The sequence below is a fragment of the Strigops habroptila genome, chromosome 6 (assembly GCF_004027225.2).
Source record: "Strigops habroptila isolate Jane chromosome 6, bStrHab1.2.pri, whole genome shotgun sequence".
Classification (NCBI taxonomy): domain Eukaryota; kingdom Metazoa; phylum Chordata; class Aves; order Psittaciformes; family Psittacidae; genus Strigops; species Strigops habroptila.
Genome location: NC_044282.2, coordinates 53,072,696 through 53,216,874, shown reverse-complemented (window position 1 = coordinate 53,216,874; position 144,179 = coordinate 53,072,696). Strand labels below are relative to the sequence as shown.

Here is a 144,179-nt window from a genome sequence, read left to right as displayed (position 1 = left end):
TAACCTCTCTTGGCTTTCTTGGTCTGAAGCCCAGGGAAGGGAGGCAGCTCGCAGTGGTGGTGACTCTTTCCTGCCCCAGCGATGCTGCCCCAGGTGCCCGTGCCTGAAGTCAGTGCTTGTTGGCAACCTACAATCCCCATCAAGAGCCAGGAGCTGGGCTGCAGCTGCCAGGGCACCCATTAAACTCTTGGGACACGAAAACAGGGGGTGCAGAAGGGACTGAAGGTGGAGGAGAAAATACTTTCTACATCATGTGTAATTACCTCAGCACCACAAGTGTTTCAGAGCCAGGCCCTCCTCCTTGTCTGCATACAAAAATTGGCACTCCAAAAGAAATACAAACCCTGTACTGTAGCAGCAGGGATGCAGGCATAAATGTCTTGTAGCTAGTCCCATATGGAAGGGAGATGACCTAACTGACGTATAGCACCTCTGCACTCTGAGCTGCACTGATGGTGCTATTTCAGGGGATTTCTAAATCATCTCCTTGTCCTGAACTGTTTTCACATGAAACTAATCCCAGAAATGTGTGCGGGCCAGGCCTGCCAAGGAGGGTGCAGAGCAGAGTGGATGTTCAGGGTAGCTGAGGTTATTAGGCACAACCAAGCCAGTAATGAGGAATGTTTGTGAGGAACATTAGCCCTCCAGCCTGAAGGCATCAAAAGATTGAGGGGGCATCTCACACCCAGCTTACTTCTCTCGAGAAAAATCTTTTCACCAGAAAACCCCTTCTGAAGCGCCAAACCTCTCCATGGACAGCCCAGAGTGAGCTGCCATGGTGGAACCTGTGACTCAGTAACAGCCCCAGAGACCCCAAAATCAGCTGCCTGATTGAATGGGCTGTGTAGAAACCCCAGGTTTGGGTCATCCCAAGAAATGCAAGCTCTATGACTAAAAAGATGCTGTCAGACTGTTAAATGTTTAGCTACCACCTGGGGTTACTATGAAGAGGGGTAGCTCTGTATGTGTTGTGAGCAGTTAGAAACACCAAGGGCATGATTTAAAGAACCTGAAAGGAAGTAAAGCAGTCAGGACAGCAATACCTGTAGGTGTAAGATGGACAGACACAAGTCCAGCACCCTTTCAGGTTGTTCATTTGATGAACATAGTGGTATCTCCTTTGCCTCACGTTTTCTGGGTCCTGTAAACAGCAGGCACGTCATCAGAACGAGAAGAAGAAATACTGAGAGGGGAAGAAGATTCCTTTTTGAGTCAGCTATAAATGAACATGAGGGGAGGGAGGAGAGTCAGGTGTCCCTGGGACCTCCTTGGCCTCATTACCTCTTGTCTACAAGGGAGGAAACATGAACAGATAGAGCTGAGAGTTTCCTTGGCTGTCCAAAAATGACACAGGTGAAGGGCAAGCACAGGGCAGTTAATGTCTGCTGCCAGAAAAGAGCTGTGCAGAGATGCAGATAAAGGTGACATTTCTTATCCAGTTATCGGGCAGTTTGGGAGTTTGGCAGGTGTGCCACATCACCTCCACACCGGCTGCTCGCTGCTCACTGGCTGGTAATCTTCTCCAGCCTGGGAGGAATACTGCTGGCTTTGGAGGAGATGAATATTTTTCACTGCTAAAAAAAAATAATATATAAAATTAAAAAATAACAATAATTTTAAAAAAGCTCATACCAACTGCTTCCAGAGGTGACTAAACTGTTGGGCAAGCTTGAAAAGCTACACACACTTAATCCATTAACTCACATAGGAAGCATCCCTTCGCTAAGCTAGCAACTACAGCCTGAAACAGGAGAGGACACACACCTAGGGCTTGATGGCGCAGCTTTGTAAGAGTAATTTGTTATCTCACAGTACGAAGCTGAGTTACTGAAGGTGTAGGAGGAATAAATGTTCTGCAGGCTCAGTCTAGCTCCATCAGTCCTAATCACTAATAGGCAGTTGCAAGCTTCCACCACCGTTTTACCTTCCTCATTTCAAACAGAAAAACAAAGCTGCTTTCTGTGACTGACAGCTGCAGAAAATAAATCAGTTGTTTTGGCCACAAAAACAGGCCGAGCGTGAAAACTGGCAGTGACTCAGCTCCCTCTCACCTTCCCTACTACTGTTTTGGCCTTGCAGGCAGTGAAGGGGGCTCAGGAGCACGGTACACCCTCTGACTGACACGATGCTGCCCAGAGGAGCCCTGGACCTGTGCTCACCAGTGCTGCATCCTCACCTGCACATTCCCCTGTGTCTGCAGAGGGGACAGCCTGCAGCTCCCTGTGCTGCAGCTACTTCAGTCGTCCACCCCCAAACCATGTCTGAGCCTGGTTGCCTTTCCCAGCAGAGGGGCAGTGTGCTATTTTTGTCTCTGTACTGTTGCCCATGACAAAAGCTTCATCAAATGCAGGTAAGGTGGTTCCATGTGAAGCTAAAAGAAAAGCTGGAGATAACACTCAAAGTTAATAGTCCTTGCCTGCTCATGCTTACATTGGGAAATGCTGCCCACATGCCGTTGCATCACAGGGTCCATGAATGCCTGCAGAGATGCTCAAGAGAAAAACAGGGACTGAAACATCTCCGCAGGAAAAGTCCGGCTGAAAATTTTCCATCCACGAAGCCAGGAGCATCCATCAGGCTCCAGTTTTTCCAAGAACATTGAGGGAAGGACCAAAACTCAAGTACTTGCCAGGACAAAAGATATTGACCACCTTTCTAAAATTATCAGACTCCTTCATGAAGAGTGGGATGAGGGGCAGCAGTCAGGGTCAGACAGGAATGACTGGGAAATGCACAAGTGAGACATGAACCCCAGCAACAAACACAACCTTCTCAGCACAGTCTTAAATGCTTCCCATTTGAGAACTGATTTGATCCAACTCCTCTCAGTTTGTACAGACAGGAAATACACATATTCAGTAATTCAGCAATATGGTTTTACTATACCAGGGAAAAGGTCCATTAATCTTGGCATATTAATAAATGGCCATCTATTAGCAACAAATGGGCTGGAGATGAGATTTCAAGTGCAAGGAGGTGGTGCACAGAGCAGCTTTCTGATGACAGAGGTAGAGATCAGGGGAGGGAAAAACTTAAAATCTGACTGACTTCCAGAGGGATTTTGATAATATGGGAAAATCACAGGGGAGAAGTATGCCCTGAGGTGGAGAGAGCACACAGATTCCCCAGTTGGGATCCAGCCTTTGTGACTGATGAATGGCTGATATCCCATGTGGTGCTGCCCTGCTAAGGAGTCAGGGCAAGGGCAGGAGCCACAACTCAAAACATGCAGATCCCTGTCCAGGTACATGTGACAGCCAGGATGCTGTCAGCACTGGACGTTGAGCAGGGAAAGTGAGAGGAAAACAGCATTACGTGGCAAAGCAGCAGTCGAGTGAGATTTCGCTGGGTGTTTCATCCAGAAGACAAAAGCATTGTGCAGCACGTCTCAGTTTGACAGCAATTAAAGCTGTATTTACGCATTGGCAACAGGGAGTCACCTGGGCTCTGCTTCCACCAGAAACCAGCATGCTGCTCCTGGCTGTGGGGGCCTGAGCAGCTAGGTGGGTCCCTGACCACTGCATGGGCTGTGGAAGAGTCTGTGACCAACAGGCATGGACCTTCCTGCTTCACCTCTCCTGCTAACACTGCCTGTTGTGACATGCGAGCACACAAGGTACCTGCTAAAACTGTATAGGAATCGGTGTGAGGGCAAATATTGTGGGGCAATCCCAGCCTCAAACACCAGTGGACAGTAAGGAAATGTCCTCCCAGTGCAGGGCACAGCCCAGGTCTGCAGAAGCCCCAGTCAGTGCACAGAGCAAGCTGGGTGAAGGTCTTCTCCTCTGCATTAACACCTCAGCTCACTCTTCTTGTGTCCCACATGGGTGAAGATTGGATACTCTAGTTCTTGTTTCACCTGTGAAACTCACTCACCATCCCTTGATTTAAACAATGCCCTCAGAGTTCAGCAGGATGGAAAGAGGTCACTTTTGATCATGCAGGCTTGATGAGATGTAAGATCGAGTGTGGGGGGTAGGACAGTCACCATGACATTGAAGCTGACCCTTAAAAAGCAGATATATCTGAACATAGGTCTACCCAGGGAATAATAGGTGAAAGATTATTTTGACCCTCTACCAATTTTGTGAGTAACAGCTAACCCTTGACGTACAAAACCTGTGTAATTTAGGTTGCAAGGACCTCAGAAGATCATGTAGTCCAATGGTAGGCTAACACTGGCATTATACAATATCACGGAATGGTCTGGGTTGGAAGAGACCTTCAAGATCACCTTGTTCCAACTCTCCTGCCATGGGCAGGGACACCTTCCACTAGACCAGGTTGCTCCAAGCCCCGTCCAACCTGGTCTTGAACACTGCCAGGGATGGGGCAGCCACAGCTTCTCTGAGCAACCTGTGCCAGTGCCTCACCACATTCACATTAAAGAATCTCTTCTTAATATCTAATCTAAATCTCCCCTCTTTAAGTTTAAAGCCATTCCCCCTTGCCCTGTCAATTCACCTATTAGTTCAGGTGAAACATTGGCAAGAATTTCTTCTGAACTCACAGGCAGCTTCTGTTTGATCAAGCCTCTGCTTGGTGGCAAGTAACGCATCTAGCAAAGAAAAACAACCACCTTGGCTCTCACCATGGGCTGGGCTTTGCCATTGAGTGCTCTGCTCCTGAGACACAGCCCATGGTCTCAGTGACAGAGATTTGGGTCAATGGGGAAAGGAAGAGGTTAACAAACCCTCAGGAAAGGAAGCATCATTAGAAAAAGCAGGACTGCTACTTTCTAGGATCTACAACCCTTGGCCAAGGGAGTCAACTTGCTGGGAACCGGTCTCAGAGCACGGCAGTAGCGCAGACAGTGCAGCTGAGTGCTGGCATGATGCCTTTCACAATGGGAGATCCTTGCTGAAAATGTCTGCTTTTTTTGTGGGTTGTTTAACTATTTTTACAGCATAGTTTTCAAGCACAACAGGAGTAGTGTCATCAGAGTTGTTTAAAGTATAAAAAAGGCTGAAAGAGCTTTATGAAAGATGTCAGGAAATTCTGCAGAACAGTTGTGAGTGTCACAAATTTTAGAAAATTTAAATCCTGCCCATAGTATGGATGAAATCCTGTTTACAGCTATTTGCATGTGACTTTGCAGACCTATCTTTTGTACTGTGCTACGTACGGTGTTGCTGAGACACCTCAATAACCCTATCTGCAACACTTCCCTCACCCAGAAATATATGTTACAGTCTCAAATCTACCAGGGCTTTAACCTGGGTGGACAAAGACTTAAAATATGATTAGGTTGTATCTGCCCACAACAACAATAGCACACATTGGCTGTAAAAACAATAGTATTATGATTTCATAAAGACTCAGATTAATACATCATCCAACCAATGTTTCTGGACAGGAAAGTAATTTTTTCATAACCTTTACTTCAATTTGCTTCAGTCTGTCTGTAGAAGGTTTGAGAAGCTGCTGACTGAGGCCTTGATATGGCCCTCCCTTCACTTCACAGAGCATAGAGCGACCCTCGGTGCCACCCAGCAGAGATGCCAAGAGGCAAGCTGGAGCCAGCGCATTGGAAAAGCCCATCAGCCCCACAGCCCAATCCCACTGGTGCTGCTTCCCCCATTCATTTCATCCACCAACCCAGCAAATTTTGGCATGGGAGCACTTTCTGAGTTGCTCTTTTTTCATTGTTAAGTTTTAAAGCACAGCCGCTGGATTGCCTTGCAAAATTAACACTTGAGAATGCATAGTTTTCTTGGGTTTATGAAAACCATTCATGTACAAAGTTAACATGGTTGGAGAGCTCAAGAGCTGCAAGTTCTGAGACCGGTGTGTGGCTGCTTTATGAAATAGCCATCTGGGAATGCCTAATAAACAATTGCTTTTAATTTTAAACATCTGTAACTTTAACAATAAAACCAGCCGATGCAGCCCTCCATCAGTCCGGAGCTCAAGCTTTCATTGAGTAAGGGCCAGCTGCAGCCTGAAAACTATCTTGTCTTGCCCTGCTTCTTTGCATGCTGGAAATTCTAGCCCTCTGTGGCTTGTCCTGGCTGATTTTCCTCTGAAACTTGATCCTTTTTCAAGGGATCAAAGGAGCAAAATGAGAAACATGAAACTTTTGCAGTGAAATTTCAGCCCCTGCAGCTTGAGCTGAGTCTCTGGTTGAGTCATCTCTACCAGGCAGTCGGCTGCTGCCTGCAGAGAGGAGTGGTGGTGTTTCTACCCGTGTCCCCATCCCACTGCCCCAAGTTGCCACACGGACGCTCGTACTCGGAGAGAGCTACCCTGCAAAAAGGCAGCGTTCCTCCTAATCGGACAGGGAGTTTTGCCAGTGCAACAACAGTTGTACAATTATGCTGATAATGGGAAGATTATGCTGATAAACTGACCTCCTGAGATAACCAATAAACCAAACTTAACAAGGAGTTCACAAGCTTAGTATCACCAGTAGAGTGAATCAATACATTATTTACACCTTGCCTGCTATATGGTGGAGGGAAACCCTGCCTCCCTGGTGCACCAGCCCCCCCACCCCTGCGTGACATCGTGCCCCAGGGCAGGAGAAGGCTCTAGACTAAATGCACCCACCATCAGCTGCAGCAGCTACCTTAGGCCCCCATGGCACTTGCACAGCCTTCAGCAGGGGGCAGGTAGTTGTCAACCAGGGGTCAAGCTAGGAAGGAAACCTTCAATGGGCATTTCTGCAGGGATGTGGAGAGGAATGGGGGGCCCCAAACTTGCCAGATACCTACACCAAGCTCAGGGCCAGGCTTTGACCAGTGCAGACACCGGTTTCTTGTGTTCACATGGAAGAAATAGGTATAGCTTGTTCCTTTGCCTAGTATGTGACACATAAAAATTCAGAATTTTATGTTTTAAATACCTGCTTATGCTAAGGGGAATAAAAAGTAGCTGAAATCAACATCTCAGAATACATAGTGCCACTGCTATAGCCATGTCAGTCTAAGCATTGAAATGAAGCATCCTGTCATCCCTAGCTGCTTCCCTGGCACGATGAAGAATTGAGGACATTCTTAGATGAAGAATGTGCTGAGAAGGAACGGCTTTTTATTAAACCCAGTGGTACAGCTGGAAAAGACAGAGAAGCCTTCAGGCACCAAAGCTGCTCTTCCAGCCTGAAATCTTCCCAGCTACATTCAGGCTGAGAACAGTTGCTGTGAATTTCACACAGCAGTGTTAAATCAGTGAGCCCACCCAAGAGAGAGGCCACCAGTGTGGGGGAGCAGAGGCAGGCCGTTAGCAAGGAACGCAGGCATTAGGCACACCTTTGCTAAATTCCTTGCTGCAAGGGAATTACTACGGTTTGCTTCCCTCTTTACTGTTTTACTAGTATATCTGTGCCTTTGTCATGCCAGCATCTTATCCCAGTTAATCCTTAGGAGTGGTTTCAGTGAAATGCAGCAATCCCCATCAATGCAAAGCGTCCTATTGCCATCAGGAGGGACAGCTCATTTCTGTCCCTCGCTGAAGGGTGCCTTGTTTGGGAACACTTTGATAAAGAGCAAACATGGGTGCAACACACGCCTTCCTGCCTATTGCCTCGCCATGGGAAGACAGCTTGGTACAAAGCTGTTTTGACATAAACTCTCTCCCTTTTGGTCTCCTTGGTCCTAGAAATGCCAGCAGCTTTAGTGAGTCCCACACATATACCTGACTGTCAGAGAAAATTAAAATGAATTATGAGTACATTCAGAGTAGCTTGAAATTCGGAGGTTTTTTCAGATGCTTATGAGGGCATGGAATAATAGAATGGTTTGGGTTGGAAAGGACTTTAAAATCATCTAGTTCCAACCCCCCACCATGGGCAGGGACACCTCCCACTAGACCAGGTTGCTCAAAGCCCCATCCTGCCCGACCTTGAACGCTTCCATCCACTTCAATTCACTTCCATTGATGGAACATTCACAACCTCCTTGGGTAGCCTGTTCTAGTGCCTCACTACTCTCATGGTATGGTCAGCTTAAGCCCCAAACATACAGATTATTTTCTTCTCAGAGTTAATATATGTATATATATATCTTCATCTTTCTATCACTGATGTTAAGTTACACTTGCACACTGGGCAGTGATGTTCCTTAATATCTTCCAGGCTGATGAGGCTGAAAATACAAAGTGCCTGGTTACTTCTGTACAAATCTTGAATGCAGAAGGATGGATGTTCATCTTTTTTGATTTTTACACAGATAGTGTGACTACCTCTAGCTACGCAAATACCTTATGAAAAGCCCTGGTCTAAAACTCACTGTTTTCATGGGGGGAGAAAGTCAGCTGTCATTAGGAAGGGTCAGGCTGCTGCCTGCAAAGCAGAACCCAGTTCTGCAGTCCTGGCTTGTTCTGCATCAGAGGGAAGAACCCCACAGAGCAAGGACTATAGGGTCAAACCTCATTGTATAAAACCCACCACCACACAAAACTTAGGAGCAGGAGAATAGGCTCTTCCAGGTCAGAGCCCTGCCATTGCCTCCTGGGGGCCCTTGGTGGCTCCCTGCACTGCCATCACCCTCCCCTTCCTGGGAGCTGGAGGGAAGGGGACATTATCATGCAAATGAGCCCACTTTGGAAAGAGGAAATCCACTTTGTTTCCAAATTCCTATCTCCAGCCCTGCCACATCAAACTTTGAATGAAGAAGAGGATGAATGACCTAAAAGCAACAGAATTAAGCATTTAGCACAAAATCCCACCCACTGGTCCCCTGTACTTGGAAGAAGATTTAGCACACACACAGAACCCACACAGACCAGCAAGCTAGGGGAAAAATGTACACATACATTTAGTATGTCTGTAGGAACCAATCTGATATTTTTCTTGCTCTGCTGCTACACTTCAGTGTAGGTATCACATCAGTGCCTGTGGTTTTAACCCCCACTCTCACACCCCACCTTTTAGCATGAGTTCAATGTTTCAATCATGTAAGAAAAGCAGATATGTCCATACTTATTACATATCAAATGGTACTTGCAGCTGAATTATGCATGGATAACACACTGCTGACACATACAGGCACCTCTTACAGGTACCGCAAAGCCTCTCGCTTCATGGACTCCCTAATGAACTGGAGAGAGGTCTCTTCTTCTGCACAGGGCATGAATGTCTGGCCACAAAACTTCATCTATCTGGCTGCTGCTTATCACAGACTGTGGTTTACCACTGTCACTGGGAGCAAACTTGAAGCATGAACTTGGAAAAATTCCAGGGCACAGGGAAAAGGGGCGAACTGCAACTCATTCTCTTCCTCTTGTGGCATTGGAAAAAACGCCTATCAGGCTACTCAAATCAGGCACTTGAAGACATAGAATCATAGAACCATAGAGTGGGTTGGGTTGGAAGGGACCTTTAAAGATTATCCAACCCAATCCCTGCCATGGGCAGGGACACCTCTCACTAGACCAGGTTGCTCAAAGCCCTGTCCAACCTGGCCATGAACACCGCCAGCCACAGCTTCTGTGGGCAACCTGTTCCAGTGCCTCTCATATAGGTATATACACATATCCTCCAGATCCTAGGTTTGATGATGCTGAGGCTACAACTGTCCTCACAAACTATCTCACTCTAATCTGTTCCCTCTGGGGTTGCTTACCCAGTTGTAGCAAGTTGCTCAGACCCTACTCTTCCTGCTAACTGCCCAGGGCATGGAAACAGACACCTCTCTTTCAGTCATGTAAAACTGGAGGGGGTGAATGCTTCTGGTGGGAATAGATCTGTGGTGGTGTGAGCCAGCCTGGTGGGAGGTGAGCAGGCGGCAGTGTCAGCAAAGCCCATCTCAAAGCCACACAGCTTCACCTCAAGCCCTTCCACATGGTGAGGACATCTGCTGCCAGGCAGTGTAGAGAGGTCCGCTGGAGCTGCCTGTTGCTGTCTGCTGGCAATAAAGGGACCTTGGAGAATTAGCTTAGATGAGATATGTAACTTCAGGACTACTGAAGTGAGCTGAAATCCTTCTCTCCCTTGAACTCCACATGTAAAGGTGTCCACAAGGAGCTCCACAAGATTCCAGAGAGACTCCAGCAACAGATCTAAAGCCTTCTCTAAAAGCTTCCTTGCAGTAGATGCTTATGAGCTTCCTCCACCCCACCATATCTGCTGGCTGCTAACTGTGAGGAAACTCAAATTGCTGACCTGGAGCATCTGTATCTTCATGCACACACATGGTTAGACAGATCTGCAAACACTTTTTCAGAGCTGCAGGGGCAAATGGCTTGTCTAGACATGTCCTTTAAAGTTAGCTCAATGGATTATTAATGTGATTTCTATTTACATCATATTGTTACAGAACCAGCAAAGCCAAAAGAACTGGATTCGCTAGTGCTACAGTCCACTAAAATCTGGAGGACCAAACTGGGCATTTTTTACTTTCTGCAGTCAGGGAATAAAATCTGTAAGTGAATTCCAGTTAGTGACACCGATTCTAGTAAAATACTTGTGGAGCTCCTCAAAGTACTTTTTTTCTCTTACTTCAGGGAATTTGTGTCAACTCTGTATCAAATTGCTAAAAAAGACTTGCAACCTGTGCAACACAGGGTAAGGCAAATTGAGCTAAATTAAGTTATTACTGCAAAACCAGAAAGCCATATAAGAGGACATTGCTTCAAATTCTGCATCTGCTTGCACTCATGCAAGCCCATTGTAGGATTTGGAGTTGCACGAGGTTAAAAAAAACCCTAGCAAAAACATGTATAGAATCATAGGATTGACTAAGTTGGAAAAGACCTTTAAGATCATCAAGTCCAACCATGACCTCACAAACATAGTTTAATTCCAATGTATAGCAAGTGCATTGAAAAACATTTTGCCAAAATTACAAAGGATTTTTACTGACTTCTTTCTCCCACCAAAGATGACTTATCCTTTGTTTGGCACACCCCATGGAGTGTGCTTTCTAAACAGAGAGTCTCTGTTTGATCACAGCAGGACTACTCACAGCTGCTGTTGCTGTCTCTCCAGGAGGAGACAAGGTGGTGCTGACCTTCCCTGCTGCCTTCATTTATGGGCTGCCCAGATGAGACACCCTCATACTGCCAGAGGATCCAACCTTGCCTCAATGTGGGAGTGCACAAGCAGCCCCCTCACTTGGGTGGAGAATGCTGGAGATGAGTGGACCTTTCAGTGAGGCTTTTCCACATCCACAGGATTTGCTGCTAAGGATGAAAATGACAGCAAATTCCCCTGTTGGTACCATGGAGCTCTGGCTCGCACCAGAAGAAATATTTTTTGAAGATGTTGAACTAGTCCTGAACAGAGCAAGGGAAGGTGCAACCTTTCCTCAGCTGAGGACATCTGCGCAGGCATGTGGAGACAGCCAGGGAAGTCTCCGCGTGCCCAGCAGTGTGCATGGGGACAGCGAGATGGGTTGGTTGTTGACTTTCCTTTGATGCTCTAACTTACTCATTGTCATCTCTTCTCCAGTCAGCAGGTTACAGAAGACAGACTGGGACCAGATGAAGACCAGCAAGGGGAGGTCTGCATGGCACCAAACCTCTGCAGGCACGGTGTGGGTCATGGGATGGCCTGCTCAGAGCCCTGCCTGGTCCCAGCGGGGGGCAGACCCTGTGTGTTACACAGCCATGGGGTGCAGTTGGTCAGTGCGACGTCCTCATAGGGCAGCAGTGTGGCCCTGGGGTGTCAGCCTGGCCATGTCAGGGTTGAGTCAAGGCAGGTGGGACGAGCCACACCTCATGTCCCCCTCCACCAAAGCCATTGACGCTAATGAGCAAGCAAGACAGCACAAAGTGAGTGCTGGCTCCAATCCCACCGTCTGACCCGAGGGGCGGACTCCCACATGGTGATCTCACTCTGTCGGCTTACTCACAGCTTCACAAGTAGCAGAGAAAGGTCACGCTCAGTTAAAACTGAAGTGTGTTTTCTTGCAGCTTTTCCCCCTTGGGCCAGATGCTGAAGCCCTGACTTGGGCAAAGGTCCAACTGGAAATAATGAATGTAATTACCTTGTAAGCACCTTTGTGGAAAATACTGGTATAATTATGCAGATGTGATGCTAACCCATTTCCCAGTGTTTAAAATACAAATATTAATGCTTTCTCCTCTGGGGTTTTGAGAAGATTCATTATTGCTGCAGTCTAACAGAATGCCTAAATTTTGCAGCTACTGCAATCAGGTTAAGGAAGAACTTTCCAATGCTGATTTTAATGTCACTGGCTGATATCGAGCACAACAGTGCTACACTGCACAGAACTAGGCTTTTCAGTGCCTTTGCAAGAATGAGGTCTTTAGTGGTGGCCCTTTTAACACCTAAGATTTTAGGACCAAACAGTGATTTTGGGGTTCTCAAATTCAAGATTAGAAACCTACCCTTTGAATATCAGGAGAATTGAAATCCTTGGAAGTGGATACCCAAAACCTGGGACTTATGTACCTTTGAAGAAATCCTGGCTAAATTGTGTAAGTGAAAATGCCACTGTCTTTCATTAGGAATCATAGGAAACAGCGCAATAAACTCACAGCATGGACTGAGCATGTCCTCTAGCATTTGAAGTCTTCAAAATGTAAACCCAGGTAATTCCGCACTATTTCTGATTGACTTCCCAGCTGTCAAACAAGGAGCCCACTATTTCTACACTCAATGAACTATTTCTATAATCTAAAGTCACCATTTCTGTAGTCTGTCAGAAAAGGCCCAGTGCTATCAGTTGGCAGCTGGCAGAGCCCTCTCTGAACGAATGAGCAAAAGCCACTAAATGTGTTCTGCCTGCCTTGGTATTTATTAACATTTCTGAACACGTTAGGTTCAGAAAAATCCCTGGCAGGGCAGTTGGAACCAGATGATGCTTAAGGTCCCTTCCAACTCAAACCATCTTGTGATTCCATGATTCATTCTATGAGAAAAAGAAGAAAAAAAAGGAGACATCAGCACTTTGGGCATGGGTCTTACTGTTTGGTGAGAATCGTGTCATGCATTTTGCACCAGGCCACCACTTCTGCCAGCAGCTGCTGCTGCAGGCAGCAGCCACAGGGGCTGGTGCTCCTGCCTGCGCCTGTCCAGGCAGCTGAGGCTCAGCAGGGAGCACAGGACAGTGAGTGATGGGCAGGTATGATGTTCTGCTGGGGATCCCTGATGTGGAGAGACCTGGACTTTTTACATTGCTACCTGAATTCATGAGGCCAGCAATTAGGAAACCCAGCCAGGCGACTTAGGAGACTGCTGCAGCACAAGCAAAGCCTCCTGCTTCAGATTCAACAGCGAGCAAAGCCCGTCCGCATGTCAGGCTGCAGCAAACAGGGATTCACTCCAAGCAAAGTGCAGTTCACTAATAAAAACTGCTTTCAGTTAAATACTTTGTTTGAAATAAGCCCTATTTCCACTGCTGCTTTTCAGTTTTCCACCTGCTTTGTTGCTACACAAGCCCAGACCTCACCCCAATCACCAACAGACAGCAAGGGCAGGGAGTGACAGAGCACCGGGAGCCTGAGCCCACCAGGCACAGATGCTCCTTGAGCTCAGCAGCGAGGATGGGTTAGTCAGCACCTTGAATGTGGGGCACACTTCCACGTGCCACCTGTACAGAAGAATTAACGGAGCAGCTTCCTCAAAGTAAAATAACCTCCCCAGCCTCTGAAAGCTGCCAGACAAGTATTGCAGCCAGGAGAAAACACAAACAATAGCATTCGCGGACAGGAGCAAACTCTTGTCTCCCTCCACACCGCCCAGGTGTATTGTTGCATGCAGAAGACAGTCTCCATAAATCACACCACTGCTCTCCCAAATGTCAGCATAGAATCTTTTAATATTTTACATAAAAAACTGCATACACAGTTCATAATTTTATGTAAACATCACATACATCTCAGTTTTTGCCATGTCAGTTTATTAAAAACAAACAGTCTCAGTACCACTGTTGAGGAGAGGAAAGTAAACAAACATAAATGGATATATTTGTTCTCTGAACCAGAGAAACACAAAATTATTTTCACTGGGGCTGGCTACCCTGTGAAAATAAGTTTTAAATAAACCTTGATTCTTTAAACTGCCCTTTAGTACTGAAGTCTGACATACTCACTGCATAAGGAGCAGTGCTTTCACCCATTTTTTTCTGAGGGAAAAAGATACAGTGGTTTTATTTTGTCTTGTGTTGAAATCAATTTAAAACAAGACCTAGGTGAGGTTACCAAGTAAGAACATTTCTAATGCTACAGTGTTGTATGCAGATGACAAGTGCATTGAGTGTTTTCTTAAAAAACCAACCAAACAAAAAAAAAACCACCAAAAATCCACCAAGTTGTGCAAAGTAATTTTGAAAATGAACTTTTAAATAAACCCAAATCAATATACTTGCAGAAGACAACATTAAACAAAGGCGCAGGCACCAAGATCATCATATGGCAATGTCATCCTTCCCCCCTGCTCATCCTGCCCCATCCATCAGGATGGAGGATGTCCAGCAAGGAGGACGGAGCAGTTCAGCTTCGCTTCCCAGCCTGGTGGCTTCTGCAGCTGGAGCCAGTTCAAGGCTCGCGTAATCAGCAGGCATCAGTCACTCAGGGCAAGTTCCTTTGCACAACACAAGTCCCAGCTGGGCACCCCCTCCCCACCTCGCTTTCAACAAGCACCCCCTGCACTACCCCAGTTTGCACAAGACAGAAAAGGTAAGATATATACAGGCTTCGCTCGGGATGACCCTTCCCTCCCAGTCTCGGTTTTCAGGGCACCAGCTCCCACAGAAGGTCAGGCTCAGGCTGTGGCATCTGTAGGAGAGGCGAGGATGCTGCAGGCAACCTAGGAGATGCAGCCCCCTTCCCCAGCCTGCCTGGGGGAAGCACATGCAGGCAGGAGGCAGAAGTCCCTTCGAGCATCTCGGCTCCACTGCTCTCCTCTTGCAAAGAGAGGAGGCTGGCTGGAAGCTGGGAGCTGCAGGTGGTGGGCAAAGGGGAAGAGGCGGGTGCAATGTTTGTTCAGTCCAGTCTCAGCAGCTTTTTGTTGCTGAGGGGCTGGTGGTAGGAGAAGGCTTCTCCCCACTTTATTCCCAAGACTCAGGGCATGCAATCCCCCCCTCCCTCTGTCCCCACAGCTGAGCCAGCACAACCCTTTATGGCCAAGGCTAAGGGAGTATGCCCCCTCCTTTAGCCCCCACCCCTATTCATCGCCAGCCCCCTGCAGAGGGGGCAGGCAGATGCCATGTGCGTGCATAACCCAGCTCTCCTCCGCCTGCCAACAGGTGACCCAGGCGCTGTACCCAGCGCTGCGCTCCAGCCGCACCCTATAGGACTTTGCAGCAGTTGATGCAGCCGTTCTGGGTGCCGTAGCGCTTCTGCAAGGCCGCCCGGGTTGCTGTCTCGAAGACCTCCCGGACACCCTCCTTGGTCTTGGCAGAACACTCCAGGTAGTCGTAAGCCTGGATGCGAATGGCCATGGCGCGGCCGTCCTCGGTGCGCACCGGCTCCTGCTTCATGCGGGCCAGCTCGTTGCGCACGTGCTCATCATTGCGCAGGTCCTTCTTGTTGGCCACCAGGATGATGGGGACGTTGGGGCAGAAGTGCTTGACTTCGGGCACCCACTTCTCTGGGATGTTCTCCAGCGAGTCCGGGCTGTCCACAGAGAAGCACATGAGGATCACATCAGTGTCCGGGTAGGAAAGGGGGCGCAGTCGGTCATAGTCCTCCTGGCCAGCCGTGTCCCACAGGGCCAGCTCCACCTGCTTGCCATCCACCTCGATGTCAGCCACGTAGTTCTCAAACACGGTGGGCACGTACACCTCGGGGAACTCGTCCTTGCTGAAGACGATTAGGAGACAGGTCTTGCCACAGGCACCGTCCCCCACCACCACCAGCTTCTTGCGGATGGCAGCCATGGCCAGGCTCGCCAAGCTGGCCTTGCCGTGCAGCAGGACGATGGCAGCGCCCTCCTCCCCGCGGCCGCCGCCTCCCCCTTCCTCTCGCTTCTCACAGGGCACCGTGGCGAGCCGGGCCCGCGCAGGCAGGCGGGCGCGCTCTCCTCTCTCCTCGCACCGGCACCGCGCCTCCCACTCGGAGCTCGGCGGAGCGATACGGCCGCAGACAGGCGCCACCGGTGCCGCCCGGCTTAGCCCCTGCACCTGAGAAGCGCTCCGCGCTGCCACTGCCGCAAGCTGCGCCCGGCGCCGCTATTTAAAGCCGCTCGCGACTTTCTTAATATAGCCGGCCAATGGGAAGGCAGGGAGTGAAGTCATCCCCGGCGGGAGCGCCGCGATTGGTAGAGCGCTGAGAGCGGGAGGCGGGGCGCGAGCGGCGGGGCGGAGGGGCCGCGCCGGGGGGCGGCCGGCGGGGGCCTCCGCGGGCCTCCGCGGGCCTCCGCGGGCCGGGGCTATGGGGGCCGGCGGGTGTGGGGTGGATGGAGCCGGGCTGGTGGCGGTGAAGCGGAGAGGCTGCGTTGGCCGGGCCGTGAGGCGAGCGGCGCCAGTGAGGACCCGGGGTGGCGGTTTGGCGGCAGGGCAGGGCCGGGCCGGTCCCTGCCTGGCCCCGGTGGCGCCCGCAGCAGCCCCGCCGCTCGCGGTGACCAGTCTGATGGGGCTGGGCGAAAACCCGAGTTAGAGAGGGAAAACCGCCGGGTCCCAGCCGCAGCGGTTACAGCCCGAGCAAAGCGGAGCTGAGGCAGGCGGTTAAGTAAAACAAAAGCCTTCGGTGGATATTACTGGGAAAACGCAGAACTCAACCGCTTCCCTTCCTTAAGGAAAAAAACTCGTCATGTTTGAGTGTCTCTCCAAAAGGGAACGGAGGACTTATAAACCAGGAGAAGTAGCAGACTTCAACTGAAATGCCCTGCTGGTCTCAATAGTCACGAGAAAAATGAATGTGGAAAATAGATGCGTGCAAAAGACACGAGTTTCAGATCGCCTGGAGGATGGGGGCCAGTGCCTTAATGCAAACAGATCCTCACGCTGTGTGCGGTAATAGAGCCATGCACTGTGAAGTGTCACACTGTGAAGTCACTGGTAGCAATTCATGTGTCCATGTCGCAGCCATCGCTGTTTAGCTGGGTGTTGTCTCAAGTTTTAACCCTGCAAGCAGGGAAAAGCAACCTCAGCCACGTCCAGTGGCTACTGCCTCACGGGGTTGGATCCAAAGTGTCCTCTTTGGCTGGCCAGCACTGGTATTAGTGAAGGCAACAAAAAGGAGTGATTTGAACAGTATGGTTGTTATTAAAAATCGTATTTAAAAATATCCCCTTGAAGACCAGATGCATGTCTGGTTCTATAAAATTGTCTGACGAGTTCCTTGCAGCAGACTGTGTGTCAATAGGGCAAATGGCTCACTTATGGTTCACTTCATCCTATGCAGCAAAATATAATTCATCTTCCGTGAGATTTTTGTAATTCCCATTTCTCCCTGTCAAAAGAGCACGTCCCTGGATGGTGACGGATGGGTTTTTACCGTACATAGTTTGTATGGCATATTTTATGGGAAGTGAACATAAATTCAAAGTGATGTTTGAGGGAAAAAACCAAACCAAACCAAAACCAAAAACCAGAAATAAACTGTAGTCACAGGGATCAGTGTTCTACAATACCTGTGGCCTTTTAACAGGATAATGGTTTTAATGTAATGGTTTTAAACTGAAAGAGGGTAGATCTAGATAAGAGATTAGGAAAAAATTCTTTCCTTTGAGGGTGGTGAGGCCCTGGCACAGGTTGCCCAGAGAAGCTGTGGCTGCCCCATCCCCGGCAGTGTTCAAGGCCAGGTTGGACGGGGCTTGGAGCAACCTGGTCTAGTGGAAGGTGTCCCTGCTCAGGGGACACCTGGGAGAGTTGGAACTAGACAAACCTCAATGTCCTTTCCCCTAAAACATTCTATGATTCATTCTATGATAAATTTCTGATTTGCATTGTCCTTTTACGGGTTTTTTTTTTGGTGGGTTTTTTTGGGGGGGGGGGGTCGTTTTTTTGGGGTTTTTTTTTTTCTGTTTACAGATTAAATTCTTCATGAAACAGAAAAAAGTTGCCTGAGTGGAAGTCTTCCCCCATGCTGGCATGTCCTTCTGGCAATGGAGCATTGGCAGCTTGTAGCTGTTTTCTCTATAATCACAAGCATGCAGAGCCATTCTGACAGGCAGATAGAGTTAACTCGCTGTATAATATGAGTCTTATAAATCAATCTGCTGCTCTAAGCCTCCTGAAGCTCTCCAGCGATACTGAACTGGTGGTGGATATTTCACGGGGTCCAGTGCCACCTCGCGGCGGCCCCTCACGGCTCCAGGGCTGGGAAGTTTCACCTCTGCGGTGGCAGCAGGAGAAGCTGCAAGTGCTCTACAGATCGTGAAAGGTGCTCCTTAAATAGGCTCTTAAATAGGCTTTTGAATCCGTCCTTATTTGACTTTTGGGTGGCACGGAAACTCATGCCTGGATATTCGGTTTTGTCTTTTCATGAGCAAAACCACTTTCATTAAATAGAAAAAAGAATCATCCGAATGACGAATGATGTTGATATCTCATCAGCGTTGTGCCATGAAAGGCAGGGAAATATGCAGCTTCTTCATTTCAAAGCACACAGCTCTGGTGTTCCCCCCGAGTGCCTCCAGCAATTTTCTGTGTGCCATGGTGCAGAGAAAGCAAACTAAGTGGCCACATTCATACTCTTCAACTCTTTTAGACTTCAAAGCAGGGTGGCCTCATCCAAACTGTCTGCTGGTCCCAACTTCCAAACTATGCTAAGGAAATACTCTACAAAGGTCCAGCTAACCCAAGCCAAACCTATAGCCAGGACTCTTCACATATCTGAACAGTGCAGAAATAGTTCCAGCACTCAGTTATGGTCTGAGCTATAACTGCTCAATTTTCTAGTGAAGTCTTGCTTCCGTCGTCTTCTACGCAGTTATGCTGAAGGCAGAGATGTTTCATCCCTCACCTTGCAAGAAAGATTGCAGCAAAGTCTATGTAATTCCTTAACCTGGGGTTTCAAATGCTTTATGTTTTTTATTTTCTCTTCAGAGGCTCTATGCCAGGAGCCCTAGACCTATGACTCACTTCAGCTGAGATCACCTTCATTTCACTGTCCTAGAGTATGCTCCAGCCATGGACTCTATAGGGAACATCTAAGTCACTGTGGTTATCACACACTTGTACTTAAATGTGTAATATCTGGGATTTGATTGCGTCCTGGGTTTCATACTTCATGTAAATTTGCTACATGCCACCTTTCTCCTGCAGTGGATTTAGCCCGTAAGTATCAGTGCACTATGTAGTACCTGCCTGGAGCTGTCCTAAGTGGAAGTGAGGAGGCCCTTAATTTATATTATATTTTCAGTTATATGTATTTGCTTCTCTTCTCTGGAGCATCCTTTCTTCAGCCCACACATGAAAGCATAAAGTGAGCCAGTTTCAAGAATGGTGGTAATCAGGAGTAGAGTTGTACTTAGGAATCCTGTTCTCTTCCTGCTTGAATCAATGCATCAGGGAAAGTGGAAATCTGAGCAGCATGGCAGTGCTTTGAGTGCAGCAGACAGGCACTGCATCAGTGCTGTAACTGAGCACAGTGGATAATAATCTGTTGCAGTGCTCAGGCTTCCTCCTTGGGGCAGTGCCTGAGAGCAGAGGTGGAAAACCTGGAAAAAAAAATAGCAAAAGGCTATATTGAGGCTCTGGGATGAAGTGGCTCTTTCCTTTCCTTAGGGATTTTTGTACAGGACCGATTCTGTATTCAAGCATGGTCATGGTCTGGAAGGCACCAGGAGTATAGCCAGCTCACATATTTTAGGGCTGAATTTGAACTTCTTGCTGTAATTTTTACATTTTCTGATCAAATATGCATGCTATGCTAAACTATACTTCTTTAAGCAAGCTGAAACTTCATTTCCAGTAATCCTAAATGTGCGCTTTCTAAGCAGAGCATTAGTTCTGCTGCACCACATACATCTGCATGATTGATGAAGAAAGTATAAAGTAGGAGGAATCAGACACCACTTCTTTGCTGTCCTTGCTTGTGCTTGTGGTTTTGAGATTAAAACTCAGCCTTTTATTTTTACTTGATTTAATCCAATTGGCATTTTTTTTGTTGCTGAGAAGACAATTCCAGTCAATTACTGGAGATTGTTTCCAGATTATATTCCCTCCCTGCTCCTTTTGCTAAACAGATTTTCTAAAGGGCATGTCTGTAACTCAGATAATTTGTCTTCAAGCATAAATCTGTACCAAAAGTATGAAAGCTCAGTAGGGAAGGTAATCTTTCTCCTTTTTGTCAATAAGTAGGCAAGTAAGTACATTGCCTGCTGTGGTGTAACATGCTGAGGGAGCTGTATGTGCCAGTAATGGCATACTGAGTCCTGCATGCTGGCTTGTACTGTAACACTGGCATCAAGCACCCTGCAGTCCTCATGCAGGCAAAGCTTCTCGATGAAGTAAGGAAAGCAAGAGCTAGCTAAATATGAGGAGTTTACAGGCTAGTGCAAAAAAGCTCTGAGTAGACGCTCTGAGTAGACAGGCAGAAATTGTAATATCTGTCTCTCGAAGCGAAGAATTTCTGGCATATATAGGAACCAGACCACTTGTGTCATAGTAGGTCCATTGCTTTCCAGTGTCCCTGAAGAAAAACAATTCAACTCTCAGATCAGCAATTTAACTTTCGGATCCCCTTGTGATCAGTGCTCTCAGCAAAGAAGCCAGACTGATCTACCCAAAAACCAGAATGCCAAGGCACAAGAAGAGAAGGTGAAAAAGACCTGTGTATTTTCATACAGAAATTTAGGTTAAGTTCAGTGTCTGTGAAAGCACATTATCCTAAACGAGAAATGCTTTCATGATCCTAGAGGGCTGTATGGGTCCCACTGCCACTGCTCTGCTCTTCCAGGGAATAAGTAGGGCAAGTCAGAAGCTGATGACTAATTTTGTCAAGTTCCTATGGCAAGACTATCAGATTCTTACTCGAATAGGACTCGGGAGTAAAATTAGATCACCACAGAAAACTACAGTGGCCTCAGGTCTCCAGCTGACTTCCGACTAAACAAAAGTTCCTCATCCTTAGGCTAAACTTTTTAGATCTAAAACCCCTCATCTCAATTGAAGAACTCTTCTGTATCTGTGTGAAATAAATGAACTGACGATATAACTATACTAATCAGCAGTTACATATCTGAACCACCAATAATGCCTTTGGAAACAGTTCTCTCTGCAGGGAGACCAAATTAATCTGCCTCTGGTTCCCTTTGTTCTCAGTATTTAGTTGGTTGCAGCCAATTTAGGTAGTTGCAGCCACCTTGAGGTCTTTGTCTACCAGGAAAACTGAGACAGAGAGAGTAGAGATGACTTGTCCAATGCCAAAAAGATAGCAGGGAATGCAGTCTTTATCTCTGGAGCAAAAGATAGTATCCTTAACAGTTCTTTCTCTTTAGGATCTCCAGTTGATAGACTTCATTTCACTACTTTGATGATCAAACACTGCGAAAGGCTGCCCGGAGAGGCTGTGGAGCCTCCATCCTTGGAGATACTCAAAACCCAACTGGACACAGTCCTGAGCAGCCTGCTGTAGCTGATCCTGCTCTGACCAAAGCAGGGTAGACTAGATGATCCCTTCCCACCTCACCCATTCTTTGATTCAGCGATTCATTTCTCTACAATGCCTCAGCAGATCTGGAAAGGGGTGTCTACAGGGTCTACTGTTGTTTTACATTCTAGTACTCTCAGCCCTCCTCCCCCCCCATTTCCCCCACCCATAAATACTTTGGCACGCTTAAAACTGAAATGCTCACTCAGGATGAGTCTTTTGCAATAGGAATGAGGAAATGTCTAAGGTAAACATGCTGTGATTTGTTAACAAATTGTGTAACTTGCACGTTATTGCCAGTAAGGTTTCTTTAAAAAACAATAATGTCATCAGGTTCTCTTTGTGGACCCGTTGTCTATGCTAAGAAACATTGACCTATTCCTTAAATACCATGGTCATCATGCTAGTCTTTGAAGAGTGGTGGTAAGTCCTCTCTGCAGAGGAACCAGTGATGTAAAGTAAGCTGAGGTGGCAACAATATTAGAAGAAACCAATCTAATACTGAACATCAAGAAAGAAGAAGATTGATGCTGGAAATCACTATCCTGTAAGTCTAACAAACTCATGCTTCATATAAATTAACCATTAATATATGATGACTGAGAACACTTTCTTTACTCCCACATGACAAGAGGTCTGTGATCAAAAGCAGCATGGACTTACACAGGATATAGTTAGGACTTACACAGGATAGCTATCGCCATGGGTAGAATTCCACTAGCAGACCATGGCAGGAAAAATGTAGTCAATAAAACCGATTTGGATAGTTGTTCAGTACAGTGTTTTATACTCTGTCTCACTCACAAAATTAAGTCATTCAATCTAGAAAATGAAATCTGTTACAGACTGAACACTGACCATAAACAATGTCTGAGATGATAAAACGGAAATACAGGGCACAGCAGGAGTCCTGGTTGCATCCAGACTTGGTTTATACCTCCATTTTTTGTTCTGTAATAACAGTCAAGAGCAAGGTAGGTAATCACAATTACAGAATATTCTGATAACAGAGAAATTAAAAGGCAACAAAGGCAAGACAGGAGTATGGGAAGAAAAAAGGGAAATAAGGGGAAGAATTCCAAACTGATGGGATTTGCCTCTTCTCCTCCTTCTACCCTGCACAAAAGCTAAAGAAATGAAAGGGGCAGAAAAAAAAAACCTGCATGGGAATAATCCATTTTGTATTTCATCTTAGTTTTCAAGGAATGGCTGCCATTAGGAGAAAGCTAACTGTAGCTGGAGATGACTACTGTGGTAATACATGTCTCTGTGTAACAAACAGCTTCCCAAGTCCTATGAGCCAACTCTTTTTGACACTTACACCACTGACACAGAGGTAGATGGGAGAGAGATGAAACTAATCCTCTTCGATGTGGCAGGGAAGAATGAAGTCAGTCACTGAAATCTCCACTCAGTGTTCTACAAGGACAAGGGTGTTATTTTAATGTGCTTCTCTGTGGGCAGGCCTGACTCGGCAAAACATCCTTGACTTTTTGGGTTCCAGAAATCTAAATGTTCTGCCCCATTATTAATGTATCTATTATTCTGGTGGCTACCAAGATAGAACTAAGGGTTGATGGAGGTATTAAGAAGAAACTAACTACTCCAGGAAGCAAGACAATTATCACAACAGAAGGAAAAGTTTTAGCTGCCAGCACTGAGGCATATGCTTACTTGGAGTGTTCTGCCAAGACAAAAGAAGGTGTTGATACAGCCCTGGAGATTATTAGCCAATGTGCATTAAATGACAAAAGTAGGACAAAGAGACACTACAGGCACTGCTGAATTTTGTAAGAGGAGTGAACATGGGATTTCATCATGTGGAAAGGTAAGTAGATGTCTTTGTTGCTGTTGTGTGGGTGCTGTAAGGGCTGCTCTTATGTTTGAGGAGGAAAAAAATGCCTTCTATCTGCAGAGTGTCACACCTGAAAAGTTGGATTTATTCTTTTCTCCACCTCCAACTCCAGATTTGAGCTGAGTACTGGTGTTGAGAAATGGCAATGACCAGGCTACATTTCTCCACAGAGGTTTTTTTGTCAAGGGAGATAGACACAGACTAGGACAGGAACCTACACCAGCACCATTGCGACAAGCACAAGAATATGTTTTTCAGTGAATCTAATCCTGGCTTCCTGGTATCAAGGCTTAGTGGCAAGTAGCTGTGCTGACAAGGTTTCCTGGTGTGCACTCCCTTCCGTGCACTTCCTTGAAGGATGTCCTTAGAGAAGGGTGTCACCCCACTCATATCTAGTAGTCTGACTGGCAGAACAGGTCTGACTTTCCCTGGGATTCATTCTGGCCTGGGCTTGGCTCCATAAATGCATCAGGAATGCCATATATAGCATAGGATACAATGAAGGCAGTGCTAGCTCCACCTTTTCTTGAGGCACAGGTAAATAAGCTGGGGTAAAACAGCCTGGATCTGGGGTGGGATAATCCAGTTCCTGATAGAATTCCTACCTTAAAAGTAGAGAAGTAAAAAGACCAGGCTTCAGTTTCTAAACCTCTTTGTCCTTATGGTCTGAATCTATCTGAAATCTTTCTGTCTTCCCCTTGCAGGCAGAAGACATGAAGTAAAGGGAATGCCAACAACCACACTCTCAGCTTTGCAAGTCATGAACAATCTGGAAAGAGGCTGAGACGTGCTGTCAACCTAAGCAGAAAATCTCAGAGAGGCACAGAGATGTACCAAAATGGAAAGACTTTGGGTGCATCTCCATACTACCCCCTTCTGTGAAGCACTGATTGCTGGCAGCCCAAGGAACTGATTATGGACTGACATTAAAGGCACAAGTCTGGAGGTGGGCAAATAATGTGACTGCAGGATTTGAAGGCACATGCTTTAACACAGTAAGTGGACAGAGAAACAATTTTTAAACCCCTTCTGACCCTGAAGTAAAGGTTTGGGGCTAATTGAGCATCACTGTCATGAACTAGGAGAACACGGAAGTCGTATCACTTTCTTTTGCTGACTTCCTCAGTGCTGGTTTCATCACTCTGGCAGCTTGTTACAGTTTCCCAGGGGGAAACAAAATGAGAATAAACACAGATTTCTAAACTGATGATGCCACCTGGAGCTGAATACTTAGAAACTAGCTTTTCCACATGAGAGACCTAGTAAAATACACACTTAAGACTATTTTCTTACCCATTCTTCCCACCAGTATTTGTCTATTGATGGTATCATGGGTAGAAATACTGGGGTTGGCCAAGTATTCATTATTGGATGGGTTGGTGCTTTCCTTCTACATTGCTTTTTAGTAGCAGTTTTGAAGTCCACAATCGCACTGCAGCATAACAGATGCTTCAAGGACGGTATTTTACATACATTTCCGAAAGTACCTTTCTTTCAAGAATCTCTGAGCACTTCTCAACATGAATTGAAAACTAACCCACCTCTTGGTGATAAGTAGGTGTTATTTACATTTTCAAAACTGAGCAACTTAAACTGCTGCCTAAAGTAACTGTGAATCTGTTTCTTGGAGCTTTCTTTTTCTAGATTACTGTGCCCTTTCCCTTTTGCCTCCTGGACCATTCTTAACCTCAATTTCCTCTCCCCTCTGTCTATAATAATCCCCTTGATGCAACCTGATATTGTACCCAAACTTTAAAACACTTCTTCCCATGCAACTTGGATGTGAGTGCATGCTGTGCGTAAGAGCTTCTGATTTGGGTAGTAACATACATCAGTGTATTTCAAAGAGCAGTATTTATGTAGGTAGGTTTAAATTGTTATTTCCATTTTATGTGTGTACCTGTGGGTGGGGAGGATTAGACTGCAGATAAGTTAAAGCACACAGGTGTCCCAGGTGCCTCTGATGTGGGGTATAGAACTGGAGAGAGGCAGTTTTGCAGAGATGCTGAGCACTTGCTGCTCCCACTACTTGGAAAGTTCAGACCACTTTGGTGAACCCGAGAGTGAACCTGAGCTTACACTGACTGTTGCTTACTAGGACACTGGTCAGCGTATGGACTGCCGTCTGTTTTCAATCTAAATAAACAATCTTCCCCCAGAAAGGTTCTGTGTTCAAGATAAGGGTAACTGGTTTCACTCCCAGTATTCGCTGTACATATCTCTGAATTAAACTGTTGTTATTACACTGATCTTAGTTTCTATTTCTTAACATTAACCTTTTCATTGATTTTATGTGAAATAAAATGTTGGCAATCTCCACTGTATACTCCTCTGCAACTAGAAAAGAGAAATACATGGGAGGTTTCTCATCAGCCTTTTGCTTAAGCTGTATAAATTCTCTTTTTGCTACTTTTGTCAAAAAATCAAAATGCTCTTCTTTATCTGTCTCAGAGCACTTTTGCAAGAGCAAGTTACTATGTGGCTGTTCAAGAAATCCATTGGACAGTTGTCCATATATCAGGGCATCATCAACTATCCACAGACTGGATAATTTCCTTTTTTGTATTTTAGCACTGGCCCACGATCCAGAAAGAAGGGAATACAGCCCAGTAATCAGGATATTAGCCTAAGACACATGTGTCTGAAGCTGCTTCTCTATTCCACCACAAACTATGGTCTGTATGACTGTACAGAAGAGATGTGTGCATCTGTGCTGCAAAGCAGCTGGAAGGAGGCAATCCCCCATAGCAACACAGAGCTCAGTGGGTGCTAGTTCATCTTTCCCATGTAAGATCATGTCTGCAGGAGCCCCTGCAGCCTGCAGCACAGATACACCTCTAGCTGACGTTGGGCTTCTTGCCCCAGGCCTGCTGGCATGGTGGTTGTACTCACGCATGCGAAGACCTCAGGTACCTGCTGTGGGAGAGCTAGAAAGTCTGTATGAGACTGATGCTGGGAAAGTGCTACATCCCATGTCTTGAACCTGGAACACAAATCAATAGTGATGAATCCATATAGAAGCACACTGCCAGCAGTCAATATCCAGGCTAAACTTGAGCCAGAAGTGCTATCCTCTAATGCAGCGTTGGAGGGGAGAGCAGGGGAGGGGAGGAGAGGGGGAAGGAGAAGAAGGAGACGGGGTGGAAGAGAGGAAGGTGAGGGGAGAGGAAAGGAAAATCATAAATTTTTTTATTAACTTCTTTTTTTACTTTTGTGAATTTAAATATTCAATATGACTTTTTATTAAGGAAAATAAAAAGCAAAGGAAATAAGTACTATGGAAGAGAAGGTGGAAATTAACTGAACATTCACATATGATTCAACAGGGCCATTCCTGAGACAAAATACACTGTTTACTCCCTGCCACAACAGTTTAAGACAGATGTCCTATTGAAGCAGCAGGGGAATTTATACTCTATTAGGTGAATATGATGATATGCATTGCAATTAAATAAGAGCTTCTTTGCAATTTCAGTGAAACAAATATGCAAGTAAATGATATTGATGTCTTTCAGTAGAAATAAAGAGAAAGAAAGAAAATGAGTACATAATAATAAGGCAATATGTGAGAGCAATTTTCCATTTTCATTGCAAAGATAGCTCATGTATTTCATGCAATAGTGTTGTAGCAGCCTGCATGCCTAAGAATGTTGCCAAGACAAGGCTTGTAGACAAGCTGACTTTGTTGGAAAAAACAACAGACAAGCTCCTGGACACTCATGTCTTCAAACACCTCTTCCAGAGCCCATCTAATAAAGCACTAATAAAGGACTTCTCCCTATAAATCTTTATATATTGTGATAAGCCATTAAAGCCATGACAATCTACAATGTGTTTTGTAGAGATTCAGGCAGAACCTGTAAGCTTCAGTAGCATCTACAACATGACACATCAGTAGTGCTTTAGCAAAAACATACCTGCACAGCACACAGTACATGGCTTTGGGAAGAACAGGAGTTTGAAACTAAAAAAAGCTTCGTGTGTTATTTCCCATTCATTGCCTGTTTCACAGATGGAGTGGAGAAAGGGTGATATGTCTTGCTTAGCAAGAACATTCTCCACTTTGTATTAGTTTCTTGTGTAAATATGTCTTCCTAGTGGACAATCTATCAGTCTACCTACTAATTTGTCTGTTTACTCAAAATTAACATCAGACAGGAAGCATGCTATATTTTATGAAAATAGATTCTCTTAGGCTTTTGTCTCAGTTTTCTTTATAATATCTTGCCACTTAATCAAATTCATTTTCTGAAATGCACTGCATCTGTTTTAAATAATTCATCAGCTTAGAGTGTATCTCTGCAATTGCTCAGAGAATGATAAGCTGATATGAGAGCCTGTAATTTCTTATTATGTTTTGATGGAAGTACAGGGCTGGATCATGGTATTCCTCCACAGCAGCTCAGAGTAGCATATGAAAAGGCTGAAGGACTGCAACTTTATTTGCCAAAACTAAACTGAGGTGTCTCTAAGGCCTTGAGAGCCTCTTTGTTCAGCTTCATCTCTGCTAGCAGACTTGTCCATCATTGAAAGTACCTCCGCACTGTTGATGTGTTCACATTTCTCAATCTGCTCATGTTCCCAAACGTGCTTTATGCCAGCTACCTCCTCTGTCAGGGTGAGACTGCTTTGGGGGGGCGGAACTTGTCTCAGTACATTGCTTGGGCTGAGGGACAAGTAGAGTAGTCTTGTACTCTAGTAGACTAGTAGAGGAACATCCAATTCATGAATCAGACCAAGGGCTAGTTTCTGAGCAGTTCAATGCCTCTGAGAGCACCTTTTGTCAGCTCAGATGTGTCTCAACCAAGCGAGGTGGATGTGCCTAGCCCATTAACAGAAGATATATATACTTACACAGACATATATACAACATGGATCCCCCTAGCCACTGGCCTGAGACACGTGGTCTATACATTAGCTGGCCCCTGGGTCCTCTCATCTCCAGTTGGCTTTTGCACAAACATACAAACAGGTCTCTCAGTTGACTTCCAGATCTCCCCAGTAGCTGGTCAGGGCCTCTTAGTCCCTCCAGTAGCCAACGCACAGACCTCTGGTGCCTCTAGCCAGGTTTCTTTGATACCTGGCTTCCAACACCTCTTATCCTCGTTACCACCTATTCCAGCTTCACATTCACTAGTGATTCACCTAGACCTCCAAACACACATGTGCACACAGAGCAGAAAGTCCCTCATCCAGGAAAAGCATCTGAAAGAGAGTTCAATGAGGAAACTGGCCCTACTGACCAGGCGCAGGGCTTGGGCAAACAGACAGGGCTTGGCTGATACAACCAGCCAACTCTTTACATGCCACTGGCCCCTTTTATCCCCTTATCATTCTGTTTCCCCACCCTTGTTCCTTCCCACACCACCCAGATCTCTCCCTTTCCCCACCCTTGCTTCCTCCCCTAGACATCCCACAGTAAGTCCTGTGCAATCCCAGGATGTTCCTCCTCTGCATCCCATAACATGTCCCATACCCCTGAGGCAGTAACTTACCTCAGTCCATAAGAGCCTTTCCCTTTAGCTCAGGGTGTGGGGTGTCCCCCTGGACCCTGGGCTGAGGCTCCCCTGGGACAGCCCTGGCAGGGGCCACAGCTCATGACCCCACCAGGTTATTGGGGTTTCTCCCCCCACCCTGCCTATGACCTCCATGTCCATGTGGTGAAGCTTCAGTCACACTCCCCAGCCACCATGGGAAGACAGTTTTGGGTCTGCCCGCAGGCTCTGCACATTGCTGCTGACTGTTTGCCACCACTTGCCTCTGAAAGGAAGTGAAATGTGGCTGTGTTTAAAGCCTTTGGCAGGGTATGTCTAAATAAATATTTATCAGCAGCCAAATGTGGAAGAGAGAGCTAATAAAAATGCATCTTTTGGAAGGCTCCCTTTCCACCAGTTTTGTGCAGGAAGGCAAATTTAAATTAATGTTGCACTAAAGTGCTGCTTTGCTATTAAAAATGATGAATGGGTCCGGGTACATTTCCAGTGACCTGCTGTGAACATGGTATATGCTGCATTAGTAATAAATTGCCAGCAGATGATGGTGCTCTGAAATACGATGGAAGCAGCAGAGGCTTTTTCTTCATTGGAAAGGGCACTTTTTAATGGCTTTTTCCCCAACAACCGGAGCTCAAAGCGCACAGGACTCAGTCAGCCCCTGCTGCGGTTTTCAAAGCATTGCCATGGTCCCCTTCGCTGAGCCAGTGCTTCAGCCTCAAGCAGGGGCCACAGATGCAAAGCTGGGGGCTCGAGAATGAGCAGCATCCAACATCTCGAAACCAAGCTTGTTATCTTTCTCTGCTAGTACTCAGACAGCTGGATTCCCATTGCAAGACACACTTGGCTTTATAATTAGATGGATACAGAAAAGTCTCATGGCAAAAACCTGTCAGGCTTTTTTTGCCACACATCTGTGATGATAGCCACATGGATCAAGAGAGGAGACTGCAAACTCAGCACCATCTCTTTGTTATGTGTTTGTACAGTGCCTGACACGAGGGGCTGAACCACCCCAGGGAAGAAAAGCTCTGGTGGTGGCAGGGTCTCCTGAGGCCCCTTGCTGCTGTCTGGCTACAACCCAGACAAGACAAAACCATCATGTCTGGTCAACTCTGCTAACCCGAGATGTTCCCAGATTCTCAATCTGTCAAGAAAAGAGGTTAATACAGAGCCAGCTCCACAGTCACATCTCTGTGCAGTCATACACCCAAATATCAAAGACCCCTGGGGTGAAGGAAAGCCCAGGGTCAATCCTTACTCAGTGTGACTCATTGGGAAGCCATCCACCGAGCGCAGGACCTGGTCTTGGCATTCAGTTTGCTGCCCTGACTCAGCTACAAATCAGTGTTAGACATAAATGTTACTTATCTTTATTTAATTATTAAGGCAGCATGTACCATCACTCGAGAAAGATCATATTGATGTATTTCTAGATGCAACACAGTCCTCCCTAAATCACACTGAAAGCTGATTTCCCTTCCTGCTATATAGCAGATTACTTTAGGCTTGGTACTGGTACATAAGGAGAAAATTTGTTACCCTTCTGGAAAAATCAATAAGCTCTTGGCAAACCAGGTTTGGTGCTTTAATCATCTTGATGGCACCATCTGCCTACCTACCAAAGCACAGCAGGAGAACCACCCCACTGCCGTCAGAGGGCCCTACACAGGGGTGCACACCATGGCTGCAGAGCCTTGGCACAGCCGGGTCTGCATCTCTCACCCCACCTGAAATGCTTCTAAGCCCCACTTAAGCTGCAGAAGGATCTGGAGACTGGGAGTTCAGAGCTGGTGGAGGGCTCTGCCATGTCTCCACCAGGGCTTTTGCTCTGTGGATGAGGGCAGTGATTCTGCCTCGTGTCCAGGAAGCAGCCAAATGCTCAGAGGAAAAGCAGAGGAGTCAAAGACGCTGAAAAGATGCAGCTGCCTGAGGCACTGCTGCTGGTGTGTGCAGCTCCTCAGCACCTCAGCAGCGCACAGAGGATGTGAGAAACCCTGCGGCAGAGTTCGCTGGCTCTGGACCATCGCTTGTTGCCACGTAAGGCTTCAGTATGAGGCATCCCCAGCTGCCCTGTGAGGCAGGGTCTGCCCCCTGCTAACGGAGTTCAGCGCTTCTCCAGCAGACAAAAGCAAAAAGCTATGGGAGGACCTTCCCTGCAGGGCCAGGATGGGCTGGAGAGGCTGGAGCAGATCCCTAGAGAGCGATCCTGCCTCTCTACTCTGTTCTGGTAAGACCTCACTTGGAGCATTGCGTGCAGTTCTGGTGTCCTTAACATAAGAAGGACATGGAGCTGTTGGAGCAAGTCCAGAGGAGGCCACGAGGATGATAAGAGGGCTGGAGCACCTCCTGTATGAAGACAGGCTGAGAAAGTTGGGGCTGTTCAGCCTGGAGAAGAGAAGGCTGCGTGGAGACCCCATAGCAGCCTTCCAGTATCTGAAGGGGCCCTATAAGGATGCTGGGGAGGGACTCTTCATCAGGGACTGTAGTGGTAGGACAAGGGGTAATGGGTTTAAACTTAACAGGGAAAGTTCAGGTTAGATATAAAGAAGAAGTTCTCTTCTGTGAGGGTGGTGAGGCACTGGAACAGGTTGCCCAAAGAAGTGGTAAATGCTCCATCCTTGGCAGTGTTCAAGGCTAGGTTGGATGGAGCTTTGAGCAACCTGGTGTAGTGGAAGGCATCCCTGCCCATGGCAGGGAGGTTGGAACTGAGTGATCTTAAGGTCCTTTCCAATCCAAACCGTTCTATGATTCTATGAAGCTGGTGACACACTGTAGCATGAGCAAAGGAGCGCTGGCCAGACTTAGAGGAGCATGGCTGACACACAAGTCCTGGCTGCTGCCCTGGAGATGTGCTGGAGAGCATCTACTGCCAGCTGCTGGAATGGGGAAAGGACCCTCACACCAGTGCCTATGTGCCGGGTCTCTGCCTTCCCCAGCACAGGCCGGCACCACACGGGACCTGCAGAAAGCCAGGCTGACCCCAGTGGCAGGGCAATGCGCAGGAGCAAGCAGCAGTGCCTGGCTTCCTCCCGCTCAGCATTAATGAGCGCTTTCCTGAGTCACAGACATAGCTTTGTCTGCGGGATATCAGCTATGAGATGCAGACATTAATTCAGCTTGGGAACGCTGAATGACTTAGACTGCTATGAAAACACCACAGGGCAGGAATGAGATGTAGGGCAAATTCACCCCAGCGGTATCTCTCAATGGACTTTAACTGAGGATAAATTTAATTTGCAGAACCGAAGCATATTATATTTACTCTTTCTAAGTAGCATTTTGAATTGCGATATTCAAATAGATAATCAAAAGGCTCTTAATGGGTTGCATTTATTGAAAGAGAGCTTGATTTAAATTCCTCAGCCTTGAAGTCCCAGGCATATTTCTTTTTCCCCCAAGTGAATTCTCTGCTGAATTTCTCTGTTGCACTGAGGTATGAAGATCTGAATTCACCAAATAAACAAGATGATGCAGTGCTGGTATTAGGTTTCCTGCAACCCAGCCAGGGATCCTGATGAACGATGTCAGGAAGTCTCAATGGAAAAGCAGGATGCAGTAGTCCTATGTGCTTTTAGGAGTTTATAAAGACAGAGCTCTCTCATGCATCACCAGGATCCCAAAGATGGGTCTAAGTTATAACAGCCCTTGAGGTTCATTTAACTCTGCTGCCAAACATCTGCCTGGGAGAAAGAAAAAATACATTTTGGTAGTTGGAAAAATATTGAGGAAAAGGATTTGAAACACTGAGCCATGTGGAATGCTGCCTGAGCTCTCTCAGTGCAGCAATACTTCATTGCAATCAATAAATGTTTCATCATCATTTCTGGCGCAGGGCAGGGAGGCTGTAGGGAGCCCAGGCTTAATTCTTGGCTCCACTCTCCACTCTCTGTGCTTTGAAACATCATGTCATGTCAATACAACAGAACTTCAGTGCTCTTCAGAGCAGGTAGGCTGTGTGCTGGGGACTCCCAGAGAAGAATCACAGGATCATAGAATCACAGAATGCTTTGGGCCTTTAAGATCACCTAGTTCCAGTCCCCTGCCATGGGCAGGGACGCCTTTCACTAGACCAGGTTGCTCCAAACCCCATCCAGCCTGGCCTTGAACACTGCCAGGGATGGGGCAGCCACATCCACAAGGGCATCTCAGGGCAACCTGTGCCAGTGTCTCACCACCCTCACAGTGAATAACTTCTTCCTAATATCTAATCTAAGTCTCCCCTCTGTCAGTTTAAAGCCATTCCCACTTGTCCTGTAACTACATGCCCTTTTGAAAAGCCCCTATCCAGATTTCTTGTTGGCCCCTTTAGGCACTGGAAGCTGCTCTAAGGTCTCCACAGAGCTTTCTCTTCTCTAGGCTGAACAAGCCCAACTCTCTCAGCCTGTCTTCAGAGAAGAGGTGCTCCAGCCCTCTGATCATCTTCATGGACCTCCTATGGACCTGCTTGAACAGATCCTTGTCTTTCCTGTACTGAGGACCCCAGAGCTGAATGCAGTACTCCTGGTGGGGTCTCACCAGAGTGGAGTAGAGGAGGAGAATCACCTCCCTCGACATGTTGATCACGCTGCTTTTGATGCAGCCCAGGATATAGATGGTTTTCTGATGTTGGGTGAGGGGTTTGCGGTGGGTGTGGGGCAGCTGAGGGTGCCTGAGAGGATCCCTGGGGTCCTCACAAGATACAGAGGATGGCTGCAGTGATGGAGGGGAGCAGCCAGTATTTTGGCCATACTTTCTCCCCATGAAAGCTGATGTTGATGTCTGGAAGCTGGGGGGAATCCAGCTGTCTGTACATTATGAGAGAAACTCCGACAGCAAAATATGGGGAAAGATCTGGGAAAATTCCTTCTGAAAGAAAAGCCTCATGCTGGAGGATACATCTGGATCCCATTTGTTCTCTGTTGTCTCTGGCAATGCATCAGACTGTTGGAAAGCTCCCCCTAACCCACCCGGCCAGTGAGAGACAGAGCTAGATCTGGCTGCTTTTGCGCAGGCTAAAGTCTAGGACAGGACCAGGGGCTGAAACTCGGTTGGGGAAAGAAGCTGAGAGACCTGTATGTCCCTCAGAGGGAGCTGCACTGGCCTTCAGAGAAGCTTGCTGCTGTAAGCGAGGGGCCATTTGGCCATGTCTGCCCCCAGAATGGCACTGCTGCAACAGAGGGGTGAGTTTGAGGCTCTGTGATTAAACTGATGCAGGCTTTATATCAGGTTTAATCTCCTTGTGTTGCTGGTGACTGTGCCTTTTCCTCCCCTACACCCCCAGCAGGGATAACGCAGTGCATGACTGTGCAGGGGGGATCAGACAGGGCGGCAGAGAGGACATGAGAAATACTAAATACTGCAGTACTGGGTGGGAAAAATCACAGAACAGTAGAATGGTTTGGGTTGGAAGGGACCTTAAAGATCATCTACTCTTTTCTTTGGTTCATAATATGAAGGTGCAAAAGGCTACATCCCATTTGTACACCAAGACAATCTTACCCCTTTCCTCCACTCCTCCACTTTGGTTTCTAGCAAACACTTTTTCTCCTATTTGGTAGCTCCAAAACGGAGCCCTCCCCAGCCAATGGCATTGTAGGCTGTGGAGCTGCCCCTGTTCTGACAAACTTCTGGCTCTTCCATCTGTTGGTCTGTCTCTCCCAATGACTCCAAAAGGCCATCCAGGTTCACCCCTTGCTCTGTTCTCATTTCTCCCTTCTTCTCCCGACTGTTTCTTTGGCACATGCATTCACCATGAGGCAAAATCCCCTGGTTTTTTCAATAAACCTCAAGACAGAACCCAGGCCAAAGCCAAAGCTATCAACACAAAATGCCGGGATAGTGTCCTGGATGGCGCGGATCCTCCCTCAGAAAGGATGCTCAGCATCCAGGGGCAACACAGGTCCCAGGGCAGAGGCTTGAGAAAAAACAGATAATGCATCAAAACCCTGAAGAACTCGCTGTGCAGGGTAGTAACAAAGAAACAGCATCACTACCAGGTTAAACTAACCTGCTAATATTCAAAATGCTTTTAGCAAATTAATTAGTTATAGCTAATGCCTTTCATGCCTGGCTCACCACCTCTGCCCGGGACATCTCCAGAGCAGACAGCCCAAGTTTTTGCCTCTTCTGCACTTTCTTGCCTATGTCCTCTTACAAAAGAAAGCAGGTATATTGTCTGTACATGTATTCTTTGCTTTGCAAGCTTTATGATACAAGTTACATACCTCCATCTCTGCTTGAAGCTGTACCAGCACAGGACACCTCTGTTGCTGCTGACATGTGATGAGCATGGATCCAGGTATTCCCAACAGGAGAGGCAGGGAAGGGAGATACATCTCTGTGGGCAAGCCATGCTGCTGGACTGACAACTCTGTTTTCCATCTGCCTCAGGAGGAATGTGCTCCCCTGCTGTCCTACCTGATGGAATGCTGGAAAGGGAAAACTGAGTTTGTCTGCCAGTCCTATCTCTTGTGATAAAATGCTCCTGGAAGAAACACTGTCCCAAAAAGCATTCCCATGGGTCACGCTTTGCATGTGTGATCCAAAGCACATTAAATTGCACTGTAATTGGGGCTCCAGGATGTAAACTGCATCCACTGAAAATACAGCGTGCTGCTTCTGCACAGTTCCAGCATCGTATGGTGCAGTCATGCTGAGATGGTCTCTGGCAAAAGGATTACGTTTTTAGGGGGCTTCTGCATCTGCTCCATGTGTTTTTGCACCTAGCAAAACACAGGTCCTCATTCATAGCTACAGCTTCCCTGTGTTATGGACCAACCCATCATAAATAAATGCTAACTTTCTGCTTTATGCTTTTCTATTATGTCATGTGTTTATCTGTTTGCACTCACCTTGGAGGGTGGAATGAAAAAGACGGATTCAGTTTGTGCTCCAAATTCAGTTGTGCTCAGTTACACAACTGGAGTCTGGAGTTTTACCCTGTGGGGTTCCAGCAAGCCCTGAGCTGGGCTGGGCAAGGTCCTGCACGCTCCGGGAGGCGGCTCCTGCTTCCAGAACAGCTTTGATCTCAAGACAAGACAAAAAGCCGGGTTTTAAAGTGCTCTACAAAAGTACCTCTGGGGGTATCCGGCCCCGGCACGAAAGCATTTCATCTGGATTTCCGGCATGGCAGGGGAATGGTTATGTTTCAAAAGCAGCCATGAATAATTCAGTTTTCATTAATTTGCCTGACTTCATAAGGACTCGTGCTGATTTAAGCCCAATGAGCTGCCTTCCGTTCTAAAACCACCACTGCTTCAAGCAAAAAAGCAACGGTCAGTGGGAGAATCCCCCGTCCCGGGGCGGGGAGAGGCTGCTCCAGGGCAGTAGCTGCAGCCCCAGAGAAGTCTCCCCGATGCTGTTCAGTGGGTGGCTCTGGTGGGTGCTCGATCACAGGTGCCTGGGTGCAGCGGTGGGAGCATGGGGCACAAGGACTGGGAGCCCACTGCTGGGGAGTGGAGAGCTTGTTCGCTCTCCCCATCTCACTTCCAGCCGCAGGGTCCCACCTCTCCCTCACACCAGTCCCACCTCAAGCAAAGCTGATTCACCTGCCCCCAAAATGCGCTTTTCTGTTGTTTCAGTGGACGAAACCACGCCGCACAGCGGGCTCTGGGTAAGCAGAGGGCTGCACAGCGGCTGCCTATGGCTGCACTGTGGAACAACTCCCTCGGGATGAGAGCTAACCCTTTCCTCGGCCTGTTCTGCACACCCGAGTGCAGGTTTGCTGTTCGTGCTGCTCCGCCGCCTGCCGCAGGCGCAGAGGCTGCCGCTACCCAGCTCTTCATCAGACGGCTGCTACCGCCATCTGCCGGCACCATTCCCTACACAAAATCATCTCCACGGCCTGGAGCCACAAGGATGAAGCCCTCAGCCCCAACATCTGCCCGTCGGCAGTGGGATCCTCACCCATGGCCTGGGGACAGCAGCACAGGGACGTGCACTCCTGGTGTCTGAGCCGAGGAAGCCAAGGCCTGTACTGAGGTTTCAACCCAAGGCTGTGCAATGCCCACCCTGCCCACCTCTCTCCTTGTCAGCCTTTCCTGTGTCGAGAGTATTCCCAACCACTGAGGGTATTCCCAATCACCAAGGGTATTCCCAATCAGAGACCCCTGCCTTCAGCTCACCTTCAGGTCTCCTGAGAAAAGTATTTTGTCATGCTTGTGCCTGATATGAACCCCCAGCAGGATCCAGTCCAAACTTTACTCCAAGGGACACAGCTCTCTGCTTTTCTGCAGGCATCAGGATCCCAGGGACCCCAATCCTTGGGATATTTTTCATCATCATCCAGGCATGTTCAAATGCTTGCTTCACATCCAGCCTCCTCTGCACTTCCTCGCTGTGCATGAGGCATGGCCCTGATGGATGCACATTCATCCAAGGACACCAAAGTGGTAGCTCAGCTGGTGTGACTTACAGGAATGGCCCTTCAGCTCTTCAGTAAGATGATTTTCTTTTATTTACAAACATCAATGAACTAAGCTTCACAACAGCTCAGCAAGGTTTAAGTCTCATTAGCTTCCTTTTAAACAGGGTGGGATGTGAGTTGAAAGCCAAGCATGCAGAGTGCTGGAGTAAGGCCACAGCAAAGGGAAGAGGACAGCAGGACTCAACACTCCAAGAGATTCCTCAGGGCAGCTCTGAATCCCAAACTCAGGAACTGGCAGCAATGAGGCTGTGGTGATGCCCCATATGCCAGGGCTCATACCTTCTGCTGAAAATCTATGTTCCTTCTGGTGCTGTCTCTTCAGAGGAATTGTGACCTGTCGATGAAGTACAGCAGCCACAGACTGAACAATGGGAAAAGGCAAAATATGGAACTGTTGCTCTGCTTTGTCCATTAATGACACAGACGTGCCATGGAAAAAATAGATTATGCACTAAAAGATAGACCCAGAATGTACAAACAGAAAGGAAAGGAATCACTGCTGAACAAACAACTCTTATTTCTGAACTTCTGGCCATGTGTCTTTGCTGCTTACGTGTTGACCAGGTCTGGATTTTACAGAGGTAACTTAGACATGCAAGCCAAGACTTGCATATACAGAAATTCTCCTTCAATCTACTTCTCATTTTCCCTTTTTTCAGCCCCCCCGTTGCCTGTCATCTCACTGCAGGAAAACCAGGGCATAGTCTGTGAAATTAAACAGTAAGAATTAATGAGCAACCTATAGAATAAAAAGATGATCATTTGTCTGGCAGACACTCGAGCCATAGCGTTCACTTCCTCCGAGGACAAATCTGACATGGTAGTTCCATCCTAAAAACAGATGGGCTATTTCACTATCCCTTAGTCTCACTGCTAGTTCACAAACTTAAGACGACCCATGCATTGTATGACCCTGGGTCTGCATCCTTTTTTAGTAAAATTCATTCCTCATGAGGAATGAGTCACATACACAAAGACCCAGATGATATTCAACTAACTAGTCAATAAATTATACAGTGCAAGATACGGATGCCTCTAATCTGCTAGGCTGAGTCATCCTCATGGGTAGATTTATCACAGCCTATCCGAAGTTTCTTTTACTAGCACCAACTGTACAAAATAAGGGTTTGCCATTGCCTTCCACTGAGTCAGCTGAAGCTCTTAGAAGTGAGTGCCTTTACACAGCAAGCTGCATCAGTGACGTGACATCTGGTCAGCAGCTGGTAACAAGTGTCACAACAATTGAACCTGGGCCTAATGTTCTTCAGCATTTTCATGGGCAACCTGGATGATGTGACCAAAGTGCTCTCAGCAAATCTGCAGGTGGTACTGAATGAAGGGGAATGGCTGACATGCTGAATGGTGAAGCTTCAATCCAAAGGCAGCTGGAGATACACATGGATTAGGCCAGCAGATCCATCCTGCAGTTCAGCAAAGAGAAGCATGAGGCCTGCCTCTGGGGTGGAACAACCCCAGGCATCAGCACAGGCTGGGAACTGACGAGCTGAAAGGGGCTGAGGTTACACACAGTGGCCTACATTAGAAGTATGGTCAGCAAGTTAAGGGACATCAGTGTCCCTGTAGGCTTGATGCCTGTGACGGCATCCAATTTTCTGTCTCCTTCAAAGTTCACAAGGGAAGCAGAGGAACTGAGGAGGGTCCATCAGAGAGCTCCCACATTGGTTAGAGGCCTAGAGCATGTCACCTACATGAAGAAGCTGAGAAAGTTTGGCTTGTTGAGTCTGGCAAAAAGAAGGATAAGAGGCAATCTAATAGAAAACTACAACTCCATGAAGGAGAGTTACGAAAATGGTGAAGCAGCCTTTCTGGCAGTAGCAGGCGATACAGTGAAGGGCAACAGCCAAAACCTGTGGCTTGGTGAAAATTTCTATATCAGTGCAGTGCAGAGAGATGGTGGGCTCTCCATCCTCAGTGTCTTTCAAAATATGGTGAGATAGAGTCACACGTGACCTAATCTAGAGTCAGGAATAGTCCTGCTCCAAGCATGGAATTGGACTACAGCCCTCCAAGAGGTTGGTTCCAACCCATGCTTTAATGGTCTGTGATTCACAGAGTTGGCTGTATTTATTTCATCACTGAAAACAAAAGCTCTACCATCTCCTCAGTGTGTTGACCTGGAGAGAAAGTTAGCACTGCTAAGAGACTCCCTGTGTCCCAGGAGAGAGCAGGAGACACTGAATAGCAAAACCCCCTGCACTGGCAGTGAACTGATCAGATAAACCCAGCCAATCCAAGCAGGTGGACTGTGTTTCTGCAACAGAGGAAAATTAAAATCATTATGGATTCTGTTCTGTCTCACCCAAGGGGAAATCTCTCCTCAACCGCAAATGACAATCACTTGAACTTGGGCACATGAGCCAGGCTTACCCAAATATCAGCAAAGGAGGATTTTCTATACCCTCTCACACTGGGCCATCCTTGACTATCCCCAGGTGTAGCCCATCTCTGATGCTTCTGAGGAAGTCAAGAAAAGACCCAGAATACATTCAGCTTTGTGCACCAAGATAGAACTCCCGACTGGTGCTTGCGGGTTGCCAGCTGAAGCAAGGGATTCAGTTGTATTCAGGCTCTTGAGGTAAAGTATAGATCTCATGGTTACCTTGAGGGCAATGCTGATGGTCCAGTTTTCCTCAGACCCCATGAAGGAAGGGGCTAAGCACAGCCTACAGGGATCTAGAGCTTCAGAGGCAGACAGGACCAACATGATCTTACAGTGCGACCTGCAGGCACATCAGCAGCAGTAGAGCTCTACCCCCCATCACGTTTGTGACTGTGCTGCAGCAGTGAATGGTAAGGACACAACGCCTCTTCCTGACACTTCTATTGTAAATGTCTGATGAAGGAAAGAGAGATTCTGATTTGCATATGCAGGGGTTGAAATAGATAAGCAATCATTTTGAAAAATGAGTGTACGCACATGAAAGCACCCACGCATGCAGTTAAACCTCCCATCCAAGGAGAGGTGAGCCTGGTGCTGATTGTTCATGTTCATGCAGTAAAATGGAATTGTTTTTCTTGGATGAAAAACACAAACAACCATTTCAACTCACTTCATTTTAATGTCCATTTTATTGTAATTATCTTGCCATTCTCATCTCGTATTGGCACTATAAACACCTGTGCTTGCAAACCCTAGACAACATAAATGAAAAGAACATCTTGTTACAATAACGTGTACAGAAAATGAGACTGGTGCAAAACATGATACTTGCAGCTTTTCAGCTCCTCTGTATCCCTACACAAATCAATAACAGAGGTTACTTATCCAAAGTGTTAATTCTTTTTGTGTTCATCATTATTGTTCGTATGTCACAGGTGCACAGAAAGGATGGGCTACATGCTAAAATGCCTGACTGGAGCAACAGTCACACTTACTACACATTTCCTGTATGACTTCGAGCAAACCACTTAATCCTTTCACCTTCTCATCATCTACAGTATTCTACACTCATAATATCAAACAGTAGAAATAACTCCTGTTCCACGAGAATTACATACAGACAATAACAAACCTTATTGTACTTAGGTACACAAGGATAGGTGGCTAAAGCCACAAATATTGTCCATGCCTAACCTTTAAATAAGCCTTTAAATTCCTGCTTTTTAGATATTGACTGTAGAACTTCAAAAGAGCACAGTCCTGTGGTAGGTTCCATAAATAGGTGTGGGAAACAGAGATTGTTTAAAAACAAAATCAGGAAAATAATATTATCCTCATTTTTAGGTAAGTAGCTGAGATGCAAGTCTTTTAAGAATCCTGCCTTCATCAGATGAAGAGTCTGGAGTAGTGGTGGGAAGTTAACCTAGAGCCCCTGAGCTATCAGTCCTTCAAGTACAGTCTCCACCAGGATACACAGGGAGGGAAGACAAGGTGGCATCCCAAGAATTTTGCATTGTCATATGATTCAGGAGGGAAAACTGTTCTTTCACTGGCCTTTATTGACAAATCTAGTAAAAAGCAGTGGAAGCAAATCCTCCTAAACTCTGTTTAAGCTAAGGATTTAGAAGATGAGCAGCAACTGGCCGATCCCATTACTATACTTAACACTTGGAAAAAAAGACTGTTGTTGCATCTCCTGCTATTACCACTCAGAGGAAAAGAAGGGGTGGCACTGCAGAATGAGATTGTAATCAGATACACAGCTCTGACATGGGCTGAGAGAGGCCTGGAGGGTCAAGTGACCCTGTTCCAAGAACATAGTGTTAGGTTAGATCTGCAGAAGAAACGCTGACAGAAAAGTTGCCCTCAGTAACATTTGGTACTTATGACACAAAACATCTTAGGGACTAACACCTAGGCCTTTTTAGCCTATGACAGGACAAGCCCCATCCAGGAACAATCTGGACAAATGGAAAGAAAACAGCATATAATGTCTCTCTTCCCCCTAGAACAAGAGAAAAAGTGTTGAGCCTCAGGGTAATGAGGCAACTACAGTGCATTAGGTGTGGGTGAGAGGACAGCCCATGACGTTTTTGTGCTGTCCCTTTAGAATCATGGAAGTTGGTGGAAATGGCTGCCGTGGAAAATGTATGAGAACTGAGCTCTCACCACCTTCCTGCACACTGCTCCAAGGTGGCACTACCATTATGGAGAAGGGATTCTCCTGGAGTCCAGCCTGAACATCTCAATCCACAGCTTGTGGCCATTGCACCTAACTGCCACTGCTAAGAAGAGCCCAGATCCATTGTCTTCACAGCTCCCTCTTGAACAGCAGGGCCAACACTGGGTGCAGTATTTCAGGTGTCCTCTCACCAGTGTTGAGTCTAAAGGGGCAGAGTATTTCCTTGACCTGCTGGACACATTTCTTCTAATGCAGAGATTTCTTTAATTTGCAGTGTATATGATTTCTTTAATGTATGTGATTTCTTTAATTTGCAATGAGAGTATCTCGCTATTTACATACAAATCTGCATACACTGTAGATGGTTGGTTGTTTTTTTTTTGTCTCAATTTGTCACAAAAGAAATGACTTGTCTTTGGGGGAATTACAGGAACGGTATTGGGTGACTGTCAGCGGTACTTGAGTGATGCTGCCTGTGTCCTCATCATGAAAGGATGGATCCCAGATGACAAGTGCATTTTCAACTAAGTAAACTAGCAGGGCTTTCAAGTGCTTGTTGTCTCATGTGAGAGAGTTTTCTATGGGAGATGTAGGATGATTTCTGAGACAGAGAAAGGACTGTTGTGACTGTGCACCTGGGACTGGAAGGAGCAAGGGAAAACCACCCTCCCAGAACGAATACACGAGTGATTTTTTTTGTTGTGAGCATGGTGTGCCCATGCTTTATTTATCTGAGAAGCTCTGTGACCATAATGGGGAGAACTGGGTGGAAATAATTAAAGGCATTGCCAGGAATGGGTTAGGGTCACAGCCTGCTATACGAATAATATTTCATTGTCAGTCTTTTGTTGCCTGTTGCCTTGAAATATAAGAGCTAAGCTTTTGATGACCAGCTCTTCTTGGGATGGAAAATTCAAAAGCACATATTCATTTGGAATCTGTACGTAATCTGCCAAGGCAGAGCTGAAAATGAGAAAAACATGTCCCCAGAATTTAAAGGAAACACAAGGAGTCATGGCTCTAGTGCCTCTCGGCTGGACATTTTAGTGACACTTTCATTCTGCTTATTCAGCCTTACAGAAAAATATCTTCTAAGCCTTGAAAACCAAGATGCTGGGATACACTACAAGGGGCTGGCATCCACACAGCAGGAGGACATTATCTCAGTTGGCATCCCTGGTGGTTGGTGCCACTTCCAGGAACAACTGGAGATGTAAAGTGATTCTCTGTAAAAAGCGAGGGTGGCGCTTGAAGCGAACCAGTGGGAAGTAAAGAATGACGCCACTGAAAATGAACAGGATGATGTAGAGGATCTCAAACTGGGGTTGATCGATGATGGGAGCTAACACCAGGTACACAGCTGCCATCAGCACAATTATGGGGATGATAATGGGAACCTGTGAAAGTGAAAAATCAGCATAAAGACTCCATGTAATGCTGGGCCACTGTGGGTCTGGACAAGCCTAAAACTTCTGCAGAAGGCTTTTTAGATGAAAACCTGGTGCAACCTGAAGTATTAACTACAAATCCCAATTAATACAGACATCCTGTTTGCCAGCCCACCCCCACTCCAAGGTTGAACATCCCTGCAAGAGCTACACCACCACCATACACCCTAATCCCTGGTCTTCCCTGCCCTCCTAGACCTAAAGATGCAAATTATGGGGTTTAGTGCCAGGTCTGTTCTTGCTCTCCCTACTACCTTGCATCCAAAACTTGAGCTGTAAACAAAACACAGAGCAACGTGTACAAATCACATAACTGAACCTTAGCATCCTTGGGCAAAAAGGTTTATTCCTGTATTGAGAGAGTGGGGAAAGGCAATCTTAGAGGCTATTTCTGTAAGTCTGTTCAGAAAGCATTTAAATTTAAATTTGAAGCCATCCTCCTTCTGAGGCTATTGAATGCACAAGACAACTATTTCACAACAAGGCGAAAAACTGAATGTTCAAGCTGGAATTTTCCACTTTTTACTTTTGTGCCTTTTTGTCCAGTGACTGAAAGACTTAATGGCACACTGCTCTTCTCTGTCATGCTAAGCCCCACAGGACACTCAATATAATAAGCTTCACACAGCTTGGTAGCATCAGCCTGTCACCTACATCCTGAAGGAACCCTTGAAAACCAGGATGTTCATTCAGCTTGTCACAGGGAAGTCACTGTCCTGCATTCACTTCCCCAGTCACAGAGGAAGCACTGCAGCTCGACTCGCTCATGGCACCAGGGAGAAGAACAGGTAACTCCTGATTTCCTTCCATTTAACTGTTTTGTGGGGAACAAACATGTCCCCTGGACATTTAAAAGGTCTTGGGGCATTCTGGCTGAGGCTTTTGTCCTCTGCAAGGTTCTTACACCTGGGCTACCCACCGAGGAGTGCGACCAAGTTCTCAGAGCACAAGCAGTAGATTGCATTGTTGGTCAGAATCATCCTTCATTTTCCTCTTACATCTCCTAGGAGAGGACATGGTAGATATATTTTCCACAGTGAGAGGGCAGTGCATTATTAGCTTATCAAGACAGAGACGCTAACCTTGACTTACGCTCATGCTATCTTGTCCCTTGCTGATAAAACATGAAATTAAAAAAGGAAGAACAACCACACTAAATCTGTAAGCCACCAGCCCCAGTGCTCTTCCTTTCCTCATAATGCTGTGTAAGTTATTTGGGCAATACAGGAAAAGGCTTTGAGGGGGCTATGTTATTACTTCACCTTGTAAGATCTTGGCAGTTCTGGTTTCTTGATTTTTAAATACAGGAGACCAGAAATAGTCAAGCCATAGAAAAACCATGCTATAAAACTGGAAGAAAAAGGAAAGAAAAAAAGACAAAAAAGACAGCATTACATTTGGGGTGAGATCATCCAGGAATGTCAGGCCTGCCTTGAGATCCCAGATGTTCACATCTCCAATTAAAAAGCAGAATATTTATATAAATGTAGTAGTTCTTCCATTCATTTCCTTTCCAGCACAAACAATGAGCACTTCAGAATGATCTAAATATTATAGATTCATTTCAATATGAGGATGAATCACATCCAGTTAAGTATATAGTGACAGAAGCATTCATGCATTGCAAAAATGCTGGTTCCTAAGCTCGCTCTTCTCTTTCTTCCCCCTCTCCCCAGTGATGGTTAGAAAACAATAGCCCCTGCTCAAAAAAAAAAAATACTTCTAAACAATTCAAAACCCAGGATGCAAACGGAAACACTACATATACATACCTGAAAAAGTTCACGATGGAGGTGAAGTTTCCTGATATTATCATTATTAAAGACACAGCAGATGTAAACAGCAGAGCAGGGGAGGGTGTGAGGCATCGCACGTGAGCCATAGACAGAATGTCTGGCTGAAAGCCAAAGAAAAATAATACACCATCATATAATGTACTTGGAGATCCTTGCTCATCCCCCTCCGCTGCTGGTGGGAGCTCTGCCTGCAGCCAGAGCCACTCATAATCATCACATAAACACAATATAAACGCAGTTCAAGTCCAAGGAGTGTAAACTCAGAAACTCCCTCAAGGATGTTTTCATTGTGTCTCACTGATTTCATATCAAATACACTCAGTTTAGGCAGGCAAGATGAGGTTTTCAAACTAGTAGTAAGATGGACTAAGGCTGAGTCAAATCAGAACTTTCCCAATGATCATCAGGACCTTGTCCCACTCTTCTGCCCTTCGTCACGTCTCTCTGGGACTTGGCTTTTCTTGGGCTGACTGGAAAATAAGACTACTCCAAAAACATTTATGCAAGTAACTGCAAAGCAAAGCAGAATTTGTTCCAGAACAGGGAGAGAATTATTAGCCTCCTTATTATTTGGTTTATTGGAAAAGTTTAATGGGTATGGTCAAATTCAGACCATGTGTGAACTGCTTAGTACAGAGCTTGCCACGATACAGCAGGCACTCTCATCAGTCAGAGAAGCTGTGGAACCAGTAACCACCCAAACCAGTAACCACCCACTCAGTCGTATCCACTAACTTGGTCATCCATATACATAAAAGATTCCCTCCTATGCACAAGAAGTGGAGCTGGTGCACAGTAGTAACCTTTGCACCTGAGAGCTGAAATACCAGATGGTGTGGGGAGGAAGGACCAAAGAAGCAGAAAGATCCAGGAGGAATAGAACATGCCTGCTCAAAACAGAGGAGCAGAATTCAGCTCAGCCCAAGCACTGAGACGGAGAAGTGTGGGAGGGGTGTGCCTGTGGGTGAGGGTGTCCTTACCAGCAGCTGGAGTGGGGCAGCAGCTTAGTACTGCTGCTGGTAGTACATGCCCAGGTACCAGCAACTGGGGAGACTGGGATCCAGGGGCTGCTACTGGGCAAGCTGAATGTCTGAGCCCAGCTGCTGGAGGGACCCACACTGTACATACGTGTATATATATATATTTTTTCCATTAACAGACCCCCGTTCAGCTAGAGAGGGGAATAAGATAAAGCCCTTGGTGCTGTTTGTGCTAGTGTTTGTGTGAGCACTGAGCATGTCTGTATGTGTAGATCTGTGTGCCCTGCTCTCTTCATACGTATGTATACATATATACGTATGTATGTATCTGTGTATGTATATATGTTGTATACTTGTGTTTGTGTTCCTATTGGGAACATATGCTGAACCTGCTGGTTGGACCAGGGAGCATGGAGCTGCAGCAGCCTGGCCTCTGCTGGGCTTCAAGATTTGGCTCCGCCTAGCAAAACCAATTAAAAACCCCAGCTAGAGGAGACGTAAGGCTCAGTGTCACCTTGTAATTGCTATGAAGGTTGAAGAGCCTGGAACACCCCTGAGACCAGCTTTTGTAGTCAGTATTGCATGCAAAGGCAGCTTGCCAGTGCTGAGCTACCTTCCCAACGTTAGCAAGGGTGCCTTACAACATGCAGTCATGGCTAGGTTTCCTCTCCCTGGCAGATATATTGGCTAGGTCACCCCAGAGCCTGTGCCAGGAGCTCCAATACATCAGTATTTCATTCCAAAGCTATTCTTAAAATTCAGGCTAGATGTAATTATGCATCTTTCTGAAATTATGTGGCTGAAGAAGAAAATCAGGAGACAACATACACCTGACATTTGAAAGATGGGGAAGAAACTCTTTGAGCAAGAAACAAACCACTTAAGAGCTATCACTCTACCAGCTGAACATACATGGTGTTTTCCTCTGCTTTAATGTCACAAGAAGGTAAAATGCTCAAAGCAAGCCAGATCTCTTTATTTTTGTTCTTACCATATGGCCTTCCCTTGCGGCAATGTAGCACACCCGGCCTCCGCTGAAGAACGTGCCATTGGATGAACCAAATGTAGACAGTGCCACCGACAGGGACATGAGCCATGCCCAACTACCCAGGACTTTGTCTCTGAGGTGGGAAAGAGTTCACAGCATAATATTGCAGCTCGCAGATGCATAAATACCCATTGTAGAACCAGGCAGGTTTCTTCCCTTCATTATTCTCACTGATTTTTTTTTTTTCCAAAGCCTTTCTAATGATTTAAAGCCTTCTTCCAGTTCCCATAATATTTAGTCACTAGTAACTTTGACCTGTCCAGAAAAGGCAGCTTTCCTTCCTGCCTGGTGTATATATATATATCTACATCTGTCTACACTGCAATGGTGTACAAAGCTGTCACAGCAGGCAACCCCCCCTTTTTTGCATACAGATGCTATGGTGCAAATCCTGGAGATGCTGCTATTACAGCCAACAGTATTAGCTTGCAGAAAAACTGTTCCCACAGGACCTGAATAAATATCCTGCATTATAAACTCTTCCCCAATATGCATAAGAATATAAGCCTTTAAACCCATATGCATGTATATCTGCTACTCTGTCAATCAGGCTAAAGCCAAAGAAATTGTTTGAATTCCAGAAGTTTGATTCTACAACATGTTCAGGCATTTATGGTTTGCTTTCTCCATAACAAAAAGAGTAGCAGGGTTACAAATAGAGTTTGAGGTAATTATTTGGGAGATAGATAGGATAATCTTCTCACCTAAAAGTGAAGCTTGTCTTCTGCAATGAAGCAGCATGAAGAATATGAATTGAGTAATAAATGCAGGTGTTTGGGGTAATTATCACATACACACACACACAAAACCAAACACACTGTTCCACTCATTGGCAAAAATCCAAAATTCAGAAGTTTTTTAGAACACTTCATATTTTTCAATTGCATGTCTTTGAGCCATATGTACTCTTTTTTAGTATCACCTATCCCAAGCGTTAAAAAATCATGAGCTGGGCTCTGTGAACTCACGGCAGGAGCTTATCTACCACAATAATTTAAAAAATGTAGTTTATAAGCTTAATATCTGGGTTACAGACCTTTAGGCTTCAAGTTAAGCTACTTGCAACAACTAAAGTTTTCCTTTTTCAAAATGATGGAATCTGGTTATCTCCTATTATCACATGACTCCAGAACCACAAGATCTCAAGGGAAAGCTACATATATCACAAAATTAATTATAAAATCTTTAGAAATTGTGTCTTTTGCATCTGTGAGATTGGTGCTTTGCTGTTTGGACCCTGAAAATGAACTACAGGGGGTACTCCAAGTAACTTCTTAAAAGCAATCTGAGATCTGCAGTTGCTGTTAAATCACTGGCATCACAGAAATGCTGGGGAGAGTTTCACAAGTTCCTTTTGTGGCTGAACTTCTCACCACTGAACAATGTTTCTCCCTGGCAGTTTTCTTCTTATATGGAGAATAAATGCATTTCAATGTGACATGTCTTCCTCTGGCTTCTTTATACTCCTCCCATTCCTTCTTAATGACCTGAATAGCTGCATCTTTCGCTTGTAAACCACAGCCATTACACCCTCCTTAGCCTGTAGCTCTCTACCTGTCCTCTCAGCTTTTGAGGGCCCAGCTTTCTGGTCACTAGTTCAATGGTTCTTGCTGAATTGCACTCTCGGGGTGAAAAGGTTAATCAGGCAGGAAAAGGAGATGTGTTACAAAGGAGGAAGCTCACGAACAACTTGTTAATCAGGAATGATTGGAAAGGAAGTGCAGGGAAAGTTCATGACATTGCAGCTTAGCAAGGCTTTGTAACCTGTTCAAACAAAGTGCTAGACCTTTAAAAGCTCCTGCTTACAATGACATGAAAGGCTATTAAAGAACACATCTAGCAAGAGCTCAGTCAGATCTTCAAACCGGACATCTTGTGAAATGCACACAGGAGCAAAGCCGCTGCTGACTTGTTAGGAAGAGAATGAGCAGCAACATAATCCCTGTGTCATCATTTCAGCCAGACGACTCGCTTAAGGCTGTCATGGACTCTGTGTCTTTGGAAATATTTAGAGTAAGGCCGGATGTTCTGGTGGGAGATCAGCTGGTTAGAAGTCAATAGTGCCTACATCTCTCATGACGGTCCTTTCGTCTCTTGCTAAAATCCTTGTCTTGCACAAAGCCTGTCTGACATCACCAAACGCTTCAGGTTGATGTAAGGTACAAATAATTTCTGTACAACTCTGGAAAAGTACATGTCAACTTAAAGATACAATTATCAAAGGCTGCACAACCCATGTATAACACTTCTTCTCAAAGGTGGTGTAGAGATCAGTGACGATTTCCATTTCCCCACAGATGGAGAAACTCTGGTCTACACTAATTTCCAGGTGCTGAGCAGACAGGATTCACCTAGTTGGCTCCTGTCTCACTCCCAACCCACTGCCTTGGCACTCGTGGGGCAGCACATTGTCCTCCTCACTTTTCTGGAAATATCTACAACATGGGGCATCATCCAATTTCCAAGTCCAGATATGCACCCTTGCTGCATCCTCACTGTCTGTGAGGACATGCTCCTGGTGTGCACTTCATCCCCTCCTTATGGCCACTTTCCATGGGGGAAAACATGAGCTGGAGGGGAGCCACAGGTTCACAGTGGGAATGAGTGGGAATGGGGAGTAAAGGGTGTGCTGCAGAGCACCCCATCTTCGCAGCCTAAGTGCACCTTGGAGACCATGGGCCAGACAGGGATGGTCAGCCCTGACCTTTGCTGGGGAAAGGCTGCCATAAAGGTGACAGAGCAGGGATTGGCACCATGCTTCCTTGTAGCATGGTTTGACAGTTCTTCCTGGCCTGACCAGTGCAGTTCTGCTGTTTTCACTGGGAATGACAGCTAAACTCAGGAGAGAACCCATATTTCACTGGACTGCATTGGCTGTGTTGCCACATGCAGAGCTCACCCCCAAGTGACGGCCACAGCTCCTGAAGACAGCAGTTCAGATGGAGTCATGGCTGCTAAGTAGCTCACATTTACCAGCAAATACAGGCACGTAACCAAAGGAATTGCAATCATCACAGCTCTGGGAAGGGTCACCTGGAAGAGGGATGACAAGAGTGTTAGGTGCAGCACATTTACGCCTACACTGGACTTTTTTTCGTTTGGTCTTTGCCACCACTCATGTCCCTCATTCAAACTCCTTTGCTCACTAAGCTTCTTCACAGAACAAAACTTAGATCCAGATTCACTCAGCAGGTTTTATGCCAGTCTCCTAAAAATGGCAGGCAAACAGCAAGGTTGTATGTTTATATTAGCCTTTAAAAAGCAAACCAAACCAACCAACCAACCAAACAACAAAAAAAACCCCAAATTTTATTCAAAAATATTTTGGTTCGTTGCTGCCCAAGATGTCGTTGCCTGGGTACTTCTTGATTACTTTAATATTGATTTATTTGTTACAAGTGTGTTACATCTCCTGATGTGCTGTGTCTTCTCATGAACATTCTACTGACACATACGATGTAGCAGTGTGTGTTGCATCACATTTAACTCCTCTACCGGTTAAATCCAAGCAGGGCAGCACAAAGGAGATTTGCTCTTGGAAGGATTTTAACTTTTTTCTAGTGACAGGGTGCTACCTTGGAACACCACAGATCATCTTGAGGCTCAATAAAATCAACAAACGCTACCTTATGCAGCTAAAAACACTGGAAAAAAGGAAGTAGTAAAACCTGAAATATCAAATTTGCATTCCCACCACAGGACAAGCTATAGTAAATCCTTATGTCATTGCCTTCACTCCACAAGGGTATGAGTATCAGTGCTCGAGGTCCTGTGGGAGAGAGTGCCACATGACCCTAGGATCTTTGCTGCCATTTAGGTTAATATTTAACTGTGTATTTTCATGTAATCTGTAAAATCTTGTGTGCTGCACTGATAGAAAGCACGTTCTATACATGCTGCACTCACAGCTCTTTCAAAATAAAGGGTTGTTCACTGCTGCAGTGTCTGATCTGTGCGAAGAGATGATATGGCATGGAGAGGGCTGATGTGAGATGCAAGTGAGCTACTTCAGTGCCTATAGCACAGACAGAACAATGCCAAAAAGTAGACAGTTAAAGACGAGGGTCATTCAGTGAGTTACGATTCCCTCTCCAGTGAGACTTGGCTCGCTCTGAAGTTCCCCCTCCATGCAGTGAGGAGAGATAAGTGACATTATGGGTCAAGTCTTTTATGTGGTGTTAAGAAACCTTTATGGATTATATCAGTGAGTGCTTTTCTGCATAAATCTAGGTGTCTACAGTGAGATCCTCTAAACACCAAGACAAAAATTCATCCCCAAAGCATTCAAGTACTGCCTAATAGCTTTTTTAAGACAATGGAGTATGCTGGTGCTTTCTTATAAGTAGGCTGTTATTTTGCCTAGAGACTCATTTTTATCCTTTCTGGACACATCCATAGGCGTCTTGCCCTAGAAGACAGAACAAACCGAGAGGAAAGCTCAGTAGTCTTTCCTCCCTTGATTACCCCTCCTAACACAATCATAGATAGAATCAAACATACTAGCAGCAGGATTAGTAAGTAAAGCCCAGCTCCCTCACTCACCTCAGGCTTCTTCAGTTCCTCGGTTACATAGTTCAGGTTGTTCCACCCATCATAGGACCAAAGGCCCTGGTAAAACGCCACTCCAACTGCCCCGATACCTGCAGTCGTGTTCTGAAAAGCGTTGTGAAAACTCTGAGTTTGTCCCCTGGCAAGCAGCACCAGCCCACCTACCATGATCACCAGCAAAGCCAAGAGCTTGGCAGCTGTAAAAACGTTCATAATAGACGTCGCCAGCCTCACGTTGAGACAGTTGATGATAGTTAAAAGCAGGATGCAGGCAGCAGCTGCACATTTGATGACAATCTGTGGAGATGAGCATCCTGGGTAGAACGGTGCAACGGCATATTCAGCAAAGCTCAGGGAGACAGCTGCCAAACTAGCTGGTCTCACCAGGATAACAGAAGTGTAGGCGAAAAGGAAAGCAGGAAAAGAACCAAAAATCCTCAAGATGTAAATATATTCTCCTCCAGACTCTTTAATTATGGTTCCAAGCTCAGCATACGACAAGGCTCCAAACATGGCCAGGAGACCACATGCTGTCCAGATAAGCAGGCTGCTGGCAGGGCTCCCCATATGATGTAGTACCCATTCAGGGGACATAAAGATGCCTGAGCCTATCATGGTGCCTGCAATTAATGACACCCCACTAATCAGGCCAACATCTTGCTTCAGTCTTAATTTCTCCTTCCCTTCACTCACATCTGTGGATGAATGAGGTGAATCTGTTGTCTTCCTTTTCCTCATTGTGGAAATGTTAGGAGATGTTGTTAGGAGATAATATGGAATAAGACTGAGGCGTTTGAATAAGGACTGTCTCAGGCTTTTAGGGTTAAGTTAATAATTACAGAAGACACATTGAACGCTGTCATGAAATACAAGCTTACTTTCTACATTTTGCATTCTTTCATTACCCACTTTATCTCAATAATTTATTATGGTTCAGGTCCTGCCAAGACTGATTATCTTTGAATCTCCCTGCAAGCAATGGTAATGGATAGCATTTAACACCACCACCTTACTGGACTGTGCCCCTGATCATCTCTGCTTTAAATTATGCTTCAAATGGCATCTGAAATAAGGATCAGGTAAGCAAAATCCACATGCAAACCTGTACTTTATGCTTTGATTACAAGTCAGTGCTTAAGCACTTGCTTTAGTGCTCAATCATATATTCATTCCCCACTATGAAGTGATAAAACAAACAAGCCTGTCACCCAACATGACATAGCTTTTCTCATTAAGGAACATTTCCAGTGTCTTAATCAAAGACACAGAATATTCTGCTAAAAACAGTCCAGAGACTGTTCTTCTGCACAATACTAGGGGGCAATTCTGGCTTTTGCAAATTTTAGAAAGTGCAGTACAGTGAAAAGGCTATAATTAAATTTTATGGGCCCTTTTTGCCAATGTACATGAGGTATGCACATTCTGACCAGACCACGATCTTCAGAGGACTTTGTCACTGTTCATCATATACACATTTCAGTGCATACCCAAGAGAAACGTAGCACAAGCTTTTAGAAATGCCACTGACCCCTACTTAGATATCTAACAGGTAAAATTTCAGACTTTGGGGCAGGTTCTGTTATAAATCTGAATACTGTTACAGTGCATGAGGGTTTATTTTGTGAGATGTCATATGTGATATTAATTGAGCAGAAGGGAATTTTCATATGGATTCCTCTGAACTTAAACTAAACTTCACTGACTGAAACTGTAAAGAAGGAGAGTTACTGGCTTGGTGGTCTCTTGCAGACTTCTGTTGTGATAAGTACCAGAAAATGAGAGTGAGACCTTCCTCAGCCCTTCATGGAAACAGCAGACCTTGACTCTTTAAAACTATCTGTCCTCCTCAACCATCTGAGCTAAAAAAAGCATGAATATAAACAGACAAGTATTTTTATTGTTTGTCTAAAAATTCCTTCTCTTCTAAATCGTTTAGATTTCTCTTTCCTTGATTTAAAATAATAATTAAAGAAATAATCTTGCTAACTTTGCAGTTTTCTGCAAGAATTGTCCAAAATAACCCTTGGACTCTTAGCAAAACTCCCAGGCCCATAAGAAAAACAACATACACAAGTCACATAATTTCTCATGCCATAGCAAATAAAGTTGCACAAATTTTAGCATCAGGCTGGAGGCTTTTAATTTCTTCAAAGAAGCAAAAAAGAACTCAAATCTCACTGAAGAGTAGGGGGTTTTTACAGTATAAATCCTATTAATAGATGAAGGAAATGAGAAAAGTTTGGGGGGAGGAGTTGTGAGGGATATTAGAAGCTATTCCTAATGCCAACTCACTTGTATTCACTAGGAAATGGATCACAGCTGGATTTCTCCTAATACCAAAGTCACTAATAAAAATTTACAGCTGACCAAGCTGTAGCTTTAACAGAAGTGAAAGTTTACTTCATCTGTATCCAGTACTTTCTGAAGTCTTCCTAGCCAAGATGTGAGTCCTGATACTAAACATACACACCTTGTACTGCAAGGGTGTGAGTTAACACATTTCAAGTTAATGGTTTGCAAAGTGCTTGAGGACTTGAAGGGAGGCATCCCAGTAATGCAGAGTATTTTGTTTTACTTCTACTATGTGACAGTGCTCTTCTTGTTAGCTGGTTTAGCTATTTGTAGTGTACTTTTAAAAAAATGCTAATCACAGTGTTAGGCCATGCTGGAATCCCTCAGAGGTCTAAAGGTCTGCTTTTTTCTGTACTACAGACACTCTACTGTGTCCATCTGCCCATGTATTATGTTTACCAATCCTAACTAAAAACATATTCACAAAATATGGTGAAACCAATGCGAAAGGAAAACTCGATATGACTATAGGTAGTTAAGTATCATTCTAGTAAGCTTGCAGATATGTTTCCATCACTGTTTTCCTGTTTTAATGAAGAAGCTTCTTTTCTGAAGTGGAAATGCAAGGTTCTTGGAGGGCCTGAGAGGATGTTTTCAAACCTTTACAGTTCTTGCTCCTAGAAATGAAGAACTTTTAATCTAATGTAGAAAGAATCAGAATGTCTTCAAACTTGGTCACGTCAAAAGAATTTCTGTAAGACCACTCACATAACCAGGATTAATTAACTGATACATCAACAGCCTCAGTCATTTCCTAAAGGGAAGTCTATTTCAAATCCCAGGATCATTGTTACTCAGTTCTAACTGCTTCTATCTAAAGTAATAACGAATCTAATTTATCATTGTAAGAACTTGAGGCTATTCCTGTGGAAGCTAAGACAGTCTGATTGCTTTGGATCTTTTTTTTCCCACTGACTTGTTCTTTTTTTGACTGATACTAGCAGTAAGGAGCAGCAATAAGATATTTTAGTCAAATGCATTGTGACAATTGTCATTTGTCAAAACTGGCTATGTAGAAGGGCACCTCACTGCTCCCCTTCAAAGGATGTGTATAAGGAGGAATAAAAATAAAAGTACCTCTTTCTCCGTACGTGGAGTAGCAGAGCTTTGTTGCTCAAGCTGTCACAATAAATCCACTACCTAAACGACGCACTTTTCATTTCCCTTTGACATTGCAATGGGTGGTTGCCATCTACTGGTCTCTAAACAATAAGGCAGCTTTGTCCTATGAAACATGGCTCAGTCTACATTTGGTTTTGATATTTTGCATTGCTGATTAAAAAGAAACCCTACAATAAGTATTAGTTCTTCAATATTAGGGTAACACAGAGTATTCTTGAGTCATGAATGAAAATTCTCCTCAATGTCCTTGGGGCTATTTTTACCTCAGCAATAGCTACAAGGACTAGAGAAAGCTAATTTAAGGTAAAGGCCAATGTCAGTGGTAAGCACTAGACAAAACATGTGGGCAAATATTTTGCAATATTTAATTTTAGGTCCCAGGAGTTGTATTTGGAACACAGTTATGGGCTTGGCTTCCCTGTTCCACACTTGGGAAAGAGTTACAAATCTCAGAATGGGGACTAAAAATAACCCACAATCTGAGGATGGAGTGGCCAAAGCCATTGCCCATAACTTTCTTTGGAGATAGACACCAATATCACACTTACGAAATTATGCAGGGATCAAGATTTTATTTTTTTACATTTAAAAAAAATGAATAAAACAAACACCAAGTTGTATGAGACGTACTAAAGGTTAGAGAACTCATTCAGGGTATAAGATGTGAGTTTGATGGCCTGCTCTACTTGAGAACATGGAAACCCACAAATCCAAGTTGAATATCCTCCCCTCCAAAATGCAGGCTTTGAACTCCAATTGCAGGCAGATCTTGGTGCTCACACTTGCGGTATAAGTAGACATGCCTGCTTGAAAAGGAAGGAAATAAATAAAACCTAGTGGAGCTCTGAAATAGGTCTTGAGCCCAGAAGAAAAATTGAGGTAGAGAGAAAGCACTCCCAAGGTGCCCTGTGTGAAAACAGAAGGAAAGAAGACTCATTTAGAGCTACCTGCCTGTGGAAGAGGTGCTCTACACTGTTTGACCCTAGCCTCTATCTCCCCAGTGCATCCTGGCTCTTCTCACACCTGAGCCCCGAAACAGAACAGCTTTGGGCCTCCACCCTGCTGGAGGTAACCTGGAGCCAGCAGCTCCATTTGTGATGCCATCAGCCCCTGTGCTCCCAGGGGCCAGCAGCGCTCGGGTGTCCCAAGGGACGAGGGCCCCAGCATGTCTTGCAGCAGGGAAGCTCTGGCTGGGATTGTAAAAATGACAGTGTATGCTGCAACTAGCAAAAAACTCAGCTTGGGCTACTAGAAATAGGATGTGTGTAAGAAAAGGCATTTCTGAGGATGCATGACAGCCCTAGGCTTCACAGCAAGAACCACCACTAAAACAGAGCTTGTTTAAGTTTGGACAGCAACTGCCTTTCCCTGTCCTGTTGCAATAGCAGATCTGAGCCCAGGGGATTTAAAAGGGAATCTGAAAAACAAGAATTTACCTTAAGCTGAGTTAGAGCTTCCTGTCTGGGTCTGCAGACAGCCTGCAGCGGGGCCGTGGAAAGGTGAGCTCAAGGCACCTTTACTTGCTCTGTAAGGGCTCAGCATAGTCTGGTTCTGCAACTATTAAACTTTGAAATATTTGCTTTTGTTTTACAGATATTCTGCATGCAAATGTGCTTGGTATCCCACATGTTGCAAATCAGATACTAGATATTTTGTGTCGTTATTTTACTGTATTCAGGAGGAAGCTACTGCATGTTCTCTGGGCTGTTCTGTTGAGCTGGGCACAGGGCAGTAACAGCCCCACTCTTACATGCTGCATGGCTGTACGCTTAAATAACTGTTACAGAAAATAGCGATGGAACACCACGACGTAAGAACCACAGCTGAAAATAAAATAATTACAACTTTCATGAGTACTGACCCCACTGCTGCTTGCAAGGTCAAGAGTTGTGACTTAAAGTTCATTTACAAACATTTTATTTTGATTAGAAATATAAAATAATTATTAGAAATGTTTACAATAAAATTAGAAAAGACAATGCTGCTTCTGATATGATTAGAATAGTGTCCTGAAGCTAAACAAGTTTTGCTGAAACCAAGGGCTGCATTTTCCCTACTAGGCTCTGCGAACATTGGAAACCAGTGTAACCAGAGAAGATCCTAAGCGACCCACTGAGAGCAACCCACGCGAGTATCTGTGTAAGGGTCCATTCCCCAGGCTGCTGGACCAGTAACTTCATAGAAGAAAAAAAAAGGAAAATAACAAAACAACAGGCTTAGACTGATGCTGGCTCCAGGATTCCACATTTTGGCACTGCAGGCAGTTTCTCTATCAAGTGCCATTGCTACATTTTCTTTCACCTACTGAAGGAATATTATACAAATTTCTTCCTTCATTCCTCTTTACATCCGTATTTCCTGATTTTATAGCTATCTATATACCCAGTGTATATATGTATATATAAACAGCATACCAAACCTGTCCTGTTTTATTTTTCTTTTCCTAGCAGTACTTTAAATTAGCCTCAGCAATTTATCTGCATTTGTTTGTACTCTTAAGAACTACTTTTAAATTTTGAAATTAATTTTTCATTTATTTACTAAATTTAATTCAAGATTAGATTACCTTGTCCTAGATAAAGTCTGGTTTGAAGACTTATTATTAAATAAATGCTATCATTTTAAATACCAGAACATAAAAAACGTTTTCATTAAAGCTTTCTATCAAGGAAGATTAAACATAGAATTAAAATATGGCAATATTTTCAACTCCAAAATTGTTTAATCAGTGAAATGCATTCCTACATTTATGAGATGTAGAGTAATACTTCTGCTAACACTAAATGTTTTTATTATTTTTAAAACAAACTTTTACAACACATGCTTAGAGCTTAACCTGTAACTTTACTTTTAATGTGTTAGGTATCATTCTATAATAAAATAGTGTCCTCTGTATGATTCTTGTCAAAAATCTCATAATACTTGCCCAAATCATTCCAGTTTTTCTTAAGTGAAAAGGGGACATAGTAACTGAAGGTACTAAACTCAGTGCCTTAAAGATTTCACCAAAACTTATACCTATTTTTAAAGAAACCCTGGACCAGAAGTGACATTTAAGGACTTTCAGGCCTACAGAAGATAGCTCCCCTCCCCGGCCTGCCCTATGGCTGCCACAACAGCATCTTCCTCCCTATAATCCAAAAGACCAAAGGGCTGTTGCCTGTTTCCCCCATCTTAATCACAAAAGGGAGTATCCAGCTTTGGTAGCGTAGCAGAGCAGAGGACCTGCTCTACTACTAAGGGACTAGGAAAAGCACTCAGAGTACAATAGCCAGGAAGAAAAATGGGGTGACAGTGCTTGCAGCAGCTCATGACAGCTTTGTGGGCTGCTGCTGCCTGTTTGCTTTCCCTGGGTCCCAGCACCAAGCGCAGGGTGGGGCTGGGTTAGGCTTAACCCTGCATGGCACTGACTGCTGTCAGCACATGTGGGGAGATCCCTCTGCCACTGCTCTTCCCCAACACTGAGGTGCGATATGCTGCAGAGCGCAGTCAGGGCCAGCGTGAGGTCAGGCATTGCCCCTACGTGCCCAAAACACTTTGTGGAGGAGGTATAGGCTGTACAATGGGCTCTGGGCCATACTTAGAGCACTGTGAAGTTACCTCCTGGGATAAGCTTAGTCAGGGACAAGGGGGCCCAACCCGTCTCTGTGCCTGTTACTGCCTAGCTTCTGAAAAATCTGGGACAAGGGATTAATTTTAACATTCTGCTTAATTATAACCTCACTTTGACTCTGCCAAATATCAAGGAAAAAAAAAAAAATATGTTTGCCTGGAAAAGTCACATAGGTTATGATGCTCTTTTATATTTCTGGCTGGTGTTTTATGATGTAAAAACCCTGTATTTTGCAGTTAATGTTTCATCTTGTACAATTTTATCAATGGAAAAAAGTAACGATCTCGGGAAGATGGAGATGTGTTGAGATAGTAATTACTCCCACCTGTATGCTTTGGTTAAAGTTATAAATAGATATGAATAAAAGGAAGGATGAAAGGGATTACACATTTTGTCTTGGCCTTCCACGGGAAGTATGTGTGGGAGATGGGGACCGGGTTTTAAGTCCATTTGGTAAAATTTCATTTGAGACTGTATGAAGAAAAGAAATGCGCTTAAAACTTTGGAGGATTCTTTTGGTCCCAGATAATAGCTTCCTAGTTGCCCTTGTCAGTGATAGAGTCAGGTGATGAATTCATGACATAATGAGGATGTTCAAGAATCACTCTGAAGTAGTATTGTTCTCTTGAATGCAAATTGGATGAGTCTACACATGCTCTCTTCTAATTCTTAGCCCATAGCCAAAATGAGTGGAAAAGAACTCTTATTTACACATATAAACGTCCTGTTTTGCAGTCCACTAACAGGATGTATTATAAGGGAAGAAGAAGTTTTCCAGCTGAACTGGATTTCCGCCTGCAGCCAGCTCAAGGCAGTAGGCAATGCAAGTCACAGGCTGTGAGGTGTGGTTTGGTGCCTACTTTTCCTGTGCCAGGGGAATGGGAATTGATTATTCCTATCTGAGCAGCTAATCTCTGTTTCCCTCTTGCAAAGCTGTTTGCTCCCAGTGTTACAGGAACAGCAAAGGTGTAGTTGGGTGGGTGGTGGGTTCCTCCCCCAGCAGCTCCTGCAGAAAACCAAAGTGCTGCTCTTCCTTTGCACCCTGCCTTTTCCATTTTCTGCTCCAGATGCAGGCTCACTCCTGGGCCCCCACCCCAGCACGGGGGGGTGCAGATGCACAAACGGCTGTTGGGCCCTGATAGGAGATTAGCTGAACGCAGGGGTACTGCAGTGCAAGAGAGTGAGAGCTGACTCAGAAGAAGAACCTGAATTTTGCAATATTAAACCCCACATTATTTCGGCTCAATGAATTTGTTGTTTTGTTCTGCGTTTGACTAGCTGCCTAGGAAGAGGGATGGACTGGAAACTGAAGAGGTACTTTAGAACTCTGTAAAACCCACAGACACATTTAAAGGTAAGCCCACATATGTATGAATACACTGTTGCTATTTATGTAATACTTTATTCAATAGATGCATACCATCAACACCTACTTTTCAGTATTACAGTGCTCAACCATTTTGTTTACGCTCAGGAAGCAAGCTCGGATTTCCCTTCCTGAATACATCTCTGGCATTATATATTCACTGCATTGCAACGCTTGTTGCTCTGAAGGCATGTTTGGCACAGAATCAAGATTGGGTTTTCTACATGGAAAAGGGGCCAGTGGGTATGTCTGCATGCTGTAAGGGTGAGTCAGAATGGGGCTCCTAACTAGCTCTGAGCTAATATGGCTGTGCTGTGTTTTGGTATTCAGACGATGTGTCCAGTCATGTAGACATACCTTGTTGCTTGTGGTCAGCCTCCTGACACTGTGTGAGAACAGGAGATTGAGGTATGGTTAAAATAGAAGAAAAATATATAGTCTAGTGATTACACCACAAGAGCAGAGATGCCCACAGATATCCAATGTTACCCTAAGCAAAGTCCACTTGGTGTTGGCCTGTTTGTTCAGAGCCCTGCCAGAAGAACCTACTGCAGTTGGCAGGATCAGCATTTCATACAGCAATAGGTAGAAGGGTGTTGGTGAATATAAGATAAATCATACAAGCCAAAGTACTGTTGCAGATCTTTCTTCTAGTTTACCCTCTGCACTATTGGTTCACATTTTTGAAGATACAGAGAATTTCTAGTTCATGCAAGTTAAGTTGGTGAAACTTTATGCAACCAAATTAGAACTTATGGATATGCTTTTAGGATTCTTGGAATGTTTTTCCATAGGAGAAGGAAAAAAAAACCAAAACAAACCAACAACCCGCATTCTTCCCACTCTTCCTTCTTCTGATATGACTGAATTATCTTATTCTAAGTGCACAAAAAAATACTGCCTCTTATTCAGAACTCCTGTGATTGCTTCCACCATTGCCTGGGATGTTTCTTTGAACTTTTTTCCCCATTTTATAAATTAGAGTGTTTACTCATTACTGCTTAATATATGAAATGAGTGAGAATCAATTTGATGCTCATCTTTGAGGTTTCATTCTTTGTACGGAGTATAATACAGAATCTTCGTTCTAAGAGCCACGGTCTGTGTTCAGCCCGAAGAGTTCCTGGAACTTAATTCTCCACTTTCTTTTGGAAAGAAAAATATACTTCGAGACAAGCAAGCTTTTTTCTTAAGATAAGCATTGATAGCCACTCTGTTGTGAATGAAGTGAATGTGAAGCTAAAAAACAGCTGGCGTTATCTCTGGCTTTGCCTCTCCCAAGCTATTCACATTCATGCACATGAAGTGATGCCATTAGTTACTCTTGTTGTGTTACAATGACTGTCTGTGGTGGTTGTGACTCTGAGGTATGTTTATGAAGCTTGTTTATATCTCTGCCAATTATGAGGGGGTGAATGACTCTGGGACAAAAGCCGTCTTGCTGGTGAAACAAGTCTTCAGCTGACACCTTCTCAGCCATTCCAGCCTAGACTTAGCAAAGCACTTCAGGAGAAATACTTCTTTGTTGGGACAAGTTCATGAATTTCATTTAAACTCCTTACAGAACACCTTCTTTGGAAAAGCTGATCATGTCTACAGGAGCAATGACTGGGTAACTGAACGACTAGTCAGAATGCCCACATTTCAGAACAGTAGTATAGTATTAAGTCCAGAACTGCTCTTTTTGTAAGAGCATGTAGTGATAAGACAAAGGATAATGGCTTTAGACTGGAAGAGACCAGGTTGCTCCAAGCCCTTCCAGCCTGGCCTTGAACACTTCCAGGGATAGGGCAGCCACAGCTTCTCTGGACAACCTGTGCCAGTGTCTCACCACTGCCACAGTCATTCTGTACGAAGAGTCTGTGGCTTTGTAAGCACATTTCTTTGAGGCTCTGGGGAGAGGTTAGCCAAAGTGGACACTTGGCCCACTGGGTCAGAGTTCCTATCTCAGTAAACCCTCCTACATATTATGGTCACTGCTGGCCTAAACCATGAAAGATTCCTATAGCAATGCATTTAGCAGCAAGTCTTGTGAATGTAATATTTCAGTCTCATTGATTCTTTAGTTAATTGTACATCTGTGGATAATGTGGAATCCAGAATTGTGCATTGGATGTCTAGATTTGCTATGCAGTATGTGGGAAAACTAGTAACTTCAGAACAGGGTCTGCTCCTGTAAATGCACAAAACATACATTCAGGCCAGCGTTATTTTAAGAGATGTAGCTAACAAGGGCCACACTAAGGATATAAACCACCGTTCCAGGGCCCTACTCTGCAACATGGACAATTGCTTCCAAGCAGCAGTGCTGTCCCTCTGTAAAGGTGGTAGGTAGTTAACTGCAGCTGTTATTTCAGAGAACTGAGAGGGGCTCACCCGTTTATGATTGCTCCTTGTGAGTGGCAAGATGGTAGTTTGACTGGGGATTACTCTTGGGGTAATTAGACTTGGGGTTTAGACGAGAGGATCATTAAATGTTCCTTCCAACCCAAACCATTCTATGATTCTATGACTGCAAGGCCAACAAGGCCATTAAGCAGAAGATCTGAGTCAAAGACCTCGAGTTCTTCCCTACACAACAGCCCAGCTGCAGCAGAGAGCAGCCAACGTAGCCTGCCGATTTTGGGGACTCTCCCTGCGGAAGTCAGACCTTGAATATTGAGAAAAGGAATCTAATCTGGGTGCTCCCCAGTCCTGGCAGCAATGGGGGTTGCACACTTTGTTTCAAAAGAGTGCAAGCTTTTGTACTCCAGACAGGGACCTGTGTCTTTTCTGGAGATGCTTTGAGAAGGTTTACCACATCCAGTTGGTTCGTTTTCATGGAGGAATACCTTGGTTTTAATTAATACAGGTTAATTATTTGCTACCCTGCTAGATCGAACAGCACCGTCTGTCAAAAACACCTGGGGATGTGGATGCTGTGGCACAGGAGGGTAAATTTTGTTCATGTACAGAGTTTTAGGTCCTGAAGTTTGTGGCTTTAGAAAATGTAGACATGTTCAGGATCAGACACTAGCTGAGTAGGGATGGTCAGGACCTCAGCTTTCAATTTCTGTGAGTGCACTTCAGTTAAGTGCCTCGCCCAAAGTCTCACAGGAAGACGGGGGGAAGGCAACAGCATCCAGGCTTTCTCTATCCTCGGCCACTTTATCTAAACTGAAACCGTATATTTAGTATTTTTCTTTGAGGATGCTTACTCACAGAAAAAACAAAGCATAACTGTGTTAATGGAGTTTATCTGAAACGGCTGGAGTGTAAGCAGAGCCCAGTCAGCTGTTAACCTCCTTAAAAATAGGAATAGCTAGGAAAAGCATGGTGTAATGGAGTGATACCAAGTTAAACTTTCTAAAGTGTTAAGTACTTTTAAAGTTTCCACTCAGAACAAAGGCAAGAGAGAAAGATTTTCCTTAACTATTTCAGCGTGAACCAGAAACTTCAGTGCCATTATTAAATTTGTGAGATGTGTGGTGGTGGATTTTCTTTTTTAAAATTTTTTTTGACAAATAAATACTTTAGAAAATACCCAAGTAATTGTATTTCTCAGATCAAATCCCAAATTGCACTTAAACATTTTTCTGGCTTGTGATCAGGCTGGGTTTTTCCGTACTGATAAGCAGACCGATGTAGAAGTCGTTCGAGCTTAAGCTTATCTAATGCATGTTGAGTTCTTCCTGAACATCAGACAAAACTGATCAGAATTATCCAGGACAAGCAGGGTTCCTAGAAGGCTCTGAGGCAGAGAGCTGGTGTAACATAGACCAGTTGCTCTAAGTGTTTGGGATGCCAAGAACAAAACAGGGTTTTCTTCAGTCCCAGCCAGTCTGCACGAAGGGAAGTGCTGACTTGGAGATTGTGACTTCGAGGCCTGCTCTCCTCAAGCAAGCAAAAGAACTGGCTTTTCAGCCCTGCAGCCTCCCTGGAGACAGCCCAAAGGTGGCAGTGGGACAGGACACTGGGATCACAGGGATTAGCCACTCGAGCAGCAGCAGACTGCAGACATCTGGGTACTTAGCTGCCTAGTATTAAGCCGGAGAAATCATTTTCATTTATCGGGAAAATGTTTCTATCAGGAGCTAGGAACTTTCATGTTTTTACCCATGTCTATAAATACCGAAAACAGTGAAGGTTTTTCCCTTCGAGGCATCTCTATTTTTAAGAACACACTTGGCAGTCACGCATCTCATCCCCTCAACTGCTGCTGCCAGCGGCAGCACCAGTACCGGTGGTATTTATTATTCCTGCACCCTACCTCGCCTGCTCTCGCCCTGCCGTACCCGGAACGAGCCTCTGGGACTGGCAGAGCCTGCCTCCCCTCTGCCTACCGAAAGGGCGGCCAGTAGCAGGGTTGCGCACAGCCGCCGCAGGACTGATGACCGGGTTTCGTCTCAAGGTCTCGTCTGTGGATGGCACCTGCGTGCTGCTCCCTGAAATGGAGTACTCACCGACCGGACTCTCTTAAGAACTGGTAAAAGGGCAGAACAGTGGGTTTTCTTGGAAAATCCGTACTTTAGGATGCCACTGACAGGCAGAGCTCCCTCTCTTTTTTCAGGGGCCAGTAGGTGGTCTCTAGCAGCGCTTGCTGCCGTCCGGTACCGTATTTACCAACAGCAACCACCAAGCTGTATCAGAGATCCCACATTCAACTCTCTCTCGAGGAGGAAATAACTCTTTTCCCAAAACCACGGCGCACCAACCGTCAGCACAGCGGTTAATGAATAACCGCGGCGATGCGTTTGTTTGTTTTCAACACAAGGTAACCCGCCTCGCGGGCGGCGCTGGGCGCCAGCAGACCCCCCCGGGCGCGGGCCTCGCCTTCCCCTTTGTCTCCTAACCTCAGGCCTTGGGCGGGCACCGCCTCCCGCCGCCGCCGCCCCTCCCCGTACGGCGAGCGCCGAACACGGGGGGGATAAGCCGGCACAGGACGCCCCCCTCGGACAGGCCGGCCCGGCCGTGCCGAGGGCCGGGGGGGGGGGTGGTGCGGGGTGAGCCAGGGCGCACACCGAGCCGGCCGCGGGCGCATGCGCGGTGCGCAGCGGAAGGGGCCGGGGGCCGCCACCGGGCTGTGGCGCGCATGCGCGGTGCCGGCGGCAGGGGCGAGCGGCGGCCGGGGGTGGTTTGCCGCGCTCTCGCTGTCCCTGTGCCTCCGCGCGCGCCGGGCTCGCCCTCCCGCCATGTTGTTGTGAGCCCCTCGCGGCCGAAGGTGGGGCGGGGAGGCAGGAAGGAGCGGCGGCGAGAGCGGCAGGGGGCAGGGGGAGGCGGCTGGGGGCGGCGGGCCGGCGGGCGGGCAGGGCTGTCCCAGCGCCCGCTCCGGCTCCATCGCAGCGAGCAGCGCCGCCGGCCAGCCCGTGAGTACCCTCGGAGGCCGCGACCGCGCGGGGTAGGCCGCGGGCGGAGCGGGCGGGCGGGCCCCCTTTTCTCCAGCCCCCTTTTGTCTCCGGCCTCGGCTGCGCGCCGAGGGAGGGGAGAAGGAGGGCGGGAGGGGGCCATGTTGTGGCAGGTCACCGGGCGGCGCGGGGCCTGCTCGGCGGCCGCCCGCGCCTCGCCGCCTTTGTGTCCTCCCGGCTCGCCGGGGAGCGGCGCCGAGGTGGGGAGGGAGCGCCGGGAGGGGAGGCGGCGGCGCCGGCGGTGTGAGGGGGGCGGCGGTGCTGCGGGGGGCGGGTGGCATTGTGCTCTCGGCCAGCTGAGGGGAGCGCGGGCTGCGGGAGCGGCTTCCACCCCAGCGGGGCTCGGGGGGAGAAGTTGTTGCCGCGGTCCGGGCCGGGGGCGTCGGGTTCAGGTGGGGAGAGGTACCGGGTCGCGGGGTGTCGGGGGTGTGGGGCAGGCCGGGGGGGACCCACACGGCGGGGGTTACAATAGGGTTCGGCACCGAGTGCGGAGGGGGGGTCGTTTGGGCAGCCCCGCGGACAATTGCGTGCGTGCGGAATTCGGGGAAAACGGGCTTTGTTCGGATGCACCGAGAGCGTGAAAACTTGCGTTATTCTTTTTTTTTTTTAGTGCTCTTAAGGATAATGACTGCTTTCTGAGGGTGGAGCGAGAAGGCCAAACGCTTTTGGTAGTTGATACCACACAATGAAGTGTTAGGTTTTAATTCTTCAAACGTGTCTGCGCAGACTACAATAACAAAAAGTTGAGAAAAATGCCAGCTGCCCTGAGTGGATCATGCTTACAACTGACAGTTTGGGGCTTAATCTCCTTGGCAGTCATTGTGCAAAGATTTTTTTCTTTTTGGCGTTGTTCTCTCGTCATCTATTTCATAACCTCACACTGTAATTCCTTGAGAGAAAATTAATATACTCGGGATGCTTTATATTTTTCTGGCTTACTGGTTGAAGCAAGACGGCTTAACACCAAAATGCATAACGTGTTCTTCATATGTGATGTGATGAGCCCAAAAATCAGCTGATTTTTGGGATGCTTTTTTTCTGAGCAGTGTAGGCATTTACGAGCTATATAGGTCATTGCAAATGAGGATCGGTAAAACTTCTTATTTTGCCTTATTGTTTGTCACATGCTGCATGTTCACAAAATACTTTCGGATTTATTTTAGTTTCTCTTTTACTGAAGTCTTTGTTGCACCTCAAGTGAGGGATCAGGCCTCTTTAGTTAATGTCAGTTGATGCTATAGTTCTTCAGGTATGTGGGATATGAATGCATTTGAAATCTAATTACTACCCCATGTTACCATTTTTACATATAAAACATAGTGTTCTGTAGTGTTCTGTTATATTTAGTCATGTCTAGGTTTAAAACCAAATGCTGACAACACTTGCAGTTTTGTTGAGAGGCTGAGAGAGTTATTGTCTGCCTTCCTCCGGACTGCAACTCAGTTTGTGTCAGTGCGAATATAAATGTGTTACAGAGGTGGGAGAAGGAAACTCGAATAAAAAGGGAAATGATAATTTTGTGGTGGTGTAGTTTGCATTATATCTGTAAAAATGACACTAAATCACCTGACAGTTTTCTGAAGTGTTCAGAGAGTTGAAAATTTGGAATTTGTCCCAGCAGAACGGTTAGTAGGCAAATGCATGTGAGAAACTGCTTGATAATGCAGATTCTGCAGTTTATTGTGTGGATGTTGCACGTAGGAAAGTCCACATTATTTGAATAGTGGTTTTTTCTGCATTAATAGGGAATGGTACTTTTTTTTTTCTGTAGAATCAACCTGTAGTATTTAATATTTTTCTTCTATGTTAGGGACATTGACATAGAGCTGAGACAGTTACGATTATATCTGGTATCATGATTGAGCTAATGGTGCAAGAAGTAGTTGGCTGAAAAAGTTGGACTCGCCTGTCCCTTGATGAGAAGATTTCTCTTATATGGCAGTGTATATTAAATCTTATGCAGGGTTGTAGTGCACATTGAAGGCTTTATGTACGTGTTTTACTCCTGATTTGCTCTCTCAAGTGTTTCTTTACAGTCTCCTCACTGGGCCGGATACTGCAGATGTTTGGGGCAAGTGTGTTAACAGGACATCAGCTTGTTGAACACTGTGAACTAGATTGATTTTCAACTGCACTTTCTAGTTCACTATCGGATATTCTCCTCTCCCCTCTGATTTAGCAGTAGATGAGTTTTTATGTGAGGGTGAGTTTTTATACATAGAAGCAAGTAATCCAGTAGATGGCTTGAATTCATGCTTGTATGTCTTCATGCTGCTTTTGAATGTGGAATGATATAAAAAGCCACTGTCCATTCAAGTAAAAAGAAAGCCAAGTTCCCTTGAGTGTTAAATTCTTTTTGTATTGGGAATCTCCTGTGAAAAAAGCATTAATACATTGTATTTTCTTTTTTAAAAGTTTCTTATAGAAACTCTACAGAGGAAATAACATATAACTATAGAGCAGACATGCTTTATAAGTACTTCTCATTGTGTGTATTATGTGTAAGGTAGGTGAGAGAGTTATCAATCTTCTTTCTCCTACCTTTACTAAATTTAATTGAAAATACTTTCCTTGTTTAATGTGAGTTTTTCCCACCCATAACATAGCTGTTGTCTTGATTATTCCACACAATGCAACCATTCCAGTGTAGTCACAAAGCCAGTGCCTGGGTTCTTGTCTCAAAATGAGACAAGTCTTTCGTTTAAAAGCACAACAAATACCAGTTATGTCGTGCTTCTAATAATGAAGTTGGAGGCACTTCACAGTCATATAGTGGAAAAGCATTTTAAATGATGTCATAACACAGAAACGTATTCAGTTCTAGCTGCCTGGGTGTAATCTCGAACAAGTTGCGTAAAATTTATTTTATAGTAATGGCTTGCATACTGAAACTTTATAGCAAGATTTAGTTTGAATCCCCTCAGAATACCTGCTGTGGCTTTTAGAATAGTAGGCGAGAGCCTTTCAAGCTGGTATGTGAAATGCTTAGCTTGTAAATAAAGACCAGATGTCATCTCTAGCAATATCTTTTAAGATTGTATTTCATTATTGGTTAACAGATATTTTTTTTCTAAACATGGCTAAGAACAGTTGTAGACATGTAGAAGAAATATGCCTGAAGAGGTTATGACGACCATCTTAGGAGTTGAGACGGAGATGTAAAACTGAAATGTAGCAAAAGTATCCCTGTGATAATCCATATTCGACTTTTTTGCTAGCTGTTCTATATATGCATCAATTTCCACTAAACTTCAGAGCAGTGATGAGATCCTCTGTCCTCTGCTGGCTGTGCTCAATATCACATCTGCAGCTTTTTTAACAGGCAGATTTTTACAGCATGTATTTGTGTACACCAGGTCACTTAGCCAAATGTACATTTTGTTATTGTGATTATTTTCAATTTTAATTTTTCATACAATTTTAAGACAGGCTACCTCTTGCTTCATCAGCGCCGTTGAGGTATTGCCAGAACTCTCAGTTACAGGTAATAGGTCTGATTGTCTTTCCTTCCATTATGAAGCTCTTGGCATGTAAATCCTAATGGAAATGAGGGTTTTGTCAGACCCGCGTTTGTAACTTTGCTCTTAGATTTCACCCATGTTATTTTGAGGAAGAATTTTGAGTGATGTATTGAACTGGTTCTGTACCTTTTATTATTCGTTTGTTTGTTTGCACTGCTGGTCTGAAGTTCCATGTAGGATTTGTTCACATCTCCACAAAGGGGCAGTGGGTTTTTAAAAGCTGGGTTGGTGTGTTTAGTTCCATAAGTCTTGACATGTGTGTACTGATTAAACACAAAGCTACACTTGCTGGAGATGACTCTCTAGTTGAGCTAAAAATAATGAATCTGTCTGTTTTGACTTATAATTTTCTAGAATTAATATTTGAAGCACTGCTGTTTATCCCCGTTGTGATATATATTGCTCAAACTTTAGTTCTGGCCATACTACAGTGGTGAGTTAGTCACATAGTTTGAAGTTGCAAGGCCGATGTTAGAGTATTCCGACAATAAGCCAGTATATCTACTGTAACAATACTAATAAGACAAGGTAGCTTTGGATCTTACATGTTACAAAGCCAAGATTGTTCCAGATTATTAAAAAAAAAATAAATCCTGCAAAATATTTGTCTATATATTAATACCTCCCTGCAGGTTGGACGTTCAGTAGTCGGTAAGGCTAGATGAAAAAGGTAGAATTGCGTAGATGGATTAGGGGATTGTGATTTCTTTTGTCTGCATCTTCAGACCTAAGTGTTCTATTCTGATGAAATAGCTTTCCATATATGTAAGTTTTAATTGTTTGGACTTGACACTCTTGTTTAGCATAAAAAGTGAGACATTTCTTGGATTTCAAATTTCTTTTTTTTTTTTCTTCCTTAAGAAGTACTTAGTTGAAATTGTAGGTGGTGTTTGGGGTTTTATATATGTCCATTTACTTTTTTTTTTTTTTTTTTTTTTTTTTAAGATCAATCATACATCAGTTATGGTAGATTAAGAATGTGTGGAGATCAGTAAGTGTATGTGTTCAGGGGCGGATACTTTTTCCTGCAAAGGATTTTGTCAGTATCAGAAAAAGACTTTAGCTGTTGTCATTTATACTTGTTTCAAGCCAAGACTTCAATGCTTCGAAAATTAGTTGGGAAACTTAATCTGAGCCTGAAATCTTTATTTTGGGAAAACCCTGAAATGTACTATCGCGTGGGTTAAAGAAGTCTGTCAGCTGCTATGTTAGAATCTTGCATAGCTGAGGCCATTTGAATGAAAAACTGAGATTGGCATATAAGAATGAGGCGTAGTTCAGGTAGAGAAGCCAGTTTTCTGTGCTACTTCATTACATCATCTACAAATGTCTAAAATCAGCCATAGCAGTGTGACAGAACCATTGTTTTTGCACATCATGCTGAGTAATAATGTAAAAGAAACTGCGGCCATTATGATTGAAAAACGTATTTTGATTGGTTTTAGCAAGGAAATACGTGGGCAAGCTTTTATAATATGGAACTCTACCATATTATCTTGTTAAAAAATCTGTGGTGATTATTATGTTTCTCTTAAGAGGCCTAGTTTGGTAATGATACTTAAAATTTAAACTTTAAATCAATAACATTTTGACAGTTAGTATTGTTCTTTTATAGCTTGGACTTTTTAATTCTAAGAGCTGCATAAAGATAGATGGGAAAGCCTTTTATGTTATCAAGTCCTTTTCTTTTTAGGCGTCCATGTGGAATGAGCATTCCGTGTGCCCTCCTAAGCATGAATGAAGTGGCATGGCAGGAGACCAGAGGAATGATGAACATTGGTCAGGAAGCCAGTGAGGTTGGAGTAGGGGTTGCCCCAGCTGGAACAGTAGTTGGAGCAACATCAGGGCCCAATTCAGGTGGAAACACTCCTCATGCCATCCCTGCAGCTGCAGTATCTGGTGCTTCTGGTGTCTGGGTATCCCTTGGTGGATGTTCTCAGGATGATGCTGCAATTAGGTGTTTCTTCCAGAGGTACGCTGGAGTGCAGCCAAGTGGCTACTCCAGCAGACACCACTGGCCCTCAGGAGATAGCACTCATATATATATTGCTCTATAGGTAATTTGTTTTTTGTTGAAACGGTTCCTGTGGTTTGTGTTGAATCCACATCTTTAAGAAAGATTTGTGAGTTAAGCTAGTTTTTCAAAGCCTGTAGTAACCCAAATTCTAAACTTTCCAGTTCATTTTGTTAAAGCAGTTATAAATGAAACCACATTAAATAATTTTGAAATGTTCAGTTTGAACCATTCCTTTAACTTGCATAAGCATTTCATATATCCGAGTACCTATTTTCTTATCAGAACACCATCAAATCATTAGGTTTGAATTTATGCAAAACAAATGGTTTTGTTTGAAAAAGGATTAGCTTCTGGTTGGCTTTATGAGAAGTAATATGGATTTAACACACAATCTTACTCGTTACACTTGCAGATAAAAAAACTTTCTTCAGGTAAAATAGAGGTAGAATTAAGTGTAGATCAAAACTTAACTTTTGCCTTTTGCAGATAGTAACCTAGAAGGAAAAAAAAAAATAAATCTGTTTTAAGCTTTCACCCCCAAATGTTTAATTGATACAGCTCCCTAATTTTTCTTTAAAAACTTCATTCTGAGTTTCAGATAGGAACGGCTTTTTTCCCCAGGATGCTTGTAACGTGCCACACTTAAATGCGTGAGGAACTTTTTGCACTTTCCCAAGCCCAAGGATGTATAGAATGTGTTAAAAAACTGTAGCAAATGTGAATAAACAAAATTTGCTGACCTTAAAGGCAGGAATATCTGTTGTGTCTGATTTTTTCTTAATCTGTTTTTTCTCATTCTTTAATTTCTTTTGGCATTTTTTTTTCGATTTTACTCTTTACATTTTTTCTTCCTCTTACATTGATTTACATGGCATTTTAAAGAAAAACCAAGCAACTTTTCCCCTGATATCCTGCTTCATGTTGTATCACATTCTGTATTACACTTAAACAGAAACTGTAAAGTAGTTCTGCAAGTATAAAATTCTGTAGTATTCTGTATGTCCACTTGGACATACTCGTGAGTATGAAGATGTTGGGTGGTTTTTGCCAGTGTTCAGTCAGTTACACAGGCAGTGGTGCTGATTATCACTAGCATTTCCCAAGGCTGATATGTTGTGTAGATGAAATTACTCACAGATAAGTAACTGCTTAGTAACAGTTGCATCTCTTTTTCTGCCTCCTGCTTTCCATCCCCAGTGGAAATCGGATCCATGTCTTAATCAGCAGCTTTGTTTAATTCAGTTAGGTCCATCAAAATATTTCTTCATTCCTCCAGCAGGTAAATGTCATGAAGCTCATTTGTGTTTTCTGGTAACTTAAAAGGGGGATGCAGGGGAACTACTCTTACTGAAGTGCTTCAGTGGTTTTACACATGATGAAGATTTGGCGAAGGGGAAACTGCTCTTGCGTTGCTGTGCATTATCTGTGTGAAAATAGTGTCTTCCAACTTGCTGTTACCAGTACTGCCTTTATGTTCTGCCATTTTTCACTTCTTCCAATCTTCTTTAGCAATATGAACTAATGGAAATCAAGCACAGATCAAGAGACTTCTCCATTTCAGTTCTTTGATTTGGCTGTTCTCTGCATGCCAGTGTTTTGGGGCATTTTGTTAAGACAGAAGTTCCTGGGTTTTTTTGTTTTAAGAGCAAACAACTCTTGAGGTTAAAGTACCAAAGAAATGGGTTTTCTAAAATCTAGATCTCTGCAGACCGTGGGAGGAGTTTAGATGCAGTTAGGTGCTGTATTGGGTAGACAGAATCTCTGTGTATATTAATACATGAAAGATAGAATTTTATTACGCGTTTTGAGAAAAATGTGAAAGAAAATTAATAAAAGCAAGTATAGTAGATGGGTATCATGGAATAGTTGAAGTGGGAAGAGTCATCTGGTCCAACCCACCCTGCTCGAGCAGGACCACAGAGAGCCAGTTCGAAATGAAGACACTGAAATCTTCGACTTTACATATCTTATCTAAGCATATCTTAAAACTATGGATTTTACATAAATTTTAGCATGTCATAATGGAAAGAATGTGAGACATTGCTGAAGTAATAAAAAGGCATTTTAGATATAGGAAGACTGAATTGTTGTTTTTGGTGAAGACGATGGAGCTCTAGCCCACTGATTCGGTAAGAACTTAAAATGTATAGAAAGAGAAATACAGAAATGGAAAACTAAATTTAGCAGAGATTTTTTCAAGCAAAAATAGTAAGATGTTCATATGTTGAAAAATAAGGATTGCTGAAGTTATCTTGGGAAACCCTACTAGTTGTACAGCAAGAAACTCTCGTAAGCCTGAGGCCTTAACAGGTGGATTCAAGTAAATACAGAACATTTAAAAACTGTGTATTCGCTTCCGTGCCAGAAGATACCTGATACTTTTGACTGTCTCTGGGTGATACGTAGAAAGAGGAGGAGTTGTGAGCAATTTGGTTTTAAGAGGAACATACTAACTTGGCTGGAATCACTGATGGATTTTGAAGAATCTTCAAATTAGTTGAAGTGCTAAAGAAGTTGAATAACAGAATAAGAAGTTAATAAATATACTTGATTAATTCGAAGAAACAAATTCCTGGGAAGACTAGAGAAATAATATCTTGGTCTTCTGAAAGTCAACTGAAATGTCTTCAGAAGAACTGAGCATCTTATTAACACAAGGCAAGACAAAGTCTTTACTAAAGATAATTACTTGTCTAGACGAGTATCTAGTTCTTACTCCGGCTAAAAGACTGAGGAGTTGCTTGTCAGTGTCCCTCTTAAGGGATTATTGAGAACTATGGGAATGATCAGTGAGGCGTCAATAATCGGAAAGCAGTCTTGTGCCCTTAATAACATGCTTAACTTGTGGTCAGGCAGCTGGACTAGAAGGTCCCTTCCAACTAAAATGCTGCTATTCTGTGTTAATACATGGCAGCATTAGAGGCCATTGATAGCGCAGGGAAAGATCAAGTGGATTATCCTGGGGTTCCCTGGTAGTACTGAGGCTTAATGTATGCCAGTTTGGAAATTACCAAGACTGCAATGGAAAAATTTCAGGTGCCACACACTTTCAAGAGAAGAGCAGGAAGTTCAAACAGCACAGTTGAATGGAATTCAACACTTTGTTGAGATGGAAAAATATTACTTGTGAGTGTATGTTTGGCATGTTGGTGTCTAAATTAACTAGCCACTCTGACTCAAAACTAGTATCATTGGCTCATAGAACATTGCAGACTAAGAGGCACAGAAATGTGCGGTATCGTTAGTATTCATAGTCTGTCTGTGTTCTGCCGTGGTTGCTTCAGCTGCAGCAACAGAAAATTGAAATGATGGACAAGAGTTACTCATATGGCAAAAACTTGGGGAAGTTGAACTACTTTGCTGCCATAGGGGGAGGCTGTACAGAGTAATTGGCAGCGTGAGGGCAAGCGGAGGCTAGAGGAGCACTCATTTGCATGAGAGGTGATAATCAAAAATCTTTGGGCTCTCAGATGAAAGGTAATGCATACTCAGCTCCTCAATACAGGATGTCAAAGCCAGAAGTGTTAATTTGAGTCACCTTTCATATTAAAACAGCAGTGAGCGTGTAGTCACTGACTGACAGGATTAAGTATATACTTCTTAATTTAGAAATAACTGTCCTCTGGGTCATTCATCTTATGTTAAAATATTTAATATTGAAAAGAGTTATAAAGGATAATGAAGTAAGTATAAAAACTATAGCACTTGGGGGGTTGACCTTTTTTTTTTGTTGTTGTTGTTGTTTTGTTGTTTTGCTTTTTTTCTTGTTTTTTGTTCCCTCAAGACCAAAAAACTCAGCTCAGGCTCTTTGGCAGCACTGCACCTGGGGAAGACCACTATCCACTGTGGTATCATCCTTCTGTTAATAACCCCTTGGGGCTGCAGATAGGTTAGTGTTCTGTTTGTCATCTCTTCATTACAGAAGTGCTGTGAATTATCGTCTAGTGGCTTGCTGATCAGCAGTCAGTCCATAATATTTGCAGTTCTGGATATGAGGTTTCCAGGAAGCTCAGAATATATTTTCTTGGATGTCAGAGCACTTGCAAATGTTCTTCCCATGTGCTGAAGCAAAGAGCTGCAGCAGTGTGATATTGCCCAAGCTGTTTGTCCTGTCTTTTCCCCTATCTGCCCTATCTCCCCCATGGCAAAGGTACTTAAACACTTCAGCAGTTTAAGATGAATACATCAGGTTATGAATTTTAACATGTTTGCTCCTTCTGTCTCCAATAGAGAGGGGAAGGAGGTAGGAACTAATGGTGAAAACATTAGAGTCCCTGGAGGTAGGTCTGGCAGAGTCTTTGTCAGATCCTGAAGAAGCAAGAGCTGATAAGCAAAAGAATGCCAGGGAAGTGCTCTGATTGTAGCAGCCTTTTCAAAGCCATCAGGGAAGGATAGTTATGCTATAAACAAAAGAATGTAAATTGTGTCTTTGCACAAAGCTTTGGTTGAGCTGCAATTGCTGTGAGTAATTTGCGTTAAATTTACAAACTTCTCCAGAAGTTTTGTGAATAGAAGTTTCTGCTGTAACAGAAAAACTCTTTTTTGGGGGGATGGAGAGAACAAAGGAAAGAGTCTTACTGAGTTCAAGAGCATTTTGGCACTTCTGTGGTATAGAGGAGAAGCTCTGTGTATCAGTTATTTTGCAAGTATTCAGCATGACTTCCATGGGGATCCATTAGAATTAATATAGCTATGAGAAAATGTGTGGATGTTATTAAATTAATAAAATGTGCGAATACTTAACATTGTTGCCTCCAGGATAAACCAGTCAATTTCTAGCAAACATTTTGTCTTGATTTTAAACAATAAGGTTGTTTCGTTTGTTGTTCAAATAAGATATGCTAATATGTTTGTGCAATGGGAATTGGGAAATAATTTTCCCATATGAGACCTCACAGTCATGTAGCCATCCCTTGGAACAATGAACATAATCTCATCATTCAAATTGGAGCAACATAATCTGTTTCCTGACCATACAGTGAGAGTCGCATTATCGGAATCATTAGATCTTCCTTTTATAGATTGTACTTAAAACTGTCCCTAGAAATCTAAGCTTGCAGTCCATAGTTTCCAGTTTCCTAACTTTGTTTTCAACTTCTTAAATGCTAAGAATAAAGTATAATTGTGAAATATAACTACTTTAAAGTGCTTTCAAAATAACTTTTATCAATAGATACTCTAAGACTTTTCTAAGTGCTAAGCAACTATGCAGCACATAAGTACTTCGCTTTTATTGCTACTCTATCACAGTTTTAAGTTTTATCTTAGCAGATTGACAGCTCCTTCTCCCTGTGAAGTTAACGTCCATCTGAAGCTGTTCTGAAGATCACTTGTTTCTGTTTGGGAATCAAGAGATTCTATAACAACTTTGCTCTAAGTGTTGTCTTTCTGTGTATAAGTTTGCAATGGTTTTATTATTTTTCTTTTGATATTCCCCTCAGTTAATTACAGTAGCATTTTGCCTCACTTAACTAGAAACCCACATTACGAATGTCACATGTATGATTTAAGCAGCTTCTCAAACTTGCAAATTAGTAAAGCTTTTCAAGCCTCACGAACTAGAAAGAGAAATCTTAGGAAGGATTTTCCATTGTGGTCACGGGACAGTGTTGGGGGCAGCATTTGATTCCTCTTTTGGAAAATGCTGTCTGCCCTGTTAAAACAATCTTGTTTAAGTTTTTGGTGAGGTTTTTCCCATTATACTAGTGCTGTGTAATTTGGAGCAAGTATCGTAAGGGTTTTCAGGTGAATTTTGAGGTTGTGGCTTTTTGTGTATTTAAAAATATGTCTTGCAACCTGTATACTTGAGACATCACCTTACTGCCTGCTTGTGACACAATTCTGGCAGCAGACATGGCAGGGAGGAGGTAGCTAGTCTGTCTCTCCCCTCTCTTTGATTTGAAATAGCTAAAAAGGAATACTTTGTGACATAATGCAAGGTGTTCTCTGTGATGTACTTTAAATCACATCCGTAGCTAGACAAGAAAATTACAGCATTGAATTTTGTAGGTACTTGATTTGTATTTTTAGTAGTTTCAAGCATGTAGTGCATGGATGGAATAGGCATATTTAAGTTAACCGTTGTCAGGACAAGGAGAGTAATTGCAGTCACCTGACTTGTGCAAACAAGTTTATTCCATGTAAATTCTGCTCTTCAGAGGCTCTTTTCCTTAATCACCTGCCCCTTCCAATCATATTTGCTGTTTTGATGCATCTGCATTGTTTGTGACCTTTTCACCAGCATTTTGAACTGCTGCTGATAGTTCTAGCTCATGAGACACTTGACCAGTCTCTACCCACTGCATATTGTCTTGTATGCTGCCAAGCTGTGAACTACTATCCCCTGTTTGGATTATAGTATTAGTTGTGTCATTAATAAGTATATTCACAAATGTGCTTGTGCTTTCTGACATACTTCTTGAGTTAGTCTTTACATTTTCACCTGCTTTGATATCTCCAAATATCTGGCACTCATGTCTTGTTGAGTGTCTTAATGTGAATGACTGCTTTATTCTTATTTTACCAATTCAGTTTCTCTTTGTATCAATCTTTGTAATTTATCTTATCTTAGATTGAGAGTTCTTTGAAGCAGATTCGTTCGTACTTTAGTGCTTATTCAGTAATTAGCATAGGGAGACTCTGGGTTGATACTACAGCCTAACTAATAGTGTGTGGTCACCTATGCATTATCTGTGATTTACATATAGATAAATTATCCTGTATGCTTGTGCAACAGTAGCTCTGTGTAGAGTAGGGTCAGGTCTGCAAGGAATTGTTGGTGGCAGCATAAATCTGAATGATAGCACTTCTTCTGGAGGTAAACGGGTTTGGAAGCACTCAATGCATATTCATGCACCTTGGAGCATGGTGTAATGGGAACCAGGGACCAACCTTATGGAGCCATTTGAAATTTTTTTGCATTTTATTCCCATGTGCTCCAGGTTCTAGGTGGCACTTTAAGGCCTCATTCCGGACATGATTATTATGTGATTGTGGAGTTTTGTCCCAAAGCTAGAACTTGTTTTAGGCATTCCAGGTGAGTTTTGCATAGACATCCAGGATAAGGTGATGAGAGCCAGTAAGCTTGGGGAAAAAATGGCTGCATTTAAACATTCAGGCATTTTACCTTAGCCAGTACATTTCTTCATATTTTCTTACTCACTTTTTGCTATTATTCAAGGTGTCAAGAAAATAAAAATATTTAAAATTTGGGTCAGTGTTTTTTATTTTGCTTAATAAGTTCTGAACTGCAGGTTTAGAATGTAGTTTGCTTTCTTTTTTTTTCGTGTGATTAGTATTGGGACTTATGAAAATGACTGACGCTGCTTTATTACACGGAGGAGTTTCCGAACTACCTTGGTTTGGTGCAGTTTACATTAAAGTTGGGGTGATGAGGGCCTTGTGTATTTTTGAAGGTAATGGAAGTTATGTGAAAACTTTTTCTCTTCAGTGAAAATTATGGAGTTTGGAATTCGAAGGAAGCAAAGCAGAGTGGTGGGTAAATATGTGAGCAGAAGCAGGGGGGCAGCACATAGGCAGGTAAATGGTTTGAGGGAATACTTTATTTTGGATGAGAATGAATAACCTGGAATTTAGACATATAATCAGAAATTCTGCTTGTAAGATGACTTTCTTGTATTTTGTAAGGTGATAATTCACATGTGTGGGGGGGGTTGTTCACAGTTCCTGCTTCTGCCTACCCTAAGTTCTGCTGGCTTTATGCTGATAGCTGCTTTCACATGTAACTGCTCTTAAATTTTTCGCTTATGTGAAAAGGTTGACAAATTTGGTTTTAAATCCATTGTAACACAGATGTATTCATGTCAATCTTTGAACTAATTTTTGTTACAATGCTTTTATTGCTTCAATTTGAATTGTAAATTGTAAAGCCCACTATAAAGTGTGTAGTGTAATTGTCATCAATAAAAAGTCTTTAGTGCTATTTTGGACTTTTTTTTTTTTTCTTTTTTACTACTTTGAAGGACTATGCTGACCAACATTTAATGAGATATTAATGTCTAAAACTAAGCTGCTGTTCTTACTGAATTGGGAATGAGGCTTATTGAGTTAGGAATAGTCTCTTTAGTTGTTTGGGTTTTTTTTTACAGTTGGCTGGGGTTGTTTCAACTTTTAGGCAGTTGTAGGAATCTATGATTAGTTTAAATACACATATTGTCCAAAGAGAACATCTTTAGAAAACAGCTGAAAAAGATGATAACGCCACTTTCTCTAAGTGTCTATTCCTCTGCTGAAGACAGATAAGTAGAAAACACATATGCTTCCCTATAGTAATTCTTTTAAAATACATTAAAAGAAACGTGCTTTACTGTTCTCTGACTGACCTTGAGGTTATGCAGAGTTTAGAGGCTCAAAGAATCAAGATAGATTTTGAAGCACACTGGCATATATTTGAAACTTTTTTTTCCCACTGGCATTTTATGCTGGTGATACAGACAAGTTGTGTGTTTTAGCACCAGCTTTCTTTAGAACAACTAGTTACAGCGGAAAGAGAAGTCTAAGAATTCTGAATTTCTTTTTTGTACTACCTGTGATTCAATTAATTACCCAAAGACTGGGTAGTTCAGTTCCTTTATCTCTGGCTTTAGCACCTTCTTCTCAAAGATCAGACTTTGTTGGTATTCCCTGGTTTCCTCTTGCCTGCTGGAGGAGAAATAAAAACCAAAGCAGAGCTTATTCAAAGGGTACTGGACCACAAGGGAGAAGTCACGATGCTAGAAATGTGGGCAAGAGAATAACTGTTGGAACTTCTGGGTTTGCATCTAGTGCTCTTGAAAACTATATCCTTTACAAATGAATATTACGGTAAACACATCTGCCATATTCAGGAGTAAAGAAAATGCAAGTAAATGCTCTTAAGAAGGAGATTTCTGTATATCCAGAACTGCTGGGGGTGGGAGGAACTCTTCTGATGTCACTGCTATGGTAACACATAATAAAAGTTTCCTGGAAATTCTGTCAATGTGACTTGTTTTAAGGTGGGGGCAGGGAAGGAGGGAGGAAAGTGTGGCTGTGTGTATACCTCTGTACAAAATCTTTTTCTTGGTATTATACTGTTTAATTGGTTATGTTCCATGGGATTCTTTAAAATCACATTCTTTTTAAGGTGATATTAAAAATACGTAATTTTTGAAACAAAAATGTAAAGCTTGTTTTTTACTTTTTGGGCAGGGAGGAGATGTTCTGTTTCAGATTCTCTGGTAGCAAATAGAAGAGTGATAATTTATATATAGATATTTATATATGTAGTCTGTATTTATATATAGAAAACACATCAGCAAAAAAATGTTGATTGCAGTGTGGAAAGTGAATTTATGGAAATTTTTACTTGATTCTAGGCCTATATGTTCCAATTGTTCCAATTCTTGTTAACACGTGTAAGAAAAGCTTGTTGACTCTCCATTAGAATGAAAGTTACATTTCATTAGTCATTACAATATGTATTGAGATAAATTGTCCCTAATTCCTGCTTGTGTGTAGATAAATTTGGGGTTTATACAGTGTTCATCTTCTGAAAAGGCAAAGTTTTAAGCCTTTTTTTAACAGCATGCTGCCGAGAGAGCACTTAAGTTTGTGAAGTTTTATAAGTTGCTAAATGAAGTTTTTGAATGAGAGCTGATGGTGAGGTAATGAGGACTGATGTCTCAAAGCAGCAATGCAGCAAATTGATGTCACGCTTCCTTATAGAAGTAGCTGTATAGTGTTATTACTCACTGACAAGGCCTTTCAGTGTAGAATGGAACAATAATGATTAGAAATTTGTGTCATGAATTTGCCTAAATTTCTGTTAGGTGACCAGTAGCACGTACTACTCTCTTATAAGAATGTGATGCTATCTGACTAGCTTAACAGGAAAAGTGTAGAGTTTTAAAATTAGAAAGAAGAGATATGTCATGTACCTATATTAAGTAATTGGCACCAATGAAGTAATCGTGTTTAGACAAGAACTGAAATTCAAGTTTCATTTCACAGCTTTGTTTTCAAACTTCTGAATATATTTAGCATCTTCCTGTTTTGTTTGTGGTGTATTTATGCAACTAGATAGGATTACACCTAAACTATTTCACATTAAAGGTAAAACCTGTACATTTTCTTGCATGAGACAGTTCTTCAGTTTGATTTACAAGCACTGAAGCACCAGTCAGCCCCTTTTGTTTGAAGAATTATCTTTTCTTGTAGCTCGTATAAATAATAAGCTACAAATGTATGGATAAATATTTTCATTGTTGGGAATTTTGTTTGGTTTTGGGGGTGGTTTTTTGATATAATTTCCTGTTTATATAATCTCATTGGGCAAGTTTTCATGGGATTTTTCTTCTATTTTGTAGAATTATGTATAAGCTTTTTATCAGCTGTCTCTTCTCTAGACTTTTATTTTACAAACTTCTACAACATCTGTCACCCCAACTTCCTGTTCTGTGCGTTTCTTAGAAACTCTTCTGAGTGGACAATTTCTTACACAATTAAATGACTTTGAGAAACCTGCTAAATTATGTAGTATAAGCTATATGCCCTACTTACGTTGGAATGCATCACTTTAGCTCTTCAAGTGGAGCAAGCACTGGAACTGCTATAAATAGGTCCAGAATCTGATTTCAGTACAGACACATTATTATTAATTTATGCAAGGCTGGTAATTCTGCCAGCATTTGATTGTCGGGATTAAAATCCTGAGCTTGAGGACACATGACAGTAGCTTAGAAAAACTTGTGCTGACAGTTCTGCCACTTGTAGGGCAAAGCTTGAGCTTGTTGGGTGGGAAGACAGGCATAAAAACCCGTGCAAGGAAGATATAAGTTTCTTATGTGATGGAAGAGTTCATGTTTGGAGGGAACGAGTGCAATTACCTGTTTCTTAGAGCATGTTTCAGTCCATAGCTGGGAACAGAACCCAAGGTTCTGTATCTTGTTAGGCCCATGAACCACCACGTAGCTCTGAAACAGGTGGCAAGGTCTTTCTCTTCTACTTTTCTTCACAGGAGGTGGTGTCCTGTTAGGCTTGTTCTGTATGGTCTGTTGGCAGACAACTATATGCAAGTAGATCTGTAATTTCCAAACTCATCAGTGACTTGTCAGATGCTATCCAGCATAATTTTTATATATATGTTTGTATATTTATATGCTGTTGATAAAACCCTAGGAAATTCTTTTCTCCCGTGTGCATGCTTCCAGATTACTGGTACTCAGACTGAGACAAAAGCAAGCAAAACATTTGGTCAGTGTTGTATATACAAGTGTCAGCTTTTAGGATCACCTTGCTTCTTTGTGACTTTACTTTTTCAGCAGACTGGACAGTGCTTTTGCTGAGTATATATAATCATCACCCCCCCTTGCTACATGCTGCAGAATCCCTACCTTGAAATCTGCTTATTTGATTTTTTTCATTGTTGGTGTCCTCAGCGCTGGTAGGATTGCTTTTCAAACCACAATACAAAATACAACTACAGGAAATAAAACACAAGAACATTAAGATCCAGAGTGATGACTGAGCCAGGCCATCTAAACTGACATTAAATTTCTCTCTCTCTCTCTTCTTTAAAAAAAAAAAAAAAAAAAAAAAAAAAAAAGTTTGAATGTATTAAGGGTCATACAGTCCAAAAGTGTAGCTGACCTGAGAGTGAGTTAAGAAGCCTAAAATAGAGGGATGAAGAATTATTCATCTGCAGGAAGTTTGACCTGGTTTTAAAACACTGTAATTCAATGAAAATTGTTGAATAGTTACTGGGGGCAGATGTTATGCTTTTGAGATTATAACCATGGAAATACGTGTTAGAACTTAAAATTGTTTACCTGAGTGTTTTGTCAGAAATGCCTAACATCTTGTTTATTCGGCCTGCTTAAGGAGCTTGGACATTCTGGAGTATTTGGTTAAGTCTGCAGTTGCATTACTGTTCTGTGTGGCCCTCAGAAAATACTACCTTCTTCTCAAAACACAGCATACCTGAAGACTTTGAATTACTTGAGAACAGCAACTTTTATTAACCAGTTTGGTAGTAGGTGATGCATCTAGCCAAAGGTGACTTTAATAAAACAAATGCCTTGTTTTCTTAAAACATTGCACCAAATATTTAGTATTTTGTGACCAACTTGTGTACAAAGCATTTCAGTTGTGATTCCAGTAGTTGTCTGTTCAGCTGCTCAACAGCTTTTGTTATCTGGATGCGCTATTGGCTGGCCTCTAAACCAAAATAATGACATTGTAGGTAATTTGGCAAAATATTCTAGAGGAGAAATCTCTGTATACAGCCCTGAACTTCAGTATTTTGTAGTAGAGCTTTGGAGATTTGCAGTTCAGGCTTGTTGTCTAGTTTTCTCTTACTGTCCTTTGTTACAAATCTCTACTAGATTTGTGTCTAATGTTTTAATTTCTATTAAAATATTATTTAGTAGTTTCAAGGTGGCTACCCATCTGAAATGTTTTGGGGTTTTTGTTTGGGGTTTTTTATTTTAGGGGTTTGTTTTAGTATCTAGTCAAGTGTTTGACATGACATTACAAGACAGTGTTTAACTTAATGGGGGGCTGGCAGAATTGGTGTGTGTTGTGTTTTAAAATATAGCCATTTTTGTGTTCTTACATTATTTTCACTTGCTAATAAGTCTTCTGTATATAGTAATAATGTATAGTTTTATACATAAGATAAATGCTGCAGAAGAGCCACCCCTTAAGAAAACTACTAGAAAGGTATTTTGCATTAAAGTCATTCAGTAAAATAAAGAAAAAAAGCTGGAGGATTTGCAGTGTGAACAGCAGCTTCCCTTTCTTTCCAGTCACAGGGCTGTAATTACCAGGTTGTTTGTGTTGAATTTCTGGCCTAGTACCACAGCTTCAGCTGCAAAGTGTGTCCTCCCCTTCTTTGCCACAGTGTTGGGGTATTCACCTGGGAGAGGAGGCATGAGATTTGGAATTTCTTAATGCAGAAAAAGTGGTTTTCCTACTTTCTGCTCAGCTGTTTTAACCACTTCTGATCTATAAAATTAAGTATTATATTTCTCTTTATATTTTTGGTTTGTTCTTATTTTTCTCCAACTCTTATTTCGGAGAAAGGGCAGATCTTTGCTTTTGCAAGAAAATGCTTAGAAGCTTATTTCCAGCAGGATGCAAGGTTATTGGAGAGAGTACTTGTCCCTAGAACCTGGTGTCTGGATGTCAGAAATGGGTATTATTTTAGGCAGTGTTTCTTGTGGTAATTCTAGATGACTCTCCAGTCAACAGTCTGCCTCTGGAATTCTGTCCTGAGTTATGTGAGTACATGGTTTCATGTTACTGGTTTATCATCTAGTTGCCACTAAGCAGGTACTTCTGCTCCACCTTGCCCCCCACCAATTTCTCCTTGTTACTTTGCCTGTGTCAAGTCTAGTGGTTCAGTGCTGTGGTTTTTTACCCAGTTCGGTTGATGTGGTGCATAGAAAAAGAGTAGAATCCCCTTCTGAATAAAACCTTTACATGGTGATTACCAAGTTCATGGATACTCTTAAGCTGTTCTATCTGTTTAACAGCAGTGTGTGAGGAACTGTTACACCTGAAGGCTGTGTGTAGTATCCATTTGTGTGTAATTTGGGGGCGCTTTGGGATGATCTGATGTGTATCAGAAGTTTGAAAACACTGCCAGTTTCTCTTATTTGGAAAGGCTTATTAGTGTTCAACTCCTGGAAATTTAAGATTAGATCTAGTAACTAATCCCCAAAGCAGGTAGGTGGTAAATGGGGAAAGAGAAATTGTCAGTGATTGTGGGGGAGGGAAAACAAGAAAAAAGATGTAATCAACCAAAACCAGGGGAAAAATGTAAATGTTGAGCAGTATGCTTCATAGGCCTCTCTGATTTATGAATTATTCCATGTAACAGGAAATGAATAAAAATAGAGATATTTTGTTGGTGGTGTTCTGAATGTGAGGTAAAAAAAAGTCGATGTTGAAAATGTTTATTTCTGGAGCATATGAGTTAGGTGAATGTTGACATTGAAGTAGAGAAAGTAAAACTTCCTGATAATACAGATGATTCTAACCAAGTTTCCCTTTCACCGAGAGGGCATGTCTTTATATGTAGCAGATCTAGCTTGGTTGTCATTCTGGATGTTTTCTTCTGTTGTAGAGCTAGCACTGAAGAGAGCAGACCTGAAGATACTGGTGCTGCCTTTCTCCAGTCTGCAACCTTATCTGTGAAACACATACTCATGACATGGGACAGGATTTTGTGGGCTGCTGGTTTTTACGGAAGCAGGAATGGAGGCTCTCTTTGTAAGAAAGGGGCCAGTAAGCAAAATCAGTGTTTGATGTACTAAAGTTTATTTACAGCTTCAGGAAACTTCAGTTTCTTAGAGTTGACTGAACTGCTCAGGGGGAAAAAAAAAGTTAGCTGTGTTGTTACCCTGATTCTTGGATTGTCTTGTCTTAAAGACTTGGAAGTCTCTAAGTGTGGCCATGTTTTTGAACTTTACTGAATTGTGAAAAATAAGCATTTGGTATTAGGTCTTGCAACACATAAAACAACAAAAACACCTCAACCAAAACCCAACCAACCCACCAAAGAAACAACAATAAAAAAAAAAAAGAGGGGGGGAGGGAGAAAATCTACCAAAAATAAAATAAAATAAAAAAACCCCAACTAACAAACCTCCAAACACACACAAAAAAGCACGAACAAACAACTCTTCCCCTTCTCTTTCCCCCCTCCCCCTGAAAGACCCCACAACAGAAAAACGTACACATCTTTAGCGCTTACTTGTTTTTTAGCAAACTTTGACTTGGGTAGTGTTTATGGTAAATGCAATTTGTCAAGCTTTAGCTACGAATTGTGTTTAGAGATACTGTGAGACCAAAATCACCTTTTGAGACAGAAGTACCTAATTTACTGTTTGAGTGTAATTGAAACTAAAGTGCTTGACTTCAGCAGAGGCAGTGGCTTATGGTAAGATTATCAACTCAGCCACCTTTAGAAGATATTCTGTTCTCGGAAACTGTAATATTCAAATTCAGAAGTCTTCAAAACTTGAATTTCTTATTTTTCTTTCTAAATAATTTGTCTTCTAGAGTTAATTTTTCTGTGTGCATGCACAAAGATTTTATTATCCTTTGGAGCTAATAAAAAAAAACCAAACAACAAACTAGCTTCTTTCACATAAATTATAAACTATTTTTTAATTTGTTTGAAAAATCCGTAGCTTTTTTAAGAATACATAAAAAATCTGCTTTCAGTTTTTAGAAGACTAAAATCAACCTAATTGTCTTAAATGTTAGCATCGCTGAAAAAAATGTCAAGGTGTTGATTCTCTCCCCACCCCCCCATAATTCACCAAAACTAAATTTGCACTGAAACTGTTGAGAATTGTTTTTATTATCCATCTTAACTAAAATATTTGTTCTTTCTGAAGAAATGTTTCTTTGAGCTGTGAAATTTCTTTCTCAAAAGTACAGAGACACTCGGCCTCTGAAGTTAATGGCTTATAGTGATTATGGGGCAATAACAGTATTTTGAGAGTAGAATTTTGAGAATAGAGCATCTATTGACAGATAATTAACACTTTTCCAACAAGTTGTTTGTGCCAGAATATTAAAGGCAAAAGATTGTTTCTTTGCCTAATACTTGAGTATTGTTTGAAAAGTGATCTTAATGTGTTATTAGCTGTATGGAGTAACTTGGTTTATTTGTTAAGCAGCTGCATTTACTAGGGGGAAATAAACTCCTCCAGAGAGACTGGTATTGGGAGGGAAACTTTTATTTTAACTTCTATTTTCTTTGAACTTTCATAACTTCACCATTTCACCCTGCCGCATTTCGCTCTTGAGAAAGAAGGGCAGAAAAAACTCTGAATTGCTTTTTTTTTTGTTTGTTTTTCTAAGCTTGTCATGGCTTTGAAAATCCGTTGTGGAAACCATTTTCTCAGGAAAGAATGCACCCAGCGCATTGTGTCTGCATGCCATGGAAAAGGAGGTGGTTTGTTACAACAGCAACTTTTGCTTTAGTAAATATACCTTTCATATATACAACAAAGACAACACACAGAGAAGGAAGAGTGCTATTTCCTGGAAGAAAGCATGAGAGGCTGTGATAATGCAATCAGTTAGTAGATTTTAAAAGCAACACATTGCTACTAGCTTTTATGACCCGTCTTGCAAGCTTTTCTTAGTTTGCTGAGTGTACTCAGTAACATAGTGTGCGACAGGCTCATCTCCTTTCCAAAGGATATTGTGTGTCCAGGTCTTTAATTTCACCTTTTATTTTAATGTTTATTGCAAGTGTAATATTGGTTCCATAGTGAGTGATATTCATTTGGATAGATGAAGATTAAAAAGATGAAAATTCTGAAGTCTCTTGGAATTTCTTGCATGTTGTTACATAGCATGGTTCATTAAATCGGTCACTAACTGTATGTTAGGAAATCTAAATTCCTGTTCCGCTGAGATTGAGTAGCAAATTTTGTGTGTGCTTTCAGTCATCAGAAATCTTGGGGAGCATTAGAAACTCAACTTTTGAAACTGTAGTTGACTAATGGATCACTCTTTCATTTTTCCCCCTGCAGGTTCGATCTGTGGATGAGATGAATCATGAGTTTCAAGCTCTTGCCCTAGAATCTCGGGGAATGGGAGAGGTAATTATTGACAGCTGAAAATCCAGTTGGTTGGAAATGTTGATAAAATTTAAGAAGTCTTAAATAATATGACATGAATCAAAGGTCTTAAGACCAAATTGATTTCTCAGGCAGCTGAAGATTTCTGTTCTAAGGTGAAGATAAACTAAGTACTTTGGAAGAACACTGAGGTGGTGGTTCACTGGATCTACTGTGGTACTGTGTCGGTCTGATTTGATGACTGATACTCTTGGGGAAGTGACAGGGTAATTTATTTGAAAGTTTGTGCAGCTCTATGAAATGAGACATGTTCTCCGTGCCACTGTATCTAAGCTAGTGAAACAATTGCTTACTATCTCTGAGAAGCCAAAGAGACTGGGATCTGGAAAAAGTCTGGCTCCAGAAAAAGTGAAACTGGCATACCTAGCAGAAATGTGTGGTTATTTACTGGTAATTTTACTGCTAATTACTCCTTAAAAGAAGATTTTTAACCAGGGTGAAGACTGCTATTATATAATTTGGCTAGAGGGAAGAAGGACTTATTGGCTTCGTTTGTTTGGGGTTTTTTGCTTGGTTTTGGTTTTTTTTTTAAGTCAGTCTACTTGGAGGGATCATGGAGGATGACTTGGCTCCTTCAAAAGCAGTTCCCTGAACTGTTTAGAAAGTAATCAACATGCATTAGGGTTACTTGCCTTGACAGGACATGGTAATGAAATAAATTCACGTTGAACTAAGATTTCATGTAATGATCCTTTTGTCTTGCCAGATATTTACCTAACTCAGTTGACAGTTGAAGCAGTAACAATATTTTAGCATAACTTTCTTAAAATGATAAGACCATGATCTTTATGGAAACCATAACTTATTGTTAAAAATCAAATGCCATGTTCTAGTGGCTACATGTTTCTGGGCTGGCCATGGCTATTCTTGATTTTTTTACTTCAGTGAAGCATTTAGCCAGTCAGTTGGCTTTTCAGCAATTTTTGCTTCATCCAGAGTTCAATGTCTGTCTTTAACCATCTGCCTTTGAAGAAGCACTAATAGATGAAGGCCTGATCTTTAGAAAGCTGAGTAGCTACATTGGATATGCTTGCTTCCTTCTATCCATCCCTTCCCCCCCAGCTGTTAAAACTCCTGTTGAAAGGTAAAGGTGTTAGTAAGGTATGTGTGATAGTACCAACAGTTGTGATAGAGTGGATGGGTAAAATTCTTACTTGTGTTTGTTCTTTTGCCACCCACGTGGCTCTGAAAGGTTGAAAGCAGAGAAAGTGAAGGATGGCGCAAATGCCTGGGTATTAAATTGAGGTATATGTGACTGCTCATACAGATCTCAGATGAGGAACATATTTCTGCATGGTTATGATTTTATTTGTTTTCATGGTATTCTGTGGATCTGTGAAGATGTTTTTAAAAAAACACCACCAAAACCCCAAAATCCAAACCCCCTACACACAAAAATCCCGAGTTCTGTTACAGTACTATAGCATGAGAAATTGATACTGTATTGTGATCATGCACTTACTAGGTTATTATGTCTTTGATTTCAACAGTTTCTTACAGGTATCTTGGGGTAATGTATTACAGCTAGTCAGTAATTTTCTTACTATATTGCACAACAGTAAAGTAGTTTTGGAATAACCTTCTTTTTGATTATAACCTTCCAAAATATTACGTGAAATGTCCTCATAAATACCCTTGTAAGCTAGGACTGGTAGTTGTATGTTCTTAGGTGCTGCCCTCTGTCTACTTTGAAAGGTGTGAAAGGGAGGTCATGTCAAGTGATCTGCTTCTAGCGATTGGGAAGTTGTTCTCTTCCTCTTTTTTTCTGTCTGGATAGATTTTTCTCCAAACTGAAATTGATTTCTTGTTCATAATTCTAATCCTTCTTGGTCTTTTTTTCCCCCCTTCTGGGAATCAGTATTTGGCGTTAGGAGGCTGTTGAGTCTTGCTTTTCACATCATTACCAAAATCAAGACTGTCTGTGAATCCTGAACAAGTATGTCTTCCATGTGCTAATGTAAAGTAATATAGTACAAAATCTGTTTTCATTATACTATAACACATTTTGGAAATAATACATAGTGGAGATCCTTCTGTTAAGCAATCCATCTGAGCTGCGTTCAGATGGAGCCTGGTCTCAATCACTATCAGGACTAGGACAGCATAACATGAGCCAGTTGTACTGTTTCCTTGATCTGTTTCTGTTTTGCAATCCTTTGTTAATTTATTCTGTAAAGAAACAGAAAAAATAAAGTTTTATTAGTAAGAGATCTGCTGATTGCAGGCATCCTTCTCTAAATGTCTTTTTAATTTTTAGCTCTTAGGTTGGTTATACACAGATAATGCCTCTGGCTTCAGCTCCCAAAAGCTATCATGACCCTTGAGGTCGTGATAATACTCTGAAGAAATAACGACACATGGTGCTATTTCTCTTCTCTAGGCATCTGTTATTCGCTATTTCAGGGCCAGCACAGTGGGCTTCAGGACTTTTTGTGTGACCTAATGCAGGCTTATGTAAAACTTACTGCCAAACAGAATATAAATCCAAATATTTTTTGATAATGTCTATTCTTATAGTAACTTAGAGGGTGAAAGCACACACAGATTGCATTTTAGGGATAGTGTATTTCTCGTGTCAAAACTTCATTCAGAGAAATCATAGACGGCTCAGTAGGATTAACTTCTGATCTTAAAAATTAAAAAATAATTCAAGAGCCAGTAATTGAGACTGTGCAGTTACTTATCAGCGAGCTGGTTAAGAGGCAGCTTTAGCATAATTGGTTATTATCTCTGTGTAGAAAAGGGCTTTATTCATCTGGCGGAGACATAACAGGGATCAGTGTCGATACTGAAAAAGACACTTTTAGTGTACTGTTGGAAGAGCTTCGTAAGAAATAGGGAAATCTTTCTCCATTATTTTGAATTAGAATTGGGTATATCTTTGTAAAGTTTCTTTTTTCTTGGGTTAAATGCAGGAAATGTTGAGCATAACACATGTAATCAAAGCATGATGATTTTAGCTACTTGTGTTAATTCGTGGTGATTTCTTGATTAACTCTTTTTCAGTAAAACTAATCAAGTGGGGTTTTTTTTTTCCTGGTCTGTTAAAGAGGAACACATTTCGTTTGGTTTTCTGAAAAGTACTCTTTTGGGCAATCCAATAGTTTGAACGTCCCTTTAAAAAAAGCATAATGTATGTCATACCTATCATCTGTCAAAAAAAAAAAAGTAAATAATAAATCACTGGCCTCTGGAGGTGCAAAATTGTAAACTTTTAAAAAAATCCATTCATTTAAATATGAGGGGCTTCTCTTATGTAACATTTTTAACACAAGCCTTTCTGTAAATCTGTTTGATCTTCAGTAGGATACAGTTTAAATTTAGCCTCATGAGGTATAGATGATGCATTATGTTTTGTGTTAAAGATACTGTATATTCTTTGAGTACCAGAGTACATGAAGACTGCAAGCAGTTGAATATATCTGAAATTTGACAGTATGCGTATTTGCATATTGTTTCTAACATTGTGTTGCCTGGACACCTGTCTGATAGTAGAGTTTATTAATTTCAGGCTAAGCACACTTTAAGGTAATCCTCATTTTATGACATCCAGGATATTACTTGATCTGTTTTATTCTGACACGGTTGTGTTAGGTTGTGACACCTTCGCTTCTGTATTTCTCATAGGTCTTATCTCAACTGGACACACATTTGAACTTGCTTCAGACTGAATTTAAAATAAAATGCGATTCTTTTTCTCAAAACCAAGATTTCATAGATACTAAATTCTTGCATTCTGTTCTACCACTATCCTACAAAATGAAAAATCAATAGTACTGTAAACTTGTTACAATATAAGGCTAAAAAGGTTGAATAGAGTGCATAGGCTGATCTGAAATTTATAATCTTTTGCGTCTAGTTGAACAGGGGTTATAAGATTCCGTGAATCTCTTTTTCTGTCCTCTGATGGCTAACTTTGTCCTTTAAATTTGGGGTAAACTTAATATCCTGGTGCTCCCAAAGTATGCTTGGATAACACCTCGTGATGGTTCTGCCACTCACTGGCGAAGTGGACATCTCTGCTGGGACAGGTTGTAGCAGTGTAGTGCTCTTGCAAGCGTAATACTCTCCTATAGTTGTGTTGACCTTTGACTGTGTATTACCCTCCGCCCTGAGACCTGTGCTAATGAATTTATGTAAGGAGCCCACGGATGTCAGTAGGTTGGGCAGCCAAAATACTTTTTCTGGTAAGAGCTCTTGGCAGCACAGAAAACCAGCAATTGTCAATCCTTAAGTTACTCCAGAGGAGCTTTTACCACCTCTGTTTCAGTGTTAATATTGGGGTCTGGCAATCTTACACTCTTCTGTTTTCATGAGCTCTTTTTGTGCTACACTAAAATACCTTAGAAAAGTGCTCTTGTTACTAGTTTCATCAGGGCTCATACTAAACAGCAAAGCTCCAGAACATACTTGTTTATTGCAAACAAAGCTTTATCAGGTTATCTTTTTTTTTTCTCCCTAAATTTAAAAATTTTTAAATTGAACGTGACATTTTGCAAAATCTGATGGATTACAGTGCTGTCTTCCCTAATTAGTTTTTTCATTTGTATGGTTTTTGGTTTTTTAAGTTGCTTTCATTGTAGTTTCAGTTGGGGGAACCTCGTAAAGTACGTAATACCTAGCCTGAGAATACAGGCGTTTAGATACATATTGAAGAGAAAATGTGATATGCAGAGTTTGGCAGTTGCGCTGCTACCAATGGGAAAAGTTAGAGGAATAAAGTAAAAGCACTAAAATAAAAGTAAAGAGAATGCTGACATTTGAGGTATTTTTTTGTTGTGCAGTGCTTCTGTCAAGTCGCACGAAGTCTTCTCAAAAACAGTACAGTACTGTCTAGTGGTACAGGTGGTGCTGATCTAACTTTAAACTTTCTGCTTTAGAAATTGTACAGCTAAATGGAATCATTGGTATGTGGAAATTCAAATCTGAATGTCACAAATCTGTAACCAGCAGATCCCTGTGGTCTAAAGGAGCTGATTTGCCACCATGTCTTAAAGTTTGGAACATAATGCATTTCTAAGGGAACAGAACTTTAAAATGAACTGCTGTTTTTTCTGGTTATCACGATAGCATTAGTTAAAGTAAAAAAAACTTTTGAACCTACGTGGAAAGAAGGCAGTGTTCATTAAAATTTGAGAGGATTGACATGGTTTAACACAGGGATTAATTTGATCAGTTTTTTTCACAGCTGCTTCTACATTCTTTCTCTCTTGCTTATAACTTCAGAATCTCAGTCTTGTTGGGGTCATTTGAGCAATTTCTTTATACAGTATCAGCTTCAGTAACAGAACTTTTAAGTGTTTATTCCTTGGCAATGTGTGCCTCCTTATGTAAAGCTGACTTTGTTATTTCAAATTAATTACTTGCATATCCTCTTAATAAGCATATTTTAAATAAAACCAATTTCTCTTTTGGAACAGCTTTTACCGGCCAAAAAGTTTTGGGAACCTGATGATTCAGCAAAAGATGGACAAAAAGGGATATTCCTTGGTGATGAGTGGAGAGAGACTGCATGGGGAACTCCTCGTAAGTGACTGATGTATAACTATTGAAAAATTAGTCATGTTTGGTAAATGTTATTTCGAAGTAAATTAATATTATAAATTTTGTGTATTAAATTTTTTTTCCCCTTCAATTTTCATTGTGAAAATGTATATTGCAGTGGTGCTTGAGTGCCAATAACACTTCTTGAAACCAGGGTTTAGAATTTATTTAATTTAAATTTGGACTTAATATTGGTTTAATATTGCCTCTGTAATAAAATGCAAAAACATTACAAGTTGTATTTAAAAAAATACAATAGTTTAATATATTTATTTGTTTTTAACAGACCATTCTATGTCCCAACCTATTATGGTACAGAGAAAGCCTGGACAGGGTTTTCATGGAAACAGTGAAGTAAATGCTGTATTGTCTCCACGATCAGAAAGTGGTGGCCTTGGAGTGAGCATGGTAGAATATGTGTTAAGTTCCTCTCCAGCTGATAAATTGGATTCCCGGTTTAGGAAAGGAGCTTTTGTAAGTAATGCAGTGTGTTAAGCTTGTCTGTTATGGTCTTACTGTCTTAAATGCTTTTATTTTCTATTCTGTTTGTCGATTTTCCTTTTTAAACTCTTTTTTCTTTAGAAGGAAGTGTGTATTCACTATCTGTCTGTCTTCCTTGGTTGGAGGGGGCAGAAGAGGGAAGAGGCTTGGGAATCTTGACTAAATAGCTGTCTTTAAAAAAGTGTTTTCCTAACACCTTTAAATAAAGGAAGGAAAAAGATTGCAAATAGCTTTATTTAAAATGTGTGATGGGCTTTATTCTAGATCTTTCTATTCTGTGTTTCCATGCGGGTTTGTTGTGTACTAGATGTTTTAACTGTATAAAATAAACTTTATCTAATTCAAAGTGTTACTGCTTTAACAGCACCGCTATAGTTAAGGTTGAGTTAGCTCTTCCATTATAAATCTTGACATTCCTTTTCACATTTTGGCAGTTATTAATTGCATGTGGTTGAAACTTGATGACCAAGTTACCCACCAAATGCAATTTCATTGAAAATAAACTGTTTGTATTGTTTACGTGCACTGTAGTGTAGAATTAGGTCACCTTGTGGTGCTCCTATTGTGTTCTGTTCAATATTCAGAATCAAACAGATTCTTTTTCCTCAGGGCACTAGAGATGCTGAAACAGATGGACCTGAGAAAGGAGATCAGAAAGGCAAGGCTTCTCCATTTGAGGAGGACAAAAACAGAGATCTTAAACAAGGAGATGATGAGGATGTTACTAAAATAAATGGCAGAGGTTTGCCAAATGGAATGGATGCCGATTGCAAAGATTTTAAGTAAGCTTTTAACTGTTTCTCAAGAAGACAAGCATGTCTCTTAAGGGCATTATTACAGTTCTGGTTTATGTGTCAGCTTTAAACGTTACCCAGCTGCAGAGTGATTCTTCCTACCCCACGTCCTCCCCTTCCCACTGTGCCACATGTTTCTTAGGATGTCATTAATGTATGTGTCACTTCTCATGAGACAAATTCATCTTAATATACTAATTATTCAAATATGGGTACCTTTAAAATGTGGTGAATTAAAGAGGGAATGAAAACTTTAACCCTTTTAATTTCAAACTAAATTCCTTTCTCTCTCTGCTTCTTCTTAATACTCCTAACTTTTGCACCTGATTGTTGTTGTAGAGAGTGAGTCCTGTAGAGAGTAAGTCCTTTAATTTTCCTTCTAATTTTGCTAGTGGTTGCCACAGCCTAACACAGTTACTTCCCCACAAAAGCCTTCATAGAAACCATTTATTTGGCTAAGGAGAAACAAAGTATTTCCCTGTTCACATAGTTAAATGTCACCTATTCACAGTATAGAATGGTGGTGTGGTTTGGTTGTTTCTTAGGGAAAAAAAATTGGACCAAGCTCAAGCTTTTGAACTGTGAACTCCTACATGACAGCACAGCCAGCCTGTTTTTTCCTAATACTAAGCTGCATTTTAAATTGGGTATTTTTAAAGGACTAACCTTTGTTTCTAAATGACTGGGATGCATTTGTAACTGTCATACAGAAGAATTAGCAAGATCAGAAAACCAGAGTGCTCCTCATAAATTTGTGTTAATGTGATGAACATGACTGAATAGTTGTGGTTTCATTACTTCATAACTGAACACGTATATTAAAATGCATGTTTGAATTCCATATGTAAGTATTTCCTACCCTTTAAAAAATGTATTTACCTGAGGCTAAGGAGGGATTCTTCAGGTCTATTTTTCAAGACGTATTATTGAAAAGAATATAATACCAAGTATGTTAGAGAGCTCAAATTAGCTCCTTTCGGATGCACACTGCAATATGCACAATAAACAAAGTTACCTTCAATATTACATGTAGAAAATTCAGAATAAATTTTGTCCTGCTTTTCTTTACCAGTATCTATTTCAATCTTGAAATAGTTGCTTGCAAAGCACCTTTCATACTATTTAGAGAGATAAATTATAAAAAAAAGATAGGTGCAAAAAAGCATCCAAAGCCAGTAAACCTCTCAAAAAAAATAAGACCATCTAATTTAAATGGGCCATATAAAGTGGTGGTATAAACCCTCCAAGCAGAGGTTTATAATTGAAGTATTGACACAACTTTAACTATAGCAACAGAACAGCACCAATGTAAGGAGTGACCTATATTAGGTAAACATAAGTATTAACAAAGAAACTTTGTCCTGTCCTCCTCCTTGTATTTTTATTGTACTTACAGCTTTTTTTTAAACTATGTACTGAAATAACTGCCTTTTTTCCTGTTGTTCTTCACTTTGTTGATGCTGTACGTAACCTGGGAAGAATAAAGAATATTAAATGGCTTCAAACTCAAGTTTGTATGTTGAGCAAGACATAGTTGCTAGCTAGGATACTTAGGTGGTAGCCAGTATGTTAACAGATGTTCATGTTGTTACATGTAAAAAAAATCTAGTGTAAGTGCTTTATCTCTAAAGTGTTTTGTCCAAAGTAATAGATGATAACAGTATTGTTGAACAAACTCAGTAAAAGACTGCTTTCTAGCTATACAGTTAGAGTTGGTATCAGCAAGTACATAAGTACTGGCAGATTTCTTTGCATAAATCTTGTGCGTCAGTGAGGAACAGATATTTCAACCTTGGGGCCCTGAAGAGGGAGGAGGAGAACAAGTAGTACTAAGGCTGCGTCTCTATCCTAGAATTAGCAGGATACCGTACTGGTCTGGCAGCGTACTGCTGGAGTAAATGTATTTTCATCCTGCAAGATGGCATTTTGTATCTGAGCCCAGATTTCATAATTAAAGCAAACTTGTGTTTGTCGTATGTTTCCTGAGAAACAATATATAATTATTGAATTCTGCCAACACAATAATGCTATTAAGGGATCATAGATTTTCTAACACAACTCCTTCCTAATAGCTGACTCTAGATTTTTGCGAGTAAAAAGTTTGGCCTGACAGAGACATTGGGGTACCACTCTAAATTAAGGTACCCTAAATCTAACCAAATATAGGGTTGAGAATCTGTTTAGGGTGTGAATCTGTTGACGTCTCACTTCAGGTTTTTGCTTGTGGGTCTTTATAGGTACACAGAAATTTCTCTGTAGTCAGTGGGGATGTAGTCAGTACAGCTGGTGGTAATGAGAGAATACTTCAGGTTTAACCCAAAGTAAACTTGTAGTGACTGCTCAGTTGAGTTGCTCTCTAGGCTCTGTCAATGCTGTTGACTAGTTTTTCTTGTCCTCTGATGGGAATTTAAACACTAGTTCACCTAGAGGTGTGTAAGTGTAGCTGTCTGCATCTCAGTTGCCACCAGTCCTTCATACTTGGAAACTGAATTTTCAGGGATTTGGCGTAGGAGGTCATGACCAGCTTCACATCTCTGTCTCGTTGTCAGCAGAAACCAAACACACATGTTTTGTTTAATCCTGAAGATTTTCTTCTGGAACAAGAGGCTATATTTATTCTTAAGGAAACTGAGAGGGTATCAATGGAATTATATTAGGAACACTTTTTTTTTTCCCCTGACCAGTCATCTGGCGTAGCGTAGTCTATTAAGTGAACTTTGTAGGAAATGAAATGTTTTAGTCAAATGCTAAATGAGGCAGTTTTACAGTCCATTTTACTTAAGGTAAAAAATGTATTGTTTCTTTCGGGATGTGAAAGATATTTTGCTATATTGTATGTTTGTCTTTTCCAGTTGAAGTTTTATTGTCTGTCTCTCCTTTGGCATGAGATGCATGTAGCCATTTCCTTTTTTCTTTTTTCCTTCTTTTAAACTTCTCTTCAATACATTTTCTAATAATTCCTGTCGCTCCCAAATGCAGTAGCTGTCCCCAAAAGTTACAGGTGACTGCAGTCCAGTCTACATCACTCAAAACAGCCTCAAAGATGAGTTTGTTTTTCTAACAGTGATTTGAAGAGCTGTATAGTTTTAAAGTTTAAAAAATAATAAATAAAATTGTGCATTGAAGTGAAATGTGTCCTTTATCTTGAGTCACTGATGCATGCTGTTTAAAATTGTTAAAAGCGGTCTGTAGCTTCCTTTTGTAAAGTCTCTTGAGTTCTATTTTAAAATAGAAATGCTGTACTCTCTCTGTGGACAGCTTTATTTAAGACTGAAGAGTTTATCTTTAATTTCTTCTAAACAGTCGTACCCCTGGAAGTCGACAAGCCTCCCCAACAGAAGTTTCTGAACGCTTGGGCCCCAATCCCAGCACCACAGAAGGATTAGGTCCACTTTCCAATCCTACAGCTCACAAGCCTCTGGTGGAAGAATTTTCAAATCCAGAAAATCAGAATCTAGATGCCATGGAACAAGTTGGTCTTGATTCTCTACAGTTTGACTATCCTGGCAATCAGGTACAAATGGACTCTTCAGGAGCTACTGTAGGACTTTTTGACTACAATTCTCAGCAGCAGGTTAGTACTGGAATTGAAAACATGCTGAATTGATCCTTCAAGCTGTGCATTATCCTCTGGTAATCAGTCATTTAAGCATATAATGCATTTAGTTGTTTTGTCTGTGACTTAGAGGCATATCAGTGTATATTTAATCTAGAAGAATATTGGTTCATAAATTCCTGGTTTAGTAATTTATTAGGATAGAAGCTTGGTTTAATATACATTCTTTTGTAGGTAAATCCCAGTATATTATAGCCCTGACTTTTGAAAACTGAAATGCATTTTTTTTTTCTTTTCCAATAGCTTTTCCAGAGGACTAATGCTCTGACTGTCCAACAGTTAACAGCAGCCCAGCAGCAGCAATACGCACTGGCTGCAGCTCAGCAGCCACACATAGGTGAGGTTTTTGTAAAGTACATCAGGCATCCCTGGCAAAAGTGGGATTTTGAAATCAAAATTCTGTGTTAATTCATTCTTCCTTGGTAATGGCACCTTTTAAAGAGGTAGCTGTTTATTCTTGCGGGTGCCTTTCTTTGCGATGGAATTAATTCTCCAGCAAACGTGGGTTCTTTTCTGTCCCTTTAAAGCAATTCAGTGTATTAATTGGACACGTAAAGTTTTTAGTGTGCTGGCAACTCAACAAGGAGGCAGACAGGGGTCAGCAGCTTACAGGTGGGGTTTAAAAGTAGCAAGTCTTTACTGTTATGTAGCTGACTAATACAGTCTTACAGCTGGGAGCATGGCAAATCGAGATATTTGAGGGATCCCCAAGTCTTCTGTCTGCCTTTGACTTCTAAACTGCAGAGAAGCCCTTGCTTTATACAGTGCTGACTGAGCAGTCAGCTGTGTCTTGCCCCTTGGAACTGCAGTCTCTTCTGATACTCATATTAATTGAAGTTTAGCAAGAAGCCTCCTATTTGGAAGGAGGAACATAGTTTGATGTGCCATGCTTGCTGCGCCATTTGCTGCCTCAGTGTTGGAAAAAAATGCATGAACCTGGTTGACCAGAGAAACTGGGTAGCAATGCTTTGTTTGCATTCTCCTTCCTTTACAGTCCTTATATCAAATTTGGTTTCTTGAAAGTAAGATTAGCATCTCATAACTGGCTGTTTAAAAGCCAGGTATTTGATTTAAACTATCTGGTGAGATTTATTCCACCTCCCTGCCCCCTCCCCCCCCATCAAGGAAAAGGGATTTGTATCTCTAGCAGGTGACTCATTCTTTCTGGCTGATTCACCTAAAACACTAGATGATTTGGCTGATAGAGATTTGTTGCAAGACTAGTGTAACTTTTAGATAGTTAAGGTTGGGTAAAGTAAATTCCACTTTGAATAATCTTTTCTGTATAAGGGTGAGTAGATACATAGGAGATAAATCTCCTTGGAGTCTGTAGATCCAGCAAAACAAAGCTGTTAGGCCTTTGGATTAGTAAGACAGGACTGCTGAGAAGACACGAGGTGTTGATTTCTATAATGGTGTACCTGCTCTTAGAAGCTCCTGAAGTACAAGCAGTTCTGATTCTAACAGATATGCTTTGTGATTTGATTGGTTTGAATATGATGGTGCTTGCTAAGTATGTTAGCTATAATTAAACTCTGTTTATTACTGTAGCAGGCGTGTTCTCAGCAGGCTTGGCTCCAGCTGCTTTTGTGCCAAACCCATACATTATCAGTGCTGCTCCTCCAGGTACTGACCCATACACTGCAGCTGGATTAGCTGCAGCAGCTACCCTCGCAGGTAACTGAACACTTTCTAGTGTTTATCTTAATAATTTTACTGAATGAAATTAGAAAAAAGCTGAAATCCATCCTGTTTATTCTCTGCAAATATATTTCTAGGAAGGAGGGACTTGTAGGAAAATTGATACTGCCATTTTGAAAAATTTCACTAAAATGGAAAGGGATTCAGTTTCTGTTATGTGTGAATTCTGAGTATTTCCACTGGCCTTTTATATGCAACGGTTAGGTTTTTGCTGTTCTAAAAATGTTTATCCTTAATAAAATTTCATCTGACATTAGTAGAATGTATTATTTTCACAAGATGAGGCAGCTAGCCTTTCCTTCTATGTTTTTACTCTGTGCATTTATTTCCTAATTCCAGGTTTTCTCATTCCCAGTGGGCATGAGAATAAAGATGTTCTCCACATGTTAAAAGGCCCAGACAACAGATAAACCCCAAGCTCAGGAAAATCTCTTAAAAGTTAGTAGGTATCACTGTGAAAGAACACCATCGAGTATTCAAGTCCCAGCTAGTGCTCAAACCTGAGCATTACATTTTGTACAAAACCTGTATCTCTAGTTGGTGGTTTCACAGGGAAGGCAGTATAAAGAACCAAAATGTATGTGTACATAATGCATGATGTGTACAATGCAATGATACATTGCTGAATCTTCTACAGGTTCTTTATGAATAGACTAGAAGAGGTGAGTGTGCCCACTCTGGAGAGTGTGATGTAGTAGGCAGGGGAGGCAGAGGCAATAGTTGTGTTTATAAGCAAAGGAAGCATGCAGAAAAGAGGAATAATAGATTATCAAAGTCTCAGTATAACGCTGTTGGGAGGATGAATTTGGTTCATTCTGTGGTGTTCTGAAATGATCTTTTTTCTAACCATAGAAACTGATTTTGAGTGTTCTTTCGTATATAAACTTTGATTAAGTTTTTAATTTGTCTCACAAGGGTATTTATTTTTTCTTAGGGAAGGTATGTTTTGATGGGAATCCTTTAACCCATTTGTGTTCACGTATCATTTTGGCTAATATGGGAATTAATTTCTTTTTTAATACTGATTTCTGTTATGAGATTTAGAGAATAGATCAATGACGGATGCTACAAACAATATACACAGTTACTTTAGCTGCAGTGGATGGCATAATCATGTTTTCTGGTTTTAGGTCCTGCTGTGGTTCCACCTCAGTATTATGGTGTTCCATGGGGGGTGTATCCAGCCAATTTATTTCAGCAGCAAGCTGCAGCAGCAAATACCACCGCAAATCAGCAAGCGGCTTCACAGGCACAACAGGGACAGCAACCGGTATGTTCTTTGTAAAAAGGAGATGTGCATTTAAAGCTTTACCTTAACTCTTTCTGTATATAAAGATCAGCTTCTAGAAAATTTCACGTAATTTGGATATTGTGTTGTATCAAATAGTAAATGGTGCATTTAAAAAACCATTATACAGTCTTTCATTGGCCTTTTTCCATGAAAGAAAAGCCCAAATCTTATAATGATCTTATGCTTGAACGAATGTTAGCTTTGGTTGGTTGGTTGGTTGGTTGGTTTACTGGCAGTATGGTTAATTTCAATGCCATTCTGACAAATTTAGTATGAGAAGTGACTTTCGAGTTACCATAAAGTTGTAGAGTAGCTACATCACTGTTCGAATACTCAGGTGGATCTTTCCTTCTGCTGATAATTGTTATCAATGAACTGCATTGATAACTAAATGTATATCATCTCTCCAGTGGTTTTTGTGCTTTCTCTGTAAAATTAATATCCTATTTGTGCAAATCACAGGTAAGGTATTTTGAGGGGATATATTGTAAATTGTATTTCTGTCTTATTTTGGACCCAGAGATTATTTTAACCAAGAGGAGTAGAGTAGTTGCAAGAATTTAGGTTGCTGTTCAATCAGAGATAAGCTGTCAGAACATAACAAAATACGCCTATGTTGCATGGTGATAGTGTTATGTCAATTCTTGAAACTCGGTGGGTGCATTTTTGCAGCACTCTTGGCACTGTAGTGTTAATTATGTAGATGAGTTACTGCAAGCTCTGAAGTTTTCAGACTTGCATCATTCAGTTACCTGAAAATAATGTAAGTGAATGTATTTATGAGGGAAGGACAGGTGTTCAGTTAATAAATAATGCAAATCATAAATTTATAACTCTTACAGATTTTTGTCCCTTATTACCATTGATGGAACACATATGATCTCTGCTGTGCAGAGCAGGGCAGATACTTTATTGCCACATTTGTCAGCAAATAGTTCATGCCTTTTATTCTTCTTATCTATGTATCTGTGAAACCAACAAGGTGGAGTATTCCCAAAATGAAATTCAGAGCTAAGTGGCGTCAAATATGCAAAGCAACTGAATTATACTTTTTTCAGCGCAAAAGGGGCTTGCTTTCTTACCTTTTAAGGAAAGGGTGTCGTATTGGTCTTTTCCAGGTTCTGCGTGCTGGAGCAACTCAGCGCCCACTTACTCCCAATCAGGGTCAGCAAGGGCAGCAAGCAGAGTCACTTGCAGCAGCTGCAGCAGCAAATCCAGCTTTGGCTTTTGGTCAGGGTCTTGCTACAGGCATGCCAGGTATGTATGTTACCAGTGGATTGAGAGAATCACTGAAACTTTAAATATTGGTGTTATTACATAACAGATTAACTCTCCAAGTCCTGTTATGTTTATGGTAACCTGCTTAGAATTGAGTTCTGCAGTTTTATGTTGTTCAGTTGGATTAAAATACTGGCACAGCATTCTTAGAGCACAAGAAATTTGGAGCATTTTCTCTTGTATTTGTTGTTACAAATGTGTGCACAAGGAGTATTGTTGGTTTTTGCAGGAGAACTTCATGTATAATGAAGCAACTGTGTGCTGTGTTAAAAGGTCATGAGTTGTCTGGTTATTCTGATGCAACAGGAAGTATTAATTTGTCTTCCTGAAGTAATGTTTTACTTGTGGCATGTAATAATAAAATCTAAAATGCAGAATCCAGAATTAGGAAATTTAAAAGAAGATTACTGCTTAGTCATCTCTGAAGATCACAATGTGCTTGAAGTGGCAGCACTCCAAAGCTTGGAGCCTTAGATCCTTTTAGCATACATGGCTTCTGACTATACCCGGGGAATAGGTATTCTTAGTCTCAGTACATATGTCATGCACAATGTGTTAGCTTGAAGTTCAGCATCGCTTTAAGGTGTTTGGTACAATTACCTGAACAAGAACAAGTTAAGTATACTTGGCCATTCTTCAGTGTGAAAGCTAAGATTTTACTTGGTTAAGGTAGCTGCAAGTGAGTTTGACTTGTACAGATTCTCTCTGTCAGCACTGCTGTGAAATGCCTCATAACCTTCAGAAGTCAGAGCTAGTTTGTTGCTGGATGCTCCGGGACTGCATTGTGCACTTCTCCTTTCATGATCAAACTCTAAACCTGTAGCTGCAGAACAGACTGCCTCTTGTGTTTTTCTTGTCTGTTTTGTTTTATAACTGCCATTTTTATTTCTTACCATGCAGTAGTATCTTCAGCTTTTAGCATCTTTCTCTTTCACATAAAATGAGGAATCAGCAAACTGTGCTGTCACAGCACCTGTCAAATGGTGTCTCTGCGCCTCACCAAAGCAATGGAGAAAGCCTGCAGTGATACCAGAGATGCTATAAGCATCTTTTTGCAAAAGCTTCAAAGGTTTAGCTATACTTCTTTTTGTATGTCTTTGGGGGTGTGTATGTTTATAGTTACTTACTACTTCTTGCTTTGGACATGGAGTTCTAAAACTGTAGGGTGGTTCATGACTTGTAAAAAGCCTGTGATGTTTAGCTTGACTCAGATCAACATGTGAGACCTTGATCCAGCCCAGATTTGTGATGTCATGTCACAAAAAAGGAGCGTTATTCTAAAAAAATAAAGCATCTATCTCAAGTCAAGGACAGTTCTTAAACCCGCAAAAAGGCCCCCTCTCCAAATGGATGATTAAAAGTAATACTGAGTGGTCAAATACAGGATAGGCTCTTGCATTCCTGAGTTTATGTGAAGAGTGGACCTCTTTCCTCCACAAGCCCCAAGAGGTTTTCTATGAGGGCAGGAACCTTTTCATTCAGCTTTCATTATAGGGTGCTTCTTCGTCCCATCTGCTGCATGCCTGGATGGACAGAGAAAAACTTCATTCAGTCTGTTTTGTCATAGGAATTGTGTGCAACTGGCATTCAGCCTTACTGACCACACTCTTACAGGGAGTGGGGATCAAAATATAAGCAAACCAGACATTTATTTTGTCAGTCATCGTAAGATGGTTTCATAGTGAGTCATAGGGAGTGCTGGTGATTCCTCTTTGGTGGAAGAGAAGGATATAGGATGATGAAATGGATATAGGCCACTTTAGTTGGGAATCATGATTCTGTTTTAGATGTCTGTGATCTAGATACTTAAGGCTCCTTTTGTAGGTAGTGAAGAGAAGTAGAACTTTTACTCTTGATTCATCTGCCCCTCTTTTAGTTACCTGATTTAGGATAAAGTGGGTTTTGGTCCAGAGGTGCCTTATTCTCTCCACTTACTGTAAAATTGAATCAAAATGACTAAATTACATCTAGATAGCAAAATGTGATTAAGTGAATCCCAGGTAGTAACCACTGAACACATGTAATAAGCAGAAAATATGTGGAATTCTTGTTTCAATTGACTTAGATGTTTTACAAGAAAGCATAAGTCCAAACTGAGTTTCAAGGTTTTGAATATTCTTTACAGAGATAGTATCTGTAGTTAGGCTTCACTGTGAGCTAATAAATATTATTCAACTTGTCCAACTGCTGTGTTTAAATTGTTTTGCTGCTTTCTCCTTGCCACAGCCTTCATGTTGAATGAAATTCAGGAGCTCCCCCAACTGTGGGATTGTTTTATTTTTCAAATTTGGTATTTCTGTATTAATCATTCAGGGAGGTGTATTCATATAGCACTTAAAGCACATATCTTGTCCTAAGTGCAAAGGGAAAGAGTCTGAGTTCCAGATTACTTTTTACATAATTTTTTTTTTTAAATCTCTTTTCAGAAAAAAAAAAACAAACCCCAAACAGCTTCTCTTTTAAAACCATCAAAAGTGAAATACATTTTGCATTGGAGTTGCGCAACTGTTTTAAATTCTTCCAGTGCTAATTTAGCAAGTCTTTGAGTAACGAGGATTCTTAGGATCCAGACAGTTTCTTATTGCATAAATGTGCAAGACAAAGCCAGAGGGTACTCCCAATTTCATTGTAATATGATCAGGATATGTTCTTTTCTACAAATAAAACCAGTCTTCAACACAGACAATGGCTGGACTCTGCTTAGTCGTCCTAATTCAGGAATCTTCACATGACCTCGGTTGTCTAAGGAGTCATTGTGCTCAGTGGAGATCTCCCTAGCGCAGTTGCCATCCAGAGGCTGCAGAGCTGCTCAGCTTACCCTAAAATAGATATCTCGCAGCAGGTCAGCTGGATCCCGCCAGAGGCTGCATTGACTGCATTGGCTAGATCAGATACAACTTAGTCTTACTGAATTCACACAAGTGAAGCTGTTAGCACTGACTGTAATAGTGCATCTAGCGTGCAGGTGTGCATGTAAACAGAGTTGTCTGAAAAACATGTATGAAACATTAAGATCAACAATTCTTGTCTATTGGCACTGAATTTTTTATTACTTGGAGGAGTTTAAAGTGTGACATTGCAGTGGGTCATGCATTCTATGCCTCCAGGAAGTATAAATAGAAGTCAAATTTAATTGTGGCAGACATACAGGCAGTTACACTATTGGCAAAGTTACAGTGGTTATAGAAGGTATAAATCACTTACTGGTAGGATAGCAAGTTCTGAATTTGCGTGAGGGCAAGTGCCAAGATAAGTATGTACATCTTCATTGGAACAAATGAAAGGTTACAGTGGTTCAGGTTTTGCTGAGCTTGGGAGACTGAAGTGAAGGCTGCAGCATTTAAGGAAAGACGGAAGATTAAGAGCTCAATAATTTTTCAAATCTGTATGCAGCGGAAAATAATTGGAAGTTGGGAATGTTGAGAAAGGAGAAGCTGTAAATTTTCTGCATAGGGGGAGGAGACTCTACAGTGACTTGCAGGTTATGCTCCTGAGTGGGTGGAGAGAGAGAAAGGTGTCAGGATGGTAGTGTTAAAAGGGGCCAATAATAGAGTTGGCAGGAAGAAGTGTCACATCTGTTAACTTGAGTAGAGAGGAGTGACAAACTCTGACATACGTTTGGGTGCCATCAACAAGGGAAGTTACATAGAGGGAAGGGAGTGGGAGATCTGGGCAGAGCTTTGTGATATTACATATGAAAATGTGAGAAGAGACTGAAGTATCCAGTGAAAGCCACTGAAGAAATTACTGGATGGATAAGAGCAACACTAAGAAAGGGCTGCATGAGCCAACAGAACAGATTTCCTCTCATTCTTTAAGAACATTTAAGGAAAAGAATCCAGAAAGTTTTCAGAGTGTGTGGTTTTGGAGACATTTAAAAATCATTTCAACAAAGCACACTACTGATAAACCAGATTGTTTACTTTCATATTCCCTGCTGATCTGGAGACAGTAAGTGTAGATAGAGCAGTTGCATTCTAAAATAAGAGGTGTGATTAGAAACTGATTAGGAAGCAGAGTATGTTTTAGGTTTTTGGTTGCAGTGGAAGACTACAGTAACCTTGAATGTGAAGGCACTGTAAGGAGCTTTGATAGTTGTTAATCTAGAGTGGAAATTGCACAGCCACAGGGAGATGATGATGCGTGGAGAGGTAATAAAAACTGAAACAGAAGGAGAGAGGGAATTAGGAGAAGACCTGGCAAGTCATCATCTTATCTTTGATAAGAGAGAAGGCTGGAAATAGTTTTTAATTTTGTGCTCACCTTTCTGGGGTGGAGTGCGAAGATTGTAGAGTACTGTGAAGGAAGTGAAAGAGTCAGGTTTTGCTATGAGAGCTGTTCTTCAGTTATTTAATCTGATATGAGGTGGTCTCTCTGAAATTGTATCTTTGATGTCAAACCAAATATTTTTGTACCCTGGAGGCTGCAGATGTACTAAGCAAGATCTTGGCAATTTCACAAATAGGTCCTTCATTGCTTTGTTTTAGTAGATTTGAGTAGAAAACTGAGGCCTCTTATTCCAGGTCGGAATGTGTTCATTTCTGAGATTAGGAACACAGAAGCACCCTATCATAGCTTGAACTTTCTGTGATGGATGGTATCTTGATGCTGTTGATGTAGCCGGTTTGTGGGTGGCATCACAGATAAGGCAGTGGCAAGGAACTATCAAGAGAAATTAGGCATTTTATAGAGCAGAGAGCAAGTGCAAGTGGGTTCAATTTTTTTAATGCAGTGTTCATACTAGTCAATTATTTTAGAAAATTAAAATTAGTTAATTTAACTGCATTAGTATTAGTCCCAGTAAATTTAATTTGTGCAATACTGTGTGAGGTTGGGGTTTTTTTTGGCATTGGCTTTTTTTGTTCTCTCCCCCATACCCCCCAGTATTTTGCATTGGAAATAGGCTTGTTTACATTGTGGGCATGAAGTCTTATAAAATGCTGTGTATTAGTGTCATATGAGCACAAGAGTGTAAATATATGATCAGTCCTTTTTTTATACAGCCATAGCATTATCCGTGGGTTTGCACATTTGAAGAGGGTAGGTGGGGCAGAATAAATACTGGTAAGTATTAGTCAGTTCTGAGTTCTGAAAAAGTGGTTTAGTAGGATACAGCAGTAACAAATGGCAGGACCGACATAGGATTATCGATTGAATGTGCTATGAGTAAAAGTAGAAATTACGTAGGTACTAGTAATTAAACACTGCTAATGTGTGCAGGAACATATGTGGTACTCTATGCTGTGTTCTCTACTGAACTACAGTAAAAGAGACAGCCATCGCTCTGACCTCTCCCTACCTTGGGAATGTAGCAACCCTTTTTAACAGTAAAGGTGGCAGAGCAGCACAGCACAATCCTCTAGGTGGAAGAGGCAGTGGAACCTACAGTGAAGGTTTCCTGACCAATTCAATTGTAAGAACCTGTTTTGGTTGGTTTTAACTAGCCAAACTTTCAGACAAACTCTGTGGAGGACAACTGCCTTGCTGCGTTGTTGGTGAGAGAGAAAGTAGAAGCACCTGGAATACAAAAGAAGTGGTGAGCAGTGAGAACAAACAGGTTTGGAATGATAGTAATGGCAAGTTTTCCGAAAAAGTATAGTGCATTCCTTTCCAGAACAGTGAATTGATCCTCAAGATCTGGATCTTAACCATTCCTCTCCTGTTCAGTTTACTATCCAAGTCTCCTTCATACCTTCAGATCTTCTTGATGTGAGAGAATTTGGACATGTTTCCAGCTTCCTTGCAGAGTATTGTAACCACCAGGACAGTAGGTAGATGGTGTTCCTAGCTGGTTTTGGAGCAAGGCATCTAGGCAGAGGAAATTACACAGATGTTAAAGAAATTGAGGAGGAGAAAATATGACTTGGAAGCCTGGTGACTGAGGTACTCACCTGGAATTAGAGGCCCAGGTCTTTATGTTCAGATCCGTATGTATTTCAGAGAGAACTCTGCTAGACCTAGTTCTGAACATACATGGAAACTGACTTAAAATAGTGTGCAAAATCTTGGTTCTTAGAGATACAAAAATAGATGTGTGATTTTTGTAATTTTGCCTTTTTTCTTAAAAGCATTGGTATATATTTGAACATGGAAGGAATATTGAAATTCTTTTGTGTTTTGATTTATTGTTTTATAAGAGTAGTCAACAAGATAAGTGTAGAACATTTTCAATTGCTGAAAGAAGTGGGTTCTGTAATGGTGTTCCTGTACCTTTTCACTATGGTGTTGGAAGCTTATTTGTTAACTTTGAAAATAAAATTCAATTTTACTAAACTTAGCTGTTATTCTAGTTTTAACAAACTATGTAAAGCATTCCTAAATAAGATTTTGTCACACTCTTTTATGATGCTCACTGTTTTTTATTTTGATGTCCAGTTAATGTTCTAAGGCCATATGGCAGCTATGCTGTTTTCCCCCTTGTAGTTTGTTGTCTATTTGAAGACTATTTCAAGGAGAGAAAAAATGCTGACTGCGTGAGACTATTTGTATGTCCTGGGTTCAGAATACTAAACCATGACATTGTACTACTAATTCTTGTGTTCTATGTTGTGTAGGCTATCAAGTACTAGCTCCCACTGCCTATTACGATCAGACTGGTGCCTTAGTAGTAGGCCCTGGAGCAAGAACCGGCCTTGGAGCACCAGTCAGATTAGTGGCCTCAACTCCTGTTATAATCAGTTCTGCAGCAGCACAAGCAGGTAAGTATTTGATCCCATGTGGAGGTTTCTTCCACTTTTAACAGTAATTTTGGTTGATAAGTATTTGATATTGTTGATGCGTTTTGTATGCATCTGTGCAGTTTTCTAGCTGTGAAGGATATACCATACATGCTTGCTCTCTTATACTGTTGCCTTCCTTTCTCTGAGACTGTTTCTCAGAGAGGTAGTTTTCCTTTTTTAATTAAAATTTACAGTCCTCTCCCCATACCTATACAGGCATGTTTCTGCAAATGTTGTTGCTTGTCAGATATAAGCATTTTCCCCTTTCCTCTCCCCATGCATATAGCATGCACTTCTCATCAGTCCCTGAAATGGCGTCCTCTAGGAAGCATCATTTCATTGCTTCGGCCTGGCAGAAGATGATTGAGTGCTCTGGGCCTTGCTGTGCTTTTCTTCTGAAAGTATTTTCTCCTGAAAAGTGTGGCAAGGAAAAAAGCTGGAATGGACAGCAGAAGAGGAGAATTAGTTATATCAAAAGTCTATAGTTTTCTTTTTTCTCTTTTTGTCAGTGATAAGGTCTGGTACTACTTTACTGAACCATTGTATTTATTGCATTTGTTAAACTAAAATCCAAAATACTAGTATGAGATTAAATTAATCTGTTCAGAAAATTAGATTTTAAGTTAATCTGTAAGCTGCTTTCTTGATGCAGAACTCACTTCTAGATGTCAGCAGCTGAAGATGTCTTTGAATGATTTAGCTGGAACTCTGCTATTGCAACTTTGGATATAAAAGTACAGTTCAGTAAACAGTAATGTCTTGTATGTTTACACTGAAAATTCCCTCAATTACATTAACAGTTGTACAGCCTTGTTTAGCCTACAACATATGCTTTCTTCATTTTTTACCTTGGGTAATGAAGACTCTGTAATACTAGAAAGTCTCTTTTAGTCCTTTCTTTAATATGTGAATTTCTGCTTGTTTAAGAGGGCTTCAAGAAAATACAGTTTAGATCTGAATAGTCCATTTTCAGTCAGAAATGTTTGCGAGAGTAATTGTGATTGAAAACATGTGTTTTACAGCTGCAGCTGCTTCAGCTGGAGGAACAGCAAACAATCTCGCGGGAGCCACGAACGGGCTTTTTCGGCCACTTGGTGCCCAGCCACAACAACAGCAACAGCAAACAAATAGTAGCCTACAATCCAATTCATTTTATGGCAGTAACTCTTTGACCAATAACTCCCAGAGCAGTTCCCTTTTTTCACATGGTCCTGGCCAACCAGGAAGCACATCTCTTGGCTTTGGAAGTAGCAGCTCTTTAGGAGCAGCTATCGGCTCTGCACTTGGTGGATTTGGCTCATCAGGTAGGTTGTTAATATAGTGAGGAAATTCTGTGAGACTTTTGTCTTAAGCAAAAAAATGTATCGTATCCAGACATCATATGTACACATACATTTCTAAAAAGAATGCAAAAATAGGTTATTCAAATTTAAATCAAATTACAGGGAAGAAAAAAGGGGGTTTAAGTTCACTTGAGCTCTATATAGAAGATGCATTTTTGAAGAATAATCTGTAGTCATAGATATCTCCAAAACACTTTCCCATATTGATCACTGTACTCTGCCCCAGTTTGTTACTGATTTTAGTAAGCTTTTTTATTATCAAGGAATCCTTCATTCCATGCTTAAAATAACAATTGATGATGATTGAGATATGCATTCTTCTGTGTAATTTTCATGTCAGGAAAATTCCAAGTTTTTAAAAAAAATTAAATAGCATATGACTTTCTAAATTTGATCTAATATTGAAGTGTATGTTTCCATCACATAGGATTTATATAAAATGAAAAGACTTAATAGTCAAGTATAGTCGTTGTTAACTCTAGTAGGTTTAATCTTAGGTACAGTTAAGCCTAAATAGTTCTATGCAAGTTTGGAGCCTTAAATGACTTCCACAGGTGCTCCTGAATATTATCAATCTGTTTGTATTGAACAAGGAAAAAAAAAAAAAATCAGTGTTGCCATCATCTTTCTGCCCTGTAGCAGAAATTTCCTATTCACACAGTTTTTAAATATGCAAGGTAGGTTTTATATTTCAGATTCAGTACTAGTAAGGAAAGTAAAATATCTTTTCTAAAGAATATTTACTTTGGCTATTAATCTCTTTAAGTTACAGCTATTATTATTATTTCATCAATGGACTGTGTTTATAGTCTTATGTATCTTGAAGGTTGGTAGGAATTGGGGAAAATTTATGTACTCTAGCAGTATTCTTTTCAAAATTAAATGCCCTAGGGAAAATAAAAAAAACCTAAATGTTGAAATGTAAAAAGATTATTACAAGATAGCTTAATATATGGAAAAACGGAAGGAAAAACATGCCCTTCAGTGTTAAAACACGATACCTGTTATTTGGTAACTAAGTGGAGGTGAATACTGACACCAAATGTACTGCATAACAACACAGTGATTTTCTCGTTGTTTTTCATAAATAACCTGAAAAATTACTTACTTGAACAAAACTAAAGCTAGGGAATCAGAATCAAGTTTAACACCGATCCTCTCTAATACCTGATTTTAAAGACCATCTTTAACAAAAAGATAAAAATGCAGAGCCTACTCAGTCATGTAGGGTTTCTTAAATTTTCCATAATATCACAGCAGGTAAATCTTATTTAAAAGTAACTGTGCTATCCAAGTGCTGTATTTTGTAATATAATTTGTCCTGAGCTACTTGCAGGATGTCAGTGAATTCTTAGCAGCTGTGTTCCGCTCTAGGTACAGTTTCATTTTATTGATAGTGATAAGTATATCTGCATATTGAATGCACTGCACTCATTTTAAATCTCTACATAGAACAGTTTTAAGTCATAAAAGTCTTAATCCAGCATTACTCCATAGAATGCAAATTTCAGTTGTGTATCTATTCAAGAAGAATCAGCATAGTTCTTTCTGGCACAGGAGATTAAGCCTTTTTCTTGTAGCAAAGGTCAGTTCAAGCTTTGTCCAAAACCTTCAGGATAGACAACATATGCTGAAATCTTGCAGCAGTATCCCAGGTGATTTAATTAGCGTGGTAGTTTCCACAGGGAAGCAGGAAGCCTATGCTTTTGCAGTTTGAGAAGTGCTGATGAAAGGTGCTGTCTAAAGCTGAAATATTTTTAGTCGTATCATTGGAATAAAAGTATATTGAAAGTGCCCTTCTGCCAAGTATAAATTGTACTTGCCATAACAGCCACTTTAAAAATGCTTTCTGGTTATTTTTTGTTCTTAAAGGAGTTCCTGAGCAGTATGCATACATGAAATGAATTACACCGATGAGTACTTATACAAATGGGGCTATTACATGTTGAGGCAAATTAAAAACAAGTTTAATTTTTTATCTGCCAAAGTTTCAGCTTCTTTGTAACTCCTTGCAGTGTGTTGTAAAGATTGAATTTCAGTTAAAATATAGCCATGAAGACTGACAAATGGCAATACAGTTCTTCCCCTTATGTTTTCAGTTGTTGCAGGGGGAAAAAAATAATAGCTCTGCAAAAAATGCAAAGGTGAACACATTCTAGCTGAATGACTGATCCAGAGTAAAAACCGGAAGAGGCAAACATACCATATAAATGGCTGTATGTACTTTACAGTCTCTTTTATTATGAAGTCACTTATACTCCATTTTAAAGGTTTAGGTACATGATAAGTTACTGCAGCTTAACAGGTAGCTAAGAATTAGATCCACTACAGCAGCTTTCCAGATGCCTATTTCTGGTGTGTAACAAGTGTAAAGTAATTGCATTAGCTTAGATAGTGGTAAAGAGGGGTAAGCTAATTCAAATTATCTTCTGGGTTTTGTGAGCTTTGCTTGTGTGTGTGTGAAAATGCAGCTCAGCTGGTTCACTTTAACTTGTTAAGCTGCAGTAATTTAACTTAGTAAGAAACCCTGGAAGCAAGCTAAAGTTTGCTTGGCTTTAGTCATAGCTGGAAAAATAACAATCCCTCATGTAGCACTGTATTAACATTCACATGGCTCAGTAGCTGAGCCAGAACCTGTAGAGCTAGTCTTAAATCTTGAGGTTTCTTTCAACTCCTGCCTTAATTTGCTCTTCTAATTTCTTATTCTCAGTCTCCTTGCCTAGTTAGTCCAGTATCTTTTCCTTTTGGCTTCTCCTCTAGTATGTCTTCCTTCCCAGTTTCCAGGCAACACCTATCACTCACTTTCCCTTTCCCTTCCAAATATATTTCTGTTTCTGCTTGTACTGTGTGATGTTCCCATCATCAGCTTACTATTTCCAGTCTTTTTGCCCCACAGTCACATATACCTTCCACAGCCTAACTTTTCTTCAGATCTGCTCTCTTTTCATCTTCAGTCCCACCAGTTTCAAAAGTGCTTGCCAGTTTTTTCTTGCAGTCTCCTTGTTGGCTCCTCTGTCTGACCTTTCTCTCCTCCTGGTTCTGGTTTCCTTTTTTTTTTTTTTTTTTTTTTTTTTCGTTTTTTTCTTGGTGTATTTCTTGTGTTTGGCTATTGTCTCCTCTGCATTTGAAGTAGGCGGCTTCCTTTCCACACTGCCTGATGGGCTTCCCGAACACAAGGTGGGACTTTGGACAGCAATTTGAGTCCATTTTTGGCATGGCACACAGAAGCCTAGGAGTTAATTGCAGGGAAAACCTTTATCAGCCATCTCAGACGTGCTGTGTATGGACAGGAGTTTTTAAGTTTTCACCTATGAGTCTGTAGCAATTCTGTGCTAAACTTGTATGAACTGTGATTTTTGCTAAGATTTTTAGCTCAAAGAGAGCTAAAGTGAAACTAAAGGTCTCCTATTGCTAGCATATTGGTCTGAGTACGTGAAAGCATTAACTTCTCATATAATAGGTAGCTGGATTATTTTGCTAAGCATACAGCATCTTTTCCTTGCCTGTTTTTCTGAAATAGCAGTGTTGTTCAGGCAGAACTACTTTGCAAAATTTAGTCCAAGCAGGTACCTGCCATGAAAAGTATTGGCCAAGTTGCTAATGTTATGAGCAAAAAAAAAAGTGTCTTAAAATAGAAAGTGTCAGGCAACCTTTATATTGGGTCCTGCTGACAGCTTTAGTAGGAAAGTACCTGACAAGGGAAAAGATTATGGAAGTACAAACTCTGGCCTTCTCCTTTTTAAATTGAAGTAGAAATCAATTTTCCAAATTCAGCTTAAGAAGCATCTTTGTTATCAAAATATCCAGCATCTTGGTTTTGTTCACAAGTATAATAATGTTCCAGTATTTAAAATAGGCACTCTGGTTTAATATTTCACTAGTATGCAACAGACACTAGAATTTAACATTTCTAAAAACTTTTAATTGTTCTCCTGATTTGTCCTAGACTGTTCATCGCCCTGCTGAATGGTGCTGTGCAGGATAACCAGTCCTTCACTAATACACTGCTATCCAAGCTTCTAGTCTAATTCAACTTTCAGAAATACTGGTAGCAGTAAAATTACATTTTTAGTTCCTTACCTTAATTTTCCTGTCTCTGCTCTGCTTCTCATCTTGTTCTTAGCCTATTCCCTCTTTATGATATCTTTTCAAAACACCTCTTTGAGAACCCTAATTCTCATAGGGAATTTTAAGTAGTCATTTTTTTCCTACAGGTGAGGGGTTCACAAACAAGAGGAAGTTCAGAAACAGCTGTACAGGAACATAAATTGTTTTCTGAACCCTTAAATGACAACAACCAATTGTCTTGAGCCTTTTTCCTGAAATCAAGTATCATTGACTGATAATTTACAGTGGAAAAGCAATTATCAAAGAGTTTAGTGAGAATATTTTTAGAATCATTTATTCTATAAAGTGATAGTGTAACTTAATCTCTTAAATTCCATGTTTGTCCCAAAGCCTGAAGCCAGGCGGGTAAATCAGAGTACTGCAATGTTACTGTGAGAAGTCTAGAATGAAATGTTGAAAGACATGGGCATTGGTGAAATTACTTATCAGTGGTATGTTTATACCCACTTAGATTTACTTAAAAGCATGTGTGGTTATCACAGTAATTGTCTTTGTCATAACGATTGCTGTAATTATTGTGATCGCATCTGTTATTGCCCAGCTGTAGTTGGGGATAGGTTTTATTCAGTTGACACTGTGTAATTAGGGTCTTTTTATTTCTTCTTCAGTTGGCAGTTCTGCAAGTAGTAGTGCCACAAGGAGAGATTCTCTATCTACTAGCTCTGACTTGTACAAAAGATCTAGTAGCAGCCTAGCACCCATAGGGCAGCCATTTTACAATAGTCTGGGATTTTCCTCCTCTCCAAGTCCAATAGGCATGCCTCTGCCAAGCCAAACGCCAGGACATTCACTTACGCCACCGCCATCACTTTCATCACATGGATCCTCATCCAGTTTGCATTTAGGTAAAAAAATACGAAAACAAAAAACCAAAAAAACACTTTTTGTTTGTATGTGTGTATGTATTTCTATGTGTAAAATATATGTTGCATAAGAGATGTCACGTTACCTTTGCTGTTAAACAGTTTTGTAATGAAGAGGGGCCATTCCTGAAAAATGAAGAGCACTCTCAAATGCTCATTGTTTTAACAGTGGAGGGCACTCAGCTTTTTGCAGTATTGGGCCAACAGCTGATTTTTCTTCCCTTGCAGAAGCCCTGTAGAGAGCCCAGTAAGATTTACTGGTCCTTTGTGTATTATGTTTCTACAGTATGACAAGCAAAGGTGCATTACTTTTCTACTTCAGTGTTTTACCACTTCAAGGGTGTTTTAAGATGATACTGTCTTTAACAGTGAAGTGACTTTCACTATTTCCCCCTACTTTTCTAAAGTAGGAAAGCAAGCAATGCTCTCAATGTAAAATGTAATGAAAGGTGATCTTTGCATCAGTGAGCCTACTACCCCATGGCCCAGATGCTTTGCCAGGAAGACAATAGTTTAGCACCAGGCTGGTGGAAAAAATAAAATGCATTTGTGAAAGAAATAGCAAAGGCTTTGTCAGTGGTGGCTCTCTGTTATCAGATGCATTTTTTAAGGAATGATGATAGTAATGTTTTAGAAAATCTTTTGAGCTAGTTAGATGACATGGGAGCTCAAACTTAAAAAACAAAAATTAAAAAAAAAAAATCTAAAAATCTAAAGAAACCCCACCACAGCCTACAGTATGTTTAGAAGATAATGCCTCTAACCTGAGGTTACTTGATAAACTTTCTCTGTTTTTCGCTGCAAATATTTGTGGTCATTTAATCTGGATGCTAAAATCATACAGTGAAACTGGCTGTCACCTCAACATTGAGTTGCCTGTTGCTCCAGTAACTATTCAATGCACGATTCTATGCATGTAATAGGCAACCTAATCCCCTGTACTTCTGTAAGTACAAAGAAAATGGGAAAAACTTTAAAAGTGCCTACCAAAATACACTTTAAGACATGTGTGAGTGATTTGTGTAACAAGGTTTAAAAAGTAATTTAAATATATTACATTTCCAATTCAGTATCCCCTTCACAGTTAAGTGCTGAATACCCAAAGTAAAACTGGGCAAGGGGATGTTTCAGCACGTTTTATTTTTTTTTACTTACCTTTTTTCCTTTTTCAGGTCTACAAAGTGCACCTTTGGGCTGAGACCGAGCATGGAAAGTTTCAGCCCAAATGGAGGCTTTTGAGAAAGTTCTGAACATCTGACAATGGGGTTATCATGGAAATCTTTTTCTTTCTTTCTGTTCAAAGTACTCTCACAATAGTTTTCATATGGCTGAAAACTATACTGAAATCAAATTTTGGAAGGCATTATCGAAAATTCAAAACATCCAAAGTTTTGTGTTGTTTCACATTTGATAAATGTTGAAAGACTTTTTTCAATGCTGAGGAAATAAAACTGTGATCAGTATAGAGGATTACCTCTGTCAGCAGAAATTATTAAGTACTAATTTGAATCCATTTAGGACTGTTTGGCTGTGTGAACTAAGCTTAGTAGCTTGTTAAATCATGTGCTAGATCAGTGTGTAAAGGCCAGAATATACAGTTGTACTCTGAAAATTGACACAACCTTGATGGCTTCCATGTGTACTGCCTCTTCATCTTCCAAATGAAGTGCACCTTGATTATGGGTAGATTTTTGTTACCTTACCAGATCAATCTGAAATTTGGCAATTGAGGTCTTTCAGATTTTTGCTTTCATAAAAATGCTGTTATTTTTTCAGCATTTCCTGCAGTCTGCCCTGTGTCATGCCTTTGCGTAGTTACATCCAAGGTGCACTATCACAGAAAGTTGAAGACTATTTCTGCAGTTAATTGTCTGTCCTGTTGAATTTATTCTGGTGCGTTCATCAACCTCTTTTGGAAGCATTTGTTTTGTTCTCACATATAAAAAATTAAAAGGGCAAAGCTTTCTCACCAAGTGAGAAGTTACACCTGAAATCAAAGGGAGTATATTTTAAGAAGGGTATGATTATCACGTAGTCACTTTTCAGAGTAGAACAACATTATAAGTTCATGTCTGCATGCAGTTTCCATTGATATTCTGATAATGCCTGTCAAATGCAGCTCTCCCTCCAACTTCAAAACTTGTTGTCCTGCCTGCTTAATATCAACAGGTTCAGCTAAGTTTAACTCCTATTCTAAAAAGGGCATCAAACTCGTGTTTCAGCCACCAGAATACTAGAGCACAATACTGGGCAAGGGTGCATGGTTTTATAACCCCTTTGTCAGACACCGCTGCAGTTTGTAGCTTAAAAGACCAGTTTCCCTTTTAAAAGATATTTGTGATATTTTACTGTTTTTATCTCTTCTCACCAACTCTTATCCAACATCGTAAAGTAGGAATGTGTTAATTACTTTGTTCCAGTGTCAGTTTTCCTGCATTTGAAGGGATTTGTCAGTTGTCTGTTAACTGCTTCTTTACTGTAATCAGTTGGAGCAGTAAGGTCATGAATTTGAACTACCCTTTCACTCCCAGGGACAAAAACCAGGAGGAAGTATTTTTCCTATGCTATAAGAAATCCTTTTAGCTTGGTAGTGCTTACTCTGTTTGGTACATTGCAGCATTTCAAGGGTTTGGAGTAGAGTAGGATTTTTAAAATCTGGGCTTTTGGAGGTAATTATTTTGTGTGCATTGCAGGCCAAGCTTGTTAGTAGTTTAGGTTTGATGCTTTTGTCTTCAGAAGCGGTCATTCTGGGTAAGAGTAAAGGCCCCTTGGCAATAGTGTGGGGAACTTTGCATAGCCTCTGCTGTGTGCCTACTTCATAGTGCTTTGGTAAACCAGGCATAGTAAGCACTGGCATTGATTCGTAAAATATACGTACATATATGTGTAATTCTGTTTTCCATATGAAGATGAAATTTTTAGCTGAGCATGAGGTGAAGCTACTTTTTCACAGATGAGCAAATACATTGTAGAAATCAAGTCTTGAGTGTTTACTTGTACATATTTTACTGGAAAATAATATTGCTGACTGATCTAAACAACAGGTACTGTGCAGTAAATCTCTTTTGTGTCTTCATTAGAAACTATTGAAGAGATACTTTAGTAATATGTACTAACAGACTAATGCTATCAAAATTAATGTGCCTAGATCTAGTTTTTAATATTTTCATATTCTCCTTTACATGAAATATGCTATCCACGTTGAGGAGTTAGTAATTTAACATGCTTTGTCTCCTTGAAGCTTAGTAAGGCCCTTTATACCTCTGTGCTGCTTCTTCCCTATGGACTAGCCACAGGGATTTAGGTTCAATTAAACTGTAAAACAACTTAATATTATTCATTGATTCAGAGATCTTTGTTTTACAAGATCAGTAGTGATAGCTAAGTGATTATCTGAATAATAAACTGCACACTTTATTCCCCAGCAGTTTGTAATTGTGTGGCTGTACTGATGCCTGATACAGTGTTTGCAGAACTGTTTAGACTGGGTACTTTATTCAGTAGAGAATGTTCCCCAAATAATTTTGAAGACCTAGGCTGTTACCTTTCTAGTTCAGAATCTCTGAAACAAGTGTCCTGAGTTCTAGAAGAGCACAGAGATGCGGTAGGCCCAGCAGGAGGATTTGGGTAGCTAGAATTCAGATTCCAGTTTTCTTTTTCTAAGCTATTCACACTCAGTTTTCAGGAAGCAGGCCAGGTGTCCTCAATGTCCACATTAATGCTTTGGTGGTTTTGGACTGACAAAGTAATGAGTACAATATTTAGGAAAATAGTCCATTGTATATACAAGAGTATATCTGAATATAACAAGTACCTATGACAATGTGCTTTTAGTTTGGGGGTTTTAGTATTTTTCAAATCTGCAAAGTTGCCCCTGAGCTGTAACGCTGCTGCTGTAATGAAAGGTTACATGAGAAGAAAAGCTAATTACCTTTTAAATTACTGTTCTTTATAATAGTGTCCAGGGTTTTACAAGGTTAAGCTCTCTGTGTGCTTTTGAAGTCTGACAAGTTCTTCGAGGCACAATGGGTACGTTTTCAGTCTTCCTGTGTTACAATCCTGCTTAACGTGATTGTCTGAAGTAGTTTCACAGGCTAGACAGGAGCCTCCCAGCTGCAGCATAGTCATCTTACAAGTCTTGAAAAGGAATGGTTCCCAAATTAAGTTGAAGAAAGGCTTGGTAATCCTGATTGAAACGTATTGTATACGTGCAGTTCTACTACACATATATAGCGTATTTGTTAAAAGCTAACAAGTTTCTTAATTTCTGTTAAAAAAAAAAAAGTCGGAAAGAATTCCTGATTCACATGTGCAATTCCATGACGCTGTATGCTAATTAGAACCATGCAGTTTGGGAGCCTGTAACCAAAACTGCCCTATTAGTTTCTGGCACAGAATTGAGCATGTGATCAGTGGAGCAATAGCGATGCTACAAGAAGAAAGTAGCCTCCAAGACTTCCTTTTAAACGGGCTTTGCTGCCCTCTCGTGGCATTGAATAGTGTTACTACACAGTATTTACAGGGAAGCTAGGATTCCATTAATATGTCTAAATAATGTAGATGAGAAATACCATAATTCCAGGTGCATAACTTCTCTTTGGAAGGCTGTTCCTAGAAGAAAAATTACTGTAGAACATCACTCTGCATACCGAGTGTTTGCAGTTGGGTTTCCTATGTTGGGTTTCTTTTTTTCTTCTTGTCTGTTAGTAGCATATCACTGTCAGCTCTTTTCAGGAACTAGTGATTGTCAATGAAAATTAAAAATTATAGTTAAACCCTTTATTTTTCTGGCTGTAAAGAATTAAGAGGCTTTAATTTAAAAGAAGCCTAGTGGGTTTTACAAGATATTCTGAGGCATAAAGTTTTTACTGATTCTTTACTGATTCTTACCACTGAATTTTGAAAACTAATTGTAAAATAAATACTAATTTTTTCTTCTTTAGGGCATAGTCCTCTACAGTGCAATAAATGTGATGCTTGATAAGTCTTGCAGAGCACTAACATCTCAGATTCTGGTATTGCAGTTTGACCTTTTGAAAAAGATACTTTACCATTAATACGTTACCAGCCCACTGTAACACTGTTGTCTCCTGGCCTTATAAGTTCTTGGAACCAAAGGAAGGCTTGGCTGGGGCACTGTCAGCTGATTTCTTTTCTATTTTATTTTTTATTAATAATTTTGTAACAGAGCACCATTCAAACAGCACATACTGCAATTTGTTTTAAATTCAAGTGTAGATATTTCTTCTGTGGACTTTCGAAGGGCTTTCAGTTACTATGTCACTTTCTGGATAGGGAAACTGCAAATGCTTTCCCTTTCCAATTCATGCTCAGTAACTTTAGGTTGTTGGTTTTCAGTTTGGGTTTTTTTGTTTGGAGTTTTTTTTTTAAGTAGTAGAGTTGAGATGTTTATGTGGGAATTGTCTGAATATTTCTGCTTGTAGTGTGGTATAGTATAGGTGCTTTGTTTGCATGCTGCTTAGTATAATTGTTGCCTGTTATACAGTAGAGAGGAGGGAGGCCTACTAGAGGAATTCAGAGTGATATAAACTGATTAGGGAGCAATACATGAGGAGAAATTCACAGGACTGTGAGATGATGATAGCTGTAGGTGGAATCACTAGCAAAAAGGAGTAGGACCTAAACATAGGCAGTTCAGTTTTTAGAAAGTAAGGACAGATGAAGTGTAGTGAGAGTGACGAATGTTTTTGCAGCAAGGAAAGGATTTCATGTTTCTAAAAGGAACTTCAGTTTTATATATATTTGGTTGTTTTAGAATTAAGTATTCTTAGTTACCTTGTTTGAAATTTGACATATTTAGTGCTTACAAGAGGTACCAGATTGAAAGCCTAGGATGCTGAAGTTGTCAAATCTCCTGCAGAACAGGTACAGCATGACGAGAGGCACCATGTGTGCCTCCCCAGAAATGCCCTTTCCCGCTGTAAGTTGGAAAGGTACCTCAGTAGGGACTGAAGGGTAGTTCAGATTTCATGGTCTATTTTGAAACAATTGGCTAACTTTGAGACTTCTAACAAGGGTCTAAGTCAGTACCACTTGTGAAGTGGAAGTCTGCCCACTGAGCTAAGGCCCACCCAGTTCTAAAGTTTCTGTAAGTCTGGGTGCTCACTTTACCTGCTTTGTTATGTTCTTCTAATGACGTGTCTTTTCCTGGTGCTCTTCACATAAAAATGAGGAGGATGGTTTTACTCATTGAAAGATAAAGCTATCTTAACTCCTCCATCCATAATGAGGTAAATACAAATAACAAGACAACACTGTTGTTTTCTTTGGCTCCAGGGTGTATCCATAGTTCTAGTATACTTAATGTTTTGCTGCTGCTTATTTTCCTTATGGCTTTTACTGACAGAACTGCTTCCTTGTAGGAGGACTGACAAATGGTAGTGGTCGCTATATTTCTGCAGCACCTGGAGCCGAAGCAAAGTATCGCAGTGCAGCAAGTACCTCCAGTCTCTTTAGCTCCACCAGTCAGCTCTTCCCTCCTTCACGCCTTCGTTACAGTAGGTCTGATATTATGCCTTCTGGACGTAGTCGGTTGCTGGAAGATTTCAGAAACAATCGTTTCCCTAATCTTCAACTAAGAGACCTTGTTGGACATATTGTTGAGTTTTCTCAAGACCAGCATGGTTCTAGGTAATTATTGTAGTCAAGTTAATAACTTAATAACATTTTACTGCTTTGATATTGTCATATTAACATCAAACGTTTGAATGAGCTGCTAGTCATCTTAATAAAAAGTATGCCATTAATTGGAGCAAATGCTCTTACATTGACCTTTTTCTTCTCTTAAGAAATCTCATTATAAAAGTAGTATAAGTTTAGCTGCTTATAGAAGTTGTCAGTGTAGAAATAGCCTCATAACTACACTTGTAAACTCTAGTATTTAGGTATCAAAAAGGCGTTGATTAAGAAAACAAAATATCTGGCATCTGAAACGTAAAACCATTTTTCAGCAATACATCATCAGGTACTTAGTTATTGTTACTCTTTTCATCTGTAATCCTTCTCAAATGAAAGTTTTTACTAAAATGTGTCCTTTTATATGCAGAGGCACTACTTTCATTTTAATAAGTTTTATAAATGTTGAGTACTCGCTTTAGAATTTTGAGGTGTCTCATTGAAACAGCGTTTGAGAGGTTTTCCTGTTGTTTATGTAAAGCATAATGGACCTTTTTGCACTTAGATTTATACAGCAAAAGCTGGAGCGAGCTACTCCAGCTGAGCGCCAGATGGTATTTAATGAGATCCTGCAAGCAGCATATCAATTGATGACTGATGTGTTTGGAAACTATGTAATACAGAAGTTCTTTGAGGTAAGCATAAACTAAGTGTAAGAACAGAAATTGGAATTAAATGCTTTTAAATTTCATTAAATTTAACTTTTTTTCTTAACATCATAGCAGAATTCTACTAGACTTTTACCACAGAACCCAAGTATGTAACACTGCACACATGTTTTCTGTTCTCTATCCCCTATTCTTTTACATCACAGGCACAGTTTCTCTTTACACTGGTGGTATATATATTGGTGAATGTTGGTGAATGCACAGGCTGCATGCTCAGGCTTTGCAAGCATTTTAGCATAATTTACAGAGACTTTCAGCAGCTGATGTGAAACATAAAGATTTGAAGGATACTTTTATTGGTAAAAGTGGGTCTGGAAAATACTCTTGCACCCATGTAAATAGCTGTGTCGATTTCATCCAGTGCTGTATATGAAGAAACTCGTAATACATATTGAGGTGGAAGCATTTTGAGGAGGGGATGTTAAAAGATAAATCCAGTGTTAGTAAAACTAGTATTTAAAACAGCTTTGGTTTTTGTTAAAAAATATGGGGTTAAAAAGCCTTATCAAAGAGTTACAAGATTTGACCTAGAAGAAAAAGTAGTACCTGTGTCCTGGGAAAAATTATGTGTAGGAAAGGTATCTAGCATAGTGTACTTTAAATTAAGGACCGTATCAAAGTCTTCAGGTGGAAGCTGGAAAACATCCCTTACAGTGCCTAAGGTTCTAGAGAGCCCTAGAGAGGTTTGTAGGAGCAAGTAGGGATAGGACAAGGGGTAATGGCTTTAAACTGAAAGAGGGTAGAGTTAGATTAGGTATTGGGAGGAAATTATTTAGTATGAGGGTGGTGAGACACTGGCACAGGTTGCCCAAAGAAGTTGCAGGTGCCCCATCTCTGAAAGTGTTCAAGGCCAAGTTGGATGGGGCTTTGAGCAACCTGCTCTAGTGGAAGGGGTCCCTCTAAGGTCCCTTCCAACGCAAACCATTCTATAGAATTTATGTTTCATGGGGTATCCACTTGTGAAAACAGAGACATGATTCTATGAAAGTGGTTGCTGTAAACAGGAATGTAGTTTTTGATGTGTAGTGTACGAAATTGTGTGCTTATTTTTTTTATATGCTTTTTTACAACTCTGAATAGCTTCTGAAAAGCGCATCTGACATATGGTATGTAGTTCTTGATCTTGCCCAAGGGTCATCAGTTGCTGGTTTTTTTCCATAATGTTAGGTTGGATGGTTTTCATCTTAATCCTGCAGAAGAGTTCTCAAGAAAACAGTGCACTAGGGCTTAGTTGTAGTAAGGGCCTTAGTTCCTTAGTTCTTATTTAAGTAGGAAGGTGAAGTTAACATCATTTAACTTTCTTCAGCCTAAGGTGACTGCGGGTATGGGGTTTGACACTTCTCGGCAGTGTTGCATGAATACTACTGGTACCACCTACTGGTCACTGCAGTGCGACCTCTTGTATTGTGCCAACTCAGGAGCTTGTGGGGGGATCTGGGAACAGGGTTATGTGTATTCTTATGAAGCTTGACTAGATTCCACTCTGCTCAATGTGGAGCAGCACTGAAGATTGTAGTAGCATTGTAGAGGGAATAATATGGGCAGGAATTAGCTACTGCTGAAAAAAGATTGGTTGAGTTATATACTAAATCCAGCCACTGCACAAAACATTTTGATTTTGCTCTGCAAAACCCCAGGTATTCCTAGATTTCCCAAAGCGCCCATTGTGAGAATGACGGATCAATCCATGTGAAGTTACCAACATGCTATTTCAGGGGTTGAAATCTTCTCCACCCCCTCCTGTTACAGCTTGCTTACTGTATGCAAGATGTAAGATACACTGACCAGTACAAATTTGAGATACCAAAGAAAATCTGACTTGAATTAATATGTTATAGTAATCTGTAATTAATTTGCCTGGTATAATTTCTCTAAATAAATGGGCTATTGCATTTACACATTCCTACTGACAGACAAACTACTTTGATTTCTTCTGTTGTCTTTCAAGGCCATGCATTTGATAGCAGTTATATGACTGGAATATGGAATATTACAAAATGTTGCTTTTAGAAAATAAAATATTCTGATAAATATACCCACCAAAAATATAAAGGGAAAAATTATTAAAGGTGCACAGTAAAAAATACATCATGAAAGTACTTCCTCTGACATGTAGATTCCAGCATGCTGCAATATGTCTTCATTTGTTAACAGCATATTTATTTTCTTGTAGTTTGGAAGCCTGGATCAAAAGCTAGCCCTAGCAACGCGCATACGTGGTCATGTTCTGCCATTAGCCCTACAGATGTATGGTTGTCGTGTTATTCAGAAAGCACTTGAGTCAATCTCGCCTGACCAGCAGGTAATTGTAAGTTAGAGTTAAACTTTTTTTAATTTTGTTTCTTTTTATTGTGTCTATCTCTTCACTTGCTTAAATTGAAGGGAATGATCAACATTATAATATGCCCTGGGGACTAAAATAGTTGTTTAAATTAAAATGCTGAAGTACACAAGTAAACCATGAGTGAATGTGAAGATTGGACAGTTAGGGGGAAATGGAATTTACTTTGGGAGTGAAGCGGGGTGGGAACCATTGTAAAGACAAGGATAATCTTTTTCCCCCCCTTTTTTTTTTTTTTTCACCCTCCCCAGAATGAGATGGTGAAAGAGTTGGATGGTCATGTTCTGAAATGTGTGAAAGATCAAAATGGAAACCATGTTGTACAAAAATGTATTGAGTGTGTTCAACCCCAGTCGCTCCAGTTCATCATTGACGCATTCAAAGGACAGGTAGTGTCAACAGTTCATTGCCTCTTCTGTAGGGTTGCTTTAATTTGCAGATCTTTCTCCATCATTTGCATATACAAGATAGTGTTTGAAGCTTTGCAGTCAGCTTGTTTTAAGTAGGATGAAAAAGAGATGGTAAAATGGAAAAGCTGTCAGAGACAGTTAATGCTGTAAAAGATGAATATCTTGGAGATAAGGCTCTAAAAAACCTGTTTGGGTTTATTATAAATACATCCAATGGATGTAATATAAATACATACAAGGTTTTCGGCTTAAGGCCAGGCTCTCTGTTTGAGTTTTGTGATAACGCCATTTCAGATTTCCTTTATAACTTTTAACATTGTCATTTTTGATGTAATAATAAAGCAGCTGCTCTCTAGCATTTATTTTTCATTAAAACTCCCATTTTCTTCTTTTGCAAGCCCGTCTTTCAGTGTTTCCCAGTTAATGTCTATCATTAAGGAAAGAACTTTGAAGAAATATATTAGTATGTTCCCTACATATGGACTAGTGTTAAGTAAAGGGGGATGGTACTTGTTTATTTAAGATTGGGGGTTTTGTTTCATTTCCAAAAAAAGTTATTAAAATGAGATTGATATTGTGCTGCAGGCTAAAGAACATGCTGCAGCTAAATAAAATTTTAATACTCTAACTTTTATAGTCTCAAGAAGAACTGTAAAAATCTTACTAACTTGGCTGTATTACTAGATTTTACTTTAATGGATGGCCAAATGTATTTCTTAACAAAATCTACAGTATCCGTCTCTCACATTTTACACAATAGCAATACCTGAATTTATTGTTGTACATAGTAGTAAATGGCATACCAAGGTTTGTAAGGTCGGGGCTTTTTACATCAAAAGTGTATATGGGGTAGATGAGACACAGTTTCTTAACTGTAAATAGAGCCCCCTGACTAAAATGTGTCTGTTTATTTACTGGATATCCATCCTCAGCTCCAAGTCTGAAGTGGCAAATGACAATGATATGCCACACTTCAGTCATGTCATGTAACCAGACATGTCTGTTTCACTCTCCTGCATCATTTGGATTGGTGTCCAATCAGGCAAGATTCCGTGTTCAGTTCTGCCCAATACTGACTCATAAATCTTCTGAATTAATCCGTGAAACACAAACCTGGCTTCTGCAGAATCAAGCAAAAGGAATAAACAACATTTTGACTGTATGTTTTGAATATTTACTTACAAGTTTGTAACTGGGAGCCTGTTGTATATGCTGCAGTGTGAAATTAGTGAAAATCTGCCACAATAATTGAACTTCTTATAAATGTCAAAAATCTTAAATTTGAAAATTAACTATGAAGTTAAAAGGAAAGCTTGAAAGGTGAACAGTGCCTAACTAAGGGTCGTACTTCCTGGCTTTCTTTTACAGCTAAATGTGCTGTAATAAAAACTTGAGTTCTTAGTTGTATAATTACTGGAGTCCTTGACACACACAAACCTGCATTTTCATCTTTTCCTGACTTTCACTGGAGATGGAATTCTGATATTGGCAGGCAAACCCTTTTTTTCTAGAAGCAGTTGGCATGTTCAGTTCTATTTTGAACATGGTAATATTACTATATCTGTAAACTTCAGTGGGTTTAACTCCAGTTTGCTGTCCTATTTTAAGGTATTTGTACTTTCAACTCATCCATATGGTTGTAGAGTAATTCAGCGTATTCTGGAACACTGTACTGCTGAGCAGACTTTGCCAATCTTAGAAGAACTGCATCAACATACAGAACAGCTAGTGCAGGTTAGTGCATGTGTTCGTTTTTAATGTGTTTCAGAGCTGGGTGTTGTCATAATTTTTTCCTATTTCTTAGTTTAAGAAATAATTTAAATGCATTTGCCTCTTTCTAGTTTTGTAGACATTCATTTTTTTGTTTTTCTTTCCTTCCATAGTTTTAATGAAAATGAATTTGGAAGTTGGGAGGCAAAGAAGATATAAAAAGCCTTTTTCTTACACTTTTGACTGTAGCTTCAAATACACATTGTAAATGCATGGAGATAGTATATTTTTTTATTGCAAAGATTGCCTTTTCGTAGTTTATCTTGATTCACTCACGTGTTCTTCAGATAACTTCTGATAATGTCTAAACACAAATACAAAAATATAAATGTTGCATATTCTTACACAAATAGGGCATCTTTTCTAAAAGAAGGCAAAAGACTTTATACGGCATCATTTCCTGTCTTGGTTTCAGATGAATAGAATGAGTGCTGCAAGTGGCTTTGAAATGGAATCAGATACTTCGTCAAATATTTGATTTAAATATTGAACCAAGTAAAAATACTGGAAGGGACTTGGTGTTCAGTAGGAACTTCCACGCATAAAAAAGCGAAGGATTGCCTTTTCTAAATATTCAGTCTAGTTTATTTCTCAGTGGTTTCTTGTGTATACAAGACTAGTTAAAACATTTTGGGGAACCAAAGTTCAGGGGGATACTATGGCTATTAAAGAATGATGATCTTAATTTTGAGAACTTCTTTCTGTAAGCAGATAAAAGGTACTCCAGCAAAATGCTGGGTTTACAGATTATTTACATTTGGCATGTAAATTTTGTGGTCCATTTAAGTAATTCTCCATGCAATAGTTCTTGCATCACTTTGTTTCTATAATGTTGACATTATTGTGTTTTTCCTTATATCTGTGCAAATAGTAATTTGAAAGTTTATATAAATACACAAAAGATGTGTGGATTGCTTGTTATGAACACAAAAGAATATTGAAGTCATCTTATTTTCAGGATCAATACGGAAATTACGTTATTCAGCATGTACTGGAGCACGGCCGTCCTGAAGACAAGAGTAAAATAGTTTCAGAAATAAGAGGAAAAGTTCTAGCTCTGAGTCAGCACAAATTTGCCAGGTATTGCACAGCCTTCATATGTTAAAGATTCACTGACTTTTAAAGCTGTAGTGTTGGATTTATAGTGTTACAAAAAGGGGGGGGGGGGGTTCAGACGTGTAGTTTCCCTCCTGAAATTTCGTATTCTTATGGAGATGAATGTTAGTGGTATTTTTATACTAGATTTGGGGAAGGGAAAGTGCTGTTCTGTAGCAAAACAGAGAAAATTCCATGCATTTATGGGATGGTTTTTGTTCACCTTGTACAAGTTCAGGGAATGGGTTCCAAGTCTCGCTGTGAACATCCCTAGAGACAGGTGAAAAGCTTTCCTAGAACTTGCTTGGTATGCTGGGACTTCCTTAATAAGCTTGTTTGATAAGCTGGGAAAGTCTTACCAGTCCAGCCAAGCCATTTACAAGTATAAAAAGGTAACCTTAGAAAGTGGTGGTTCAGCCTGACAAGGATTTATGCATTAGGAAGTCTCAAAGACTATTGTAGGAGTCCTGAACTACTCTGAAATCAGAACCTAAAATTTATCCTTCAGTGTTTTGGTGGGTTTTTTGTTTTGTTTTGTTTTGTTGGTTTTTTGGGGTTTTGTGGTTTTTTTGGTGGTTTTTTTTTTCTTTTTTTTGTTTGTTTGGTTTTGGTTTTGTGTGTGGTTTTTTTTTTTCTGTTTGGGTTTTTTTTTTTTTTTTGAAATATAGATTATGTGCCTTTTGATAAGGGAATCACACCTCAGAATTCATCCCAGATGATTTAGTGAGACTCACCTTGTCAATAACATGAAGTAGAAAAGCACTGTGACATTATGGGGGTGTTTGTTTTAAAAATCGATTGTATACAAACTGGCGAGTTTGTCTGGATTTTAGTTTTCTTTGCCTAAATAGAACTGTTCATAATCCTTTCCTTGGAACTTGCATAATTTCTAAAGCATAAACACAGGACCAGAATCACTTTGGTGTCTCATGAGCAGTGATGGCCTTTCCAGCTTTTGAAATATCTAGAAGGTCAGAGACCTTCTCTACAAAAAGAAATATTTGCAGTACCTCTGATCTTTATTCAAAAAGCAGAAAGCCTCATATCTGGCTTTCTCTGTTGTGCCTTAAAAGGGCCTGCAACCAGAACAGACGTACTAGAATACATCTGCAACCTGAGGTCCAGTATATCTGCTGTAGGTCCAGTGGAAAAATCTCCCACAAGAGAATAACTATCAGGAAATTAATTTTCTTTTTTTTTTTTTCTTTTTACATGAGTAGGAGTGTATAATGCTTTAGCTTCCTTAATCATTACAGACCTAAGATTTGGAAATCAGGACTTGATCCACTTATAGCATGCTTTTTAGTGGTGTTAAGTCTCCTGAACTGTTCGGATAAATTTAAAAGTGCTACTTAAGAGTGTTACATCTGAAGTCACAGAATGCATTTGTCTTATTTTTCAGCAATGTGGTAGAAAAATGTGTAACTCATGCTTCTCGTGCTGAGCGAGCTTTACTTATTGATGAGGTCTGTTGCCAGAATGATGGTCCTCACAGTGCCTTATACACCATGATGAAGGACCAGTATGCCAACTATGTAGTTCAGAAGATGATTGATATGGCTGAACCTGCTCAGCGGAAGATAATAATGCACAAGGTATATTTGTATGCAGTTGTGTTGGTTCAGAAAACATTATCTGTACTAATTTTTCCGCTAGAATACCCTTCCTTCTAGGTGTAAAACTCAGGAGTTCTGTAATCTAGAACTTGATGTCTAAACATTAAATTCAGTGGAGCTTGATAAAGCAGAGTATGTTCAGGTATCTGAGCACTAAGCTAAAAATGGAAATCCACAGAGGAGTTTCACAAGTTGGATTTCATATCCTCCCTTCGTACCAGCTTTTCTGTGAAAATAATATGAAAATGTAGTATCTGTCATCTTTATTAATATAACAGAAGAAATACAGGTTTCTCTTTTTATTTGATGGTTGCTGGTATAAATGAATTCTGCAGTTCCCCCAAAAGATATTCCTACCCTTCCTAACATACAGGCCCATTTTCTACTTAAGAATATCCAGACATGGACAAAAGTGCTGTTGCCATAATTGCCATAAGGCAATTGAGCCCAGGGCCTGTATGTTCCTGCAGGAGCTCTCCTTCCCCCAGTCACCAGGAGGGCACCCCCACAAAAGGCCTCCATCCCTTTCCCTGTGAAAGGTACATCAGTTGTTCAGTGAGTCAGAATCACCAATAGACATCTTTCCAGAAACTCCCAAAATTTTGAAATACAGGCTTCAGGCTTTTTTTGCTTTTTACATAATATTTTTAAAGTGTAGTAAGTTCTCCTTATACTTTTTGAGGGGAAGAAAAAAAAAGCCATAACATGTTTCTTCTTCCAGATTCGACCCCACATCACAACTCTGCGTAAATACACCTACGGCAAACACATTCTGGCCAAGCTGGAGAAGTATTACCTGAAGAACAGTGCTGATCTGGGGCCAATTGGTGGACCACCAAATGGGATGCTGTAAAAGGCAAAAAGAAATGGAAGAAAAATGGAATTGTGAATGATCAAAGCATACAACTTAACTATAAATGTTCTGATTTTTTTAAATCTATTTATTGACTTTGTTCATCCATTTGTAAAATTTTTATTCTTGTGTATATTTTTGGGGAGTGAATTATTAAAAAAAAAAGAAGAAAAAAAATATCTCCAGCCCTGATCCGGAGACCTATCAGATTGGATGGCTGGCAAAGCACAGAATGCCTGTATATGATGTAATTGTATCAAAATAGCTGTCACATATTTTGTAAATTTTTACCTTGTAAAGTCACTGAAATAGTTTTTAAAGGGAAAAAGTACAGTATTCTTTTAATACACTGGCTTGCAATCTGGTAGGTCTACCCAGCATCATAGCACAACAGGTTTATAGAGTTGTATATAGAATTAATCCTTATTTTTTCCCTTTTCTGTGAAGTCTTTTATACCAGATTAAAACTGATCAGCTGCATAAACATTATTTAACATGTCAAAAAGTTAAGTTGTATTTTGGTGGTTCACAACATACTATCCAAATAGTAAACAGGGCACAGCAACTTAAAATAGGGGTGAACAAAACAGTGGAAACCTTAAGACTAGTTTTAACCACTTGCTATAGATATATGTGTTTTTTAAATGGTGCCCTAAGGTTTCCTCTAGCGATGTATTAAAAATGAAAGTGCTGTATATACTTATATATTTAATTGTTGTATGAGGTAGAGGGATTAAAATGATGGTGGTACTTCCATTCAGCAAAGTACACTGTTGGAAGAGGAGTGAAGCCTGTATTAACTTTACAGTCAGTTTTACAATGCAGGAAGAGTAGAGATTTGTATTTTTTTATTTTGCATATAGAATTAATTGTAAGGATTTGAAAGTGTTGAGCATTTATTTTGCTTTCTCACCGTAGATGCAAAACCAAAATAGGTATTGATGAAGAGAAAAGGGGCCACTGAAGAGTAAACTTGATAGCTCAACATTTAAGCATGATTGATTAAATATTCAGATAGCTTTTTTGCTTCCTATAAATATATGCATTGTATACGTGTAGTTAATAGGTGTAAGTTTACAGTTTGAAAACAAATCTCTCGTTTCGATGTTTATTACAAGCCTTGCTAATTTAGTAGTGACGCTTACCTTGGTTGTACAGATGTACATTTGTAAACCTTCATGCTGTAAATGTAATTTGTTTTACCCCTTTTTGGGACAAAAATTTGCATTTTAGTGTATATTCATATCCCCATTCCCTCTTCTCCCCCCTGGCATATAGTGTTGTATAATGTAAATTTATTTCAGCAAATCAAGAGTGATTTTTTTAAAATTTTATCTTTATATGGTTTCAGAAATATGAACCGGCTTTCTTTTTATCTCTTGTGAGGAACATTATGTTTTGTTTATAACATAGCTGTTGATTCTGTTAATACGGACACTTCGGGAAATCAATCTGTTCAAATTTTAATTCGGGATAATAAGCATAGTAAGAAATGGACTGAAATATTTGGTTATCACAGAAACTAATGCTTCTTCCATCTTAATAAATGTGGCATGATTTTTTTGTACAGAAGAGTACTGTATTTTTGAATAGCCTTCTCCCAGCATAAAGCAAATATGTATGATACTGTCAATTTTTTTTCTCTGGACATATGACATTGTAACAGTAACATAAAGATGATGTACATTTACAAGCGGCCTTATGTACATTTCCCAATGATCTTTTTAAGGCAGAATTGTGACCATATGTGTATAATTAAAATCCTTTTTAATCCTTTGCCTATGGAAATATTTTGGAAAAAAGCTTACTTTGTATATTCAGTTTCTGAAAGATAAAGAAAGTGCTTTGTATGTTGTTGAAGTAAGTATTTTGTGTAAAACATTCATTTGGATGGCTTAACCTAAAGTTTTGATCAACCAAGATAGGTTTGAATGCAATGTCTTGAGCATTGATCAAATAAAAGGGTGTTAGGGTAGGGATTTGATCACGAGGAAGGAAAACAGTAGTGGTATAAACTCGTATAAGGAATTCTGTTGTATTACTGCTTTTACCAGGTTTACATAACTCGTATTAAAGCATACATCTGAGGCACTGCTTTTTTTTAATGGTAGCGTTGACTCATCAATAGGCAAATGGGAAAGTTTGTTCTGGCCTACTTCCAGTTTCTGAATCTGTCCTTTAGTGCCCATATGAAGGGGCCTAATTATTCTTAGTAAGCACAATTCGAATTGCCAAGTAGATTTTGCATGGCAGTTCACAAAATTCCTCTTGAGAGGAACAAGCTCTGTCATTGGAGCCAGAGCTTTCCCTCCATCACACAAAGGGTGACTTTTGAGCCACTTCCTTGGACATGTTAATTCTCCTCGGTGACCCTCTATTCTGTGTACAAACGCTGGGTGTTGTAATCCGCAGAGCTGACATTCCCGTCAGCATTTAAGTTGGGCTTTCACGGATGTCCGGGCAGAAACTGAAAATGTACCAGTACTTTGTCCCTGTAGCACTCATGCCATGGTTGAATTTAAACAGTCCTGTAACTGTCACCCTTGGTGCTTTAAATCTTGAACATAATCTTCCACATGCTCTCCTAAAATCATTTTGCACAACTTCTATCCAGGAACATGAAAATCACGGGGTTTCCTTTCAACTATTTTAGGCTTTGGGTAGAACCACTAGAATTTTTGCTCAAGTACTGCTTTTTGATATAGATTGTTTATGGACCAGTTTGATTAGGTTTGACTCCAGGTGGCTCATATTGAATAATGTAATGTTCACATGTATATACTGTAAAAAATCAAAATGAAAATGTGTGAATAACACTGTGTGAAATACCTCTGGTCTTGTGTTTTTCCTGTAGGAAACCAGCCATTCTTTATACTGCTGCACAACTCGTCTGCTATCTGTGGAGCTCAGCTTTGAGAAGTCACTGGTTTGTAGTGAGCTAGTGGGAACCAGTCAATTACTGAAGAATCCTGTGTAATATCATTAAGTTCTCAGAGGTCAGTTCTGAGCACCTAAACCCTCACACTGTCTTACAAAACATCTTTACAGGTATATAGTTAAGGCTCCAGCCTGATGACAGCTTCTCTGTACACCGCTGGATCCAGGACGAGTTCTTGAGCATTTGAGAGGGCAAAGGTGGTGTGAGCTCTAAGGACCGATTTTAGCTTCAGGTGTCAGCGAAGTGGTCTGACTGCAGGGGGAGTGAGTCTGCTGCTTAGTGTTAAAGTAACTCAGATCTCCAGGTGGCCCCTTCTGGAGAGGACAACCATAATGCTATGACCTCCATCACTGACTGCTAGATCCACTGATTCATTTTCATCAGATTATGGGGAAGATGGAGATTTCTGAGGTCATAATGCCTCAGTGGCTTAGGGTGCTGATGAAGATTGAGACCAGTGTAGACACTTTTTCCCTCTGCTCTAAGGAATAGGCATTTGAAGAGGTGCTCTGACGCACCGTGTAGTAGCGTGGTAATTAGGTTGATGGGCTGACGAGTTTTGTTCTCTGAGAATGTTTGATGTTCAGTATACTAGGAAAGTGGGTAAAGAGTGAGGTCACAACTCCCTCTGTGTCATTCAGGGAAATAAAGCTGAGAGAACAATTGCAAAAGTGTTTTAAGATCTAGTGACTGGTCATTAAAACTGCAGATTGCATCCAAGTCATGCCCCTAGGGAGAAAACCCGACGTGGACTTGACAAAAGCAGCTTGCTGCTGAGTGGTTGCAGTTGGGTCAGACACAGTGCTCCAACGCTGAGTTTTATAGAGTGTGTGGTGGCTGGTCATTGTGCATCCCAACAGCAAGGGGTTGTTCTGTAGTTTTGTTCAGTGATGATGTACTGTGTTGCTGCTCAAGGAAGGAAAGTGAAGCAGCACGTACTGTATCTGATCTCAGCTGTCCCAGCCCACAACAGGGTGGGAGCATCTGTCAGTTTAACACAATGGTTCATGTCATACCAAGATACTGGTAGCACTTGAAGTGATCCCAAGGTCTCATAAGTCAATGGGCAACACTGATGTTTTGATAAATGTGTGCTACAGGCAATGCTTTACTCTGCCTTGAATAGTTTGAATCTGAAATATTTCCTGTGATTGTAAAAAATATCAGGAACACTCGCGGGCACTGTGCCCAAAGATTACCGATTCAAGCTTCTCTTGGCTTGGGGATGAGGAAACTTGGTTCCTGTCAGGGATACAATAATCCCTCTTGGGGCTCTGCTTGGGTCTTTGAGGGCTAGTGTGCAGAATTGGGCTAGAGAGCTTTGGGAGAACTTCACAAATGCAGATTCTGCTGCAGTTTGAGTGATGCTGCCAAATGAGCCTAGGCTGTCAGCATTCCTATGTGGCAGAGCAGCCCAGGCCTCCCCCTCTCCATCATCAGAAGGGGTTAGAAACCAGCACTGCTATCATGGAAAGACCAGTCATAGGACAGAGGGATGTCCATCAGGTGTTGACAGCACTCCAGAGCCAGTACAGGGTACTGCATGGGGGTTTTTCCCTGCTACTGCGATGCCCATGACAAGGAGAGGAGGCAACTGTTTTACCTAAAAGTGAACCAAACCCCAGCATTCTATATTAAGTTTCAGAACAGGAGTCTATGAGGAAGCTGCCACCCTGCATGAGGCAGGGAGCCAGTAGGGAAGCCCAATGTGTTTAACCAGCTGTTGGTGTTCCTTGGTGAGGTGGTGCAGGAATGTTTCCTCCTTCGGACAGAGCCTGCTCCTTCTGCGTGCCAGCTCTGTGGTGAGGGAACTTGCCCAGCAAAGGAGATGCTTGAATTAGTTTCCTTTATCAGCCCCAGGGTTCTGAACCCACCTCCCTCACTTCACAGGAGTATGTTCTAACCACAGGGAGCTGGGCGGGTTCACTTTCTACTCCTGAATTTGGGCTGGGCTTTTAGCAGGGCTTCAACCGTTCCTTGCAGCACAAGCAGCACAAGATGGAGCATGACTCCTGAAGCACGCAGGTGGGAGGGGGTAGGTTCTGCTTTCCAGATCCTTGTCGCCACCTCACTTCTCCCAGACTCACTTAATGCAAAATATCTCTTGGGAGCAGCATTCCCCCATCATTAACGAATTGGAAATGCTCCAGAGGCATTTTATATAGCAGCTGAGATGTGGGAAGACCTATTCTAAAGACCCTCTTCATTACATTAATAAGAACAGACATAGGAATAAAATTCTCACCCTCTCACTAGCATTGGTACTGTGGGCAGAAGAGGCCTTCTGCCTCTTCCTCCTCTGCTTGCACAGTACCGAGCTACCCAATCATAAAGTATCTATATCTGCAAAAAGAGTCAGGGGCACAGTGCAGGTGGTGCAGCTGATGTGTTAGAGTATGGGACAGGGAGAAGCCCCTTAGCACCCTGAGCCAAGCAGCCCTAATCAGCTTACTTTGAGCTTCAGACCTGCCCAGAGGGTTCAGATTTCCTGGCAGCCGCACAGCACTGCAGCCCTTCCTCAGCCCCGCTGCTGGATCCATTCCCAGCCAAGCCTGAGGGGGACAGAGAGAGAGAACCCTTCCCTGGCACAGCAGTGCTCAGGCTCAGGGCCTCTCCAGGGAGTGCAGCAGCCACTGTCTGCTCATCACACGCAGGTTCACATGCTGCCGCTGCGCGAACGCTCGCCTTGGTTGTTGGTGGCCACAGGTCCCTGGAGCTGCTGCAGTGGTGCAATGTCACTGGTGGCGAGTGGGGAGGAACTGCCTGAGACTGCTGAGGTCCCTCTCCTCACAGATCAGGTGTGTTGTGCCCTCTCAGGCTGCACGACCACAGCCTGCTCCTATCAAAGGGCTTTTCAGAGCTGTTTCACATGTCACTTAAAGTAGGTCCCAAAATAAAGCAGTATCCCGAAGGATATGCAGCTGCTTATTGAGGGCCAACGGAAACTGCAAGAAGGGGGAGTGTTATGGCAGGGGCGACACACAGGAACATAGTGGCAGAAAGCATCAGCCAGCCTGGCCAGCGAGGCAGATGATGGCAGAAATCACACTCACAGATGTATTTTCTGCTCCCCTGAGTGCAAATATAGGCACTTTATTCCTTGTCTACCTCAGGAGAACCAGAAGTCAGAGGTTCCCTGGTGGGAATGCAGATCTCCCTTTCTTCCCCTATATAATCCTTACCTCCCTTTCTCTAAGAGAGCTGAGATACAGCATCAGAAAGTATTTGCAATTCTCCTTTATCCCACAATCAATCCAGGAGGAGATGTTTCAGGAGACCACCTACTCATACAAGATAGGATCTTGGGGAAGGATTCAGCCCAGTTGCTTGTCCACTGGGCTCACGTCTGGTGGGTCTGGCTCAGTGCTGTTCCCTGCTCCACATCTTTTATATAAACTGGCCTCCAGAGGCTGGTACAGCAATCAGAGCAACCACTGGTTAAGGAAGGATTACAGAGGGCTCAAGCTGGGCTGAAGAGCTGAGGATGGACAAACTTGATGCAAGCCACAGAGTCAGGAGGGATGTGATGCATGGAGCAGAGTCCACCCCTTTGAGAGCTCCAGGCTATATACTTACCTCATTCAACTGGGTCATTTGGCTCTTAAAAAGCCTTTTTGTTTGAAAACTGACTATCTTAAGTACTCCAAAATTCACATGATATCTCTTATTTCCTTGCAATGTCATGTGCCTCATGAGAACCAAGGGTTTGATTATTCATCCCAGTTTGAGACTCATACGAGCTCGCATTCGGCTGGGAAAGGGTCTCTTATCCAGCCCTACCCCATGTGTCACCCCCTCCACATGTGGGGAACCAGAAGCCCAGAGATCTGATCAGAGTGCTAAAGGTCACCAACTCTATACTTCCCCGAAGTGCTGCAGAGCTCCTGCTACCCACTTTGAGAAGGGATAATCCCACAAGGATCACACAGCTATGCTCCATCAGCAAGGCTATGGGGGAGACACCATCTCAGTTTAAAACCACTTCTGTTCGGGTGTAGACACTTCCATGCAGCCACATACACTGGGAACAGATCCTGTGGCCTGCTTGGGTACCTGATACCACCTTGAGCATCCAAGATGCCTGGATAGGGCAGCCTAGCCCGTACCTTCCACTCCAGAAAGGCATCTAAGATGGCACCGGACACCTTCATACAGACAATGGGTCTCTTCGCTTAGAAGAAAACGACAGGAAACTTTTTATAAATGAGTGGTTAAAAGGGGACAGGACGGAGGGAATAGGAGGCAGGAACAGGCACAAAGGGTTTGTGGGGTGGGAGTGAGAACAGCTCTATATTGCAGAATAGGATGGGATGAGAGATGGAGAAACAAGGTGTACATATCCCCCCACACATGCTCAAAGCTACTGTAACCAGCATGTAATAAACAAGTATAATGACTCTTCGGATTATAAATACTGGGAGAAGGGGAGGGAGAAAGAGCACTTTGGGAAGCCAATGTTTAAAAAATAATAAAAAGACACCTTTATGCACAGCAAGACCTTCATTGCAGGCCTCCCTGTGAAGTATAGCTGATCTTGCAATTACCTAGAAAGAAATCAAATTTCAAAAAGGAAAGAAAACAGTGGAAAATATTAAGCAATTAGAATATCTGCGTTCACCCTGCCAGAGTCGGTGCTGCTCAGAGCAGGGCAGGCAGCATGCACACATGCCACACAAAGCTGAAATCCCAGTTCTCTCTTCCCCATAGACATGTAGGTCAGCACTGCAGAAACCCAACCCACAGTCCGACCAGGGACTGCTCCCCTCCTTTCTTCCAGTCCCTCACCCATATATGTTCCCTCCTGCACACGCCTTGCTGTGCACCCTGCCTCAGCCCAGGCAATGCTCCCATGGTGGTTATTCACTGTAACACCTGCTGACGGGCAGAGAACTCAAGCACGGGTTGGTCCCTGCTCCAGCTTTGCACCAACTCCATCACTGAAGCCCCGGAGCACAAACCTATGGGGGTGGGGGTTACACCAACCCCACTCTCAGCTGGGGCGGCAACAGGAGCTGGGCAAAGGCGTTCTCCTAATGAATGCATGAGAAGGTCCAGGATGAAGGATGAGACAGGATGGGTGGGGAATCAACTGGTGAATCAATGCTATGACAGCACAGGCTGGAGTCACTCGCACGGCCTGGAGGGATGGGGCAGTCGAGTGACTGCACGCAGCCCTCAGACAGCCAAGACCTACAGACATGGGTAAGTGGCCTCAAGATGCTAAATGAAGGATGATAATTGCAGCAAGATGCATCCTTTTGATTAATCAGGAAGAAAACCTGTGTGTTATATCAAATTCCCGGCATAGTCATGATCAGTAGCAAGAGTAAACAGTAAAACCTGAAGTTAACCTGAGAGCAGCATTTCTCAGAGACCCTCAGCAAGTCCGGGGTCTGGATCCCATCAGCTTGATGAAAAGAGAATCAACAAACACAAAACCCAAACATGACAGTATTTTTCACAATGTTTCAAATATCTGTTCTAACTGGCAGTTAGGGAAATGGAACTAAAACCCCTGGTGCAGCCTAACCCTGCTCTCACGGCTGCTCGGCTACAGCATCTGCTTCTTCCAAGACCACAGCTTTTTTGCATATGTAGGTGTATTAAACCTGCTTTGGCAGAATTCCTGGAGCTGTACATGCTTACTCAAATGCTCCATGCAGCAGAAACACCTAACCCAAGCCACTTGGCTGTTGAAAAGCGACAGTGTTGAAGCACGCAGTTAACATGTTTCATATGGAGTGAATGTTTCTACATTTTGGTTAAAACTCTTCAGTTTTCTCCTTCGTTTGGAACTTTTTAACTAGCAAAACAGCACTGGTTTGTGCAAAACCTGACAGCTAAACTCAAGAGTATGTGGTATATTTGGTACAGCCAGAGAGAAACAGGCACCACATCCCACAGGGAGAACTTTTATCAAAGTTTTATGCGAGTTATTCGAGTACCCAGGAGCCTCTCTCACAGACCAGGACAGTAAAGGAATACAGAGGGAAAATACAGGAGCCCTTTAATAAGAGATTACATCTCATTTGACCTGGAGCCTCCTCCTCTCCCAGGCAAATAATGGGTCTCTGTGGCAGTGCCAGAGCCCGCTGTAGGATTAAAGCTACACATATTTTTATTCTCACTTAGTCATCAAGGCACTAAAAACACGCTAACCCTCACAGCCACTGTTTTGTGGGATGGCAGCAGGCAGCAACGAAGGGTTCAACTTCTTATCCATGGTGAACGGGTTTCCCGCTCAGGCATCCAACCTGCAAGCCTCAGTCCCAGCATTTCCCCAGTGAATGTGCTGAAGAAAGTTCCTGTCCCTTGTGGGACACAGGATTGACAGAATTCCCCCTGGAAGAGCCAGGCTGGCTGTGAGAGAGTAAACCAGCAGAAACCAAGCAGGGGGGTGCTGTGAAATAGGGTTCTCTGTCCTCCCTGTGCTTTCCTCTGAAGCTCCCAGCAGCAGCAGCTACCTGCCTGTATATCCCTGGGAATTGTAATACCCTTTCTCTCCGCGTTCATTTTCATGCCAGGGCAAGCCCCATTCTCTGCTCACATTATTCAGGGTCACAGAGGTTGAGGGATCATGCACTGCAAACTGGTGTTAGTCACTGCAGGTGAGTTGTCCAGAGTTAACCACATGGCAAGTGAATCACAGAAATGCAGGAGAGTCTCTCCCTGGGCAAGGGAAAAGAAAAGAACAACAAAAGAAGTGGTTTTTCAGGTGAGTGCTTCAAGAAATACCTGCTTAGTCCACAGCCCTGAGACTGGTGGGCTGTAATTGTTGAACAGTGAAAGCACCAGCCAGTATTACAGCAAAAGACCTCATTAAGAGAGAGCGAGTCGGTCTTTTCTTGTGGGCAACATCCATGTAACTTCAGCCAAACCCCAGAGAGGCTAATGGGAAACCCCTCCGTAGGTTGTGATGCACCAGCTCCCAAAATCCAGTTCTGAGGCTCTCTGTAATGAGTGTGCAGGATCCTACAAGGCCCTCACACACGGCATCAAAGAAACACAGCTGGTTCCATTACAGCTCTTTACGAAAACGATCACAAAAGTGGCACACCACTGCCAGCTGGGCTTTTGCCAAATGAAGCTCAGCTAAATTAGTCAAGAAACACTTGGTTAGTGGTATAGGCACATCTATACATAGTTTTCACTGTCCACCAAGTTCTCATTAGCAGGACACAGGGAAAGGGGACAGAGGAGAACACCACAAGCCACTGAATTCTTGGGAGAGGCAGCCAAGTTGATTCAGTTGGCACCTATAAAGCCAACACTACAGCTACACTGGTGCTTGGACCATTAAACATCACATTAAGCTGAAAAAAGCACCCCAGAGTTTTTGCAAGAAGGCCTATTGCCCAAATAAGCAAGGTCATCCCTTCCATCAAGACACTGCATGGGGGAGAAAAAAGGAGTCAGAACAGACTTTCCTCAGGCTAACTTCACACTCCACACCTTGGGGTGGGCCAGGGGGAGCCTCTGCTGGTCTCACTTCCTGGGAGTGAAAGCCTGGAGGCAGATGGAGTTGCTCAGAGGTGTCTGACTCACTGCACAGGCAGCTGGACAGGACAAGCACAATCAGATACCACTGTGTGAGAGCACCGGGTGCACTCAGGTGATCCTGCTATAAAATCAGTCTGCATTTGAAAGGGTCCGAATCAATTGTTTCTACATCAGTGCAAAAGGACATCCAAACCAAACTGCACAGGATTCACCAGGGCGTGGGAGGAGGCGGGAAGCGAGATCAGCGTATTCCACACCACCATCCTGAACAAAGAGTGACGGTGTTGGGAACTGGGGACTGCAGCAGCTGAGCTCCCAGAGGATGAGCCAGCAAAATGACTGGGTGCCAAGTGTTGCACACTGCCAGACAAGCTTTGGTAACACAAGGTTGAAGGTCTTCTGCTTCCTCTGCAGACCTGTTCTTGATTTAAGAAATGGGCTGACAGATTGCTCTTCTGTTACTGCATGGATTTAGAAAGAAGAGGATGTGGTGTGAGCCACAGGGAGTAGAGACACTGGCCAGTGGAAGGAGCAGAGAAGCTCCAGGCTACCACTGAATGAAACTTTGCAAAGCTTCCTGGTCTCCACAGTCTCAAATCATCAGCCACATTGTCCAAACCTCCTCCTGGCCCCTTTCAGGACAGACAACCCTTCTTCTTCCATCCCCAGGTTTTAGGCCACTGATCAAGACCTCTCGTTGACAGCTCACAGCTCTGAGGCACCATCCATGGGAAAAACCCAAATGCTGAAGGGAATGTCAGTGACAGCACTTACCAGACACCATCACTTGTTTTGGGTGCATCTGTCACCTCACTCCAACCAGTTTCCAGGGCAGACTCAATCTGAATGCATTCAACTAAATGTATGCAACACCCTGTAACTGCCAATGTGTCTGAAGGCACTCTCTTTTCTCTCTGTCCTCTTCAGCAATTGCCTCACAGGAGGCTCAGGACTTTCACTCAAAGCCTTGTCTACATGTGATAGCTGAGAAGTGAAAAACACAAGGAGCTGTGGGTTCCCTGTTCTTATAAACCCCCTTTAGTTAACTGAGCTACTGAATAAGGGGGGAAAAAAAGGACCTTTCCCTCTGGCACAAAAGCGATGATGGAGAAAAAGGCAATCAGCAGCAGGGAAGCCAATTATCTGAAGCCAACCAGAGAGAACACCCATTGGCAGTAAGCTGTCAACTCCACAACTCCCATAGGCAGGCAACTGCCTGTCCACTCAAACCAACTCAATATCTGTATATACTCTAACCTACCATCATATATTAGGGAATATATTGCCTTCTCCATCCCAAGGTGTCAGGCTGTAACATCCTCAAACAAGTCTGTCAAGAAGTGAAGGCACTGAGATGTGATGATGAACCCATCCAGCTTAATGACACGGGTATGATCCAGCCCTTGTTAAGGAACTCAGAACAGAATCAGCTTTCTCCAACCTGACCCCATCTGGTCACAGTTAATAAACCATCTAAAGACACATGGCACCAGACTTCAGGAGCAGAGGCAATCATCTGCTCTGCAGGCTCACTGCTGCTGGTGGGCAAACGCGAGGTGAGGACACATGGTGACTGTGGCCACATCCTCACACACTACTGTGGGTAGGTCTGGCACCTGGAAAGCCAGGCAGGCAGCTCCTGCCGCTGCGGGATGCTCACATTCATTATGGAATAAGGAACGACGGCTTTGGCTGCAGGATGCAGTGAAGAATGGTGGCGGTTGCCCAAAAGCAGCAGTTGCCATCCCTGCTCCCCCCTTGCCTCTGGTGGTGGCGGAAGCAGCAGGCTGGATTCTTCCCCTAGCTGTGTTTCCCCTCTTCCCATGGCAGGACACAGTTCAAACCAGCGCCTTATCCCTGGGGAGGCTGAGTTCAATTGCGCTACACTGCTGGAAACCCTTGATCTAGTTCTGGGAAATCACCACAGCTCCACTGCACTGGGAAGAGGCAACCAATTCCTATCATCCCCTGAGCTCAGGGCTGCCAAGAAGCTCCTTTCCACACAAGTCTCACCTGGCTTTTCAGCATGGCGCTCTTTTGACTGAAACCACAATACTTAGCATGCTTCAATGATCAAGCAGAGGGCACAGGAATGTCACTTGGCGTCCAAGCGCAGCATTGTTCTTCCCTTACCCCATTCACAGATCCTGACCAGAACATCCTGATCAAACTCTAAATGTTTTCTAGCAAATCCAGGGAGAAGGACCACAGCACTGTTTGAGCTACCACCTCCCCAAACACACATGTACCCATGCTTGCATGGAACCCGTGCCATGCAACCTCACCGCTGCCTCACCATTGCTCCCAGAGCCCTTGTGCAAGTGTTTCCTTCCTCCTGTGTCTGAATCAGGTAGACCCTCCAAGGGTCCCTACAAAGGGCCATCCAAGAGTCCATCAGATGCAGCCTTTGCCAAACCAGCCTCTGCTACACCGTAATTAGCCAAGGATGCTGATCATGCCCAGCGTGCATTCCCTGATTCCCAGTGACCCACCACAGCTGGATGTCACAACCTGTCCGCTGAGCCCTGACAATGTTTCCAGCCTCACGCTCTGCAAGCCCCAGCACCAAGCATCTCTTTCCCAAGCCCCATCCCAAAAGTCTAATCTCCAACATCCTGGTTGGGTCGGGCTCAAGACGCGGCTCAGAAAGGCTACTCTCCCCCATCCCTCAGCCTGCTCTCCCACCTGAGATATGCCACTCTAGCACAGCCACCCACCCAGCACCCACGTCCCCCATGACTGCACCTCGCATGCCAGTAGCCCTCTTACCTGTGGGGCCCCACAGGTACCATCTTCTCCCCATCAGCCCCTGTGGGGAGAACATGGCAGCCATGGCTCCTCTGAAGAAAGGGCATCGTGGTAACAGTCTTTCCTAGGAAGGCTGCATGAGCAATTTAA

At 41.9% G+C, this 144,179-nt stretch overlaps 3 protein-coding genes across 15 annotated transcripts; 1 reads left to right on the top strand and 2 right to left on the bottom strand.

Annotated features, from left to right (window-relative positions):
* Positions 1-13,701: 13,701 nt before the first annotated feature.
* On the bottom strand, positions 13,702-16,054 carry RHOB (ras homolog family member B). Its single transcript, XM_030489931.1, has one exon. It carries the CDS (start codon positions 15,780-15,782, stop codon positions 15,192-15,194), a length of 591 nt encoding a protein of 196 aa, XP_030345791.1. The 5' UTR covers positions 15,783-16,054; the 3' UTR covers positions 13,702-15,191.
* A 26,743-nt stretch (positions 16,055-42,797) lies between these two features.
* LOC115609561 (b(0,+)-type amino acid transporter 1-like) lies at positions 42,798-52,354 on the bottom strand. The gene is made up of 6 exons (XM_030489930.1): positions 51,593-52,354; positions 49,950-50,083; positions 46,994-47,123; positions 44,999-45,123; positions 44,489-44,576; positions 42,798-43,175 (listed from the first exon to the last, which is right to left on the bottom strand). The coding sequence occupies exons 1-6, from the start codon at positions 52,334-52,336 to the stop codon at positions 42,942-42,944; spliced, it is 1,455 nt and encodes a 484-aa protein (XP_030345790.1). The 5' UTR covers positions 52,337-52,354; the 3' UTR covers positions 42,798-42,941.
* A 7,418-nt stretch (positions 52,355-59,772) lies between these two features.
* On the top strand, positions 59,773-133,671 carry PUM2 (pumilio RNA binding family member 2). 13 transcript variants are annotated; one of them, XM_030491113.1, is made up of 21 exons: positions 59,773-60,039; positions 87,509-87,577; positions 93,037-93,142; positions 93,447-93,634; positions 94,271-94,443; positions 97,759-98,029; positions 98,315-98,408; positions 99,623-99,748; positions 100,903-101,042; positions 102,182-102,320; positions 108,896-109,039; positions 110,083-110,364; positions 115,140-115,376; positions 121,778-122,045; positions 122,596-122,725; positions 124,932-125,066; positions 125,351-125,488; positions 127,118-127,243; positions 128,238-128,359; positions 129,777-129,969; positions 130,712-133,671. In XM_030491113.1, the coding sequence occupies exons 2-21, from the start codon at positions 87,527-87,529 to the stop codon at positions 130,841-130,843; spliced, it is 3,195 nt and encodes a 1,064-aa protein (XP_030346973.1). In that variant the 5' UTR covers positions 59,773-60,039; positions 87,509-87,526; the 3' UTR covers positions 130,844-133,671. The 13 variants fall into 13 exon arrangements, with proteins under 13 accessions (XP_030346973.1, XP_030346971.1, XP_030346970.1 ...); XM_030491111.1 differs by having other exon boundaries at positions 87,506-87,577; XM_030491110.1 differs by lacking the exon at positions 59,773-60,039 and adding an exon at positions 65,114-65,396.
* The last annotated feature ends 10,508 nt before the right edge of the window (positions 133,672-144,179 follow it).

What these genes read in the sequence shown, in the direction of transcription:
- PUM2 (XM_030491109.1), top strand. Translation starts at nt 88,643, where the DNA reads ATGCTTGCTTCCTTCTATCCATCCCTTCCCCCCCAGCTGTTAAAACTC. An exon ending in TGCAGCAGCTACCCTCGCAG is followed by an intron (nt 99,749 to 100,902) that starts GTAACTGAACAC and finishes TTCTGGTTTTAG; the next exon opens with GTCCTGCTGTGGTTCCACCT. An exon ending in TTGACGCATTCAAAGGACAG is followed by an intron (nt 125,489 to 127,117) that starts GTAGTGTCAACA and finishes TCCTATTTTAAG; the next exon opens with GTATTTGTACTTTCAACTCA.
- RHOB (XM_030489931.1), bottom strand. Translation starts at nt 15,782, where the DNA reads ATGGCTGCCATCCGCAAGAAGCTGGTGGTGGTGGGGGACGGTGCCTGT.
- LOC115609561 (XM_030489930.1), bottom strand. Translation starts at nt 52,336, where the DNA reads ATGAGGAAAAGGAAGACAACAGATTCACCTCATTCATCCACAGATGTG. An exon ending in GCTGTGGCCGTCACTTGGGG is followed by an intron (nt 47,124 to 49,949) that starts GTGAGCTCTGCA and finishes TTCCCACCTCAG; the next exon opens with AGACAAAGTCCTGGGTAGTT. An exon ending in AACTGCCAAGATCTTACAAG is followed by an intron (nt 43,176 to 44,488) that starts GTGAAGTAATAA and finishes TCACTTTCACAG; the next exon opens with GTTCCCATTATCATCCCCAT.